The 119,679-nt window shown below is 42.8% G+C and overlaps 8 protein-coding genes across 16 annotated transcripts in view; 5 read left to right on the top strand and 3 right to left on the bottom strand.

Moving 5' to 3' along the window:
* Window positions 1-2,442: 2,442 nt before the first annotated feature.
* On the top strand, window positions 2,443-10,925 carry tspan36 (tetraspanin 36). Its single transcript, XM_056592621.1, has 7 exons — window positions 2,443-2,744; window positions 5,748-5,939; window positions 6,081-6,155; window positions 6,564-6,659; window positions 7,068-7,214; window positions 9,942-10,025; window positions 10,538-10,925. Exons 1-7 carry the CDS (start codon window positions 2,685-2,687, stop codon window positions 10,616-10,618), a joined length of 735 nt encoding a protein of 244 aa, XP_056448596.1. The 5' UTR covers window positions 2,443-2,684; the 3' UTR covers window positions 10,619-10,925.
* A 4,287-nt stretch (window positions 10,926-15,212) lies between these two features.
* mapk4 (mitogen-activated protein kinase 4) lies at window positions 15,213-30,841 on the top strand. Of its 6 annotated transcripts, none has more exons than XM_056592784.1 (9): window positions 15,213-15,411; window positions 15,665-15,711; window positions 17,329-19,035; window positions 19,335-19,510; window positions 23,879-24,023; window positions 24,563-24,724; window positions 25,377-25,599; window positions 25,943-26,111; window positions 26,549-30,841. In XM_056592784.1, the coding sequence occupies exons 3-9, from the start codon at window positions 18,666-18,668 to the stop codon at window positions 27,680-27,682; spliced, it is 2,379 nt and encodes a 792-aa protein (XP_056448759.1). In that variant the 5' UTR covers window positions 15,213-15,411; window positions 15,665-15,711; window positions 17,329-18,665; the 3' UTR covers window positions 27,683-30,841. The 6 variants fall into 6 exon arrangements, with proteins under 6 accessions (XP_056448759.1, XP_056448757.1, XP_056448761.1 ...); XM_056592782.1 differs by having other exon boundaries at window positions 17,326-19,035; XM_056592786.1 differs by lacking the exon at window positions 15,665-15,711 and adding an exon at window positions 15,627-15,664.
* A 228-nt stretch (window positions 30,842-31,069) lies between these two features.
* On the top strand, window positions 31,070-45,018 carry me2 (malic enzyme 2, NAD(+)-dependent, mitochondrial). The gene is made up of 15 exons (XM_056591659.1): window positions 31,070-31,228; window positions 34,463-34,614; window positions 37,564-37,697; window positions 38,221-38,370; window positions 38,740-38,815; window positions 39,031-39,192; window positions 39,532-39,745; window positions 40,031-40,128; window positions 40,770-40,883; window positions 41,147-41,258; window positions 42,211-42,353; window positions 42,550-42,649; window positions 42,935-43,005; window positions 43,331-43,429; window positions 43,822-45,018. The coding sequence occupies exons 2-15, from the start codon at window positions 34,501-34,503 to the stop codon at window positions 43,981-43,983; spliced, it is 1,749 nt and encodes a 582-aa protein (XP_056447634.1). The 5' UTR covers window positions 31,070-31,228; window positions 34,463-34,500; the 3' UTR covers window positions 43,984-45,018.
* Window positions 45,019-45,127: 109 nt separating this feature from the next.
* Window positions 45,128-48,284, top strand: elac1 (elaC ribonuclease Z 1). Its single transcript, XM_056591660.1, has 5 exons — window positions 45,128-45,884; window positions 46,044-46,250; window positions 46,601-46,659; window positions 46,814-47,024; window positions 47,352-48,284. The coding sequence occupies exons 1-5, from the start codon at window positions 45,728-45,730 to the stop codon at window positions 47,822-47,824; spliced, it is 1,107 nt and encodes a 368-aa protein (XP_056447635.1). The 5' UTR covers window positions 45,128-45,727; the 3' UTR covers window positions 47,825-48,284.
* On the bottom strand, window positions 47,681-56,402 carry mier3b (mesoderm induction early response 1, family member 3 b). 3 transcript variants are annotated; one of them, XM_056591656.1, is made up of 14 exons: window positions 56,343-56,402; window positions 55,537-55,561; window positions 55,122-55,267; window positions 54,703-54,825; window positions 54,464-54,587; window positions 54,210-54,280; window positions 54,007-54,079; window positions 53,549-53,697; window positions 53,339-53,420; window positions 52,970-53,064; window positions 52,737-52,864; window positions 52,312-52,413; window positions 52,015-52,172; window positions 47,681-51,641 (listed from the first exon to the last, which is right to left on the bottom strand). In XM_056591656.1, the coding sequence occupies exons 1-14, from the start codon at window positions 56,349-56,351 to the stop codon at window positions 51,169-51,171; spliced, it is 1,758 nt and encodes a 585-aa protein (XP_056447631.1). In that variant the 5' UTR covers window positions 56,352-56,402; the 3' UTR covers window positions 47,681-51,168. The 3 variants fall into 3 exon arrangements, with proteins under 3 accessions (XP_056447631.1, XP_056447632.1, XP_056447633.1); XM_056591657.1 differs by lacking the exon at window positions 56,343-56,402 and adding an exon at window positions 56,073-56,336 and having other exon boundaries at window positions 47,682-51,641; XM_056591658.1 differs by lacking the exon at window positions 52,312-52,413 and having other exon boundaries at window positions 47,685-51,641; window positions 56,343-56,401.
* Window positions 56,403-94,349: 37,947 nt separating this feature from the next.
* On the bottom strand, window positions 94,350-100,275 carry plk2b (polo-like kinase 2b (Drosophila)). Its single transcript, XM_056592887.1, has 14 exons — window positions 100,038-100,275; window positions 99,829-99,936; window positions 99,613-99,729; window positions 99,309-99,438; window positions 98,932-99,115; window positions 98,423-98,621; window positions 98,115-98,262; window positions 97,644-97,735; window positions 97,217-97,349; window positions 96,895-96,975; window positions 96,463-96,622; window positions 95,939-96,068; window positions 95,666-95,776; window positions 94,350-95,404 (listed from the first exon to the last, which is right to left on the bottom strand). Exons 1-14 carry the CDS (start codon window positions 100,215-100,217, stop codon window positions 95,213-95,215), a joined length of 1,965 nt encoding a protein of 654 aa, XP_056448862.1. The 5' UTR covers window positions 100,218-100,275; the 3' UTR covers window positions 94,350-95,212.
* Window positions 100,276-102,775: 2,500 nt separating this feature from the next.
* On the top strand, window positions 102,776-114,982 carry rab3c (RAB3C, member RAS oncogene family). Of its 2 annotated transcripts, none has more exons than XM_056592929.1 (5): window positions 102,776-102,908; window positions 104,500-104,724; window positions 107,914-108,032; window positions 111,348-111,472; window positions 112,220-114,982. In XM_056592929.1, exons 1-5 carry the CDS (start codon window positions 102,891-102,893, stop codon window positions 112,408-112,410), a joined length of 678 nt encoding a protein of 225 aa, XP_056448904.1. In that variant the 5' UTR covers window positions 102,776-102,890; the 3' UTR covers window positions 112,411-114,982. The 2 variants fall into 2 exon arrangements, with proteins under 2 accessions (XP_056448904.1, XP_056448905.1); XM_056592930.1 differs by lacking the exon at window positions 102,776-102,908 and adding an exon at window positions 103,643-103,729.
* A 1,721-nt stretch (window positions 114,983-116,703) lies between these two features.
* Window positions 116,704-119,679, bottom strand: part of pde4d (phosphodiesterase 4D, cAMP-specific) — a 147,471-nt gene continuing 144,495 nt past the window's right edge. Inside the window, 1 exon segment of the mRNA XM_056592928.1 lies at window positions 116,704-119,679. This exon segment is cut by the window's right edge and continues 422 nt beyond it. The gene's annotated coding sequence lies outside the window, so the exon portion shown is untranslated.

Genomic DNA, 119,679 nt, shown 5'->3' with positions numbered 1-119,679 from the left:
TTAGACATTGGTGGAAGTGGATTTTCAACGGTCAGATAGGCTACAGATCGATTGAATAAAAGCTACATGGTCTAAATATAATAACTAAATAATTGTATATTGATTTATATAATATATATTTTAATATTAAATTAATTCAATATTAAACCAATGCATTACAATCTGGAGATTTTTTTCGACTTCAGAAAGAGGGGGCGGGCTGTGCACGCTCTAGCATACAGATCTTGTTATAACGATAATTGAATTAAAGCTACATGTCTACTTATAATATTATAACTAAATAATTGTATATTTAAAGAAAAGAAAAAAATATATATATAATATATATTTTAATATTTATTTATCTTTTATATCAAAGGGGGTCTCAATGGACACATACGATGATCAACTTGTGGGCTCCACCTTTTTTCTCTAAGGGCTAGAACTCCATCTCGGATATGTCGTTCTCGGGACCCAAGGAAATGCGTGTACAGTACACTTTTTGGCATCTCTAGCTATCTCAAAAAGGCGGGAAAGGGGCGTGACCTCCAACAGTAGAATAAATGTACATAAGACAGAGGTTAGTTTCTATAGTCCCCATTTTTTGTGGGATGGAGGTGAACATTACTGGCTTAGGGTGTGTATACACAGCTGGCCTGTGGCCAAGTTTTTGAAGTCTGGGGTCAAAAGGTCAAAAGGAGCAGCCACCACGCCGCTTATGAGATAACAAAAAATTAATGTGCATTTCTCTCATAACTTTTTGTCATTATTAAATTCAACATATGCATGTTGGATGGCTAGGGTGTAGGTCTGGGAAGAACTTTAGGCCCAAATCTTGCAAGCGAGCCGCTGGGTGAGGTGCAACGAGATGGAGCACTTGCTGAGTCATTTCCTGTAGGGCTGGAGTTGATCATCGTAGTCGCATCACTTCCTTTAGGGCTTCTGCCTCCTAATTGATCATTGTAGTTTATTTGAATGCCCTCTTTCATATATATGACACCACCACCACTGGGACGTGGCAACATATCCATATGGGGAGGGGGGGGTGCTTGTGCCCACGTTGATTGATGCATAGATTAAATTTTCAACGGGACAAGCCCATAATGTGAAGCCTACAGCTACGCCTACAATCACTAGAGTTATAATATCAACTATCGTTCTGACCGGTTCTGACGTGATTTGCACTGTTTCTTGTTGGTGGGCGTGCCCTTAACCTGCATCCACGTCCCAGTTTGATTGACATGATCAAACAGCCCGCCCCGCCCCCTGATGAAAGCCCTTACTGATGTCTCCGAACACAGCTATTGGATAAATTGCAGATTATAAAAGACGCATTTAAAAAAAAAAAATAAATGATTTTTCCGGAACAACGTCTTAATTTGCGGGACGTGTAAAAAGTAATGGAAATGCGTGACAGTCCAGAACAAAGCGGGACATCATTGACCTCTTAAGGAAACATACAAGAAAGCATTAACAATCAACATAGTAGCTTACTACTTTATTATGCATTGACAAAGAAAATGCAAGTGTCAACATTTATGAACAATCAACTTCTTAGAAATGGCTATTAATTATATATGAAAATGTCATTCATTCCTTTGTAAACTGCTCAATGCCCAATTCTTTAATAGGTTGTGGAAACGCGCCATTAGCTAGTCACACCCACTGAGAGGAGGACGTTCCTCCTTTCTCCCATTGCACCCCATGTTAATCACTGGCCGCCAACACTTTCAGGGAAATTAATGGGAGTAAATGGAGGCTGAGGGAGAAACGTGTATATATTTATGTGTGTATTTAATATTTTCTACATTCATGAGAGATGATGCCACACATAGCCAAAGGGATAGATCAGGGAAATCCTCATAGTAGTGAAGACAAAACTCGTTCCTGAGCTATGAACCAGAACCTAGAAATGTTGATGATCCAGTTTTTGTTGATTCATTTATTCCTCCTTCTGTTCTTCTGTCCTTCTGTTGAATATTCACAATGTATCTGTTGTATAGAAAGGTTAAAAAAAAAGTAGCAAGATAAGTAGCACACACACACACACACACACACACACACACACACACACACACACACACACACACACACACACACACACACACACACACGAAAACACACACACACACACACACACGCAGTAGTGATTACACACTGAGATTATCTGGAAAATGTGGTCCTTTTTTCTCAGGGAGTAAAAGTACATAGTAGCCTACCTACGCCAATAATATCATCGTTGCAGTACTTTCTCAGGCCTCAGGGTATAAATCAGTACTCAGAATGCTTCACACGTCATTGAACATTTGCTTAAATGTACAACCAATAACAACCTACAACAATAGGCTTCATAGCCTATTTGCCCTTTCTTCCAATTTAGATACTTCAAATTAATCTGTGGTTAGACTTAATGGACTGATTCAACTCCACTTAACTGTATGTAGCGACCCCAGGGAGCATGACTGTATGACGTAAGAGCGCTCATGCGTCAGGCGATAGGACCGGTCTATCACTGCCAACTTCCTTTGAACATGTGACTGTTGTGTGTAAGCAAAGAGCAGTCACGCTGGAAGCAGTGCAGTCCGATTCTCCGAACTTGTGATCCAACCTCCGGATCACAACCACACCAGCCGGGACACCTATATATTGAAAGCAGAATCCGCCCTTTATTCCTTCTCTCCATTCCTCAAAAGATATCGATCAAGATGGACTGCGGAATCATCACGTCGAAAACTGTGCTACTGCTTCTCAGTCTAATATTTTGGGTGAGTCTTCTCCGCCTTGAACGTCGTTATTGTACCGTACGTCGCATTTTGACTACCTCGGGGGTAGCTACGGACGAAAACAAGGCTGACATTACTTCCGTAACCATCCGGATAATAACTTGGATTTTGTTTTTAAATGACATATGATCACTTATTTAGCTGAATCGCTGGGCTCATAGTTTAATTTCATGTCATATGTCGATGTTATGTTTTAAATCACACTGTTTATGTTTTGGCCATTTGGTCGCGTCTGTGTTCTGTTGTATTACTTAGGTTTAAAACTTTGGATTTCAGGGTGAAATGTCAGCTTTCGCTTCTACTGTAACAAAAAACAAGTAGGCATAATTCATAAAGTCCATTAGCGGTATAGGCCTGCGGACTTAAAGTCATATTGCGTTTAGTCATAGCCATGCATTGACCTCCCTTGAAATTTAGTTTAATGGTAATTTGACCAGATTTACCGAATACTCATGGGTCGACCATGAACTTTTCGTAGTAGACTTTGAGGGGCAAATTGAGGTTCTTATAATATCAGACCATACCTAATTATATTAGCAGACTGTGTCAACTCTTGTTGTCACAGTCTTATTAGGTTGGACCGACATAGAACTCTCTTTGTATCTGTTAAACAAACTGTCCATTCCCACTGACTTTCAGTTCCTTATTTCTGTTTAAACATACAAATTGCCTATTGCTCCCCCGCTCCCCCTACCTTTTATGTTTCTTTTACAGTCTAACCACTTTTAACATTTGTATAAATATGTATAAATATGTATATATCTATCTTCACTTCCTTTGATTGAGTTCTCCAAATTTTCTCAGCGATGATTCAATTTGCTTTGAGGAAAATAGAATTGACAGTGTTGGCTCATCATAGCACAAACAATGTTTAACTATAAAGACAAACCATTATGAAGGCAATCCGGTAGCCCTCCCCAAACCAGGTTTTAGCTGTAAAATGTCTTTTAAAATTTTAAAGAAAACCAAATCAAATGTTATATACATTACATTTTGGATGGACAAGTGAGTGCTGGAGTCCTTTCGCTACTAACTCACAACACATTCATATTTCATGAGTTCATTCTGAGTGAAACTCGGTTCATGGTGGAGTTTAACTTTAGTTAGTAAGTAGTTGAAGTTAACTGTGGAGGCCTTGAGCTTTCTGCTCACATTCCAGAGTAGGTGAACGTATGTTCTGTCAGCCACGTGGTCTAATTTCTCAGGCAAAAGATCAGAGTTCCTGGTCCGATTAAGAGGTGGGGGAGGAGATGGGAGGGCTGGAGGGAGGGAGGGGTGTGGATAAGGTGGATCTCGTGACTAGTGGGTGATGATACATAAGTCATGCAAGAGATGGGGTTGGCTGGGACACACACACACACACACACACACACACACACACACACACACACACACACACACACACACACACACACACAGAGAGTATGCTGAGATTACCTTGAAAAATGTGATCCTTTTCTCAGTGAGCAAAGTACATAGTAGCCTACCCCCTAATATCATCGTGGAGCTTTATGAAGCTTATGGGATTCAGTAAGGCAATGCACAAATGGTGAAGAAATGTATAAACGTATACACTTTCCATCTGCTGCGATCTGCATCAATATCAAACACTTAGAAACTAAAAAGGATCAGCATGCCTATTCTTTAAAGTACTATTTGTTATCATAAATATATCAGAGGATTTATTGAGGCATTTTTTTGTCCGGCAGGATTAGACCTGTAATATATCCAACCCCTATCACGTATGATAGTCAAAGGAAAAAGTCGAAGCACAAAGTGACTGAAGCATTTGTATGTTTTGACCTTTGACTGTTCATGACTGTTTCCCAGGATGTCAGGCCCATTCCAAGCTGTCATCTTAGTGCTAATTCTCCATTAATAATAACAATTGTGCAACATGTTCCTTGTTTATTCTAGAATTGTTAGGGTCTTGTTCTTGGTCAAGAAGTACCAAAATGGTGGGCTTGAACTTTGTTATCTGTGGAACATCAGATCACATGATCGTAACCCCCCCATATGCTAATATTCAGGATTACGTTAGTTCATAGCACTAGGCGTCCCGTTTTAAACACATTTACTCTTCGTATTGAGAAGGAATTAATATTATGTTGATCAGGTGAATGACCCATGATTATCACAATGTATGTTCTTAAAAACAGCCCCACACTCTCTCCCTCTTAACAGTTGAGCCTGAATTTGAAACCAAGCCGTTATTCTTTCATTGTATATGTCTTTGCTTGGGTTTGTTTGATGCGTCCAAACAACGCTTTAAACGTTGGTTAAAGAGAACCTTAATAAAAAGGCCTGATCGATTCACACTCCACTTAGAATATAATGTGTTTCTAAAGAACAGCCCTGGTCTCACATGTCTTGGCCCCACAGCTCCTTGAATCCGTGTGTGAACTGTTTTGCTCTACAATGCAAGGATTTTGTTGCTGAAATCTTGTGACCAGCAATGACTGTGATAGAATAGCCCGAAAATCTGATAACAGATGAAAACAGGACATTTGGGAACTAACTATTAAACAACTCTTAAAGATAATATGTGGTTACAATGCAGTCTATTAGAGATCCACCAATGGTGGTATCTATATAATGGTAACAACAACACTTGGCCGAAATTTGTGACTAAGTAGTGGGTGAATAACATCCTGAACTTATCTGACTTCTGTCTTCAAATGATTGCATCAGAAATATTTCTTGGCTTCAAGACCAGAGAGAACATGTCTGAAATGCAGCATTTAAGCTTTTTTAAAACAGCCTTTTCCCCCAAAATGCTAGAGAAGGATTGGATTATTTGAAAAATGTCAACACTTCTATCTTATACTGAAGATGTTGTAGGGTTGGGCCCTCACATGTGTGTGCCATTGACCCACTGGTAGTCGCACTTGCGGTACTCTTGTACATTTAGCACTCGCACTGATGGGTGCACACAGCTATTGAAAGCTTTAAAATAATACATTTTTCCCCCATATTTCCTTGCAGGCTGCGGGAGCCGCCTTAGCTTATGTGGGGGCCTACATCATCCGGAGCTACACCAACTTCGCGGCCTTCCTGGAGGACAAATATGTCATGATCCCAGCCGTGATCATCATCTGTGTCGGCGTGGCGATGTTCCTTTTGGGCTTGCTGGGATGCTGTGCCACAATCTCAGAGTCCAAAGTCGGCCTTGGCTTGGTGCGTTTGACCAGTGTTTGAGTTTCTGTTATTGACTATCGATTATTTTGTGTGTGTGTGCGTTTGTATGGTTTTGTAAGCTGCTATGAAATGTAAGATGCTTATTTGTGTCCTTTTCTCATGTCTGTTTCTTTTCCCCAGTTCCTGGTCGTCATCCTGGCGCTCTTCGCTGGTGAAGTTGCTGCTATGACCTTCTGTTTCATCTACCAGGGCAAGGTGAATCAGGAACCTTCATTCATGTATATCAACATGCTTACTCTTTTGTGTATTTAACCTTCTGTCCAGCAGCTGTGCTGAGATGTGTGTTTGAGTTGCACTGTGTTGATTCGCGAAATACTGTTGACCTTTCTCATTGCAATCCCATCATCCCGGCTTCATTTAACTGTTGCTTCTGTTTGTAAATGATACAAACACAACATGGCCTCTGATAATCGGTATTAAGGTGTGTTTCTGTATAGCTTCCCAAGAGGTTTTTGCAAAAATACCTCCCTTGTATTTCTGCCATGTTTTTAACAAAGTTAAGTACGGCCTGCAATGCACCAAGGTATTTCCGTCTGTGACGGGTCTTGAGCTGCTTGTGTGAGCAGGGACTGAAGTGGATGGTCCGTCTGTTTGTTGTTTTAGATAACTGAGGACCTGCAGCGTTCGATGACCGACGTCTTCATGAAGTACGACGGGCAGAGCACAGAGAGCGTTGCCGTGGATCACCTGCAGTCCCAGGTGAGGGCCTCAACACAGTTGTGCTTACAGCGGTTTTGAACGGGAAATGCTTCACTGCTGTTGCTCTCTACGACTGATGTTTTGTTTTGTTTTTCTCCCACACTGGTTTGCATATTCCTTGAAGTTGTTGGGTCTGAAATAAGTGTGTTTATCCTTCTCTTTCCTAGTCTTGCAAATGCCTTTGCATGATAAAGTACAGTATTCATGTTTTAAAATCTGTGAAAGCTTTTGCCAACTGTTGGCACTGTTGTTTACAAAGGAGAGAGAACGAAGAGCTAAAATAAATACCAAAGTTGTCTGCACAGGGGTCAGGAGAAAGCTAGAGAAAGGCAACAGCAAAGGAGCGAGAGAGAGAGTCCTGAGTTGGCCTGCAGTGATTAATATCCTCTTCCCTCCCTCCCACGACAGTTGCAGTGCTGTGGAGTGTTTAACCTGAGCAGCTGGGTGTCCACCCCCTGGTACAGCAGCCACAACAACACAGTGCCCGTCTCCTGCTGCAAGAACCAGACGGAGTGCACCGGCCAGCTCGACCAGCCTCAGTTCCTCTTCACAAAGGTGGGCTCCAGCCCTATCCCTCCCTGCTTGAGCTGTTGTTGTGAACTAACAATCACAACGTTTACATGCACAGCTTAAAACGATTTAAAGCCGTAGTTCAACTATGCTGCTCAACCGGACAACTGCCATTTCTCTGACGCTCCATTGTTCCAAACTCTCGGTCGTATGTGGTCGTACACTGCCAGCGGTGGAGCAGCTCCTCCGGGAGTCTGCATACGGCAACAATCCCTTTCTCCTCCATGTCGCGTTTCAATCTTGACTTCAGAGAGTCAAAGCCAGAGTTCCTTTCCCCAATTCCATCGTCACCATGGCCGAGATAACTCCCAATATGAGTCTTTACTTGTTTCTGAAGTACCAGAGAGTTCGAGAACCCGACGCAGTCTTTGGAGGGGACATAATACGAAAACAACACTTTTCCTGGGATTTGGGGTGTTTTTTTGGCTCTCTGGTGCTCCCACACGCATAAAAACTTTGAAAACAGTCTGTACGTGATTTTTTTAGTGAGATATGCATCTCTGAAAGTACCCTGCCTACAGTTACCAAACGAGCAAGACAGTTTCGGCGCCCCCTCCTACGTAGAAAGGGGGCACAGTTGAATATTACCTCTCACTTCCCCACTCCCCTCCGATCAGAATATAGCTACGATTTTGTGAACCAGCGGACGAGCAGCTCCGGCGGGGGGGAACTCGGCGGCAGCTCAGCTCCGGGAGTAGGCCTACAATCCCTTTCTCTGCCAGACTGCAGTCCGGAGGAGGAGACATGGAGGAGAAAGGGATTGTACTCCCGGAGCTGAGCTGCCGGACTGCCGCCGAGCTACCCCAACCAGACTTTTCAGCTCCCGGAGGACACCAGCCGGAGCAGCTGGAAAGCTTCAGCGGCGGCTGGACGGCTTTGACGCCGAAGCTTCGGCGGCAGTTCGGCAGCTCAGCTCCGGGAGTACAATCCCTTTCTCCTCCATGTCGCGTTCATGGACTTCAGAGTCAAGGCCAAAGTTCCTTTCCCCCAATTCTTCTCATCCATGGCCGAGATGTCCCCCACTATGAGTCTTTACTTGTTGTGAAAGTGCCAGAGACGTCAGACGCAGTCTTTATGATTCATAATTTCATCAGAGGCGCACATAGCTTTTGGCCTTGATATTAGATATAATATTATATAAATACCCATATATAATATAATTATTATATTATATAGATATAGAGCTCCAGGAGTCCGCAAACCTCAACAATCCCTTCTCCTCCATGCTGTGGTTCAGTCTGACAGCTCATTGGTCAATGGGCAGCAGCTCATTTGCATTAAAGCTACTGACTCCAGAAACAGAATTCTGAAGGGACTGAAACTGAGGGGATTAGCGGTAGGCGAGATTTTCTTTCCAAAAAGCTATTTCCAGCAAACAGCTTCAAAAACATGTTTTCTGGAACTCAAATACTATGTTTACTTGTTGTGAAAACGCCATAATATGTCTCCTTTAAGATTCATAACACATAATATCCCTATCAGTTCGGCCGCGGTTCGGGGGTAACACCCTTCACTTTGACCGGCAGTGGGTCTGCTTATAAGTCGGAATGAAGCGGCCACCGAATCTTGACAGGCTGGGTACTTTTATTCATAGTTCAACTAACTTTACAGTACACGTTTGCACGGACACAACCGGACTCGTTCATTCACTAAACTGACACACGCTACCGCTCGCGCTCATCGCTCACCCACTCACTCGCTGAGGTCACTCACACACACACTGCCATTCTCGCTTACACACATACGCTTCTCTCGTAACAGAAGCGTAGTGTGTACTGAATGCATGTTGATGATGATACACTTATAGGGGGTAACTACATTGTTACACCGCCTTCCTCAATCTTCTTCGACCTGTTTTAAGAAATCGCTGTTTCCCGATTTCCGACGGCAACAACAACAAGAATATTGTCTCCTTATACTTACGGCTCACGGCCCCGGGAAAAGAACTTGAGCATGCGTAGAACACATAATCCGATTCCAATCGAATTGAACATATACATGCACGCTTAATGCGACTATCAATCGAATAATCTAGGGGTGAGTAACCCGATTCGATTTGATTTTAGTCCGACTAAGGTGTATACATGCATCTTAAAAATCCAATCATTGTTGGACTAAGCCAATAATTCGATTTTCTTGAGTGTCATGTAAGCACACTAAGTCTAGATGTGGAGCGTGATGATAAGATCCTTTTGATTTTTATGTGGTTAGAGTATTATTTCAATTGTGTTTTCAGTGTTTATGATCAAATGAATATCAAATTATCCGAATCGGTGTTTGATCCAATGGGCTTGGTATTAATTTATTTTTTTCTTTCTATCACTTTTTGTTTTTGTTATTTTCTGATAGAACATGATTATATTAAGATGCCATTAGAGGCTTTGTAGGAGTTTTTGACTGCAACACGTTAAAACCCATAGATAATAAAAAGAATACTTTATTTGCATTCGTTGTTCCCTGTATTCTAATATCACTTCATCACCACCATTGTATGTTTTCGATTTGTGTTACTGGGTATTACCCCGGTCAAAATATAAGCCCTAATCCTTCTTTGTAAGCCGAAACCTGTGCGGGTTAGCATTAGAAGATTTGAGGTTTCCATGTTAAAGGTCAGCCTGCCATGCAAAAAGTATATTTGTCGAGCTAGTTATGTGTAGCTTCATTATCATGCACAAACTTTGATAAAAGTAATAATAAAAATGTGTGTTTCAGGGATGCCAAGACCAGGTGGATGTGCTCCTTCAGAATGTGTTGAGTTATGCCATGCTGGTGATCCTGGGCTTCGCCATAATTAAGGTAAGATGGTTATGACACTGAGGAGCCGCAGACAGGGAGACCCCCATGGAATATTGTCAAAGCTCTATATCGCATTGGGGGGAATAATACGTGTGTGTGTGTGTGTGTGTGTGTGTGTGTGTGTGTGTGTGTGTGTGTGTGTGTGTGTGTGTGTGTGTGTGTGTGTGTGTGTGTGTGTGTGTGTGTGTGTGTGTGTGTGTGTGTGTGTGTGTCCCAGCCAACTCCATGTCTTGCGTGACTTATGTATCATCACCCAGTAGTCACGAGATCCACCTTATCTACACCCCTCCCTCCCTCCAGCCCTCCCATCTCCTCCCCCACCTCTGTGTGTGTGTGTGTGTGTGTGTGTGTGTGTGCGTAACTAGAGAAATTTCAGTTTTTTGTTGTCACTTATAAACTGGTCTCTAGAAGATGGAGACATTGTTTATTAAACAAATCTATACTAATAAGAATCTCAGAAAGCTGATTATGAAGTCCTAAATGTGTGTTTTGGTGTCTGTGTGTGTTTCCAGGTCTTCGGGATGCTGAGCGTGTGTGTGATCACCTGTAGGTGCAACGACAGGAGGAATGGCTACCATCCCATCTATAACTGAGGCAGTTCCTTCTCCACCAGGCATTTAGCTTAGATATTCTTCCTCAGCCTTATCCTTTCTCCTCTTTCTGACGCAGTACCTGCTCTACCATGCATTTAGCTAAGTGAAGCTCCGTCAGTCTTAACCTTTCTCCTGTCTCCTCCCATGGCTGCCTGTTACGTCCCTGCGCCTCGCTATAGGAGTTCACACACTTCCCCAGAGTCACCGTTAGACTGCAATCAGAAGGGAAAAGTTACCAAACCTTTTAGTATAACAGCCCTTTTTATGGAACTTTCTTAAAACAATTTGATGTGGGCAAAAAGATTATTGTAAAATAATTTGATGAGGACACATTATGGGACATTTTTGCATTTGTCACACGTCTAAAACATGAGTGTTTTTAAAGGAAAAAACTTTAAAGCAAGGAATCAGTTTCTTTTCCAACTTGGAAAACAATTTTGGACACAATTCACAAAACACTTAACTACCAAAAAGACAATTCACGAAACACTTCACTTTATAAAAGTAACTTCACGAAACACTTAAGTATAAAGAGTTATCTAGGAACATGTGGCTCATCCTCACAAATCTTTTTTCGAACCGTACATTGAACATGCTGTGAAAAGACAAATGGCAGGTTTTTGACATTGAGCTTTACATATGCCCGGGCAGGAATGGTTTTCACAAAGCACTGATTCGACTCGTATATCCATACATCTACTGAACACAAAATAAATGGTTATTTTATTTAACACAATACAAGGGGTTAACCATTATTTGTTTTCATCCTTGGGGTTTTAGTGAACGCCTCTGCGCTGCTTTTACATGACAAAAAGAAACCACTACTCCACCTATAGGGGAGCTAATATGAGGATGAAGTCTCTCACATATGAGGTATTATCTACGCTGTTTTGTATTGATTTTAAATGGGCATGATTCAGAGGCTAAGATTGTAGTTTGATAAATGTTTATCTATTTTAAGCCTCTTCCATACTAAATGCAAAGTTCTCCCTTAAAGTTATGCATTGATGGGATTACTGTTGTGTATAATTTATTGCTAAAGTAATAAATTATGCTATGGAAACAATGATGTTTTGTCGTATGTAATGGAATCCTTGCTGGTACATGAGAACTGCAAAGAACAAAAAAACGTAGGCAGAATTATGGAGTGATTCACTACCACAGAACTAGATTTTATATTTTCTTTAGTCGGAGCATTTGATTTATTTATTGCTGTCGGGATGTGAAGTATTTAAAAATATATATATGACAAACGATGCTTATCAAATAAATGGCCTACTCTACCCTTTCAAAACCATCATTGAGACTGTAAGACATAAATGTTTAAGGGCTACCGATGAACCAAACCAAACCATAATTTGCATTAGTTTACAAAGGTTTCTGTTTCTTGTGTAGACTTTCTGACATTAAACAATGGTTAAAAGTTAGAACTCTATTTTTGGTTGCAGTGAATGAAAACAACCAACAGATGGTGCTAGATTTCTGTTATTTGCTAGGGCCATATAATCCCCCCGTGCTGGGATTCTGCGGAAATGTGTAAAAAGTTGACAGAGCCCAACAGGGAACTATGGGCTTCAAATAGGGCGGGCCAACCGTAATACTCCAATTAAGGATGAAAATAATTTAATTTGATAATGCATTGCCCAAATAATACTAAAAGCTATGATCGACTGTGTGTGTATAGCAATCCAGTAAGCACATTTGCTAGATAGGTTCCTGTGTGGTTCTGTTTACAAACATTAACATGAGTTAATAATTGGTGTTGTTACTAGATGCTTTGTTGATATTCAGCCGAACAGCCCAATTTTCTTTTTCATGAAGAGCTGTCTGAACCGAAATGGCCTGAAAAACCACCAGGGATGGACTTCTATCTCCGCTTCTCCTCTCGTGTGTGTGTGTGTGTGTGTGTGTGTGTGTGTGTGTGTGTGTGTGTGTGTGTGTGTGTGTGTGTGTGTGTGTGTGTGTGTGTGTGTGTGTGTGTGTGTGTGTGTGTGTGTGTGTGTGTGTGTGTGTGTGTGTGTGTGTGCCTCTGTATGTGTGTGCCTCTGTATGTGCATGTGCATGAGTTTGCATTTTTTTGAGAAGCATTCTTCTCAACTAATGCCTCTCAAACTTTTCCTGGTCCTTTTCTCGTTCTCCACCTTTAGTTTTTTCGCCTGGCCTTTCTAGTGTTGAGTTGGTGGGCGGCGGCCAAGCCACCAGGTATCTGTTAGGGGGGGCAGAGGGGTATGGGTCTGGTTAGTAATGAATAAGTTCTCCACTCACTCATTTTCCATAGAACACAGGCCTGCAACATTAATAGATGGGTCATTACATGTCAACGTTAATACGTTTATCCTACGAGAGATCGCTGCGAAATCTGGATTAGTGAACCTTGGGGAATTCAAAATGAATCCCAAGGGATAGTCAATAGTTGGTGCAAGATAAAATACACCTAGTGAATAAAATAATATAACGCTTTCTCTATGACTACATGATTTTAATATTGTGATGCACTGTAGCTAGAGATAAGCATTTTCAGACACACTATGTATACTGTTCTTGACGTATTAATATTTATTTTAACATAAACTAACGCACAAGCAAGCATGCGTGCGTACACACCCTCACAGACTGTCAGCAGAGTCCGATGTCCTCAACGGGAAACTTCAGACCTCTAATTTATTTAGTCTCTTGTGCTCGATAGATATGTTTAGGAGGGGTAATCTGAGGAGGACACACACGCTAACATTCACAAATAAACACTAATACATCAGCACGCAGGCAGACACACACTCGATCAGTCCCTTGTGTATGGCAGCGGGCAGCTGATCCGTCTAGTCCATGGTGTGCGCTCGGGAACGGAGAGATACACAGAGTGAGAATGAGAAGAGAGGTAGACGCAGATGTTTTTCAATTCTACTCGCTTCCTTTCCTCTGACATACCTACGTATATTCAATATGGCAGCAAGTTTTTTGTGTGTGTGCGCGTTCCTGTAAATAGCAAGCTACCAGTGCCACCGATGTCTCCAATTTATCAACGCTAATTAGAGACAATATGGGGGATTGGGGGGTCAGAGATAACTGAAATATAACAGAGAACAGAGGAACCAGGTGAAATAGCTGAAATAATTGCAAGGGTTTTTCAAACATACTTGGCTTCACTGATTTACTGTAAACCCTGTTGTTAATCCCTATTCATATATAGAAGTGTTTATATATAATCACAAGCAGCATGGTAACACCCAAGTTGCTCATATCCTATACCGCCCCCCCAGCCCACCTACAATGCTTGGCTATTTTAGTATTTGGCGGCTTAGCGGATGCCTTTATCCAGACCGACATACAGTGAGTTGTATATGGACGTCGATCAGGACGTCAGGACAGTTAGGCGGCAGACATAGGGCTTCGAACCCAGAATCTTTGAGTCAAATCCATTAATCATGACGAGATCCTGGTTGTGGTGACATTCTACCATAGGTGCCACACGTTATACCAATGCTCTGCAGGAATTCCCCTGGCCCGCCACTTAGTTCTGGCTCCCCTGATCCCTGTCATTTGCGGATGCATGAGGAGTGGGTAGTAGGGGAGTCGTGTATTCTTCTTCTCTGATAGCCATTATTGAGGTCATTGTGAAGCATTCAGTTTAACACACTGTGTTGATTTGGTTGTTTAATCTCTCTCTCTCTGTCTCTGTCTCTGTCTCGCTCTCTCTCTCTCTCTCTCTCTCTCTCTGTCTCTCTCTCTCTCTCTCTCTCTCTCTCTCTCTCTCTCTCTCTCTCTCTCTCTCTCTCTCTCTCTCTCCCTCTCTCTCACATTCTCTGTCTCTCTCTTTCACACATTCCCTCCCTCTCTCTCTCTCCGTCCTTAACTGTCTCGTTCTCTCTCTGTGTTTCTGTCTGTGTCTGTCTCTCTCGTTTTTTTTTCTCTGTCTGTCTGTCTGTCTGTCTGGATGTCTGGATGTCTCTCTCTTTCTCTATTACATTTCCCTAAATCCCTGTAATTACAGGACCTCACCCATGATTATCTCATAACCTGCCAACTGTGCGGTATTCTCTCTCTCTTTGTCTATTGCTCTCTCCAGTTTCTCCCTTGGGTGAATCCTGGGTTCCAAGTTAGTCGTTATTTAGATATGATAAACGTGTGCATTCAGTTTGTTTTCAGCTTTAAATGAGTCTGAATTTGACATTATCAGGATGGTGTATCTGTTGCATGTTTCAATTTGTAAACCACTCCTTTGTCAGTTCTAAAATTTCTACATGTCCTTTATTAATATGGGTACTGTATGTGCTCTTCGATCTTGGAAAGCATACGTTTTGTTTCTACTTTTCTTCAAGGTCCTGAGATTAAAACAATGACATAATCCAATGTAAATAGGGTTGGAGTTCCAATTTAGGTTTCTGGAATTACCTATAAACAAGTTAAGAGTTCTCAATGTCATTCATTGCCAATATCTAAAGTGACCAGTAACCAAGGGTCCATTCAGCTTCATAAATGACCATAAACGACCGGTCCATAAGGTGTCCTGATAAGCAGCAGTATGCTATCAGTAGAACGGCCGGACAGTGGAACAAAAGTGACGTCAGGTCGGGAGTCCACGCGAGTCGAAGTTCCCTTCCAAAGAGGGGGTGAGCGGACCGGAGGGGAAGGGAGATAGACGAGGAGATTGGCACGTATTCATTCAGGGGGGGCAACCATCCGGAGAAAAACAGCAACTACGCAAGTACAGCACATGGATCCACATTTCTAAGACTTTGTTTAATCCCTTCAGAATTACGTGATCGCCAGGCGTAGGCATTAAGTGAGCTGTCCGGGTACGTGCACATACACACACAAACATGCACGCGCACACACACACACACACACACACACACACACACACACACACACACACACACACACACACACACACACAGACCTGAATCCACCACGGCTTGCTATCTGTGCTTCTCACCCAACTGCCTGCTTCGCTGTTGCCTCGTTATCTCAATCAGATGCACTTTCTTTGTTGCTCGTCCATTGAAACCAGGGATTCTATCAAAAGCACCGATCTTTTTTTTCATTAAGGTGGGTTCTTTTTGCGTGACGGGTGGCAGGCTGCGGCATATGCTCCGGTGAGTGTTGGCTGTTGTTGCTGTATCTTGCTTTGTAGTTTTCTCCCTGAACGGGGCGATCGGTTCAAAGATGAATAGATTGCGTTTATATCACGATGGGTAGGCCTATCTAGATACTGCTGGTATACAGTAGGACTGCGTTGCTACTCCATGCTTTGGATTTGAACTTCACGGAGATATGTATCTCCAGTGTGGTAGCGTTGACTTAATGCGTGTGTACGTGAGGAGGGTTTGTTCCTGACACGGGCGGTTATACAGACACAAAGGCAGCTGGGGGAACCGGGCTGCAACACGACTCCCATCAACTACTGGAGACAGCTGTGTAACGTTGGACAGCTAAAATGCTTTTCATTAAGTGATTTCACATATACTATTGTTCTTTTTTAGGTATAACAAATGAATGGAAAATTCCATTAATTTATACAATTGTGTGTGCTTTCCATGAAGTGATTTCACATATAATATTGTTCTTTTGTAATGATAACAAATGAATGGAAAATTCCATTCATTTATACAATTGTGGAAAAAAACGACAACGGCCTCTCCAATGCTTTATCAATGCTTTATCAATAGCAACTGGTCCATGGCCGTTCTTATTCGTGTTCCAGTGCGTTAGAAAATAGACGACAAGGCAGAAGAACAACCAAAGCCCACATCCCAATGGTTATACATTATTTATAAAGTTAGCCCACCTTTGTACCGCCCACTGGCAATGCTCTCTTTCCCTCTCTGTTTCTCTTTTCCCCCCACTCTCTCTCTCAATCCCTCTCTCACTGTGTCTCTCGGTGTGTGTGTGTGTGTGTGTGTGTGTGTGTGTGTGTGTGTGTGTGTGTGTGTGTGTGTGTGTGTGTGTGTGTGTGTGTGTGTGTGTGTGTGTGTGTGTGTGTGTGTGTGTGTGTGTGTGTGTGTGTGTCTCTCTCTCTCTCTCTCTCTCTCTCTCTCTCTCTCTCTCTCTCCCCCCCTCCCCCCCTCTCTCTCTCTCTCTCTCTCTCTCTCTCTCTCTCTCTCTCTCTCTCTCTCTCTCTCTCTCTCTCTCTCTCTCTCTCTCCCCCCTCTATTCTCTCTCCCCATCTTTTAGACCAAGACGCACTGATTTGTAGGCTGCAAGGAAGAATGACTCCATGCAATACAGCAATAAACGAATCAATTATTTCTACAGAAAAGTTATCTGTCATCAACAATTACTTTACACACACACACACACACACACACACACACACACACACACACACACACACACACACACACACACACACACACACACACACACACACACACACACACACACTTGTAATATTATTGTCTGTTTTTCTAACCAATGCTTTTTACTTCCGTCTCTCCATCTTCTTCCCCAATTTTCTCTCCATTCTTAATTCCCCTCCCTCTCCCCCTCCCCCCCCTGCCTCCCACACTCCTTCCCCTCTCCCTCCCTTTACCCTCCCTCCTTTCTCTCCCCCTCCCCTGCATCCCCCCTTCTCCCCTCCCTACCTCCCTCTGCCTCCCACACTCCCTTCCCCCACTCTCCCTCCCTCTACCCTGCCTCCCTTCTCTCCCCCACCCCCTGCCACCCACCCTTCTCCCCTCCCTCCCTTCTCCCTTCACTTTGGCTGACAGCAGGCGGGCCGCTGTGACAGAGGGTCCGCACGACGCTCCTCTCAGTGTCCCTCCACAGTGACCCACCCGGCTGAGGCCGGAATACCCCAGGTTGGCGAGAGCACAACAGGAGGCAGATTACCGAGGGATTACAAATGCTCAGACACACCAACGTGCGCCCACGCATGCACTCACTATCGATGTCCAGTGAATGGTGGGAATCGGATCCCCTATACTGTGAACGGGCCTTTCCGTCTGAACTGTCTGATTGAATGACTGATTGACTGACTGGCCGAAATCCTCATTGGTCTGCGAGGAGGAGGGGAGCCCACAGCCAGCTGTTAGTGATTGAAGTGTATTTAACTCAATAATACCCATCACCACTAACACCCCCACCACCACTAGGCTGAATGAGCACGGAGGTTTTGAAACTTAACTGAGAGAAGGAGACAAAGACTGTGAGAGTTCAAAGAGAGCGAGAGATTAAAAGGAAAGCCTTGGATCAAGAAAAAAAGTAGAACCACTGTCTGTGGTACCACGGAACGTTTACACGTGTATCCGTGGGATCCCGGCACGCGAGAGGTCTGTTGTTGCCATGGAGACCGCTGGCCTGTGCCCCGGTAAGGAGCCACTATCGTCTCTGTGGTGTTATTACAACTTTTAGTGTAGGCGCCTGCTATCTGCTGTGTCAGGTAGTTTAAGAAATCCAAAGCACCAGTGTATAACTAGCCTGAACACGGAGGCGTTGGTACAGCATCAAGAAAAACAATGTTACCCTTGAGACACGGGACCAACTACCTGAACCCACACCGTGGGACTTTTATTGTTAAAGGTCCACCCGCAGCACCATTGACGGAACCAAATGTTTGATTTCTGCCCTACTGGTTTTATTTATTTTGATCCGTTCTGATCATCCTGAGCAGCGAGATACGCTTTTCATCGAGGTTCACTCGAGAGGATGTTGACAATGTAATCCCAGGAAATCCCAGTGTTTTACTGACTTTATGGAATTAAAACAGGGTTAAGCTGGGAGGACACACATGGCCTACTAAAACATGGCAGTCGGGGAATGAGTGCAGCAGAACCAATAGATGTAGATAAGAATTTCTCTCTTGCCTCCGGAGCACGGTTAAAAGTTAGCTGTATCCGGCTTTACTAAAAGCACTTTTTATTGTAAAACTGTATTTCCTGTGGAAAGCTCCTCTCTGATGTCCCCCCTGGGACCTTACCCTGGGGAGAGAAGGACCTCGGTACAATGCGAGACGGCAACACCAAGTCTGCTCCGTTCTTTTATATGATCACATTGAACCTGAAGTCGAGCAGCAGATCGCCCAACCCACCCGGCCCCCTGAGTGCCTACCATGGCACGATGTCACGACACCCCGCGCCTCCCTCACGGCTTTGACCTCGGGGGCCACTTTGTTGACCTTCGACCCCTGGGCGCCGGCGCCACGGGCCTGGTGCTGTCGGCGGTGGACCAGCGGACTGGTCAGCGGGTGGCGGTGAAGAAGCTGGTGATGCGCGACCCGGTGTCGGTGAAGCACGCCCTGCGCGAGGTCAAGATAACGCGGCGGCTGCGCCACGAGAACGTGGTGTGCGTCTACGAGGTGCTAGCCCCGTACGGTGTGCCGCTGCCCCGGGACCCCGCCCATCTTGGCGCCCTCTACATCGTGCAGGAGTGCATGGAGACGGATCTGGCCCGTCTGCTCGAACAAGCGCCGCTACCCACCGGTAAACTGCTTTTTATTTCCTAAACTACTCCCATGATGTCCACCTTGAGTTTGATACACCATTGTTAACATGATTGTCTTCAAAAGAATTCATGTATTTCTTTATTCAGATTAACCCTCAATTGAAATGAAAACTTTTGAGTTTAGTTGCTTAGTTGTTGGAGTCGAAATATGAAAAAAAAAAAGTCTATGTAAATCAAAACCCCCATGCTCCTGCTTCTTTGCAGTAGACTCCTAATGTACCCGGTTTACCTACGTGGGCTAAAGAGTTGAGGCAGGTTCTCTGCTTCTGTGAACCAGGTCACGCTACTCTGCTGTTCTACCAGCTGCTCCGGGGACTGAAGTTCATCCACTCAGCCAACGTTCTGCACAGGGACCTGAAGCCCGCCAACATCTTCATCAATACGGACCAACTGCTGCTGAAGATAGGGGACTTTGGCCTGGCCAGGATAGTCGACCCACATTACTCTCATAAGGTGATAATCAGCCGTAAAGGATAGCTGAAATACTTGTGTTTATTTATTTATTTATTTTTGTTGTTTTTTTTGCTCTGATTTAAACGTGGTCTCAAATCGATTGGTTGCATGGCCAGTGAACAAAGGAGAGAAATATCTCTGACAACTTGTGTAACTGGCCCAAAGTATTCAAAAAGTGCAGCCAAGTCACCTGATCACACTACTTCTGATCAGTGCCCTATGTAGCAAAAATAAATCGGATTTAGAAACTTTGACCGATTATGTGAGGTCCTGAAGACCCTCACACAGCCCTTCAACCTGGTAATCCACAAGACTGTTAAGAAGTGTTTGTACACTCGTGCTGGACATTGCAGAAAGACTTGTGTCTTTATAACTCCAATCCCCGTCCATACAATGATTTAGTACCAACAAGGCAAAGGTCGGCAAGGACACAAGCATTGACTGCTGTCAAGCTAAGGCTGTTTGCACAGCAAACAGCCTTAAAGGAGATCTGCTCAGGTTTTGCTTTGGGTCAAGATGTGTGTGATTATCTGTGTCTGTGTGACAATATGCATGGGTATGTGTGAGAGAGATGTGTTGCCTTGTTCCAACTGCCTTCACTGTGCATGAATGAATATCAGCACCGGCCCCCGATTCCGGGAGTTTAACAATGGCTTCAAGAGGTCCACTTGGTCACTCTGACTTCACCTCAGGATGACGTAAGATAGCAGCGCCCTCTGTGCATCCCGACAGGTCTCCCTTCACACCCTGACCCTGTGTGCCCGGACGGGACGTTCGGTTTCCTCTTTCCTAGCTGTGGTGTCATGTGATGTCTGTATCAGAACGGGCGGTGAGCTCGCCTGTCCGTTGTGGATAATGGTCTCTGAGAGATTAATACAAATCTTCACTGCTCCACTGTACTGCTCTACAGTCTAGTGTGATACTGATACGGCAGTAGGCACTCTGTGTGTGTGTGTGTGTGTGTGTGTGTGTGTGTGTGTGTGTGTGTGTGTGTGTGTGTGTGTGTGTGTGTGTGTGTGTGTGTGTGTGTGTGTGTGTGTGTGTGTGTGTGTGTGTGTGTGTGTTTGTCTGTGTGTGCTTGTGTCTGGCTTTGTGTCTTTGTGTGTGTGTGTGTGTGTGTGTGTGTGTGTGTGTGTGTGTGTGTGTGTGTGTGTGTGTGTGTGTGTGTGTGTGTGTGTGTGTGTGTGTGTGTGTGTGTGTGTGTGAAAGGATATCTCAGCTCTGAGCGCAGGGCAGTGCATCAGCAGGAAGCAAACACAGGGGGTGAAGAAGGGCAGAGTGAGCACAGGGAGAGAGAGAGAGAGAGAGAGAGAGAGAGAGAGAGAGAGAGAGAGAGAGAGAGAGAGAGAGAGAGAGAGAGAGAGAGAGAGAGAGAGAGAGAGAGAGAGAGAGAGAGAGAGAGAGAGAGAGAGAGAGAGAGAGAGAGAGAGAGAGAGAGAGAGAGAGAGAGTTAAACAAGGGCAGAGGAAAAAGAGAGAGAGTGTGAAGACATCAGATGTGAGAAAGGAGAGAGAGAATAAAATAGAGGGCACAGTGTACGTGTGTCTCCTGAGAGCACACCGTGTGTGTGTGTCTGTGTGTGTTGTTGTTGTTGTGAGTATGTGTGGCGATGTGTGTGTGTGTGTGTGTGTGTGTGTGTGTGTGTGTGTGTGTGTGTGTGTGTGTGTGTGTGTGTGTGTGTGTGTGTGAGAGAGAGGGTTTCTGATTGTGCGTATGTATTTGCGTTTGTGTGCGTGTGCTAGAGAATGAAAACAGAGTATTAGAGCATCTGGGGTTGGACCAGTTTCAGAAGAAACAGCGTGTCCTTGGCCAGAGTGTGTTGTTCCAAGACTCTCTCCACTGGTGCTGCCCATCGAGACAACTTGCTTTAGAAGTAGAAATGAGGACAAAGGGATCAGAGAACAAAGATTAATTATTCTATTACGGATCTCTTAATCTTTTTTCATCTCCAAACATGAAATACAAGGATTGTGAGTTTATGTGTGCGTGTGTGTGCATGTGTGTATATCTAGTGGCATATATGCATGTGTACCCTCGCTCATACAAATTGTAATGAGGAAATGTATTAACAAAGGCTGTATTCATACACTAAATCTGATGGTATACGAGAAATTGCGCGAAACAAGCAGGAGAGAGAAATATGATCAAAGTAGATTAATATTCAGGTTTCTCTAACCCTCTCTTTTTCTCTTTCTATCCCTCTCTCTCGATATCCCACCCTCGTTCTCTCTCTCAAGATGCAAGTATTTACAGGAGTGTCCTTAGACTCTCTATCTCTCTCCCCCTCTCACACCTGGTCCCTGTCTTGCCATCTGAAGCAGAGTGCAGAAGGGGAGGGGTGTTCAGGCATGCTGACCCAGAGATGATAAACACAGGAGGGACTAGAGGGGAAGAGGCAGCACAACAGCTAGAAGTCATATGAGTTCAGCCACTGACACTCAGAGAGGCAAATGCAGCTTAGGGAAGAAACACTGTAATTTATTGAGTACATTTTATAAACTAAGATGCCGGGGGCCGAACACGTGTGTTCATAAATGATGACGATATGTGACTGCTACTATTTAATCCATTGCTTCTTAAAAAGACAAGTAGTATTATGAACCATTACTGTAGGTGCAAGACATGATGGCCAGGCATAATGGTAAGAAATGTGTGCACTTACAGTATTGTAAGACACTTTGGATAAAAGTGTCCACCAAATGGCATAGTGGTGTGTAATCATAATATAATGAATGCATTTTGCTGAATCCAAAATGAGGCAAAAATTAAATATGCCATTTGGCTGACGCCTTTACCCAAACCATCCAAGATTAACATGAGTGCTTGCATATTTAAAATGGAGCCCCAGTGGGAATCGCACCATAACCATGCCCTGCAAATTGAGGACAGGAAGACAGAATAGGGCTTTTTTTTTTTTTTTTATGTCATGCTCTGCTACTTATTGACACGTTATGAAAGCATGTGTCTGTGATTAATAAGTATGTGTTTCTGATGGTGTTAATGTCAGGGCCAAGGCGAGTGACAAGGACTTGTTATAATCGCAACAGAGTCGACACGTACGTGTAAGATAACAACACGTTATTTATAAGCATTATTCAATTAGACTATGATATTATCAAACCCACTTCCGGGACTGTTGAACTTCAGCAATGATCAGAACATCAGATTAGATCAGAATTGAGGATTGTCTCCGTACACCAGAATCACAACATCCCCATAAGAACTGACACAGAGCCGAGGAGGACGAAGCTCTGGGGAGGCTGAGGGGAGAGGGGGGGGGGGCAGAGCGTACAGGTGAAAATTGTCAGGGTAGGTAAAGAACGAGAAAGGGAGGGATGCAGCGAGAGTGTGAAAGGGAGACGAAAATGAAGAGACAGTGAAGGGAGGGAGGATGAGGTGGAAGAGTTGGGGCTGGGAACGGGGGGCTTGATGACTCTCCAAGCGGCGATATGGAGAGACGGAGGGTCAGGTGGACGGGGGAAAATAAAAGGTATGTTTGGCGGGGATGGGGTGAGAGAGGAATGGAGGGAAGAAGGAGAGGAGGGTGAAAGTGAGTATGTGACGTTTTGCAGAGAGAGAGAGGGAGGGAGGGGGCGAGAGAGAAAATGACTGGGGCAAAATGGAGGATAGGGCAGAAGATGTGCGTGTGTTTTGTCCAGTGCTCATCAAACATTCAACAGTCGTTTCTGCTCTGTCATCCGCTGGCATGCTGTGCCCGATCTGGACCCCAGGAGAGGGAGAGCAGGGAGGAGGGGGAGGAGGAGGAGGAGGAGGAGGAGGAGGAGGAGGAGGAGGAGGAGGAGGAGGAGGAGGAGGAGGAGGAGGAGGAGAGGTTGGGGAGGAGGGGAGGTTGGGATGTGAAACAGGAAGAGGAGACAGAGAGAGGCCCAAGTGAGCCAGACACGAGGATGACAGCATGAGGTGAGAAAGCAGGAAGGAGGTGGCGTGAGGACGCCAGGCTGAGATCTTGAAATATCCCAGCATGTAATTAAAGGTTATATTTGTATGACTTTGGAAGAGGGCCTTTTACTGCATCAGAGAAGGCGGTCACAGCTGTCTTATAACGAGAGACTATGCTGTGCACTATGTTAATAAACCAGCGTAGTTCATTGTTCATTTGGTGAAGAATGGTATATGATGTGTAGTTGTGTCACTGATGATATACAACTCTGGTATGATCGATTATATCAAAATATATTGAATATAGTCAGCGATGTTCAGAAGCATTCATAGCAAATATGTTAACTTTTTATGATTGTTTTTATCGTGTGTCAACACACAAACACATACTTTTTATAATCTTCCCTCAAGCTCTCTTCTTTTGGTTTGCCTTATCTCTTTCTATGTTATTTCTCTCTCTCTCTCCAGGGCTACCTCTCTGAAGGCCTGGTGACTAAATGGTACCGCTCTCCTCGACTGCTGCTCTCGCCCAACAACTACACCAAGGCCATCGACATGTGGGCTGCCGGCTGCATACTGGCCGAGATGCTCACTGGTCGCATGCTTTTTGCAGGTAAAAAGTACATGCCTTTCGCTTATCCACTAGAACATGAAGAAGTCCATGGATACTTTAGTTGAACTGTTGTCTTTGCGCCCCCTGTTGGCAATGTGCGGTATAATAATATAACGTAAACAGACATTTGAAGCTTTAAGAAAGGGAATTGAACAAGTGTATTTCTATAGTGTCCAGTCCCCCCGGTGTTGATTTAATTTATTAGTGCTTGCTTTGTTTTCTCTTCTTATTGCCAATTACACGCTTATAGATCCTGTCCCAGCAACATGATTCGAAACAAATATGAAGCAGGAAAAAAAGGATTATTATCCAGGACTCTCTTGTTAAAGAGACTACTGTCTCAATGTGACTACCCTGGTAAAACAAAGGATAAAAAAGAAAGAATAAAAAAAAGTATTCATCTAAATGAGACTAGACTACTACTTCATAGCTGCAAACAATTCTTAGATAAATATTTTTTACAGACCTACTGGTATTGTCCTGTTGGAAGTCGTTGACGTGTTTCCATTGTGTCTACATTGGTTTACTGCGGTCTGCAGGAGCCCATGAGTTGGAACAGATGCAGCTGATCCTGGACACAGTGCCCGTTCTGAGGGAGCAGGACCGACTGGACCTCCTGCAGGTGATGCCTTCCTATGTCAGCCGTGGATGGAGGGTCCGGAGGACCTTCGCTCAGCTGCTGCCTAAAGTAGAGGCTGAAGGTCAGTAAGGAACTCACACTGCTATCCTGCTGTAGTCAGTGTTGAGCCATAGTTATTTTAATAACGTTATCAATACAATCGTATTCTATTACTGATATATTCTGCAAATAAAAAATGTCGCTCTTTATTAAAAAAAATCGTAACATGGACACTCCCAAAACCTCTCCCAAATCACGCCACCCAGACAGCCGAGCTACGCATGTTGACGTCACACAGATGGACAGCCAGTTACAACACTTGTTAAAGAGAATTTTGAATTCTGAAACCTTCTCGCCTACTCACTGGGAGGGGTCGCTTGTGGAAGCGGCTATGGTCTGTCTTTTATCTAATAGAATTGCATCAGCTCCTCACTAACTTGCCTGATCCGAGATGGACGCACCTCCACGATCTCACTTCCCCTCTGTTTATGGCCTCATACCTCAAACACCGAAGTATAGATAATTGCATAATGAATACTTTATAATGAATCGTCATTATCATCATCATCGCTCCATATTATGGAATCGGTTCAAATCTCTTTCAATTCCACTTTTTGACACATTTGAGTATGTGTCCTCGCTCGATTCTACAGCCCTTTCATTAACAAAATGCTCCCGTCCCCCTCTCCCCTCTCCTCCTTTCTCTCCTCCCCTCTCGGCTGCTTTCGCTCCAGCCGTTGACTTCCTGGAGCGTATCCTGACCTTCAACCCCGCCGACCGGCTGACGGCGGCGGCGGCGCTGTCCCACGCCTTCCTGAAGCAGTACTCGTGCGCCGAGGACGAGCCCACGACCAAGCAGCCCTTCCGCATCGAGGACGAGCTGGAGGACAGCCTGGTGGCAGAGCACAGCCACAGCGCCAGCAGCACCAGCCAGGCCGACAGCCTCCCCTGGGACAGGTGGGCTGCTCACGGGCCCCCACCAGTTTTCACTGTGTATCTCCTGGTTGAGGACGTGGTTTCAGTCTTTGTTACTCAACTTCAGTCATTTACTGTCTATATACGCTTTACACGTACAGCACGGTATTCATTCCTTTTCAATTCATTCTAGCGCAGTTCTGTTATTAGTTTTTTATTGTTATTATGATTGAATACAATAGCATTATTGTATTCTATTATTGGAGATATTGGATGGATGTTTGGAATTAGAAGTAAGTCAATTTTGACTGTACGTTTCTACGATCCATTGAGCTACATATTGATGGACCAAACCACTGGGACCCCCTACCCCATGGGTCTACAGGTTCGAGAGCAGCCTGTCCACTGAGCTGTGCCTGCGGCAGGTGGGGGAGGGGTGTCGATGTGCGCCCCCTGGGGGACGCCTCTCCTCCCACCTGGGGGACACAATGGAGGAGGAGGAGGTCCAGCGAGACCCGCGCGCCGGTTCCACCTCCCTGGTGGAAGAGGCCCAGGTGAGATACACCCTTCTTCTCTTAAGGTTCGCAATCTCAAAAGAAGTTAAATTCATGATTATCTGCCAATATGAGGCATGAACATCCACTGTCCACACAGAGACACAAAGATTGGGCTCTTACGGCTTCTACCTAGTGTTAATAAATATGGATATGTTGATTCTAATTTTTTTTTCTCTCTCTTACTTGTCAACATTTTAATGATTTAAATAATGTGTTACAATGTGTGGGATGGTACAAAGTTTAAAAATATGCATTGAATTTTGAAGTCAATTTTGTCCAAACATTTTTTATGTTATTCACCATGTTGTGCCATTTTAATGCTAGTACCAGAGGTTATAGTAAAGCTTATATTTATATTTGTCCCCTCTATTTCTTACGTTGTTTCATTCTTTATTTCCTTCTTCCTCTCTTTTCTTCGTTGTTTCCGTTTCCAGGTTGACCCACGCAAACACTCCCACAGCAGCTCTGCGGAGCGCTTCCTGGAGCACTCCCACTCGTCTCTGGACCGGGCTGTGGGTGGCGGCTCCAGCTACGGGGAGCTGGACTGCGACCGCTCCTGCGACTACAAGGTGGGCTCCCCGTCCTACCTGGACAAGATCGCCTGGAGGGAGGGCAAGCCCCAGCACTACTCTGAGCCCAAGCTCATCCTGGACCTGTCCCATTGGAAACGCAACACCCTCGCTAACACCAAGCACACTGCTAACGCTAAAGCCCTGTCCGCCCCAGCCGAGCCAGTCGCAGGCGGCATGGAGGAGAAGGAGGAAGAGCTAGAGGGGGGCCTGGCAGAGGGAGAGGAGGAGACAGGAGACTTGTTCAAGGAGATCTCCCGCTGGGTGGAGACCACCAATTCCGGTCTCCACTCCCCGAGTCTGAGCCCGCCTCCGGGCCAGCTCTCGCCGTCCTGTTACACCTTCTCTCCCCCTCTCCCTCTCTCCCCGACCGACGTCACCACCTCTCTCTTCCACCGGCGCGCAGCGCTCGGCGCGCAGCTGTTAGCCGACTGCGACGGGACCGTTACCCACTGCGGCATGCTAAGCCCTCTTCCTCCTGCGGTGTCTTCCTCAATCTTTCTCCCGTCGCTTTTACCTTCCTCTCCCTCCTCTCCGTTCCCGCCGACGTCCCCAGAGCCTGCCGTCTCCTGGCCCACCTCACCTGCTCCTCATCCTTCTCCTCCCTCTGCTGCTGTGCGGGAGCCTGCCTCTGGTGTTTCCTTCCCTTCTCCCTCTTCTCCTTTGCCACCCACTTTGCCTCCTCCTCCTCCTCCTCCTCCTTCTTCTCCTCCCTCTGCTGCTGTGCAGGAGCCTGCCTCCGGTGTTTCCTCCTCCTGTGCCTCCTCTTTTCCCCTCCTCTACGAGGTCCATAGCACGGCTGTGTTGGAGGAGGAAGAAGAGGTGCTGCCCGCCAAGCAGGAGGCGAGGCTGTTTGACCTGGACGTCTTCATCTCCCGGGCACTGAAACTGTGCGGGCAGAGCGAGGACAAAGCGGAGGGGAAGAGTGCGAGAGAGGGCAGGGGGACAGGAAAGGAGGGTAAGCAGGTGAGCGTTAACCAAAGGGTCTCCAACTCTTGATGCAGACGGGTCGGTTGCATTCGGACATTCTGAGTTCTGCATTTAAACATTATGCGACACAATAACAACGAGTGAATTAAAGCGCTGACGATGTTTTTCAACGCCAGGCGTTTACTACATGCCGAGTGTTATTTTCCTCTGACAACTCTTACAAGTTTAGTTTCTTTTTTTCTTTTTTTTACTCGAGGGTTGAGGGTTTTATGGTAATATCATCCTCAAACCAGCTTTTTTCTAGGTACTCTCTGGTTCCTCACTGAAATATCTCCTCAAAATGTAATCACTGAAAGGTTGTTAGTATGGCACTGTTTATGTTACTTGAAAGTCAAACAACGCCTGCTTTTTTGCAGGAACTGGCCTGATGCATGGTGCATAGTAATGACTTAAGAGTTAACATGTTGTCAAAAACACATCCTCTTAGTTTAATGATAAATCCTGTGATAGTAAAATAGTCTTCCAGCCATGAAATTGTGTATGTAAAGGAGCCATTAAGCATAGAGGATCTGATTATACTGACAATATAATCAGTTAATTGAGTTCAAACTCATGAAGTTCGCACCAATGATGTCATTATTTTGATCAGAATGCTCCCACAGTGCTTTCAAATTGCAATATGTTGTGTACATTTGTATCATATCAAATTCATTATCATCTTATTTAATGCTCTGATGTCTAACTATGGTGTTATATGTCCACTACTGAGTTCACTTTTGTTTTTGATTTGCAACTGTGAATTGTTGTGTTAAGTAAGACATTTTCTTTTTAGCAGCAACATTTTAAAAGACGTAACCCCATGGTAACCTGTCTTAACAATGACCCACAGATATGCCATTACCTGCTGTACTCTTGGGACATATTGAATGAGATCACTTAGTTATTGGGCGAAACAGCTCATTACAGTAAGCCACTAACATCTATGATCAAAATGGTACATTCATCTCACATCCTCTGGACAATATAGACACTTATAGAAAATATATTGTCAAACAAATGTGAAGTTGTCCGTTGAAAGTCATACATCCTCTCATCATTTGTTCTTTCAGACTTTAAGGAACTATTCCCACATGATTGATAATGTTCTGATATGTAACAGCATACATACATTTTAATGTATTATTATTAGCAACAGGGTTGACCATTATTTTGAACAAGACTCCTCTGAGTAAGAGGTGAATCTATTGGAGGCAGCAAACCTTTTCTGCTTCTGGGCAAGCCTTAAGCCACAAATAAGACATTTATTAATTCAACAGAATTCGACCAGTATTGTTTATTATTTGCTCACGTCTGTTGACAATATTTCTTCATCTGTGACTCAACTTTGTCATTCTTACTTCTGTACATACAGGATCGTAGACTGAAACACTGCCAACACAGAAACATTGCCTGAAAATGGAATCACAATACATTGTTCAATACATCACATGTGACTTCTCAAAATGTGTAATGGCTAGCATCAGTGCTACACCTAATCTATACAAAAAGCTAACAACTAAAAAAAACACCACAGATGTAATGCAGTTGCCTTATAAGCTAGCAAAAACTGCAATGTATGTATGTACAATAATAACTGGACTTTTATTCGACAGTAGATCATCGATCTATATCCTCGATTATAAAACGCTAGCACGTCAACATAGTATTTTCCTCTGTTGCTGCCCTCAACAAATGTATTGAGATCAGAGACAATCCTTCAGGCTGAGTGTCGTGTTAATGCCTACAGTTTATTATCTTGTAGCTAATAGCAGACACACAAAGGATTGTATCACCCTTTAGGAGTTACACAGCTGCTGAAGGGAACTGAAAGTTGCGTTGGCAAATAGCATCATGAGCTAAAAAGCACATTTTTAGTTCCTAGCACAACCAGGGATACAGTTTTCCACAAACACAATTAAATAGGCCTACATATTTGTTAGCGAAAGAAGTTTGCACCAATTACAATAATTATCTTGAACTTGGTACAAACTGTTTTTTTAGCAGTCATTCAACTGAATAAAAACTGCCAAACATACAAATGTGTTCATTTATGATTAACAAAACAGCAACATGGCTTTGCTTTGCTTTGGTTGCATGTGAAAGGAATTGAAAAGGAGGTCTAGCAATCAAAATTGAATGTAACAGTTGATATTTGTCTAGTCATATCAATTTAATCAACAAGTTACACGCACACACCTAGCAATAATTTAATTGAGACAGTACGCAGATGTCAACACACACAGTTGGTTAACGACTTTCTTCTTTTAAGTGTTAAGCTATGTGGACATTGTGCCTCAGTATACCCAAATACTTCCAGCTCGCTGAATGTTTAACATGTCCTCGCTGCATGGCTTTATAAGTCTTTGGTTCAGTCTTCAGTCAGACCTGTGTGGGTTGCTCTTCCGGAAAGGCTTTAGGTAGACCTCAGCTTTTATGAGAAACAACATGAGAGCTTTTTGATGCTCATTATTGACTTTTTGTAGGCTTTGTTTTTGCTGACAAATATATAATAAAATGTATAAAACACAATGATTGAGTAAAGTAATTTGGGGTGAGAAGGGAGGCCGATCAGTCTGAGTTGGCAGATCTTAAGCATGAACACACACAAGCGCCCGCGCGCACATTTGCACGCACACACACGCACATGCACAAACAAACAAAACAAATGACCTTCAGCTTAAAGCAGGGCATCTTCTCAGCGCAGCTGTGACACTCAACGATGACGCAATGATGACTATGCGTCTGTTGTAGAGGTGTGTTCAGTGTTCTTCTAGGAGCACTATCCTGACCACGTTTGCTATTCAAAGGTAGCAGTAAGCATAACTACGGTGTAAATGTTTTTGCATTGTATTATATATTTTATCTCTTATTAAACTACTTCTGTGCTGTTACACAGAATTCCCCTTCCTAGGGATTAACAAAAATGTTATCTATCTATCTAAAGTCGTAGACAGGAATTATTTTTTCAGTTTTACAACGCCCACTCATCATGCTTGCCATTTTTAAGCATTCTCACATTCTTTTGCTGCTCTCTAGTGTTTACCTTAAACGTCTACATTGCTCAGTTACACACCTAATATTACAAATTCACTCGCTTACCCTATTTCACTATTGTAAGCAGGTAAGAAAAACCATGGACGTATTATAATGAAATGCCTGTGAGTATTATACTATGAAGAATGCGTAGTTTTTTTCCTGGTTTTGCAGTAAGAAGTTGTATATTTTATGTATAAATAAAAAATAAATAAAAAATAAAAATTGTACACCAAATATGATGATAGCGATGTTATAATAAAGGATGACTGTTATTCGGGATTTGTGATCCGACTTCCTGTACATGTGACGCAAACGGAGGCAGTCGCTGAAAGGAAATCCCGTGCTGTGATTGGTCAAACGGGGACATTCTCCTACACGCGCTCAGCGTCTTCTTACCACAGCCGAACCGTCGCATCTGTCTTGTCTCCAGACGGGCCAACCAAGCCGTCGTACACAAAGCACTCCCATGAATAGTTGACATTTGCGACCTAATCGAAGTCCCAAGGAAGATTTACTTCAAGATATCATCATTTAAGCGAGGTAAGAAACCTCATTATAACCTACGCGGAGACACTTTAAGTTGACTATCTGCTTCTAGAAGTCCGTTAAATCTTTGCTTAACACAGGAGCCGCGTAGGCAATGACTGGGTCTCCTTATCGTCGTTGAAGGACAACGTCACCAACCTGTGATACAGCTTTTTTTATTTATTGATTTGCACAATGCGTACATGTTAACTGAAGGGCAACATAACCAATTACACGATATAGATCCCTTAGCTGTAAGCTAGCGGCTCTTTGCTGGGTAGTCGCTGTAGCGTCTCAGTTTACATACAACCCTCTACCTTGATAGAATTCACTACGGTCATGCATCACAGCATTGTTTACAGAGGTTCTCTAAACATAAAGCCATTATTTTATAAAAACGAAGTACTTTACTGAGATGTCAGGTGGCGAATGCAGCTGCAACTAAAGAAACAAAGGTATACCATATGTGTTTGTATAGCTTTTAGTTTACCCATTAATTCGATTGGAAATTAAAATCCTTGCCTCTTGGTTTGTTTTTGATAGCTATTGAATAAGTTGACAGACCAGGCTATACTGTGTCACATATCATTGTCTCTATTTAACCATTCTGCTTATTGATCTGAAATACAGTGTACTGTATGTGTTTTGATTACCTTCCTTCTCTGCAAGACTTTTTAGTCCTATATCTATAGACGAACCTGTAGCTTTACCCTGACCTGTGTACTATGAGCCTCTTCTCATCGGCTATAAAACATGAATCATGTGAAACTCAACAGTGATATGCTTTCTGTAAGCTTAACAGAGGATGTAGGCCTTAATGAAAAAGGAGTGGCCTTCTGTTTGCACATTTCCCTAGAAAAACCTTGAATTTTATGATCAGTGAGGTTCAAATATTTCCATTATTGTTCTGAATATGGAAGGTTATGTATAGATTTATGGCTGAATTCACGGTTGACATATATTTGTGTGCTTGGAATGTAACAACGGCCTTGGAGTTTGGCAGCCACCAATGTTTATTGCCTCTGGAACCGTAGCAAACAATAACTTTCAGTTTGAGTGAGTCACACTTCCTTAAGTCTGACTTTAGAGTTGACTCATGACTTGGTTGAAGTCACCAGGGTGTACGCCTTAATATGCCTTATATGTCTGTTAGTGTTTTTGGCTTTCTAACTAACACTAATGATTAAAACACTAAGTAACATGTAGACCCCAGCATGCTGCCTGCTACTTGTTGTGTTTGCAATTCCAATTGTCTCCTAGACAGCATTTAGCAACGCCTACAGGTGCAGATTCTGAGAAGCTACTAATAAGCCACAACAATTGGATACTTTCATGACAATTATTTTGGTGATGATTGCACTGATGCCCCATTAGTAATATGACCTACCAATTACAGTCTGGGTTTTTGTTAAAATTGTATTGCAGCAATAAAGTAAGAAAGTGCTATAGGTGATAATTGGAAGAGTGAAGGATTTTGAAGCACCTTTGATGAATGATGTAGTGCTTAAATAAGAATGTTGACTGCTTGTCTGTTGTAGTTTTAAGTAGTGTTTCATCACTACCCAAATCTGTATCCATAGACGCAGTGTGGTTAGGTTTCAATATGGCTGCCACTGCTACAAAAAGTTAATGTTATTTACACAGTATTATTATTATTATTATATTATAGATATCATATAGAAGATTCTGAAGTTAAGAAAGAAAAAGCTTGTTAGATAAAAGCCTCATTGTTATTGTACTAAGACTATTGAATGGAGACATTTTTACTATAAACCTCGCTTAATAATATAATGGTAAAATGTGTCCCCCAGCAAACATCCCTTAGTTGGTGCTTTCAGATGTGTTGGGTTACTGCTCAGACACTCCCAGAAAGGCAGGGTTGGACACTTTATTTCCCTGACACTAGTAGCTTATAGCGACAGTTTCATTTCCTCTCGAATGTCACTTTCAGCCTTCTCAAGCTAGCCTAATACAAAACCAAATGTACACATCCTATCTGAACTTCTTGCCTCGCCGCCCTGGTTTATTGAAGGTTATTTGAATGAACAGCTTTAATGAGTGTGTGAATGAATCCTGCAAAAACACAGAACTGATGAATGGTCTGATTACACGGCAAACTTAGACTGCTGTGATTGGCCTACTTTTGCTTCTACCACAACCCACCACAGTATTTGCAGGAAACGGAAGCCCTCTGCTCAGAGGGTTCTTACTCCTGACATGCTGGCTACAATGAGGAAGGCCTTGCAAGGCTACCCCTGCTGTACACCGTATTAAGGACCATTAATGAATCGGCCAAGTTTATGTTGTGTCTATAAATATACGTTGTATATTAAATACGTACCACCATATATTATGTATGCAGTGCATTATAAGCCCCCTGAAGTCAGAAACAGAAAGAGTTGTGTTGACATGGAACCAGAGCAAAATTAAGGAAGTTGCTGCAGTGCATTGGTGCAGAAAAAGGTTTTTAGAGAATGTTTGTTTGTGTAGTATTATGGGGACAGTTTGGATACCATAGAAAGTAACCGAATCGTTTACCATTGAGCACACGAACAATAACAACTGCTTGACAACCTCATTTTTCCTACCCTATTCCTGGAAACTAAATTGAAGGAAGCCACACACTCTTTCCATAGACAGACTCTTCTGTACACAGTCTACTGGCCTACAATGAAACCTAGAATCTCTCGGCTTGTTACCTTGGAAGCAAGAAAAACATCTGTTTCTCTGCCTCTCATCTTTCTGCTGGCCTTTACTAGGTCCTTACAGACTGGATTAGTACAATCTATTCTGGGCGTTGTTTTTTCAGGATTAGAAACTCTAAATTACTTGTCTATTTGACTCTAGCAGATTTTCAATTGCGTTCCTCACATGCAAGCCATCTGTGAATGCATTCTTTTATGTGACTCATTGTAGATGCTTTGGCCGTGTTTGCTTTGGCCTCTTTATTGTAGTGTGCATATTGTTACAATGAGTGGGTCTTTTCGTATTTCACCGTGTACTAGTCCTAGTAAAGTGTTAATAAGTGCTTCTTCATGTGTCAACTCAAAAGGCTTATGGCGACCAATCTTTTTATCCAAAACAACTGGAGGGATTTACCGATACTTCATACATAATTAATTTAGGAGCATATCAGGGTTAGGCATCTTGCTCAAGGAGGCCTTCAGGTTATTCTGCTTATCATTATTATAACCTCTCCTTCTGTGTTGCTTTTTTGTCACGCTCTCTCTCTCTCTCACTCTCTCTCAGAGTAACTCCACCACTTTGTCTGTAGGTGACTGTCCGCCATGTTGTCCAGGTTGAGGACATCGCTGCCCATCCGGCCGTGTGTCTCTGCGTGTCGATGGGCTCACACCAAGGACAAGGGCAAGCCCCTAATGCTCAACCCACGCACCAACAAGGTAAGCCGAGTTGGCCTGGGTTTCCGTCAGGCGTTGTATAGGTTCAGGTGCATTGTGTTTGCTGTATTTAACATTGGGGCACTTGTTTGTAAAAGGATTAGAATAGGTGGGACCAAAGCTGGTTGGGCTGGGCAACCTTGTGGTAGAACACACACTCACATACTTGCATACACCTACATACACTTACATCCACACTCTCAGAAACACACACACAAACACTCACATACACACAATAGTTATTATGAAACAAGTTAGTTAACCTGTTGTCCCTGCAGTATTATTGGGCTGAACCATTAGCACAAGCTCGTGCTTCCTGCTCTTTTATGTAGTGCAACCAACCTTGCTCCCCCCACTGTCGCACTTTGTCACATGACTTTACCGCCCCAATCTTAAGACACCAGCCACACGAGTGGTCACTTGAAGGTAGGGGAGTGGTCTGACAAGTCAACGTAAACAGGTTGCCTCCAGAAGTATACAGTTTTGAAGGAATGCAAAAGTCAAGTCAAGGGTGGGAGGGGCTGTCATAGAAACCCTAAAATGTATAATTAGAATGCCCTTCAAGGCTCCAATCGGGTCCTCTACATCAGAGCTGTCGGTTCTGTGCCCTTATCGTCACTCCCAGGGCATTCTGTCCCTCTAGAGGTGACAATATTACCCAACTGCCAATAATAGCAGCACAGCTGAAGGCTTCAGGTCTGGTTTTGTTGGGGAGGATTTGACTCCTTTCAACAGAGGCCTGATCTTAATTTCCAGGTTTCTGAAGTAAAGGCGGAGGTGCTGGGGGGGTAAGAACAAAAACAATAGGACTGTTGCAAATATTAATGCAAATTAATGCTGTCAAGTCAAGCATTTTTTCGCTTAGAGCCTTTATTATTTCTAAGTGGATCCCAATTACACTCCAGCCTGTATCCACTTAAGGTTTGGTTAATGTGGAAAAAAAAATCTACTTTACAGAATAAACCTATTAATGCCCTTAAGATTAAAGTGTCATTAGAAGCTGAACTTGTGCTTCGTGTGGACACACTGTGGACGCTATATGCAGAATAGCCATCTGACTAATGAGTTGGCTTTGTTGAAAGGTTTCGTCCACACACACTCACACGCACGCAAGCACTCCTGGTTACATATTTTGAAAGCAACTCTACCTTGCATTTCTTTAATGAGAGAAAACAAATTGTAGCAATGAGCAGTTGGTTCTGGCTATAGTTTTCTTACAGAAACAAAGAAAACAGCAGCATGATTGATTTGATTTTTGCCATCAACTAATGACGATAATTGGCTCTTTAAAAAAGGATGAAGGATATTTAAGAAGAGAGCCAAGGCATGCTGCTTGGTCTAGTCGGCAGTGAAGTGCAGCAGCAAAGCACGTCATCACAAGAAATATATTTATATAAGTGCGTAGAATTGGGTTACTCTAATGCCCCGGCCTCTCAATGACAGTCTCCTATTGTGTAACATCTCCATCTCGTGATTGCCACGAGATTGACCAAATACAATATCCTGTCTAGTATATCAGAGTCTTGTGTACAACAAACCTGCCACAGTGTTGAGGGAACTGGATTTTGACCAGAACATATAATAGGCCCATAACATAAGATTTGTTCAGTAGAATACAAATACTATAAACTGACATATTTTATAGTTGCTATATGTTAGCAATCATTATGTTCTTTGGAAAAAGGGCAATGTCCTTAATCTTGTAGGTTTTTTAAATGTTCTTTGATTGCTTTTTCACATTTAAGTTTCTTCTTACTACACAAACGGAATGACGTTGTTGGAGTTTTTGCTGCAATGAAGTGAAATGAGGCATCAGCATGACTCAGCAAAGGCTGAGTCTGTACCCCTCTCTCCCTTTACATTAACCCATAAAGAATACAATGAGACACACGCACACACAGACACACGCACACACACAGACACATACACGCACGCACATACACACGCACACAGAGACTCACACATACACACGCACAGAGACTCACACATACACGTGGGTTAAAGCGAGACTGTTATAACATCCACGTGTTGACTGGTCTAGCTCATATTTCACCCATGCCTGTACCATTTTACACATACACACGCAAGCACACACACAAGCTCACGACATGCATGAACTTTAAATATGGCTTGCATCGTATGTCTTCGCCATCTTCCCTGCTCTCTCTTTGCCATGTTTTATACTCATCGTTGTATTATAGCACACATTTCCATTTCTCTTAGCCCTTTGTAGGATACAACGATTCCCTTCTTACTGTTAACACCCCTGCCAAGCCCTGCTTCGGGGTTAAACTGCTTCTCCCAGGCTACGCTTCTACTTCAGATTTTCTCTTAATGTATAGAGTGTGTCTATATTGGCCTTGTGACCCGGTTTCCAAAGGTTATGTGTCTATATTGGCCTGCTGACCGGGTTCCGGTCAACTGTGAAGACTACCTTAGGCATGTCCTTGTTAATGTATAGAGGAAACATGAAAATGTATTATAATATATTTTGGTCTCTTGTGCTGAATAAAACCCATGATTTATTTGAAAACATTTTTAAAATGTATAGATATTTTGTATAATAAGGCTATTTTGCCCTATTTTACATACATTTGTGTTAGGTAATGGAATGCAGGAGTTACTATCTTATCCACACTACATGAAGTTAATAGATAAATTATAAATTATTGTTCATATTATTAATGTGCGTTTCAATTCAAGTAAAGTAAGCATTATTTTAAAACATCCAGCATTGCTTAAAGACCTTATTTATGACCTTATTACTCAAGGACCACTTGAGTCGCGAACAAGCAAGTGAGCTAATGTTCACAATGCTAACTGACAAACGATGAATGTTGTGTGCAGTTCAAAAATCAAATTTAAATGAGGTTATTTTCTTTAGTCGATCGTAGTGCAGACAGGACGCTTCTCTTTTCCTAACCGTTCTCCGTCTCTGTGTGTCTCCTCCAGGGCATGGCTTTCTCCCTCCAGGAACGCCAGATTTTGGGCATTCAGGGTCTCCTCCCTCCCAAAGTGGAGACCCAGGACATTCAGGCCTTGCGCTTCCAGAATAACCTAAAGAAAATGTCGGATCCTCTGCAGAAGTAAGACGTAGCTTTCAAACCTTGCTAGTGTGTGTTGTTTTATTCCAAAAAAAAACAAGGCCCAAAAGCACCAGGTCTAGGGGACTTCAAAAACATAAACCAGGTTCCCAGTTGATCAGTGTATCGTTAAATGCCCAGTCCGGTTTTTAAATCAAACTTTGACCCTAAACCTTCATAATAACCCACTGGTTAAAGGAATCTGGTTGCTTTCTCACAATGTCACTGAACAGGACCAACAGGCACACGCACACGCACACTCAAACAGCCATATTTTTGTGCTTTTGTTGTCCTTGTAGCAGATACATTTTTACATTTTGTCACCGTTTCACATGAAACGGGGGTAGTCTATTTGAACACAAAAAATGACTCTGAGGGTGCTTTCCTTAGTATTTCTATTAATTTTCATTCAAAACGTTCCTCTTTCAGTTCTTTCCTCCGACTTGTGCCTTTCCCCTCCTACCCCGTTCTGCCGTCTTGATACCCACCTGCACTCATTGATCCCTGTCTTGGCTGTCGTCCGCAGGTACATCTATCTGATGGGCATCCAGGAGAGGAACGAGAGGTTGTTCTACCGAGTGCTGATGGAGGACATAGAGGAGCTCATGCCCATAGTGTACACGCCCACAGTGGGCCTGGCCTGCACGCAGTACGGACACATCTTCAGGAGACCCAAGTAAGACCCTAGGGGAGTCCCTTCAGGACCAGCAACACTCACGCATGTTTCCATGGAGACGGGTAACCCGGTTACCGGGAATCCGTTTAGGGCCAGGTGAAATCGGTTGTAGCGCTGGCTACACTAGAGTAATTTGATAAGGGGTAAGCTCATTTCCACATCATAATTTGATATCAATGCAACAGTGCATTTTGGCTGTTTATCCATTTTTCTTCAAATCATACAGGATTGTAACCGGGGGTTTACAAAGCACCACAAAGAGATGATGTCATGATTTCTTTATACTGGATTTAATCAAAAATCAAAGCCGCTCAAATGAAAACCAAATAAAGGCATGACGGCTAACAACACTGCTGTCTATTCCAACAGAGGCTTGTTCATCTCCATTCTGGATCGCGGACACGTCCGCTCCATTCTGGACAACTGGCCTGAGACCAACGTTGCCGTGAGTACATTAGAAGATGAACACATTATTGACTCATTTTGATTGTTTTCTGTCATTGTAGAGTAATTGTTGTCTTTTCATCCCCTCCCTCCTCTCTCTGTGTGTGTGTGTGTGTGTGTGTGTGTGTGTGTGTGTGTGTGTGTGTGTGTGTGTGTGTGTGTGTGTGTGTGTGTGTGTGTGTGTGTGTGTGTGTGTGTGTGTGTGTGTGTGTGTAGGCAGTAGTAGTGACGGACGGAGAGCGTATCCTGGGCCTGGGGGACCTGGGTGTGTTTGGTATGGGGATCCCGGTGGGCAAGCTGTGCCTGTACACGGCCTGCGCTGGCATCAGGCCTGAGAGATGTCTGCCCGTGGTGATCGACGTGGGCACAGACAACGAGGTGGGGATACCACACCCGTTACGGACTGTACAGGGAGATTGATACCCACAGTGGGGAGGAAATGATATAATCCGCTATTGCTATTTTTAAAACGAGCTGTACGCTACACTCAAAACATATGTTTATGGGGTTTCTCTATTAAAGTTGCTGTAGGTGAGATTTAACAGGTGTAAAGAGAGCAGAAAAACTATTTTTTATTACAAACCAATGCGTTACACAATGTTGCGGCACGTGTGTTTCATAAAGCCGTTACATCTTCCAATGGCTAGTGGGAAGCCCACATAGCACAGTCGTAATGAGCAGCCCTTACCGGATTTCATCCAACCCTTTCTATTTCAGTCCCTGCTGCGGGACCCGTTCTACATGGGCCTGTACCAGAAGAGGGACCGCACGCAGGCCTACGAGGACTTGCTGGATGAGTTCATGGAGGCCGTGGTGGATAAATACGGCCAGGACACACTGATCCAGTTTGAGGACTTTGGGAACCACAACGCCTTCCGCCTAATGAGGAAGTACAAGGAGAAGTACTGCACATTCAACGATGACATCCAGGGTGAGCATCCCTACTGTTGGGGGGGGGGGGACACCTAGTGGCCAACGTGAAGGCCCGCAAGCCAAATCCACAAAAACGAATGTTGGGGATGCAATGTTGATACAGTGTCACTTACCCCAAGCCTACATATTTGTTCAGGATGATATCTCTAATCACTCTTAAAACCATCTAAGATTCCTCTTGGGAAGGAGAAAGTCAATGTCCTTTGTCTTTTTCCCTGCATTAGCAGAGACGGTTTAATCCTAATGTGTACGATTGGCTGAACGTTTGGCTCTATCCTGACAGGCACCGCAGCGGTGGCCCTGGCTGGTCTATTGGCAGCTCAAAGAGCCATCGGCAAACCAATCACGGAGCACCGGGTGCTGTTTCTGGGAGCTGGAGAGGTAGGCTATATGTTCACACTGTGATTCAATACCACATTCGGGATAGTCATCATTAATATAATCTCTTAACTAAATGTACAAATGAGCCAGGTGCTGCTATCCTGAAAGCATTATGTGCATTCATTGTGTAAGTGTCACACAGTGATCTGTGTGTCAGAGGGACAGGGTTCCCTGTCACAAGACATGTCACAAGGAGGGTTGGATACTCTAGACTAGAGACGCACACACATGCACACGCACACACACAGGCTTTGTAAAGATAACAATATGGGCAGTGTGCACCTATCACAATCGCAGCCTAAACTGCCGATTGCAATGACTAGGCTTATGATAACCCGAGGCCAATCAAAAGGCCAGGTTAACCTAGTAGGAAGAATCCCTAGAAGGAAGTTAAAAGAAGGATCCCTCCTTCCAGTGTTGGCTAGGATTGCAGTGTACCACAGTTGCAAGCACAATTATTGGTTTAGACATGGTGACAGCAGATAAACATCTTCACAAGGTGTGGACATTTCCAATCGATCCCTAATAGAGAAATACAGAATGAAATACAGATTGTTGGTCCTTTTCAATTATCTTTACGTGCTAGATATTCCACTTTTGGCTGTTGTTTGATTGTTGTCTTCCGACGTTTGTCTCCACAGGCTGCCCTGGGCATCGCTAACCTGATTGTCATGGCGATGATGGAGAAAGGGCTGACTCAGGCCGAAGCCAGGGACAAAATCTGGATGTTCGACAAGCATGGATTATTAGTAAAGGTGTGTGTGTGGGTGATTGAGTCCCTTATCTTCACTGTCCCTTATCGACATCTGAACACATATATGTGTGTGCTGAATTAAACATAATTGAATTGATTTGAGGTAGCTAAAAGGAAATACGATTGTGTATCTGCTTTTCTTCTGTCTATGTTTCAACTTATATCAGCTTACATCATGTCATACATAGTGGATAAGACAAATTATGCTAAACTAATGGGTCTCTCTGAGTTATTATTGAAACTCTACTGTGTTTCTGTGTCCAGGGCAGACCTCAGGAGACCGATGGCAACCAGGAGGCGTTTGTCCATGACAGCCCAGGGACGGTAAACAACTTTTTGGATGCTGTCAACACCCTCCAACCCACAGCCATCATAGGTACCACACTCCCTACCTCTCTGTGGCTATCTAAGCTACAACACTCCCATCCTCTGTGGCCATCATAGGTACCACGATCCTTAACCTTTCTGGCCATCATAGGTACCACACTCCCTACCTCTCTGGCTATCATAGGTACCACACTCCCTACCTCTCTGGCTATCATAGCTACCACACTCCCTCCTTCTCTGGCTATCATAGCTACCACACTCCCTCCTTCTCTGACTATCATAGGTACCACACTCCCTACCTCTGTGGCCATCATAGCTACCACACTCCCTCCTTCTCGGACTATCATAGCTACCACACTCCCATCCTCTCCGGCCATCATAGCTACCACACTCCCATCCTCTCTGGCCATAATAGCTACCACACTCCCATCCTCTCTGGCTAACATAGCTACCACAATCCCATCCTCTCTGTGGCCATCGTAGGTACCACACTCCTTACCTCTGTGGCCATCATAGGTACCACAATCCCATCCTCTCTGTGGCCATCATAAGCACCACACTCCCATCCTCTCTGCAGCTCATCGGTACCAGACTCCCATCCTCTGTGTCCGTGCACCGTACCAGAACACTGAATGGATGGTACCTGTCATAGTGGAAGGGATCCTTTTAAATTCTATAGTCCTGTCAAGGACTGTATCGAGATAATCACAATGTCTTTCATCTTTTCTTTTGGATCATCTTATTCATGAATTAAAATTACAACAAAGCGAGGCTTTCCCAAATGCAAACCTGAGGCAGCAACATATATTGTAGTAAATACTATTTAAAGGATTTTTCCTTTTTAGCCATAAGCAATTGACTGACATTAACTTTAAATTCAGCCTCTAGTGCCGGCATGAAACTGAACTCATGCAGTTCTTGTAAAAGCAGAAGTTTGCGATGTAAACAGAAATCTTCCTGTATTCCTCCTCCTCCTCCTCCTCCTCTTCCTCCTCCCCCAGGTGTGTCGGGAGCGGGGCGGCTGTTCACGCATGATGTCATCAAAGCCATGGGTACCCTGAACGAGCGACCAATCATCTTCGCCCTGAGTAACCCCACCACCAAAGCAGAGTGCACTGCGGAGGACGCCTACACGCTCACCAACGTATGACTCACCTCCTCCTTTTCTCCTTGTGGAGCAGACTTTACTTTAAAGTTAGCCAAGTTTTTCATAAAGTGGGTGTGCACTCAAAAGTCCTGCTTACTCCTGGATGTGTTTCGGTGCTTTTTCTGACCAACTAGCCATGACTATTATTATTCTTGTGTATTTTGATGAAATCCTTGTTTGCGTCCCTCTGTAGGGAAGATGTCTTTTTGCTAGTGGGAGTCCCTTTGACGCGGTGACCCTGAACGATCGGGTGTACATCCCAGGACAGGGAAACAACGCCTACATCTTCCCAGGTAGGGCGTGGGAAAGTTATTTTACATTTGAAGTGCACGGTTTATGAAGAACACTTTTTCGTACAACAAGCATGTTGTACAAATCAAATCACTTAAATTATGTTGTTTGATTAACGGAGTCCCTCTGTCTTTGTAAATACAATATCTCTGTTTGCCGGAGCCCATTAGAAAACGTATTGATTGGGTGCATGTAAATACAGACAAACAATGTGTCACCGACTAAAAATGTATTCATACAAACCGGTGATGGCTAGCTGATCTTTTGGCTCAATCCATGTGTTTCAGGAGTTGCCCTGGCGGTGATTCTGAGTGGCGTAAGGCATATCAGTGATACAGTGTTCCTGGAAGCTGCCAAGGTAGGACGGTTTTCGCTGAACTGTTGAGCCGCCATTGATCAATTGCTTTTAATTTATTTATACTAAAATTAACACAAAACACCAAGAGTACTTTACCTTTAATTTAGAGTATTTTATGTAATCTTTGTGTGTCTTAAGCACTTTATTTAAATGTTTTTAAATGTACAATGCCATATCAATTATTATTTGAGGTGGGTAACGGCTGTGGTTTCAGTATTATCTAAGTGTTTCTATGGGACAACTTGGCTTCACACCAGTAGTGGCATCTTGAAGAGTTTTAACAGAAGGTTGAGAGGTTCAACACTGTGTTTGACCTTCCTCTTAGACCCTGGCAGAGCAGGTGTCCGATAACGAGCTGCAGGAGGGGAGACTCTACCCTCCTCTCTCCGAAATCAGAGAGGTGTCTCTCCAGATGGCTGTTAAGGTAAGCGCTCTTGGGACCCCAATCTCTTGGATTCCATCATTACTACCAGTAAAAAGGGACAATAGTTGGATAGAGTTCAGTGTTGGACTAGTACATAGTGTTAAGGGTGTGTGTGTGTGAGACGCGTATCCTTTTTCCTCTCTGTTGCAGCTAATGTTAGCTCATGTTATCACTATTTAGTCGCTCAGCAGATTCACATAAGAGACTCACAGTGAATGTGGATGCATGTCATTCAGGAGCATGTGGTTGGGGTAAGGGCATCTGGCTCAAGGACGCCTACCCTTAGTTGTGGAGACCACGAAATCGAACAACAGTACTTTTTGGGCTGGGAGTAGAACCCCGTAACCCCTGTCTCTCCTGTATGATGGTGACGGCTCCTCTCTGGCCTACAGGTGGTGGAGTATGTGTACGCTAACGGCATGGCGTTCCGCTACCCCGAACCCGCGGACAAGGACGCCTTCGTACGAGCCACCGTCTGGGACACAAACTATGAATCCTACCTACCCGACATCTACGAGTGGGAGGGCGTCGACTTCAACCCCAAGAAGGACTGAACGGAAGAGGCCAACACACGACCCTGAGGGCGGCCCATCACGCCCTCACACGTCCTCACACTTCCTCACACACTCGCCCTGCTCTGCTCTCCTTTCACCTCAGATCCTGGATCACAGTGGGAATCAAAAGGCAGTTGACGTTATTTGACATGTCCTTCTCAATTGCCATCTTTAAATATAAGATATTTTGTTATTATAGATTTGTTTTAGATTGGCAAGCTCATTAGGTTTTGGAAAACGTTATATATTTTTTGAAAAAGATTAAGCTCCATGGAACCAATGCTTTGATCTGACCACAGTTAGTTTTTGATGGTCCAGATGAGAAACTCCGCTGGGGGCCAGGAGTTGCTATTGGCAGAGAAAGAGTGTGAATGGATTTGATTGAGGATGTTCGGGACCCAGAGATGAAATTTACCTTTTCGTTTCTGGGTGGGACCCTATTTTCAGGGACAGATAATGAACAAATAGACACTCCGTTGAGATAACTCCAAATGAAAAGCCAACATGCTGCAAAAGGGATTTCAGTTCAGTGCATTGTATTATTGTTGTTTCTCCGAATGTTGTTCTACAGTGTTTGTTTTTTTGTCTCGAATGTCAACCCTTGTTTTAGCATTGTGCTATGTTAGTTATGTAATCTCCCCTTTATTCATAATGTTCCACTATATGTGTAACAAACACTCCTTGTGTAGGTTCTGGTTACGAGTGCAGCTAAATGGATAACGCATATAGTATAATAAAAATGTATTTTGAACGTTTTGGATGACATTTATGTTCTGAATATGGAAACCATTTTGAGGGACGGATAATGGACTCTTGAAATTAATTGATGAAATCTTCTTGAACCTCAACTTGTTTTGGTAGTCTTGTGTGTTTATTATGTAATCCCTCCATGTTCATAATGTTCAACTATGTGTGTTACAAACACATATAGTGTGTGAATGCAGCTAAATGGAAATATATATAGATGTATATACACAAACATACATACACTATCCAAGTGGAAAATCCACAAAGTAAAATAAAAATGTAATTTAAACGTTATGGATGACATTTATGTTCTGAATATGAAAACTAGAAGGTTCACTAAGATGAATTTGCTAACAGTTAAGCTTATATCCTAGTTCATCTTCTCATTAGCTTTGGTATATATGGAGTGTATTTGCATTTCAATTAAATATTCCCGGCTCGCCAGTGATGACGCTCGTGTTCCCGACAGCGACCGTTCATGTGCACTCGGGAAACAGCCGGTTGGGAATCTATAAGTTCTTCAGCGCAGGGGTTTTTTTATCCGATAAAAAACAGTAAGAACTAAACAGAACCTAGTTGGATCAGTTTCATGTTTGCATGCCTTTATTTCCTTGATGCCTATCACGTATTATCCTTTTGCTTTAGTTTTAAGTATGAGAAGCAAATGCAGTATTCCCACTCACTGTATGGAAGGCAACACTTGCCCTTATCTAGAGCTGGTTACCAGTACACAACGTTTAAACTGAGCAAATAAGTCATGCCAACAGACGTTACAACGTATCAATTTCCACCGTGTGTAAAGCCTGGACCTATTGAAGAAGGTATGACGCGTGGATGGGATGACGTCGCGTCGCCCGCATCTCCCTCGGTCTGTCAGCACGTCGCCTGTAGATGACGTCACAGCAACGTGATTGGTTACCTACTACAGCAACCCCGTTGTTGCTGGTTGATGAAAATGTCCGATTCTATTTGTATTTGTATATAATTTCTGTAAACCATGACAATGGATCTGACTTTCTTGGGGACTGGATCTGCATATCCGTCCCCCCATCGCGGTGCTTCAGCGCTGGTTCTCAGGACGGAAGGAGAATGTTGGCTGTTTGACTGTGGTGAAGGAACTCAAACCCAACTCATGAAAAGTCAACTAAGAGCAAGTGAGTAACGTTAGTACTTTAGGTCAAGAAATCTTGCAATTTCTGTTTGATCAATTTGATCATGTCGCTAAGGCTCCAAGTCCCAAAAGTTACTCGCTTCTGATGCATTGATCACTGAAAACATGTGTACACTAACAATACAACGTTGTACTTCTCCAGGTCGCATCACCAAAGTTTTCATCTCACATTTGCACGGGGACCACCTATTTGGTTTACCCGGTCTCCTGTGCACCGTGAGCCTACAGACAAACCCTAACCCCACTCAGGCTCTTCCCTGCTTGGATATCTATGGCCCCACGGGCCTCAGGAAGTACCTCAGGGTGACTCTGGGTCTCACGGGCTCACAACTCATCTTCCCTTATGCAGGCAGGTACCAAATATCAATACACACCCGTTGCATCTATAAACTTTCCCGTGCCCGTCTTATAGTGATACTGGGAGAAAATACTGCAGTAGTAGAAGTAAATGTCAGTAAACTTTTTGTTTTGTTTTGTTCAATAGTCCCTTGAAGCAGATCTTCACAAAACAAACCATGTAGGCTAATATAAAACACCTGATGTACCCTTAAACATAGAATCTTATGATTTTCCCGAAAAATCATATGAAGCCTATTATTAAGAATATCAAACTATTACTATCTCTTAAGTATTTTATATGTAACGTTATGGTGATCTGATTAAGGTGTATGTTTACTGTGATACTTTCTTTCAATGTAGTTCATGAGCTTGAAACTCTGCCTGACCAGAGTCCACCCGAAGGTCAGCTGAGCTTTGAGGTTTGTGTCACATTTTGAAATATAAATGTTACAATGTGCAACCTGTAAACAACACAAAACAAGACTTAAAGTAAATTGAGATGCACGTCATCCCATAATAAACTAGCATGCCACCTGCTTCTGAGTTTTTCCTCGATGTTTCCCGTCTTTGAAGATGACTTCAGAGTCTGGTGCGCTGCATCCTCAAGAGCAGCTGGGGAGGCGCGTCTCCCTGGACGTGTCCACCGACTGCTACATGCTTTTTCAAGACAAGAGGTTTGTGGTGAAGGCCTTCAGGTTGTTCCACCGCGTACCCTCCTTTGGCTTCTGCGTTCAGGAGCATGACCGACCTGGCAGACTCAACACAGAGCTGTTGAAAGAGTTAGGTAAAACAGCTTTTTTTTAATGACGTTTAATGCATTTTCTATCAATTGTTATTCTAATGTGAGGGACAAGTTGACGTTTGCTTGGCTAAGTGCATGGCTGAGTACTACTATTAATCTCAATAACAACAGTGCATCAAAGAGAATTTCACATACACATACCATCCAAACACAGCAGGGCCTGGACTTGGATCTGTTAATGTTGACACAAGTAAAAAATGTATGATTTTTCAGAACCTAGCGGTACAGTGGACCAAAATGATGACATAACTAACAGTGACACGGTCTGTGCAGCGCTGCTTGTAACGTGAATAATCCTTAACGCTCTAGGCCTCAACCCCGGACCCCAGTATGGCCGTCTGAAGGCTGGGGAATCCGTGACCCTGGAGAACGGCCGTGTGCTACTGTCTGGGGAAGTCATGGAAGAAGCTATTCCAGGGAGGAAAATCTGTATTTTAGGGGACTGCAGTGCCATTGTTGGAGATGGACCGCTGAAGGCATGCCACAGAGCAGACATTTTAGTGCACGAAGCCACACTTGCAGATGAGCAGCAGGAAAAAGCAGTGGAACACGGGCACAGCACCCCAAAGATGGCTGCCGCAGTAGCCTTGGCTTGCGTTGCGCAAAAGCTGGTTTTGTATCATTTCAGTCAAAGGTACAAGCCTTGTGCCCTGCAGAAGGAAGGGGATGACGATGACATTCTCCTGCTCAAAAGACAGGCTGAAGACGCCCTCCAAGGTAGCGGTGTAGATGTTACTCTGGCTGAGGACTTCCTTACTCTGGCAATACCCCTAAAAAGGTAGTTTTTAATATTATATTTGCATTTTATATGCATTTATGATTCAAAATTGCTAAAAGGCCACCCTTTTCAGAAGTTAACTTAAAGATGTAGACAAACCAATTACAATATACTTGTAATCTCCCTATAAAAAGGTTATCCCTAAGGTACCCCATTAACAGATTGCATGACATTGAACATTGAAACACACAGCATCATAGCATGATTCTGTGGGGGTTATGAACAATAATTGTAATATTTGTCATGTCAGTTTCTATGCAGATATAGCTCATCATTGCAGCGGTTTAATGAGTAAAGCAAGAACAGAACCTTTTCCAGAGCTTTATTTCTGGATCTGTACACAAGTTATTAAAGTACAACAGAAAATACAAAATAATGTTTAACAAAAGAAAAAAACATGTCTATGTACAATTTTTTTATAAACAATAAAGATAGATTTTTGAACATTTTCTGATAGTGAATGTTTTGATTGTCTATATTTCTGGATATACATTATAAGTTTTGTAGTTTTTTATTCACAAAAGGTATTTTTCTTTATCACCAAAGGACTTAAATGTATTCTTAAAACCACAACTGCTATACCTTTTCCTTGTTTAACTCCAAAAACATAAATGTGTTAGTGCTTGCGTACACACACAATTTCGATACCAGTTATCAATAAAAGGTCACATTTTTCGAGATGGGTGGTAAAATAAAAAATAGCCTACTTTTAAGTCAATGGCCTTTACATTCGGACAGTTTGTCTGTATTTGTACAAAAAGGACAGGCAAAATAAATTATCACTGCACTGCTAACGCTAGAAGAGCCGAGAGGATCTACTAGGGCTGGGCGATTAATCGAATTTTGATCACGATTTCGATTTCAGCGTCAAAACGATCACAAAATTAACATAATCAAATATCTGTTTATCATTTTAGATTGGAACATTACATTTTTGATCATTGTGTATTTTAAGGCGAAAGTTCTGTTACAAAAAAATAATTCGGAGACATGCTGAATAAATACATGTTTTTAAACTCAAAAATAATCGTTTGAATAATCGTGATTTCAATGTTGACCAAAGTAATCGTGATTATGATTTTTTCCCATAATCGAGCAGCCCTAGGATCTACTGCATTTTACTGCACATTGCATTTTTCAAAGAGAACCTAGCTCTCCACAGACAGCGGCTACAGCCATCCCTAAACCATCGAGGCTAAACTGAGACACTTTACTGTTTTTTCTTTTCGTTTCGTTGTAAAAAGGGAAGATGAGTCTTTTACACATGACTTAAAAGATTAACACAAAGAAAATGCAACATTGAGTAATAATACCAATGATAATCAGTGTAGCAGTTACTTCAGAATTGGGAAGAGAAGACAGCGGTCATGCGTGGTTAAGCAGTCTCTTGGTATCTGGGTGTAAATTCTTTCTAAAATGGAAGATCTAAAATAAATCCAAAAAACGAACAAAACTATGTTCAATTGGGGAGAGACAAAATAAATCTGTACATATCTACAAATTATTGCCTTTTGACAAAATTAAATTACAAGCTTTGTTTTTCAGCACTGATTCACAAGTGTTAAGAGGTCAGGTAATAGACTTTAAAGGCTATTTGCTAATCAATTTACAAGAAAGACATAAGTGAATGTCTCCTATGATGCTGGACATTAAGTTTTACTAATTCTGATTTCACAAACTAATGATGGTTCATATAGGCAAGAATCCTGTCTGTACACACAAAATTGTGGATTAAACTGCAGATTTATGGACATGAAGAAACATTCAGCACAATGTACCCCTGAAACAAACTACTTATATCACAATGCATAGATAAATTAACACTACTACTGCATCCATTCAACTGACAAAACGACTTCACCTTACAACTGCTTGATTCAGTCTATGAGAAAATAGCTTCATTTCTGCTACAAGATGCCGACTGGACACAAAACAAAAATAACAAAACAATGCAAAAGCATACTCTCTAACAGTGCAGAGATTCAAAAACCCAAGAGTGGCTTATAATGAAGAAATAATACTGATAGCAGGTAAATGCAAACTGCCAAAGTGGTTTATAACTGGCGCTACTTACAAAAGAAAAGAAAGCATTATTAGAACTGTCAATGATAAAAAATTAAATTAATTGACTTTGGATTAACATTGCGCCTACTTTTTTCCATCAAATTAAAGCTAGAAATATTAACTAGAACGACCATAATGCTTTCTGGTAACTTCTATTTTCATATTGCCTCTGTTATGCTTTAGAAGTGTAATGATTGCTACCTTACTATGAAAAATAAAAAGGATTCCTGTAATGTTACTGTAAACAAGTGCTGTACAGCCACCCAGGTTAGTGAATATATGGAATTAATACATTTCTTAAATAAATCAAAGATCAATCGAAGGAGAGCATTAAAGGTCAATTGGGATTCCTAGAACACGATTCCTTTTGGCAACTTTGGATTGTTAAACTGAAATGACAAACAAACTATGAAACAAGCTTCCACAGGAGAGGAGAACAAAATAGTAAAAAGTAACAGACCGCTCAGACAGGAGACCGTAGCAACTTAAGTGCTTCTTCCTGTGACCGTCTAGGTCTCCGTGCTAAGTTAAGGATGCCTTTCACTTAAAGCCAGGCTAACCGTGAAAGGTAAAAACAAACCAAACAATACAAATGAATCCAACCGGGCTTCAATCAAAGAACCTGTAAACCAAAACACTGAATTAACAAATGTACCGATTCAAAAAATAAACACAGAACACTATTAAGCGTATGCAACTGAAAACGATTAATATAGGCTGAAACATAGGCTGTTTTTGGCAGCTGAATACAATGGCAGGATTACGTGTGGATGTGTGAGGGGAAGGAGGAAGATACACAACGCTCCTCAAACTGCAGCCTCTGGGGCCCAATGTACATGGACGTTCACTCACTCTCACACACACACACACACACACACACACACACACACACACACACACACACACACACACACACACACACACACACACACACACACACACACACACACACACACACACACACACACACACACACACACACACACACACACACACACACACACACACACACACACCTCAGGTCCACCAAAACAAATAAAATAAATGGCTATATAAACTCTTGAGAGAAAATCAAGATTTTAGTACTATATGATAGACATCACTGATGTCATATTACACAAAAAGAACAAACAAAGTATATTCATTTACATATATATAGATATATGTATATATATTTATATAATAGAATTTAAACAAATCCGAGTCTCCAGTGGGTCGAGTCTTATGTACAAGTGAGAGGTTGGTTTTTAAAAGGGATGGAAGGGGGGGCGTGGCCGAGGACGATCACTCTGACTGCAGTGCGGCGCTGTGCTGTGTGTGGTGTCGCGCGTGCGCCCCCAGAAAGCCGTTGGGCTCGCCGCTGCCGGCCAAGCTCCCGAAGTCTGTGACGGAGACCGCCATTTTAGCGCCCGTGATGCGGCGGTGGTGCGTCGTGGTGCGCCGCGCCTCAAAGTCCACGCCGAGGTTACCCACCGAGACGTCGCCGATGTAGGAGTCAGGCAACGCCATCTTGAGTCTCTTGGAGGGCCGCTCACAGTCCTTGCCCCCGCACCCCCCGCCCAGGTGGTCCGAGTGGTAGAAGCCGGCGTCCAGCATGTCCAGGCGACCGGGGTCGCCGCCGGTGGCCGAGAAGCCCATGGGCTCGTCGTGGCTCAGGGATCCCCGATGGAGGCCCTCCAGGGGGGGCAGGCCGTAGCCGTCCATGCAGCCCCCGCCCTCGGCAGGACTGCACACCGTGGCCACGCTGTTGCTCAAGGCTGCAGAGCACACGACTCAGGGTCAACACAGGGGCGCCGGCTGGCTGCTAAGCTAACTAAATAATATCTTTCTATAGCGAGTTAAAATGTACAAATATGAGGTTGACTAATATTATACATGTTAAAAAAAAATAGCGGGACCGTGTAATCCGTCCTTTCAAAAAACGGGAGAAAAACCAACAAAAATATCTGAAGTAGTTCATTCGAATTGAAAAATTTACCTAGTATTAGATTATGAACAAAAACGAGATATATCTTGATCAATCCATCCATCTTCACAAACCAAATTAACTCCCACTTTAGGCTCTTGCTAAACCTGCTAGGGGCCCCAGTGTTGACGCCCGCCCCGAGAGGGAGGAGGCGGTCCACTCACCGGTGAGGTCGCTGGCGGTGATGGAGTTGAGCAGGCTGAGCTGCTGGTCAGTCGCCTGCTCCATCCTTCCCCCGCCTCCGCCTCCCCCAGACGCCACGGAGGAGGAGCTCTCCACGGCCAGGCCCTCCGCCTCGTCCACCAGCCTGTCCATCAAGTCCCTGGAAGACAGACACAGGTCAGGACCGGCCCACTGGGAGTCAAGCCTTCAAGAATAAAAGGGTCCGTTTAGATGGAGATGCGTTCTCCAACACAGGGAAGTGTGCAATACGACTCTGACACCGCTAAGAATTCACAAACCTTCTGCATTCGCCCCACATGGGGGAACAATGTGTTTTCTGGTGGCGCAAGGAAAGTGGGTGCTGGGATGATATTCGAGGCGTTGAGATCTTTGGGGTGGCGCTATAACGCCAAATAACAGCATAAGATTTTTGTATCCTCCTTCGAAATCCATCCAACATAAATTTGTGGGAGGCCAAATAAGCTCTACAGACCCTCCCATATAATCTGATGTGGGCAATAATCAAAATAAATACATTTAATTAATTCTGTTATGTTCGGTTCTGAATATTCAAGTTCAATCTCAACATTCAACGACCGGCAGCTAAACCAACAGTTATAATTTTTTTTAAATCTTATCTAGATAGTCAGACCACTCTAGCTTGAAAAACAGTAACTTTTGAAACGTGAATTTTGAGAGGCTTTCCTCACTCTTTGTTACTTACGTTACACCAGGATAGCTGTTATACTTTTTCTTCCCGAATCGGTTCTGCTGCACAAAAAAGTCAAACCGCTCCGACTTCTTCCACATGTAGTAGAACGCCACACACTGTGCTACCGACCGCGTCGGCACCTTGGAAAACCAGAGCAAAAGGACATTTAGAAAACATGTTCAATCCCACAGTGTGGATGAATCCACTAAGGGATCCCAGGGGCAGGGAACGGAGCAAAAGGTCACCTTGTGCTTCTGTATGAGGTGAAAGTTTTTGTCGTACATCTGTAGAGCGTGTTCAAAACTTCGGCACTCCTCTTCTGTCCAGGGAGGGGATTCATCTATAATGAAATACAGAGACGTGATATAAGCTTATCGGATATGTTGAGCGTATTGGTGTGATTTACAAATGACTTAACCAAGGACACCATCACTAACAATGATAAGACTATATGAAAAACTTGATTTTATTTCTGTATTCCATGAGCCATTTATTAATGTATCCATGTAATGTAAAGCTTTATAACAAACATAATACATCTTTACAAGTGAATTGACATAACATTTGTAACAGGATCTTGAGTTCAAGGCAATAATAATGTTTCTAACGCTTACCCATTGTGGATTTAACGTGACTGCAATATCGTTCTAGTGCTTCATGAGGGTTAAATTTGCAGTTTAAAAGTTCAAATAACGCCTGTAGGGAAAAGAGAATTCACAATAAAACATTACACATAGCATTAGACAGGCCATTTGAGTATTGGTCGTGTCCAAGGCAATACACTTTTTTTGGTTTAAAAGACGAGAGAAAACTGTGAGGCTGACCTTCTCGTCGTCCCGGACCGACAGCCCTGGTTTGTCACATCCCGTCTTTTCCTCAGCAATCCGTGACAAGACGTCCACCAGAAACGCCCTAACCTTGTTTTCTGCCAGCATGTTTGGACTCCAGAGCAGCTCGTCGTCGTCTTCATAAACTGTTGAGACAACTCGGCAATGAGATTTAGCCTTGTACACCCTGTGTGTTCTTTAAAGCCAGCACCAAACAAAACTCTTCCTCTCCCCTCTGGCCCAACAAATGATATTGGTAGCCGGCCATTTAAAAAGACGAAGCATCAATATACTCCCCTTCTTGTCCCTTTACATTTAGTCCCTCGTCAACAGCCTGTTTTCCACTCGGAAGTTGCAAATCTTTTGTTTTAGTCTTTAACTGGTTAGGGGGACATTAGACAGGAATGGGCTCAAGTTGTAGTATAGTGGTTTAATAGTGCAATGGGACGGATTACCTTTCTCTCCATCTTCATAGTGACAGATACAGGCTGGGACATCAGCTTGATACTGACTCCCCACCATGATTTCCTATAATCAAAAGCATAATTATATTATTACAAATATGAACTTATGATTAGTTTCTTTACATCCAACAAGTCAAAGGATATATATGCAAGAGTAACATTTCTCTTTTTTCAAATGCAGAAATCATGTTTACCTTTCTCGAGTCCTCTGGACTGGGGCCATCTTCATCACACTCAGATTCCTTATCGCCGTCCATCGCATTCGCTGAGAAAGACAATAAACAACTTGTCAATAGCTACTCTTTCATAAAGAACACATAGAGCAACTACTGGACTGACAGCTATATCATGCTGAATAAAACAACTCAGCGCCACCTTGCTGGGTGCTTATATTAAGACTCTTAATTTGAAAATCGCACTTTGAGAACCAAAACGCTAGTTAAATTACATCGGAGGGTTCTGGGGAAGAAGTCTGTGGCCTCGTGGGATGTGACTGAAGGAGTTAGATCATCGGCTGAAGACTGGGTCTCCTCCTCATAATCACCCGACAGCAGGTCTTTAGCGATCTCCTCCTGAACACACAAAAACACAGAAGTCATTTATTATGAGAGTATTTCATCTATTGCTGCAGTTTTAATGAATAGGACTGGACATGATTGTGAAACTGCTTTACAGTTAGCCAGTTACCTTATCGAGCGTCATATCTGGCAGCTCGTCTGTCAGGTCACCAGAGGAGCTGTCTATACTGGAGCCTGCTGACCCCTCATAGCGGTAGATGGCCAGCAGCTCCTCCAAAGGCATATTACCCTCCTGTTTTAACAAGGGAATGTAAACAGAGCACATATTTAACAAGGCATCCATTTACTGTTATAATCTCTATTGAAGAGATGCACTTAAACATCAACTTTATTTTCTCGTAAACATAATGTTTAGCTTTTTAGTCTACGTCATCTTGAACAAGATATGCTGCGTGTTGCCATTATCCATACATAGACACGGCAGCGTTTATCATATACCCTATGAGTCAAACAAATCCTTGTGGATACATCACAAAATGCATACATCCAATTCTTAAGTCACGTCATTAACTTTGCATTCATTCATACCTTCTCCAAATCTGCAATTTCAGAATTGAAGTTCCGCTCTCCTTCCAGCGACTCTTCCTCCTCTAAGGTCCTCTCATCATCATACTCATGAACTAACATCTCTGCCGTGGGGTCAAAGTCATGGTCTTCTGATGATAAAGAGCCAACTGAGGGGACAAATCATAGGCATCTTATTTCTCTTCACAAATAGTCACCCCTACTTTACAGGTCACAATTCCACCAGTAGTAATTACTAGTGCCAACATAAATCCAGGGTTAGCAAAGTGTTAATTTAGGACTAAATCGAATACATGTTGGAGCATAGCATGATCGATTGTTTCATGCAAACCCCATAACCCTACAAGGGTGAAAGAGTATGTTTAGCAGTACAGCCCAAAGCCGTGCCGTTTGGCTCCATTTTCAAAACGTTTCTTACCTGGACTCGAACTCCCAAAGGAAGCCTACAGAAAAGGAGCCATAGCACAGTTAGGACTTGAGTTTATAACATTGGACATAGTGCTTTCAGAGCATTCGGCATAGTATATCGGTACAGTTAGTGGTTCGTATTACGTTCAGCGACCATAGCTCGACACTGAAAAAAATATTTTACCGCTAACATTACCTGGAATAGGTAGCCATCGTTAGCCATACCGCTAGATACACACCGGGCTTAACATTGCAATAAAAGCTGCGACATGGTTAAAAGCTATTGTTGCGACAGCATGTAGAAGAGGTTAGATGTTCGACTAAATATACAAATTATTAAGATTCGGTTTCCAACCTTAAGCTAGCGATCAGGCTAATATGTCCATAGTAGCGCTATGCCTCGAAAAATGTAAACACTAAATGTATTTTACGCGCTTCTTTGATCGTTTGTGTTATTCAAGGTTTCGAATTATATTTTGATACGTTTAAACCAGACAGAAAAATACACAATTCCATTCATTAGAAACACGACAATATTGCCTTTACCAGCGGGCTAACATTAAATTGACGTATCAATTTCCACGGTCGCTGTACCAGCTGAGAGCGGAGGCGCAGCGGCCTGGTAGTAGTGGATCAATCTATATATTCAATCGTATTTTAGACCCACAAACACCACCATTTTTATACAAAATATTCTATATAGCAAGAAAAAGACATTAATCATCCAGTCGATGCAATACAAGTCCAAAATCTAACATGTACATTTAAAAAATATCGATTTAAAATACACTGCTTCTCCCCTGTTTTCCCTCTTACCTCCGCCATATTGGTACCTTTAGCTAATGGGCTCGTTCCAGCCCAGTACCCGGATAACGGCTCTCAGCCAATCACAGCTCCAGGTACCACTCTCAGCCAATCACAGCTCCAGGTAACATTATGAGTCGTGAGGCCTTTCAAATTGTAAATGTATAGATCTAACCTATAATAATTTATAATTTTCTTATGTTCTAACATATTTTAGATCGATTGTCATGAAACAAGTAGTCGGTATAGCAAAAGTATTGCATTTATGTAATCTAGCTTGTCTTGTTTCAGCACAAGTTGCTTTGTTAATTGCATATTCATTCATACATAACATAAACATGATCATCATGTCTTCTTAATATGTTTTACAGTTTTATGTTTTTTCGTCACGCTTACTTTAGAATAATTTATCGTCTCTTAATCTATTTAATTAAACAATTCGATTTGTTCAGCAATTTCAGAACCACTGTGCATGGATTTAAAAGGTACCTTTAAAATGTCAGAATATGCCTCATTTTCAAAACACCCCAAGAGAATGACCAATAGGGGGCAAACAACGCCCCTGTGTTACACCTTCCAATTTACTTGGAAATTGTTATAGAAGTACAATACTAAGTTGGACGAATAACAATGTAATCAATATATCACCCACACTACCCCTCGTCCTGCCTTCTTTTGCAACACTCACTATTATTAATAATAAAAGGCATTGGTTACAGAAGGCCTATTGTATTTCATCAGTAATACCTAAAATATTTTAGATGCCAATAAATACGGTATGTATGTTTATGTATAAACTAATAAGGGTAAGAAATTAAACTGGAAGTATCCCTTTCCCTCTTTTTAATTTTGTTATTTGGACAAATAATGATCAGCCGGAAGAGTTTTGCCGAATAGAAAAGGGCTCAGGTTGACAACCCCGTTATCGACAAAAAGAGAGGAAGAATATATTGCTGGATTACAAATTAAATGCCTCTCTTCACAAGCGTACGCCCACTCTGTGCTTCTCTGGGCACTGCCAACCGGAAGTTCAATTAGATGAGTAAGAAACAGCGAACAGAGACAAACAACAACAATGTGAATGGGTGAGCTTCATTAAGTACTGTTCACCTTCAAACGCTATGGTGTCCAATCCTCATTTGGCACAGTTGTTCCCACGTAAAGATATGAACTTTAATGTTTGTTGAAGGGACCGAGTTTGGTCAGTTTGGTTATTTTTGCACCATGATTGCAGTAAGGATACTTTTAGATGTGTACATTGATATTATGTCATGTTTGTAATGAGGATATGACGATGATGATGCTCAAAATGACAGTGTAGCATGAGCAATAGATGTTTTTCAGTGAATGTATTTCTTTCGGGAAAGGAGAAAAAATATGTTTATCATTGTTACTCGTTAAACAAACAACTTTGAAGCAACACCGGAAAGGTGTTTTTATGTATTATTATTTTTACCGGATAATGTGGGGGCAACTTCATCGCTGTATTTGTATTTCTCTGTTTACAGTTTGGGTTGTTACTTCCACACTTTTGAGAAACAGGGTTTTGGACAATAATGCATTTGAGGGGGTTGTGCTTATCCAATGACTGGTTGACCAAACGAAACCGTAAAAAATTGCAAGGATATCATTTAAATCTAAAAAGAAACTTGAGATCTTTCATATAGAAAGCTATTCACCTTAATAATTTGTCTCTGTGATTTGACAACGTAATTGAGCATAATGTATTTGTGTATTCAAGCCAATACAAATGAAAATGCTGGAGGCCACCAGGTGGCGATGTGTGATTGCAATCCCTGACTCCACAGCAGATGAGTGATATTTTTCTGCATTTGTATTCTGCAATGGTTACATTCACCTCCCACAAAACTAGGACTTGTGCTGATAATGAAAGTCAAATTATTCTGTGTGTGTGTGTGTGTGTGTGCGTGTGCGTGTGCGTGTGTCGGTCTATGCTTGGGCACTATAGAGCATATCTTTATCTGGTATCGGACCAGACCAAATACATTAATTAAATTGGCGGTTTACACAATTTCTCACCAACAACAAATCAATATGCAATGCAATATTAGCTTTTGGAAAATCCTTGAAATCATAAAGAGATGTCTTGATGCATGTAAACCCATAGTGTTCTTATCAAGCTGTATGGTGCATAGCATTAGGGACAGCATGAGTGTGCTATGAGTATTTTGTATTTTCTTATGATCTAATTTGTGAGTCAAATTGCTGAATCACAATTTAATCCTTCAAGATGCCAATGATAGAGCGATCGAAAAGCATTCAATGCACATTTTTGTTTTCTTTACAGATTGGGTATAATACTTGTTAAGAGCTTCCTGATTATTCATGAAAACGCTAAACCTTGACACCATTTCAAGAAAAAAGTACATCGCTATACCAATGATATCATGGGCCATGGTCATGGAATAGAGAGTATCTATATAGCTTTGGTGTTACATATGCATATTTGAGACGCTAAATGTTATCAACTTGTAATAGGAGTCCACAGGCACAGAACAGACATTCTCGATTTGGTGCCTCTTGTGTATTTCCAGCTATTCTTGGCAATACATGGCTCTACCTGACCATTTAAATCCCAGAATATATTTAAGATCATAATTTCAAATTTAACATAATTTTTTTCTAATGTTTTCTGTATAACTAGGTTTACCAAGTTCCTAATGCAGTCCAAAAAGAGAGCAAAACACATGGGCCAGCCTGTTCAAGTGAAAGTGTCTAAAAAATGATTCTCTTCAATTCCACCTCTAAAAGGTTCACCAGAGCACTATTGATGCAGGCATTATGTGTTAACAGAGGCTACTCTGTAGCCCAAGAGGGCCAGCTGTGGCTTGATATTCACTGGGCATGCTATTGCCGAGAGTCAGCGGATTAGCCATGTTCCCTCTCACTTAGGGCACAAACTGAGGCTCCATCAGAGCTCAGTGGGGTTCACCTTTAGCTTGGCGTAGCATAGAGTTTGTGTGTGTGTGTGTGTGTGTGTGTGTGTGTGTGTGTGTGTGTGTGTGTGTGTGTGTGTGTGTGTGTGTGTGTGTGTGTGTGTGTGTGTGTGTGTGTGTGTGTGTGTGTGTGTGGAGACAGACAGACAGACAGACAGACAACACACTATGTGCTTCTTTGTCCTTAGTTCAACGTTTAGAGTGGAGATATTGGCTCTACTTCAAGGAGCACTAACAGTGAGTGGGCACAGCAGTGTCGTTATTGATTGGGGTTTTTTTCAGACGCAGTGTGCGTGTAGGTGTGGATGTATATTTCTGTCAACTTGCGTCATACTGTAGACGCACACTTCTAATGAAATCTTGTGAGCAGAGAGCACAGTTGGGATTTCCGTTCAGTCTAAAGAGTGTAACGTGAGCACGGGTTTGTCTTCAACACGTTGGATGACACAATCCTCTACACAAAATAAAGATTCTTCATAAAACTGTTAATATTTTTGTCTTTGCTAGTAACACTACAGACCAACACTATGAAGCTGTTTTTCTGTAGTTGTTATAGTGAGCAGCAGACCAGTTTAATAAATGTGTGGGCAGTTGTTATGAATAAGAGGCTCATGAGAAGACATGTGGGTACAACTCATCTCCATAATGAGATGGCATCCTATCGGCAGCAGCAGTAGCAGAGGATTTGGAAGAAGAGGGACAACGTTTACTGAAAAACAAAGCATTCTCCAAAGAATCCCCTTTTCACAGAGACTCCAAACATGTGGACCTATCTTAACCCACAATGCAGTTGTAAGACTGCTTTACAAAACTGAACTTGGAGCTTTGATCAACATGACATTACTGAACCTCCTGTGGATCATTTGGCCAGGTGGCATTAAACCGAGGAAGGATTAAGGACACATTAAGGAGAAACATTTTCTAGGCAGGCATGGGACACATCAAAGCCTTACATTGTCTCAAACCAGAAGTGGCTGGAGATATGTTCTGGTTATATTCAACAAACTGTAACTACAGGAGGAAAATCTAAACACGTTAAAAGGAGATATAACAATTTGTTGTGGTGAATTAATGTGGACAGAACCGAACATAGTAAGGATATTAGCCTATAGTTATCAAGATTTAAATGGTTGAACCTTACAATACAGTATACCGTTCCATAAATCCATTTCAGAGTCATACATTCATAATCTTTCTAAAACAAACTCCACTGCCGTTTCAGAACAGCAGTCCCGTTTCAGGAGCAGTGTCTTCCATATTCCTAACTTCCCTCTCTCATTAGTATTCTCTTTGCATGCTTCAGCCTCCAGTTGAATGTGAAAACTATAAGGTAACGCTTAGGTAAGGAAATAATTTAATTATCTAGAACACAGATCAGGAACAAAGAACATTATCTGCAGAGCTCGAGCATTTTCCAATGCATTTTCCATGGAGCGGTGGAGGTTGTACAGTTAGTCAGGGACAATTACCCAGGGATAGAAAATAGGAAAGTCCTTGCTCATCACTTTATACATCCCTGTGATTTCCCTCCCAATTCCCACAATCTTTATCTTGCAATACTGTGCACATTACTGATGACAGCCAGCACAACTTTAATCCCAATCGCACATTCTAGAGAATCCAACCGGTCTCCAAATGGGTTCTGCTCTGAATGGATCATAAGAGTGATGTGAATTTGATCTCTGCAGTGAAAATAATTAGGTTTCTACTTAAATTGCTCTTTACAACAACACCATGACAAGGTTTCCAATAAAATGCCCTCTCGAAGGAAACAATTCCTTCTGGTTTTATTTAACCTGAACAGAGGAGAAACCGCAGGCTTTCTTTGACTTAAATCGTAAGATTTTCTTATTACCTGAGCAGGATTATGTAAATACTTGTCTGCATCGGGGTCTACATCGAAAGACGCAGGGGCCTTGTGACTCATGTGCCCTTTGATGCCTCTAATCTAACAAACAAGGAGGGAGCCTCCTGGAAGCACTGCCGGGCTCAGGAACACAACAGTATATAGGCACCACAGCTCCCATTTAAAGCTGGTTACATGCATGTCTGTGTGTTTTTGGATGTATGTGCAGGTCACAATATATTTTTTTTTATTGGATTAAGCTATTTAAAATGAGCGTAACACATTTATAATACTGTATATTTTATAAGGGTCCTCCAAAAAGCACAGACGATCAGAAGGTTAAATTAAATGATGGCTAATGCTAGATAGAAAAGCATGTATATTTTTCTTGGCTTTGAGGACAATATGATAATAAAATTGACCAACCACAACGGAAAAGAGTTGAAGAGAACTACAGGGAGCGATGCTCTGTCTTCCTCCGCTTTTGTTGTAGTAGTAGAAGTATAGTCTATGGGAGTGTGTGGGTGGATGATGGCTGGTTTAAGCAGCCTCACCTGCTTAAACAGGGTCTGATTGGATCCTGGGGCTTGGTGAGGCTGCACACTGAGTAATCAGTGTGCACAGGTTAAACCAGCCATCCCCACACACACTGAGAGAAGAACTCCTGCATGGCAACATGGAGCACCGGATATGGATCCTTATCTACTTCTTAACAATAAACCGGCTTCAACATCACCACACTGCGTCCAGTGTTTGGACGAGCCCGACATAAGTAGTCTGTAGAATTGCCGTTGCTAGATAGTAGTGTAAAGACAGAGTAGTTATATTGGTAGTAGTGGCACATTGTGATTTGAAACCAGAACAGCTTTGCTTGGAGTCAACACCCTAAGCACTAGAGAATCCTAGTAGTATGTGCAGTAGTTGTAGTTGTGTAGTAATAGGTGTACAAGGAATAGAATAGTAACATCATTGACTCATACAGCTAACCACTGCTTTCTGCTTAGCAGAGACCTTCCCTCTAAATTTTCCAATCATGCCTCATGGCGTACCTCCCTGTTGAACACCATTATCACAAGCTGGTGGGTGGCAATGGAAATGAAACATTATTTAAGGATATCCCTGGTGGAGCCCTGTGTTATGGCATTACATCACTGCTCAGTGTTCCCTGGCAGAGTAGCTCTGGCTAGCAATACAATTGCCATTGTTGGAGAATTCCCACGGTTTAGTCGCAGTTAAAGCATGCCGTGTAACATGAAAACACAGTATGTTGGTAGTTTTAGAATAGAGACCCCCAGATAACGAAGTGTTGCTTTGAGATTATATGGGGGAGTATGCGAAGATGACTCATGCAACAGTGTGTGTGTGTGTGTGTGTGTGTGTGTGTGTGTGTGTGTGTGTGTGTGTGTGTGTGTGTGCGTGTGCGTGCGCGCGTGCGTGCGTGCGTGAAGAGAGAGAGCGAGGCACATTTGCAATCCAAATAGGTATTGTGAACAATGCAGAGAGGGGTAAATATAGTCATAGTCAACATCCTAAAATCATGGAAGTAGTCTTCCTCCATCCGCCTTTCTATTTTTATCAAGCAGTGACGCTTGAAAACGTGAGAATACTTTCAATCCTTTCTATCCTATTTGTTTGGCTGCTCAAAACGCTGCCCAAAACACCCAGGACGTGTCTACACTGTTCTGCAAAACCACAAGTCTCCCACTGAAGTTGTACGGTTTTCTGTGACTAATTGCCACATAGGACCATGGTTGTGCGGCCAAATTGAATTTGAGCATACGTTGAAGTAGCTTTTTTGCGGTTTTATTTTTTTAATGTTTGCAGATTAAGAATGCAGTTTACATACACAAACAATACCAAAAGACACGCGTAACTTAAAGCCTTTAAAATTTGACAAAAATCCAGTCTGATGTCCAACTATTCAATGTGCTCTCCCGTAGGGGCTGCTGGGAGTGGGAACGCCACCAGACCCAGCTCGAACCCATCCTAGTGAACTAGCAAACTTTTTATCTGCCACAATAACAATACTTAATTATTACAATGATGTTAATTACAATGAACATTAAGTAAGGAAAAAAAAACACGACGCATTGTCCCGTTATTGGAGAATAATGAACTCCGGACACCACAGAGTGGTTATTCTGTCTATGTTACCCACAGTGATTAAATATTAGTGACATCAATCTATAACATAAGTGCCTTTTTATCGACTTTAGTCCGATGAAAATGTAATATTCTTCTGGATGCTAGAGCATATATATATTCATTTTTTGTATTATCAAGGAAACGTCTCTGTTTGATAGTTGCATCTGGCCATTGGGCCAAATAATGCACACCCTTGGAAAGCTTTAGACCCATCAGGATCAAGTAGTTCACAATGCTCTGGTATAATGAGAAATAACTTGCATTTCAATATCTTTAGGCTACAGCATTGTTAGAGAATGCCTTGGATTCTGTACAAAGGCCCAGAGAGGAAAGTGTTCCAGTACGTGGTTCCTCTCTCAATAATGCAATGTGCTTGGATCAGCCCCCTTACCCCTACCTTCATGACCTGGGTGGTGGCGGATTTTCACAGCATTGTTCCTAGCTCCCATACTACGCCATCTTGTTTCCTGTTCAGAACAGGAAGTCCTGCCTGCAGCTGTTCCCAGCTCTGTTAACTCTGAAACGTGCATTTGTATTTATGTGAGTGTGTTATATTTGTTTAACACACACAAACATACACACTGGAGTGTGCACACCCACACACACATGCATTGTACACACAGCAACGATCAAGCATAGGCTCTCTTGAACACACACACACACACACACACACACACACACACACACACACACACACCAGCTTACACACACACACACACACACACACACACACACACACACACACACACACACACACGTAGACATGCACACGTACACACACACATATACACACACACACACACGCACACGTACATCCATACCCCCTCCCACATACACACACACACACACACACACACACACACACACACACACACACACACACACACACATCCTTTTCCTTTTGGCTTCCACTCCTTGGTGCAGATGACCCCCAGGAGAAGGACGGCCAAGGGAGAAGCACGTATGCTCACCTAGCCAGGATATTACATTTTTCTTGAGACTTCCACGTGCTCACGTCACTTGCAAGAACTGGTGTTAGTAGTATGTTAATGGTTACAGCATACAGGACTGGAATGGAACGATTTATAATGCTGTGAAGTATTACTCAGGTAATATTAGACTATTGAAAATATAAACATAGGGACAGAAATGATTACAGAAACATTGAACAAGCTCAAATCATGTGTTAGAAATGATCGGGGAAAATAACTTTTACATCTTATTTATTTAGTTTTTTTTAATCACAAATAGATAATGGAGTGGAACGGTATGTACAAATCTAGACCTTCTGTGTGTGTGGTTTCCCAGTCAGTGAGGATCAGATCTATCCTCATTACGCTGACAGGGATAGATGGGTGGATGGAGGCAGACACGAGCCTAAATGGATTCTGCTTATCACTATTTTCCGGTTCTGCAACCCCCTGGCTTTCCAAAGGCTGTCTAAACAGAATCAAATCACTCCTATAGAAAAACACACAAGATAAAAAATCCCACCCACAGCCCACTATCTGAATATCTCACCTTTTTAAAGTTTCCAAACTTACGGTGGAAAGTCTACCAACTCATACACTATACTTTGTATAGTAGAAGTTTGAATCCTCACATGACCTCCAAAAGAAAAAGCTGAACTTTTGATCTGTGTGGGGTGTGTTTGAATGATGGCTGGTTTAGGCAGCCTCACTGGGCCTGAGTCTGACTGATTGGACTCTGGTGCTGGTTGGGGCTGCACACCTGTTGTGCATTCAGTAATCAATGTGCACAAGTCATACCTGCCATCCCCACGCACACTCAGAAGGAGATCTCCTGCATGGCAACTCGGAGCACAGGGTCATGCATCATTCTTTGCAAACCGCACATTAAACTGGCTTTCAGCTCCATCACCCTATTTTCCAGGAAGATGCCAAGAAAATTCCACCTGGGTGGAGTGTAGACACAGACATTGCTACAATTTCATGGTGATGATTTCTGTTATTTCTCAATATTTCATTTAGATAGTAGTGGAAACGCAAGAAGTCCCTCAGTATATAGTTCATTAAAATGCCTCAGTACAGCAGTTGAATGAACTTATGTCCCATGACTCAACATGTCTGACGAGCTTACGGCCCACTTAAACAGGCCTCTAAGGTTATCTTCCGGCGCCGCCTCCCCATCTATCCCGCACTGTGGATGGCGTAAGCACCATCAGACGACTCATAAATCTGTGTAAGCCCTTCACACAAAGCACTTAACGTCTCCCCGCATCTCCCGCACCCACGCCAGTAATTAGCAGAAGAGAACTCTCCTGCCTTGACCTGTAAAGATACAGGGTTTTCCTGGCGTTCAGCGTCCATATGCTTCCTCTGAGGAAGGAGCTTGCCTTACCTCCCGCCCCATTGGAGCTCCATCCCCCTTTCCACCTTGACCTCCAACCTGACAAGGTGATGCTGCGAGGCGTCAGTGGCTGTATCCAGAGCAGGGTGTGGGTGGCGTGTAGGAGGCACATTGTGTCTAGAACATGGGAGAGAGAGAGCAGGGGGGTCATGTGGTGACGTCATCTGTTCATAGGGTATCACTTGTAACGGAAGAAGTCTCATTAAGAGTTTGTTATGGTTTGATGGTTTGTTGTTGTTACTTTAAGTACAGGCATGTTCTCCCCCCAGTGAAATTCATGTTATGCAATCCAGCACGGGGATTTTATATATTTATGTAGTCCTCTGTGTCATGTTGAAATAAATGTATTCCCCATTAATGTGCTGTCTGCTAGTGATCTAGTATTCCTCGTTGACAAGTAGAATAACTAGATGCATAGCTTGCAGTTTATATTGATGTTTCTCACAGGACTTTTGGAACAACAGTGGTTCTTTCAGATGAAGAGCCGTGTGTGATGAACAACTCCCAGCTGCAGTAGCAGCATTTGAGCACAGGGGGCAGCTTCCACCCACACGGGCCATCTAAATATGTGGAATTGCTTGTGAGTCAGTGTGGAAAACGGCAGATGACGAAGGTCAGGCTGAGGAGGAGTGCAAAGTCTTTTGATTCTGCCGGAAAAGCAGCCAGCTTAATTTATTTGAATATCAAGTGAGCAAAATGAATCACAGCTGGGATCCCTCGGTGGGCACGCGGCCGGTAAAGGCTTTCTCTGCTGGCTCGACAGGAACCCGTTCCCACTGGGTGGATGAAGAGGTGAGAGCCAGGGGAAGCGCCTCCTACCTGGCAGCAGCACAGGCCCCGAGGAAGAGGAAATACTGTATGCAAAAGGTGTGGTTGAAATGTTCACAGCAGCCCAGGCAGCGATCTGAATCATCAGTGCTCAAATCCCTTGTCGGGAGACTAAAGCATTGCTTTAAGCCCTGCGGATTTGGCTTCATTAAAGATGATTAACACAGGCAGGTTCACGTCAGAGCAGTCATGCTGATTAGCACGGTGGAGAAAATAAGCTTAAAGTAATAGTCATCCGTAATTATCTGCTTCTCAACCGAAGTTCCAATATCTGAATGCACCATTTAGTTGTTGTGCTGTGAGATTTTGATGTTATTCATATTTGCAGCGTCACTCCACACATCCACACGCAGTGCGTGGGAATATCCCTTTGAACGAGTCTAGCAGTTGTGTCCCCCTCCGTGTGTGTGGCTACGGCGCAGAAAGCCAGCGCTTGTGGCAGCATTTACGTCCCTGGCAACTCCTGCGGCAGCTGACAGCAGAGAGGCTCCGCGGGGGAGGGGAATCTTCCTTGGCAGCTCGCTCGGCTCTTCCTGAGAAAGCCGCCAAGATGCTAGCTCTAAATGTCCTTGAAATTAGCAGTTAGCTCATATCTGAGAGGAAAAAGGTGCCACAGAACACTGCTGTTTGGTGAGATGCAGTCATGATGACGTGAAACCCTCATCACAGCAAGCAGTAAATTGTACTGGATCTACAACACCACATGATCAGCATCTCCTCACTTTCTCTGTCACAAGGAGTTTGCAACAAGAACCGACTAACTGGTTTGTGATTAAAAGGTCAGCACAGTAAAAAGATTGGCGAAAGTAGGAGTCGGCAACATTTTTCAGGGAATTGCAATGTAATGGTGGCATTACAATGCAGTGCTGAATGGCTGAACCGGTATTTTTAAATCTTAGGAATGCAGATTCACCTGCAGCCCAACAGACTTCTGGAGATCGTGGGTTTGATGTTGTCGTCCTGTTAGAATGTGCAATGATCAGCCCATCTAAGTAGGTTGCATGTTCTGGCCTGCTGACAAAGCTATGATGGTAACATATATACAATTACAGAGTAATAGGGTACTTTAATACAATTAACAAAAGTGAGCTACTTCTACTATACTTTATATTTCAGCGTACTTCATACTTTTACTCCACCACATTCCAAAGCAAATATTCAACCCTTTCTTAATATTGTACTTTTAAGGCTTACAGTGGATTTTCTTACAGTACTTCATAATACAGTGTCTTTGTAACAGTGTAATTAACCAGCCATAAGAATTGTAATTACCTGCAACAGGATGATCTTAGGTTTGTTTTGGAACTGCCTGCTACTACACAGTGTGGTTAGGGTAAGTTTGGAATTTGAATTTCAACTAACCTCGACCCCTAACCTAACCATTTTTTGCATGTCCCTAACGTTAATGTTTCACTTCATCAGATTTAATTGCATTGTTTCAGAACTTCGCGTGCAACACTGAAAAAGGTCTGCCATATCCTTTGCACTGAATAACACAGGGTTCTACAGAGCTGTTTACGGTGTGATCTACATGTAGTATAGCAGAACAAGAAAAGAGCTGTATTTGCGCCCTGAAAACATGTTGCATGAAAAGGCTTACGTTATCTGTTGAGCGTGAGGCGGCAAAACAATGGCAATGGCGGTGGTAACTTTTCAAGGGCAATTTGGTTTTATTATTTTTCCTGAACACCAACGAATACAGAGTTTATGGCTGGTTTATGGGTAAGCTCACAGGGACAGACATTGAACTGCTGTAGCCTGCAGTTAGTGTCTAACATTAAGCAACAGATTTGCTCATTCACACATAAAGGTGTCAACTGACCAAGCGAGCTGACAACCAGATGCCTTCAGGAGTCAGGCTATCATGCCTAACGCCATCCTTTGACTTTTCTTTCTGTCATGTGAAGCTGTAACTACATTTTCTCGACACTTTTTGAAACATCGTAATAATAGCCCAAATAAGTGCTGTGTCCCCTGGAGAAGCAACACTGGTGGCAAAGACGCTCTGTAACATCGCACAAGCTTCACTTCTCTTCCCATTTGGTCCCATGTGTTCCATGATTTCATCATGGGGTTCTCTGAGGTCCACCAGGCTGAGTCATAGAGGGTATTTTTGTTGCCTTGAGATTACCGATTTCGGTTAAAATACTACCATATGAAAATATAACTAAATCACCTGTATCCAAAATTAGCAACAGTCCCTTCTTTGTTGTTTACTTTTTCAAATTGTCCCACTGTTGATATGTTCTGATTGTAATGAAACAGGATTTGTTCCTATCATTTACTTTTTATCTTAAGGGCAGATCAGAGTAAACTGAACTGGGCAAAGAGTGATTGTCTAACAATAAAGTTACACAGATACTCAACTTGACTGGTCAAATAAACATTTCCGCTCCCAATTAAGAGATCTACTGCAGGTAAACTGAACTACACTCAGCCAACTCTGAGCCGTGGTCCACTGTTTACAGAGCTAGCATGAGCTCATTAGAGCGCTGCGTGCAGCTGGCGCTAACATACAGCACGTGGTCGTAAAAATCCCCCTCTGTTATTCCGGTGGCAGAGTTCCCATCAGGAAGACGCACATCTGGCTTACGTAAAAGGTAAACAGAGATTAGTGGGGAGGTAAATATTGTGAAGCAAAGCGAGGGGGCGGCGGCTCTTTCCAAGAACAGCGTCCATCCTGGGTGTGTCACCGCCACGTCACCGCCACCTGCGCGCTACACGCCACAAGCTAGCAGGGAAAAACAAAGAGGACGCAGTGGGCGGCCTTGTGAGGCACGTTTGTATTTTGAGCAGCCTGTTCTCTGACCTCAACGACAGAATAGGTTGTTTGGCTAAATTACCCAAATTGACCAATTCGAGGGTTCGCTGGTTACAGTCCCCCCCCCCCCCTCCCCCACAATTGATAGGTCAAGATTGAAACCCACGTATATCAAGGTACTGTCTGCCAAACGCTAAAATAGGACCCTCAGGCTCATTTAAAAAACGTATTATTTTATGATGAAGATCACGTTGGTTTTGAAAATGAACTGGATTGATGATGAAAGGTTGTGTGGGAGAGAGCAAGGCAGATTAAAGAGTCACAAGAGGTCTTAGACGATAACCTTTAGCCTCTCTGGAGAGTGCCGTGAGTCCCCGTCAGGCTGACGTAAAGACCCAGGGAGACAAGACCAGACCAGACAAACTAACGCCTCCAAATGCATGCCACTCCAGCTGGATGAACAGAGTGTGCTCGGCAAAGGGCATGGAGAGCCTGGGAGTGTGTTCCTCTTAGTGTTCCTGTTTGTGTGAGTAAGTGAGAGAGCAATATAATGTGGGGAAAACAAGTGTGCTAATGAGACTGCAGCACACAACCCTTTTTTGCTTTTGTGTGTGTGTGTGTGTGTGTGTGTGTGTGTGTGTGTGTGTGTGTGTGTGTGTGTGTGTGTGTGTGTGTGTGTGTGTGTGTGTGTGTGTGTGTGTGTGTGTGTGTGTGTGTGTGTGTGTGTGTGTGTGTGTGTCACCATTTGGCTCTTCAGATATGATTTGGTGCAGGGAGGCAGAGAGAGACAGAAAACGTTTTACTCTCTGAAGTCAAACTGCCACGTCTGTTTGCCATCGACATCTTCTTTTCATCTTCATACGACCCACATCAAACGGCATTAACACAACCCTGGTGTAATAAAAATATATATATTTGACAATTTAACAAATTATTTTTAGTATTACACCAATAAACATCAGCAAGACGTTTAAAATCGCACATCATTAGGTGTTATTAAAGATAAAATAAACATGAGGCCCACATACTGGAGTAAGATCAATATTAAAGTTTGCTGTGCATGAATACTCTGTCCGCCCCAGGTGTTTGATCGAACACATACAGGGCTGACTCAGTCCCTCACAGGGGGCCTGACCTCCATCAATAAAGAGATGAGAGATGACATATGCCCTACCTGTGACCTGCCCGCCAGAAACATTACTGGTCCATCAATTATAAGATCTCAACAATGTATTGTTATTAATAGAGTTATTAACTCTAATAACTCTATGGAGTCCTACCTCACTGGAAGAAAACAATGCACCAGAGTTGGGGATAGGACTTCATCTTTCATTGGCTGCTCTGTTGGTGTCCCACAGGGCTCAATTTTAGGACCTTTGTTGTTTAGCTTGTATGTAAATGATCTGCCACTTGTATGTCCAGAAGTGGACATACAAATGTATGCAGATGACAAGGTCATCCTCGCACATGGAAAGAACAGATGTGAGGTGGCCGCCAAATTAACAGAAGCAATGGCCAAAGTTTCTGATTGGCTCTCAAAGTCCTGCCTGACACTCAACATCAGTAAAACAGCATGCATGTACTTTTATAATAGGACAATTTTAAATCTGCCTGATATTATTGTTAATGGAGAAAGGATCCAGACTGTTTCACATTTTAAATATTTAGGAATAACTGTTGACTCACAGCTCTCATTTAAGAAACATGTGAAGCAGGTGTGTAATAGAGTCAAATTCAATTTAAGGAATTTTAGGTACATCAGGAACCAGCTCCCTCTAGATGCAGCAAAACTTTACATGCACTCCATGATCTTTTCACACATCTCATACTGTATTACAAGCTGGTCACAAAATGGAAAAACAACACTTGCTCCACTGCAAACACTTTGCAAACAAACACTCAAAGTACTGGACAAAAAGCCATTAAGATATCACCACTGTAACATAATTCAGAGACATAATCTTATGACCTTTGAAAGTTTTGTGTTTCTTGCTAGTTTATAAAATAATGCACGATCTGGCCGTGCCTCCGTTGAATGAGTTTGTGTCACTGCGCTCAGACAATGGAAGGAGAACTAGAACATCCAACAGAGGGGAATGTGTGTAGTACAGCACAGATCCACTGAGTTTGGCATGTCAGTTTTTTCAGTTAGAGCCACAGAGTCTTGGGACTCAGTACCAAGCGAGATAAGAGAGTGGAACACCTTTGCTGGTTTTAAATGTAAGATGAAATCAAGGCTGAAATTGACCCAAGCATTTACCCATCATGCATAGACTTTTGTCTTAATGTTGTGATGTCCCGTTTTCTTGTTGTGCAGTTGTTGCTGTTGTTGTTGTTGTGGTGTCCCAATGTTGTGATTTTATTGTTCGTATTGTGTTGTTGTGTTTTACTGTTGTAAAATTGTGTGTTATTGTTTTTATACTTCAGTGTTAGGTTTCCCTTTTGACAGAGATGTTATCCTCTGTTTCCTGGCCAGGGACTACAGATGAAAATAGCTTATAGCTAACTCTGGTACTGCTAATGAGCTGTGCATTGTCCCTGCTAAATAAATCAATAAATAACAGAGTTAATAAGAACACACTGTTAATAATTAATATGCCTATTGACTAAAGGCTCAAGTGACCATGATTTATAAGACTCAACTCACTGTACGCCGCCAAATGTATTCGGACCACCTCCATCACTACAAGAATGCCCTCACCACTGCCAAAACCTCATACTACTCCAACCTCATCAACACTGGTACAGGCAACAGCAGAGTCCTCTTCTCAACAGTCAACCACTTACTTCAGCCTCCTAAATCTCTCCCTCCAGATATTTCCACCACCCAATGCACTGCGTTCCTTGACTTCTTCAGCTCTAAAATCAACACCATTCACCAACAACTGGCCTCATCTCGCACCCCCTCTGATGACCCACCCTGGATGATCACCTCTGGCCAACCTCTCATCAGCTCCCTCTCTGACTTCACCCTAGTAACAGAACAGACCGTCTCAGAACTCATCCGCAAAGCCAAAACCACCACCTGTCAGCTCGATCCTCTTCCCACCTCCCTTGTCAAAGCATGTCTTCCGTCCATCTCCCCCATGATCACCAACATAATTAACTCCTCCCTCACTACTGGTACTGTACCCCTCACTCTCAAGCTGGCTGCCATCACTCCCATCCTGAAAAAACCTGGTGCTGACCCATCTGACCTTAACCATTACCGGCCCATCTCCAATCTCCCTTTCATCTCCAAAACACTTGAAAGGGTGGTTGCCGCACAACTACAGTCCCACCTCGACATTAACAATCTCCACGAACCGTTCCAATCTGGCTTCCGTCCAAAACACAGCACTGAAACAGCCCTAGTCAAAATCACCAACGACCTCCTCCTTGCAGCCGACTCTGGATTACTCACCATTCTCATCCTCCTCGATCTCAGCGCAGCATTCGACACCATCTCCCACCCTCTGCTCCTGGACCGCCTAGCTGGTATTGGGATCACTGGTGCTGCACTCTCCTGGTTTACATCCTACCTCACCGGCCGTCAACAATTTGTTCAACTAAGCAACCACAAGTCTGGGTGTTCAGGTGTCTCACTGGGTGTCCCCCAGGGGTCAGCCTTGGGTCCACTCCTCTTCACCACTTACCTCCTCCCGCTGGGCACACTCCTCCGTCACCATGGGGTCCATTTTCACTGCTACGCTGACGACACACAGGTCTACATCGCCACCAAACCCACCGCTGCCATCCCCTCCACCTCCCTCATCACGTGCCTGGAAGAGATCCGGAGCTGGTTGTGCAGGAACTTCCTGAAACTCAATGGAAACAAGACCGAGGCCCTGCTCATCGGATCCAAATCCACCCTCACTAAATCACAACACACCCCAGCTCCACTCATAATTATCGATGGATTCCCAGTACCCTTCTCCTCCAAAGTCAAGAGCCTCGGCGTCATCCTGGACAACACCCTCTCATTCGCACCCCATATTCACAATCACCCGGACTGCATTCTTCCACCTCCGCAACATCGCCAGACTCCGCCCATCACTGACCCAATCCAGCACTGAAATCCTAGTTCACTCATTTGTCACATCTCGCATAGACTACTGCAACGCCCTCCTCACCGGACTCCCCACCAAACTCATCAACAGACTGCAGATCATTCAGAACTCAGCCGCCCGGATCATCACCCGCACCAAATCATCTGACCACATCACCCCTGTCCTCATTCAACTTCACTGGCTCCCAGTACACTACCGTATCCAATACAAAACCCTACTCCTCACCTACAAAGCTCTTCACAACCTAGCCCCCAGTTATCTCTGCGACCTCCTCCAAGAATACACTCCCTCCCGCTCCCTCCGCTCAACCTCTGCTGGACTACTATGTATCCCCACATCACGACTCACTACAATGGGTGCCCGGTCTTTCAGCTGTTCAGCACCCAGGCTCTGGAACTCCCTCCCCCCACACATAAAACAATCTGACACCATTACAACCTTCAAGTCACAACTCAAAACTCACCTGTTTAAACTCGCACACAACGTCTAACTGATCACTGTTTTGATTGTTTTTTTGTTTTGTTTTGTCTTGTTTTTGTTTTATTTATTTCTTATTGCTTATGTTTATTTATTTTTACACAATCTCTTGTTTTTAAAAAAATGTATGATGACTATATGCTCTGTAAGGTGACCTTGGGTGTCTTGAAAGGCGCCTCTAAATTAAATGTATTATTATTATTATTATTATTATTATGATGATGGTGTAGTGCTCCCTGTTTAAAATGTTGATATGTACTGTGTCTGACATGTCATTCTTTAAATCCTACAGCAGGGAGCACCCTTAAGAAAGTGGCCCCATACCGCCAAACCAAAGCATAACCATGTCATGCAATAAACGGTCTCATCTAAGACATGAGTGTTTTCTGACTGAAGTGACGTGGTGGTTTGCCTCAGTTTGCTTCAAGGTTAACAAAAGATGAATCCCCGTGAGATTTGACCCACCGTTCAAGTGGATTCGCCTCAGTGTTGATAGCGAAGCGAATCACTTCACAGGGTTCCGCTCTGAGTACGGGAGGGAGAAGGGGTGCAGTCAGCAGAGATGAGCTTATGTCTGGGCTGCTGAACGGCATCATGTATACTGCAAGCGACTACGGGCAATGAATACTGAAAAACCCCTTACGCGGTGTTCACTCAAAACGTACTGGGGATAAGACGAGGCTCACTAGCAGTCTGTGGATATTAAAGTCTCGCCATCAATAGACGCGGTTTGAAGCGTCTCACATTTAGCAATGGATGACACTGATGCTGATGTGGAGTGGCAGCTGGGATGAGAGTGAGAGAGGCCGTTCGGAATATCAAAGACTCTGTTCTTGTGAAGATGGAGAGACTCTTGGTTAATGTCCCCCTTTTGATATTGCTGGACTTATATAGCCACACATATGAACAATCTTTACACATGTTGTTACAGCAACGGTAATGATTACATTGCCACAAAAAGCTATATTATTGAATATGCCTAATTTAAAAAATAATATTGAAATAGTGAAAGGTTGTTTCGGATAATCTTTCAGAACGAAAAGTAAAGCTCTGACATGCTTTGTAGTTCAACTTTGCTTGTTAACATGATTTGAATGGCTAAGTGCTGAGTTCCTTAGGAAGGCTCTCGAACAAAAGGAGATTATAAACAGCTTGTTAAACAGCTTTCTTATTATGAATAATTACTTTTCCCCCCTTTTGGGATTGCATAATGTGGGCGGATGCTGCGTGAGTCGCAGGATGCAGGGACCAAGAGAAGACCCAATCATGAAGCCCATGCTTAGCAGGTAAAATTGATTCATTCAGATAGGGAGCCATGTTTGAAACAAATTGGGTAAGTGGTTAACTCATTTAATGACTTTGGAGCACACCAAGAATGAACAGATCTGGCTGTAAAAAATATATAAGGGCTCGGTTGAAGGAATGGACAGGAATGTTGTGTTTATGAAAGAAATTAGGTATTGGAAAAATGCGTCCACAGAAAAAACTAAAAAGGAATTTTCACGGTATTGAAATCGGGTGTGCAATGCTTGTTGAAATACCAGCGAATGGATTAGAGCTGAGGTTACTGCCTCCTTGATAATTATGTGAAAAGGATTATACATCACCTCAATTACACTCACAATTTGCAATCATTTAATGCCAATTCATCATCGCCCTCTCTCAGGTGCAGGTATTTAGGTAGGTGCTTTCCCTCAGTCTAGTCAATATCCACCATTTTGTCCTTCAGGAGCTTCAGGATTGGTGTGTGTGATTTTCTTTCAACCATCTTTTTTTAGGGTGGGGGGGGGGTTCTCATCATTTTCCTTTCTGGTCACACTTATTCGCCTTCATTTTCCATCTCTTCATTTTGCCCCTCTCTCTCTGCTCCCTGACTCTGTATGTCCGCCCCGCCCCTATCTGTGCATTGGGTTTCTGTCTACCTAGTTGGTGAGCATTAGTATTCTGTTCATCCTCAGTCTGAGCCAAAAAGCCTGTGGCTTTCTTGCTTCCCCAGTTTTAACTGCTCCACTATGAAGGAACACAACTGCATGGTGAAATGCTCAATTTATCAATTAAAAGCACAGAAAATACACAGAAAGACACCACACACATGGACACACTAACACACAGACACGCACACACACACACACACACACACACACACACACACACACACACACACACACACACACACACACACACACACACACACACACACACACACACACACACACACACACACACACACACATACTCACATGTACTCATACGGATATACCCCCGCCTACCACCACCGATGATTAGTCAAACAAAGAACAGATCCTGCAGAGCAACACATTTGACCCACACCCATCACCACACACACACACACACACACACACACACAGAAACACTCCCACCACTGCATTAAGACACACACCACCACACACCACAAATCCACAGCGCAAACACAACCTGGAGGCAAGCAGGTTCGACGCACGAGTACAAAGGAGCACACCAAAACACACACATGGTCTGCCTCTGTAACCAGAACACGTTGTCTACACCTCCCGCCTCCTTCTCTCTCTCTCTCTCTCTCTCTCTCTCTCTCTCTCTCTCTCTCTCTCTCTCTCTCTCTCTCTCTCTCTCTCTCTCTCTCTCTCTCTCTCTCTCTCTCTCTCTCTCTCTCTCTCTCTCTCTCTCTCTCTCTCTCTCTCTCTCTCTCTCTCTCTCCTGCACTTGCCTGTACTGTGTGCCAGTGTTGTGTGCCAGTGTTGTATTCTCCCTAGTGCTGCTGCTGCTGCTGCTCTACTCCAACATGCAGTCACAGCTGACAGGTTTCATTACAGCTGAGATGCAGCATGTCTCCACGTCTGGCGCCCTAAGCCCCTCAGGACACCTCCACACCCAGACACGACGCGCCAGGGCACCGCACAGCAGCGCACATCATGAAAGAGCCAAGCGGAGAGGAGCACAGCGCCAAAACACAGGCAACAGTGCTCTGCTGTGAGCAGCATAAAAGAGTCCCCTAAAATATGATCCAAAAAACAACACGTCTCATTTGCAATTTATTAAGTATTAGTTCCGAAATGGATTACTTCATGCTGCAATCCTTTAACTTTTTCTAATCTGAAGTGCTTATTTTTATCAAAGCGGGATTTATATTTCGTATTTCTTTAAGTTTGCCCTTGATATTTGTAGGTTATGCGTTGTGTAAAAAACAGCACCTGCTGGAATGAATTACCTTAATATTCTCACAGGATGATGGTCGTTCATGGTTCAGATGGTCTGAAACCCCACCGACGCATCAATATTCATTCCCTTAGTCATAAAGCCTCATACTGATTTTACAACACAAAAACATATTCCAAACTGTTGTTGACTGAAACCTGTTGTAGCCTAGTACAAGCCAGATGGTTGCATCTGCATCTTAAGCAAGTGGAACCTAATGAATTCACACCCACAACACAGTATGTATGGAACGAGTTATTGATGCGTCACGATTTGCTTTGAACAGACTTTCAAAGAGGGATTACTGCCGACTCTCAGTCTGCCCAGATACTCACTTTCCTTGAACATGTCCATGTATGGGAAAAGGGGTCGCAGGTTTATTTCAGAAAGAGAAGGATAAGAAGGGTGGGGAGGGGAGATTGACATCAGACCCACCCCAGGCCTAGGTTAGCAACAAGATCAAAGGTTGTGCTGATGATATCATTGAGGCAGGTGCTGACTGGGGGGTGGGGGGTAAACTGTGTCTACCTGTATGTACACACACTCACACACACGCACTCACACAAACACACAAAGATGGACATGTGCATGCATGAACATACAGACACCTGTAAACCCACACACAATCACACGCACACATACGGTGTGTACATCTGTCATGGTTTTCCCCACACCAAAAGCATTGTTAGTCAGAAAGTAAGTACATAAAAAGATATGCCCTCTCGCCACACACACACACACACACACACACACACACACACACACACACACACACACACACACACACACACACACACACACACACACACACACACACACACACACACACACATACCATTCGAAGTAATCAGACTCGCTTCTCACGAAGACACCAAGTGCTACTGCCTGAGGCTGGAATTTTCTTTCAATATTAAGTCTTCATTGGCACCAAGGAACTCCTAATGAATGGATGTACAGATACCAGGGGCACTGTTTATTAGAAAGTCTCTACTGCAAGCAGATCTCATTACAACTGAGCTACTTCAAATGATCTGCTGTTACAGACACAAAAGCATTAATAGTAGCTTAAAATATATATTAATGATCACTATTAGGTTACTACCACTATCACATTTTCCTATTAGTGTGACTCTACTACAGAGTCACACAACCACAAATGCAGCACCATTCATTCACTGAAAATAGGCTTTAAGGTACAACGCGAATGCAACGGTTCAGACCACTGAGCAGGATTCTTTGGTGGGACTTATAGAAAACCTTTAAAGGGCGCTAATATAACAACAAGTTGTAGCCATTATAAGCCATTTGAATATCTGCCCTTCCCTGAGCCTTAGTAACATCACAAGTGTCCACCTAGATGTATGCTGGATAGATCTACCAGCCTGCTCAGTGGACTGTTGCAAATTTTGCTTATTTGCTCATACATCTAGGTCAGGGGTGCTCAATACGTTGATCGCAAAGGTCATGCAGGCAGATCTTCTGATATTCTGATAATTAAGTATCATCCCTATGACATTTAGCACTTGATTGACGCAAATTGTCTGTCAGACTTTGACAAACGGTTTTAAGACTTTGCTTTACTCAAGCCAATCGCTACATTTATATGCTGTCCATTTAGGGAAGATGTTGAGCTTGATTCACTCTCACTGTTTCACCTGAACAAGTCTGCAGTGGAGGATTCGATTTTGATAGTACAAGCTGATATTGAGCTTAGTTAGTCCAGGGCTCATGGACAATTTAGGAACTTATTCTCAAAGGAAAAGTATAGTAAGGAAATGTGCTACCTGCTTGACTGCATTATTTGGCTCTAATTATTTATGTCAGTCAGCCTTTTCCCACATGAAGATTATTAAGTGCAAATACCATTGCACCATGACTGATGGTCATTTCGAAGCCTGCTTGAGAATAGCTACCAGCAGCTTATGTCCAGAATATGCAACTCAGGCTGACTTATTTCAGTGCAGGTCATGAGAGTATGTACTTACATAAGTATATATAAATAAATATATGTTGAGCATTGTTTGGTCATTTTGAAAGTAGCTCGCAAGCCGAAAATGTGTGGGCACCCCTGATCTAGGTGGACACTCCCACTTGTCACTCAAACACAGGAATAGGTCGATTTTCAAACGGCTTTTAATGGATAATCACACTCATACCTGGTGGTAAAAAAAAAAAAGTGCTGTGTTTATGAGGGAATTATTTCAAAAGGATAAGTCGTCTTCTATTTATTTATTTATTCAGTCCCCTCCAAATTATTTGGGGGGACAACTTCATGTTCTTTAGAAGTTGGAGGGGATCCGTCCCCTCTGAGCCCTCAGGATCAGCGCCCATGCTCAACTGGTGTTGCAACGGCCATGTTATCCTGAATCCTTATCCTATGCTTGATTCCCTTAGTATGCAGCATGTCTGTAGAACACATAGTGTTAGTGTTTTCAGATCGCCAGACAGTTCTGCTCACACATCAATCAGACATTTTGGCCATTCTTCTCTTTTTGCACGGCAGACAGAAATAAATGAAAGATAACATGATTTGCATGATGAAGATGATATTGAAAGCCCAGTGTATCCTGAATAAATCAACACAGTCTATCAGAAGCGTTGCACTTTAAAAGATAGGACCGTTGGCGTAGAGCTGGCCAGCTGAACCCAGCGAAGGTTACCCATGCCCTGAAGAGCTCCACATTTATCACTCCCTCTAAAAGCTTTTTAAAATCAGCCCCCAACTCTGAGGTGGGAACGCAGCTCCATGGAGCCTTCCACCAATCCAATTCAGCAGAGTATGTTTTGTTGTTAAACACCACGGAAAAGGGTTACAGATGTTAATAATATAATGAATAGGGTTACATGAATAAAAAGGCATGGCATGGCACTACTTTACATGTTCATATTTCCATGTGCATTCTTTACATTTTTTAATATACATGAATCATCCTTCCTTGTGGTGAAATAATGAAATGTATCGCATGGTGCAACTCTTTTGTACTATATCATGGAGGCCATTAACACACTAAATAAATAAAAATGAAAAACTATCCCACCCTCAGTTCTTCTCTTTCAACAGTTTTGTTGAGTCATTGTTTAAAGCCCACTCTAAACTCCAGTTAGATGAACACAATGCACTGACAGAAAACCTTTTCCTGCCTATTTGCTTCTCCTTCTGTTTCTCTCTGCACTCCTACCCACACAACTGACTATATAATAGTCATTTCACACCAGCACTGTGGCAGAAGTGTACTAGCAGCAACATCACACCCGTTCTGTTCATCTCAGCCTTAGGGGGGGCAACACTTTCAAATTGAATTTCTTATTAGGTCATCAATGCCAGAGGTTTATTATTAATGCTGCTGTTTTGTCAAAACTAGAAGCAAATCAAACACATCCTTACTGACAAAAATAAATAAGCATACAATGAAATAAATAATACAATCTGTCCCCAGATAAATACAAATAAAAATAATAAGATACACCATCATAATGAAACACAAAACAAAAAGCATCCTGCCATAAAATTTTGGCATTGACTTGGCATTCTTGAGCGGCGCTGCAGACATGCCCGGGCGTTTTGTGAAGCCACAGCCAAGCCACACCGCATGCCTCCAGTCAAGGACTGGAGCTATTCTTTCATAGCGGAACTGAGATGAACTGGCAGGGCCCGTGCCTCGCTCTGTTCACACCAGCCACCCAGGGTCAGGACACCTCCAACGGAAACCCACGAAAAACAAAACCACTCGGTTATTTCAGCTCCGGAATCGGATACGGTCCATGTCCGTCTGGGAGTTGAACACCCAAGTCACTGCACTATGCTCTCTCTCTCTCTCTCTCTCTCTCTCTTTCCCCTGACACAAACACAAAACAACACAACCTCTTCTCATCTGTCCGCACTGATCCCCTGTATTTTGGCGTGGAGTACATTGAAATGCTAGTCTGTACCCTTACACTTATAGCTATCTGGGTGCTTTGTGGTTCATCCATTTATTTTCATGTTTTTAATATGTGAGTCTCAGTGCGACAAATTACTTGCAATAGGCCACACGTGTCAGTGCATGTTGTGGCATAGTTGGCAAAATATCTTGTACAATGAAAATTCTTGTACTAAGCCTGAATAGAAGATTGGTTTTCTGACAGGTACTGGCTTGTCCACACATTCAAAGCCATGCAAATGAATAGGTTGAAAGGAGACTCAAAATTGTTGTAGATGTAAATGTGTGGTATTATTTGGTTGCGCGCGAGTGTGCATCTCGGTGTGTTTGTATTCAAGGTTTCACCATGTGTTTATCAAATGAAAGTAAAGCAAGACCTGGTCTATTCAGTTTGAGTATGTGAAACCTGTGTTTGATTAAATGATATGCATTATTTACAAAAAAAAATTAACACATAAGAAAATGTTTTATCATTATTGTTGTGTATATTGGGGAAAATATACGATAAATATAAGAATAAAGTAGAGAAAAGATAAACAAAACTATGTTGCAGTTCTGACTTCAAGAGCTGCACTTGAGAACCACTCAGCTCTCCGGCCTTCTCTCATCCACCTTCTATGGAATAGAAGAGTGGTCGTTGAGTGGGGGATGCACCAATCAGATGTACCTTACTTTGACGATACAGTATGTTCTTTTTCACTAATTAGAATTCAAGTGCACTCTTTCTTTCACCACAAGATCCGGGGTTAATGACCGGAAGGGACGGAGATAACGCACTCTAACGCTGTTTGTGTTCCTTCTTCGTAGAGGGCCTACTGCACCTGCAGAGGAAACCACAGACAATGGAGCTAAATAATCAGATCCCTTCTCTCGCCCTGGTCACAGCTTCCTGTTGTGAAGGAAGTGCAGGAAGCTCAACCCGCCCACCGCCAGCGAGATAGGGCCAACGTCATTAGATCCCTACCAAGTGAGGCAGAGAGTGAGAAAGAGAGAGTGAAGAAGAGAGAGAGGGAGAGAAACATAAGGAGGTCCAAATTATTTTTTTAGAACAACATAGTATTAGATATAAAATAAATAATGTCTCGTATCTACAGGATCCACAGGTACTGTATTGTGCCAGCAGGTTTATAAATATTAATACACAGATCGTGCGGCCATTTGAACCGTATCAGAACATCTATCTATGGCTTTCTGAGCTGCAACCACTAATTGATGTTCGGTTTTTCTATGGCCAATGTAGCATTGTGTCAAATGACATGTCGTAGTACAATCTAGCCACAACTATTACTGAGCTATTACTAACGCTTGAGCGGTACCACAAAAGAAAGAGCCTGAACAAGTTTCATGGCACAACAAGCCAAAAACCACAGGAACACAATTCTAGTGTTGATAGTGAGAGACAACCAGTGGTCCATTAACCAAGGAAGTGGCAAGAGGAGGAAAGCTGGTGTGTTGAATCAGACAGCAGGAAGGCCATTGCTTGGATAGTCATCTACTTCCTGTGGGAAGGAAAGGTGCAATACCACACCCACTTGTGCATGTTGGCCACACAGACACACACGCATGCACGCACACTCGCACACACACACACACGCACGCACGCACGCACGCACGCACGCACGCACGCACGCACGCACGCACGCACGCACGCACGCACGCACGCACGCACGCACGCACGCACGCACGCACGCACGCACGCACGCTCACACACACACACACACACACACACACACACACACACACACACAGAAACACACACAGAATACACACGCACACATACAAACACCTAAAATAGTGAAACTAGTAGTGAAGGGAGGCTGTTGAAATGCTATTCAATTTTGTACCACTTTAAACAACATTGTTTGATTTAACATTGCTACTGCTAGCTACGTTATAACTAGTAATTAGCAGGCATTTCTAATATTTTATTAGAACTTGCTATTCAGGCCATTCACTCCCTCTCAAAAACTTTTCTGCAGTTGCATTGCATTACTATGCTGAAGATTTGGCAAGCAAATAGCAGCTCCGTGGGCATTTGGTTGTATTTTCCTACCAGCAATCTGCAGCCCAATATGTTGCCTGCGAATCTTGCAGATAGAGTTCACAATAAATTGGCTATGATATTAATTTATCTATCTAGATCCGGTTGCCATGTATTCAATAAATATTTAATGTTTTATTGATAGACGTGAACTTTATGCACGTCATGCAATAATAATAATAATGCACACTCGCTTCCAGGTTAATTCACTTACTCTTTCACACCCACACACACACACACACACACACACACACACACACACACACACACACACACACACACACACACACACACACACACACACACACACACACACACACACACACAAATACACACACACACACCCACGCAGACACACACACACACGCAGACACACACACACACACGCAGACACACTGAGATCAGATTGGTTGTAAATATCCTCAGTTACTCTGATACGTAGCTGATGCTGATAGCCTGTTACAGGAAGTCATGTTCTGGGCTTCCTGCATACGTAGTTCCAGGGGCTGGCCGGTGACCCCGGGCTGCCCACCCGGATAGACGTCCACCCCAGCAACGGAAACCTTAAAACCTCACATCCCTCCACCCCTTCCACCTCACCCCCACCTATTCGCTAACCCTTCCCTCCGCGCGGTGAGAAGTGAGCTTCCCTCTGCGTTGGGGCGTGGATGAGTATCATGTGCCAGGGGCTATTAAAGGCTTCTTCCCCTGTCTCCTGTGCGGCTAGCAGGTAAACATCTCAGCCCGCGCCTTGGAGACCACTAGCACCAGGCCAGAGAGCTTCGCCACCGAACTCCATGCCCCACCCAGATCCTGACTCACCGGGGGAGATTATGTGCCTTTGCGGGTTTTTCTCTCTCCGTCTGTCCATCCGTCTGGCTCTTCGCATGTTCCCCTATCTTTCTGATTAGCAGTACTTTATTTCTGTCCATCGGTCTTTCTGTCATTCACGCTGTGTTTATCCGTCAGTCACTTTCTATGTGTGCGTGTTTCTGTCTGTCGGTCTGCCTCTGTGTGTGTCTAATCTATCTCTCTGATGTTTAAACATCTTTTTGTGTCTGTATTACAGACAGAGAACATGAAATCATTGCAAACACACATGCCGGTCATTAGTCACTTGGAATGCAACAGTTGACAACAAAGCCTGAATATTGGCCCCCTGATTTTCATGTCTGTGACAGATGGGCGCATAGTGTCGCCTTTTATCTAATTTCTGTTTGTCTTGTGATTAGGCTGCAGAGGAACTGGGGTACAGAACACACCACACACACACATCACTGCATCTATTATGTTCCTCTTTCTTCTCTGATCAAACCTTTTATTCCGGTCGAATCTGTATTGCTTGACCTTTTACAGTAATACATATTGCAGACAACCTTCTGTTTTTCGCCTTTTGTCAGTGTACTGTCGATTCGTCATTTATTTTAACAAGATTCTTCATATGGAGAGAGGAAAATTCACCTTGGGACAATATAAATGTGTGATGTAACGTTGTGCTCTCAGCAAATGACAAGATGAAATAAATGAAATAAGGTAATTGCAGCTCTTCACAAATGCAATAGCACAGTACAAATTTGAAGAAGGAGGTTTAGCACTCGTGACAGCTTCCATTCCCAGGTATGAAAGTACAGATATCATGTTATCGCCTTCATGTATTCACTACATTAATTGGCCTCCTTTTCCTATTCTTGGAACCATGTTTGAATTTATATTTCATAGAGGGATGACATAGACATTTTTAATGTGTGTGTCTGTGTGTAATGTGCGTGCATGTGTAACTGGGGTACTACAGATGTGTGCTTGTGTGTGTACTGTACGACGTTGTGTATGTATATGTGTGGGTGCATAATGTGTGTGTTAGTCAGTTTATGCGTGTTTATGATGTGTGTGTATGTGGATGTGCGTGTGTGTATAATGCGTGAGTGAGTGTGTGTAACGTGTTTGTCAGTGTCTATAATGTGTGTGATTGTGTGTGTGCGTGTGTGTGTGTGTGTGTGTGTATGTGTTTGTGTGTGTGTGTGTGTGTGTGTGTGTGTGTGTGTGTGTGTGTGTATAAAGTCTGCGAGTGTGTGCGTAGGGTGTGTGTGTGTTCTCCGCAGAGATGGCTACACAGTGAGAAAGACACAAGGAGGATAGAGTGAAAACGTATCCAATGGCTCCCAGTGTTTGTGCACATAACTGGCGCCTCCCCTCCCTCTCTAGCCTAACAGAACAACAACATACTATTCTGTTCTAACCCTTGGCAATGGACAGTGCAACCATATACCATGGAAATGTGTGATAAAAAACATATAAAGATGCAGGTATTCAAAGGAGTGCCCAACAGGCACGTTGAGAAGACAGAAGAGGTGTAAGGTGGATGCTTTTACGTGTCTGGGCGTGTCGCTTGCCAAGGGCCAAGGACATGCTTGTATCATGTTGTTGGGGTTTCCCAAAGTCCTACTGGGACTACGAGGAAAACAGGCCGTTGAGAAAAGGGAGCACACCAATGGATATCAATTGAAAACAATAACACTTCAACACAATAAGAGTAGAAATGCAGAACATATTGCTTAATAATTAATTTATTATTATGAATAAAAAATATGTGTAAGTAACTAGTATCGGCAGAATAAACACTCAAATCAATCCAATTGTATATACTAGGTTTGAAGCAAAAACCCTGGGGGATACTGAGTGCAATAATACTGCACTGTATTGAAAATGAACAAACATATTAATGCACACAAACATAAACAAACCTTCATCACACACACACACACACACACACACACACACACACACACACACACACACACACACACACACACACACACACACACACACACACACACACACACACACACAAACACACAGATGCCATCACTGTGGACCATGGTGAATTACCTTGTTTGTCCTGACACACATAAATCTGTCATGTGTGGATGGGGGGGCTCAGCCTGGGGGCATCCCCGCAGACAGATACTCAGGTGAACAGGTGCGCACCTCCACCATGAGACACAATCATCCCTCACACACACACGCTAACATTACGCTGTACCAAATGACAAAAGCCCTTATAAGGACACTGATAGAGACGGTGCATCTCTCTGACACAAACCCTAACCAAAGTGACTTGTACAAAGGTGAGCTCATAGTTCGACTTTGCTTGCTGAGTATGAGTTTGAATTATGGTGCAGTTTAAGTGTTGGATATTCATATGAGGAAGCCGTCTGTGATGTGACATCAGCACCTGCACCTCTCTTGCTGTCACCTCGTCACAAATGCCAGAATCTTAACAATCCATTCCTGGATACTTGTAGCAATTTTCCTCTTTCACCTCTCCTCCTATCTTCTCCCTCCCTCTCTCTCTCTCCCTCCCTCTCTCTCTCTCTCTCTCTCTCTCTCTCTCTCTCTCTCTCTCTCTCTCTCTCTCTCTCTCTCTCTCTCTCTCTCCCTGCTCCGATGGTGACGGTGATGGTTCCTATCCCAGGGCTTCCTCACGGGGCTGAACAGAGGACATCCAGGAGGATGTGTTTTGGTTACACCCCAGCTACCCACCACTCCCTCCCCCAAAACACCCTGGCACAACATCCCTTGCCAGAAAAAAACGCCCAATGTTAGCAATCCTTCCCCTGAGTCTAAAGGAGCAAGAGAAATCAACATCCTTCCGCTCATTAATTTCTTTAGAGGAGGGAAAATCAACTATTCCACCACATTGCCCCTGGTCGATATGTAAACATCGGGATTCAAATGTCATTCTGTGTGCCTTTATGTACCTTGAAGAACATTAATTTATTTAATGCTGCATCAACTTTGAAAGACTCATGTTCTCAAAACACAACCCGTATTGAAATTCAAATCCTAACCACCAGACTCTGATGACCAATAAAAGTTCTTGACAATCTATCTACTTAAAATTCAGGGGTAGGTCAATTACAAATGTTGTATTTGGCCCTTCAATTCATAGCTGCCTTTGGCAATTATAGTAGGCCCAAGACTGAAATGAAGAACACGACTACTTCATATTTCCAGTGCCAACATCTCTGTCCCTCTTGATTTGAAATGTAAGTGAGTAAGGCAAATAGGTATTCTCTTAATCGACCATTTGTTCCCAGCCACAAACAGCGAAAACACCAATCCGAAAAGATGCTGATCTGCAGTAAATATCGACTAAAACTTTATATTTCACATTCATCAGGACTATGACAATGCGTAACTGGTTTATATTTGTGTGATGAGAAGTCTGTTATCAGGTATTCTAAGGGGCGCCGCAGGGAATGTGATCCAGCAGGCTGATCCTCCCCTGTGTATCTTTGTTTAATATAGTCACGGTTAACTCTATCAATCTATTATTATTATTAATACTATTATTATTATTATTATTAATGTGTGGACAATGGGGTTGAAACGAGTCATTGTTATATGATAGGTCTGTTTGATACGGTGACGCCGAGAATAAGCCAAGACCAGCTCTTGGTGATCTGACCAACGTGGGGGTCACGCCTAACTGTGGTAAGCTACCAAAAATATGTATGAAGAATAAGGTATTTTTTGTTCTTTTACTTAGATGCTCTACCCCATCACCACTTGGGAGCAGTATCAAATCTGGTGCTGTCGCAGCCAGGGGCCCTCCGAAAAGATCCCTCAAAAGACCTAGAAGGTTGTTAGATCCTGAAACTATAACGCATCCAGTCAAAAAGCAAGATACATGACGGATGATAAGCAACGGCACATATATAGAATCAGACCCTGTGTGTGTGTGCCTATCATGTGGTCGGTCTCTCTGTCTGTCTGTCTGTCTGTCTGTCTGTCTGTCTGTCTGTCTGCCTGCCTGCCTGTCTGTCTGTCTGTCTGTCTGTCTGTCTGACTGACTGACTGACTGACTGACTGACTGACTGACTGACTGACAGTGAGTAGGTGTGCGTTGCACTTTCTGTAAGGCTTTGGGCTTCATGAAGTGTAAACCAACCAACTAGGAATTTGAGAACAAAGAAATAAATAAATACATTATTTAAATATAAAAACATCTTGATTCCACCTATTTCCTGTATGGGGACACAATATCAACATATGTATGTCGATGATAATGTAAAACAAAACTGTCAATGACGGAAAAGTATTACCAGTGAGGAGGAAAAAACGCAGGTTGCCATGGAAACAGCAGTGCATGTCTCGTACTCGGATAAGTGGAGTCTGCCGGTCTCTATAATCAGAAACGATGCTTTGATTGGTTCATTCAAGCTGGCTGTTTTCAGACAAATGACAGGAAGCGTGTGCCTTGACCGAACTCACATAACACAGTTGTCCCTCTCATGTCCCCCCTCCTCTCCTTTCATATTCGTCACATCATGAATGGAGGTGCAAAGGCAGGGACATTGCTTATGCGCTGAAGCGTAAAGCGCTGTGACCAAAAAGCCAATCGACAATACAATGTGTAACCTCGGATTCCTGAACTCGTCTTTGCCCGGCTGAGTCTCTTACTTTCTCATTGGTTGAGACTAGGAAAAAAACCTCATATTAAAACATAGTTTTAATATGTGTGTCTCTGTGTCTATCGGAGTGACGTATTCTTGAGAGCGTTTTTCTGTATGTCTGGGTATATGCAGGTTGTGCGCACGCTGGTGTCGTCATCTGAAATGCCAGCTCTGTAAACCATCAAGTGGCGTTTAGGAAACCTGCTCTGCAGATACTCTTGTTGATCCGTCTGACCTCAGGCACCCGGCACTCTCTCCCTCAGCCCTGAGGCGCTGCTCAGCCAGTCGGGCCTTGTGTCAATCACAAGCACGCTCAACCTTCCAATTAATGAGGTTCTGGTTTGTATTTTCCAGGACCGGGCTTGGGCCTGTTGGCCTTGAGAAATACCAAAGGGGAACGGTCTGTCTCAGAGACATTTCTGCCAGCATTTCTTGCAAAACAAGTGTCTGTGTGTGAGACTTTCTTTCAAAAAGGGCTTAGATTCACAGATCCTTTGTAATACAAATAATTATTACCAGCTTGTAAAATGCTGGATTTCGCTTGTGAAATGTGTCTAGATTCCTGTGTAACTCTAAACTACAAGAACAAGTTTTGACAATGTGGAAAAGAGGTTTGAGACGGTTCCAAACAAAAAGGGATAGGCTCATTTGGATCATATTCAGCGAGGTCCATTCCATCCAGAGCAGGGACAAAGACTCTAAAGGCTAACCATAAAGGAAGGCCATTACCAATAATTGTTACCTATGTGAAAACAAAAGAGGGAATGTGTGTGACGGCTGGATGTGTTTTAAGACACAAGATCAGCAGTGACTCACAGGAATGACGCGTTGCTTTGAAGCTGCAGGAGTTACCTCCCTCTAGCAATGGAAGGGTGTATTTAGAAATCTCCCAGTGCTTCATGCACCACTGCATGAAAGTGGGTGCTCCACATCGAGCCACCCACAACAGTATCATTCTGCTCTGCCAGAATCGTTTTTGAACCAATGGTCTTCGGATTCGCCCTGTTGATGACTCAACCATTAAAGGGAATAGAGTCGTAGGAGTGTGTTCATTTGTTATGTTTTGGTCATTTAAAAAAAGGTTGGTATCCGACTGAAATATTATTCGGATCTGATAAGATGATCAGAGTTCCCAACTTTGTCACAGGTTTCTCTGGTGTACACCTGGTTTAAAAGCTGTTCTTGACTTTGATGTGTTTGAGTTGGTTTGGCTTTCTTTACCTTTTCTCCGCTCGGATAGATCACAAAAAAAGATCTTTCACAAAAGAGCTCACACACAGCCTACTCTACGGGCGACCGTTTGTGTCAAGCTCTGAGGTTATGTGTTTTCAACCATTCTTTAGGTCATTTCAACTGTCACGTTTAGCCTGAATCCTGCTGGCAACGACACGTACCTCATATTTTTAAGCTCAAGCTTACCCATGCTGTTAACATACATCAACATTTAGACGATCTAAAGGCATTATGTTTAAGGCCTTGACGGAAATGCAATGCAATGGTGTCGAAACATATCCGTTCTCACTCCCTCGGCGGAGAGACAAGCCAGCCCCTGGGATCATGTTATGTTGGTGATGACGGAGGTCTAACAGGAAGCTACTTCCATTTCAAGGGAGTCACACGCTAGAATGACATCACTGAGCAAGAGGGTGGCGGAAGAGGAAATGTCAAACAACCATTATTATTTGAAGGAGAAATGTATAAAAAATGTGATCACCCTGTAATCATTATTCACCACATCAGCCCCCTTTTAAAGCGTGAGGTTAACACCACGCAGCAGTCGCACTGACACAGTATGCTGTGTTTGTCCCTGTTTGAGGGGTCTGACACACGGTAACGATCAGGAAAATTAAAATGTTATCATGCTTATTGTGTTCAGTAGTAGCAGCCATTTCATTCTACAACCAGTTGGAGCAGTCCTACATCCAATGTATGCAGCACTGAGGCTTAACCAAATGGATGCCTTTCTTTGCCTTTCTAACTAAAGAATGGAATTGGACTGTGTCGTGGTCGCTGTCCCCAGCTGATCTCAGAATGTACCTAGGCTATTCAGAGGGTCACCTAAATAAACCTGCTTCTAATCTAAATGGAAAAACATGTTTTTTTGCATGCCCATGTATGAGTCTTGATTGTGAGTGTGGCAATCAGACCGGGTGGCCAACTACGTCATCACATAATGCTGACTCATTTTATTCATGTTGGTACTGCTATCTTTATGCTGGTGTCCTCCTGGTTCTGTTGAAGCAGCACGTTTTATTGCACCGAAAATGTCAGTGCTCGAAAAATAGGATATTAACCTAACCAAGAATATTTCTTTACTTCACACTTCCTGTGACCTTAAATTTCAAAGTGACGCACAGTGTGGCCATGATCTGGGCTTTCTTGGATGTGTGATTCTCTTATATTGACATTCACACACACTAACTTCTCGACTTCCTGAGGTACTGCTGATGTAATAAACAATACAGGCAAACGTAAGAGCAAGCACAGCGAAATCCTGTCATTATTTATTATTGTATTGATTTATTTATTATATAGGCCTAGTTCGAACATCCACATACTCATTACTAATAATCACTGGAAATCCGCTTGCAGGAAGAACTCAATGTAAAATCAATACAACGCATCATCCCTTTAAATCCTTACTGCTAATTGGCCTTACTTCACATGTTTACGCAGATCACACACTGCCTACACATGTTCTCAAACTCGCAGCGATTCTCGGACAAGTGTAACTTTTTAGTTGAGGCAGTTGAGACTAAGGGTGAAATCGCCTTGGCAACCGAGAAACCTCCACGTCACTGCTGGAATCTATTTCTGCCTGTCTGACTAAAGTATGGCATCCACGTTGCAAGCCATTATTTTCAAAGCATACGAGTCATGTGGATTGGAGGAGGCGGTGTCATGAATAATTCCGGTTCCATCCGGTCGGGCTTCCTGTTCCGGCTCGGGCATTCTAAGGGAATACCTTGTTTGACGTCAGGCGTCAAGCGGGTGTTAAGTAACGCCCGTAAAGGAGGCGAGAAGTAGACATGTGTGTTGTTATGAATGGCTTTCCTGTTGAACTGCAAATGAATGACTCTGGTTCTGGTTCAGTGTGTCCGGCTGACAGCACATGTTTCTGCCCTTAATGTTTTTTACATTAAAGATGGTTATACATTGCATTGTTAATTACTTTATCTTGATGGTCAAAATATTGATGTGCTTTATTTTTCAATAACGGTAAACCTCTGCCTTTAGACATTTCCAAGCAACGCGCTACAAATACAACATTAATACGGTAGAATACCTGCATAGTAGAAGTTTCCTTGTTAATGCAAAAGCAATATTCCTTAAGCACTGCCCAAGAATAATAACATTTCGGCTAATTAGGGCAATAAAAGTCCAATAACGCCATAGATTAACGTAACTCATCTCTTATCATCGTAGAAAATTGTGGTATAAGGGGAATAAACTGCTTCGGGTTACCCCTTATTGGATAATTATTGGAAAATAATATCCCATCAACGTTCACTGTATGCTTTCTCTTATTTGCATACAGAGCCAACAGGTCAGTTGAAGACACCGTCGTCTTAGCAACTCATCACATGCTGAACCACCTGGAGTCCGCCAACACATATGCCCGCATCCTGTTCATGGATTTCAGCTCTGCATTCAACACAATAAACCCGGCCAAACTATTCAATACATTACTGGACATGAACATCGACCCATGCATCTGTCACTGGATTCACAGCTTTCTCTGGAACAGGCAACAAAAGGTGAAGATCAAAAATACCACATCCTCCCCTCTCTTCCTCAGTACAGGCACACCCCAAGGCTGCGTTCTCTCAACCTGGCTATTCTCCCTTTACACAAACAAGCTCAAATCCCACCACAGCTCTGTCAACCTGTACAAGTACGCGGACGACTCAACCATCATAGGACTCATCACCAACAACCAAGAAACAGAATACCGCGCACAGATCAACCAAGCAGTGACCTGGTGTACAGATCATGATCTCATACTCAACTCATCAAAAACAAAGGAACTCTTTATTGACCCAAGACGCTAAACATCCCCCAAAACTCCTGTGCTCATTAAAGGTGAATCCATCTCCATCACTGACACATTCAAACTCCTTGGAACCCACATCAGCAATAACCTCAAATGGCAAATAAACGCATTTTTACACAAAAAAGCCCAGCAAAGAATTTTCCATCTCGTCAGCTCAAGAAGTTCAGGGTAAGGTCCCATCTTCTGCTCCACTTCTACAAAGCCATCGTAGAAAGCATCCTCACCTTCTCCATCACAGTCTGGTTCGGCAGTCTAGACTCACTCTCCCGGAAGAAACTACAACGCATCATAAATAGAGCATCCAAAATGATTGGCACACCCCTTCCATCCCTTGATTCACTCTACCACAAACGGACACTACGCAGAGCACGGAAAAATCATCTCCGAACTATCCTTTTTATAATCCTTACTTGTAACTTATATATATATATATCATTTGAAATTTTACAGATCACAACAACCAGCTGTTCAAATTCCCCTTAAACGCACCGAGAGATGCTCAATTCAACTAAACAAATAGTCTTATGCTTTGAGATATTCTCTTCAACTTTAGAACGAAGGGCCATGCCATGCATCTTTTATTACATAACTTCTATTGACTTCTATTTTCTGATGGTCACTGACAAGCAGTTGCCATGGTGACATGGTGGTCATTCAATATTTAGTAACACATCCTACCATTTATCAGTTCATTTTTTACCTTCTTATGTCATCCATTGTGAGGCTGATTCCAGTTGACCATGAATGGATGGTGATGCCATCACACGCACGCACGCACGCACGCACGCACGCACACACACACACACACACACACACACACACACACACACACACACACACACACACACACACACACACACACACACACACACACACACACACACACACACACACAGGTCTTACTGGGCCTACTTTTGCCTCTCTATTTTTCATTCAACCCAGTCAGTCAATCTTTGCTTAGAAGAGTAAGTTTCTCTCTCTCTCTCTCTCTCTCTCTCTCTCTCTCTCTCTCTCTCTCTCTCTTAGTGTGTCAGTATTCAAAGCCATCCTCCTGTCTATCTGGCTTTGCCCATCGGTCCATCTGTCTGTGTAGTCCTTCCATCAGCCTGTCAGCCTGCTTGTGATGAGCTCTGATCTTTCCAAACTAGGCCATTCTTTCAGCTCAGTCCTGGAACATTGCACAGATATATTGTTGATATCAACAACCAGGTCAATAGAAAGGCCTACAAACACCCCGTCACTTTATCTCAAAAGACATTGTTTAATCCATTTAGATATTTTCCTTTTTATATTAGAGAAGGTTTCTTTCGATTTGTTTATAGGAATGTAAAACTTATTTCTTAATAGTGCACTAAACAAATCTAATAGAACATGTTGTAAATAATACTAATTTCAACATTCCTCCAAGAGAAAATAGTAACCAAAAGTACCTTGTGTTGACTTGGTCATAATAGCATCTCAGGTGGGGCTGGCCTTTGAGGCAACACAGGGTGGTAAAGCACACTGCGAATTCAACAAGAAGGAGGAAGCTCTTTTTCTAAACGTATGAGGCGAAGATCGACTGAAGCGCGCAATACGTTGCATGATGAGAACTAGCTTACTTATTAGTGACTATAAGGCCATTGAACTGCAAAGCTCAGCCACATTCACGATCAACTAGACTAGATAATAGCAGGACTGCATTCAATATTGGTTCGGACTGTACAACACTCAAGCAATATATATATATATATATATATATATATATATATATATATATATATATATATATATATATATATATATATATATTATATATATATATATATATATATATATATATATATATATATATATATATATATATATATATATATATATATATATATATATATATATATATATAGCATAGTGTATTTCAATATTGAAGTGAAAAACATGACAACAACTAAACATGTTTGTTAATCAATCCTTTTATTAAATAAATAAATACTGCACTTTGTACACAATAAGTTATTTACCACATTTTCTACCAAGGCTAATGGCACCAAAGGGGTCCTCAGGGGCCCTGTAGTACTGTATTCTAAATGTCACTCTCCCCTCACACTTATCCCCATTTTTTCCAGTCCGGCGAACTGAGCACATGAAAAGAATAAATCACAGTTTCAAAGTTAGACACACACACACACACACACACACCTCTGCTCTGCAGAGATGGCTGTATTTACACTCTGTACATAATTTACATGATGACTCTGATTCCGTGATGCTTTGGCATCTTTGACCAATGTATTGGTTTTAAAAAATCAGAAAAAAGGTCCACAACATTATTAACAAGTTAGCTGGTACCGGCCCAGTCCTTCTCTTTTTTCTTTTCAGGCATCTTTTCCGTCTTTGCCCTGGCACTAACAGGGTTCCCATTCGTACCAACATTCCTTATTCTGACATAAACTGTCCCATACTTTCCCCTCTTCATACTCCCCCAGCGATCAACATACAAAAATCTGCCATTTCCTCAGTTGAATTAGCCCTTCGCACAACATTCTTCTCCAGAACTCTGTCGATCTTTGTTCATTTCCACTCATGCCCAGTCACCCAGGTGTGTCCGTGGGTGATCACCTCATTAATCCTGCACACATATCTTAATCCTCAAGATACCATGCCTTTCTTTATGCATAGTTCATTCATATGAATCAGCCTCGGCTTCCACTGCACCAGTGAGATGAACACGTTTTCTTTTCCAGCTGCATAGACTTCCTCTCCCCCTCCTCTTCCTCTTGAAACACACTGAAGCGCTCGGCTTTTGTTCAGCTGCTCCTTTGCATTAGCATGCTGAGGGAGTACTCCATGCGTTCACGCAGGTCTTTGGGGCAGCCGGAGGTGAGCAGGGCACTGAGCTTGAACGTGGTGGACACCCGGTCCTCATTGATGTACGTCAGCAGGTACTCCTCCTGTTGGCAGCACAGGATGATCTTGGTGTGGTCGTGGTAGAAGTTGACCTGTGGAGGGAGAGAGACGGTGTGTTATTGTATTGTGAATACAATAAATGTATTTTGTCATGCTGAATAGAGCTCTGGGATTCATTGGATGATTCATAACATTAGATTTCTTTGCCTTATTTAAACAAATATTCAGTTTCATTGACTGATACTACGATATAAGCCAATGAAGGTGTGTCATGCCTTTTTTCTTCTATTTAGGTCAACCACTCCTAACATGCCTGGCCGTGAAGGTGGGTTTCGATCTCTTTTTGTATTTACCTGAAAGGTGCCGTCGTTGAAGAGCATCATGAGGGCGCGGTCGGACTTGAGCCACTGCAGCAGGTAGAGTCTGGGCATGTGCGTGTCTGTCGTGCTCAACAGATCCCCGCCCTGCGATGCAATAACAGAAACACAACCACAAATTAACAACACAATATATGCCAACTGGGGGGAGGGGTTTTCCACTGAATAAAAGGGTACGGAAAAGAGGGATTCAAAGAAAGAAATTATGGAATGTGGTGCTGAGTAGTGGTATGAGGGCTGAGTACTCACGTCCATCAGGTTCTCCTCCATGTAGTGGGAGAAGTACTTCAGCACGGTCACCTGGCCCACAAAGTGTTCGGGAACCTCGCAGGTCGGGAAGACGGCGCGCTTGCCCAACTCAGCGTAGTAGTGGATGGTTCTGGAAGAACAGGGGAGGTTAAGTTGACTACTCCGATATACACAAGTTGAATAACCAAATAATAACAAAGTCGACCATATCTGGGACTCTAAATGCAATACGTAGGGATATGAGGAAGAGCAGCCAGTATTGCTTTTGAGCAAATATAGGTCTGATAAATATTATTGTAGTAACCCTAGTAACTGGCTGGATCTACATTCTAAAATCTCTTAGTGGTGCTTGGTAGGGAGAGAAAATAAACCGAAACCAAAAGAAAAAGAATCTTAAAAACACAATGCGTTTATTCTAACATATTCAAGGAAAAAGAAACTCTTAACAAAAGGTTAGAATGGAGAGAGTCTTCTAAAGAGCACTCGCTGCCATGAATGTATTGAATGAACAAAATGGTACCCACTTCCTGTCTGGCAGTATGCTCATGTGTGTGCCGTTGTTGAAGAGAACTCCCACGGTGTTATCAGACAGCTGGTAGCCGAAGCCGTACTTGTTTGAGTAGTCCACCCACTTAGTCACCCACTGAAGGTGACTGCTCCCCGAGCCCTTGGGAATATCTGCGGCTGAAGAGGAACCAAAGAGGACATCAGCATTAGCATATGCTTCAACTTTCAGGAAGGAGATGAAAGCCTCTCCTGGAACACTTTTTAATGTGCCATAAAATAAGATTTTTAGATCAACCAAGGGTTCTTCTCAATATTAGAACAAAGACTGTCACTCACTCACAATTTATTTAGTCACACAGGAGGTGGTTTTCCGATGAGTACACTTTATGTTTTAGATCATCCATATGATTGTGAACAGCTCAACTCCAGAAAAGGTATAGTAGGCTCACCTTTAGGCATGTTCTCTATGCATCCTCTGAAGACACTTGCCACAGTGTCAGCCACACTCCCTGTTGTGTTGTCTTCCAGGCCTGAGGAAAATAACAAAGAAAAAAACATTTACATTTTCTGCTGTTTCAATACAAAAAGAAAGTGCATCTTCGACTCTCACTCAAATAGTATTCTTTATATTAACCACATTTAGTAGACTCCTATTACCTTGGTTCCCCAGGAACAGTAAACATATCAGCGATGAATAAATGGTAAAAGCATATATATATCCACTCTATATCTATCAGTAGTGAGAGGGAGAGGATGGACTTGTTGACATACATTCACTGCTGCTGCTGCAGCTCCCCAGGCTGCCCCTGACAATGAGACGAATGGTATCTGGAGCCGTCGGGGATTGGGTCTCCGTTACCGCGGCAACAGACCGATCGGCAGATGGCGGAAGTGGCCTTCCATCCTAAGGTGGGAAGAGAGAACAGGATGTGTTTGAAAAGATGTGAACGTAGAAAAAAAAAAAAGGAGAAAAAACTAAACATCCGGGGATGACTCAGCCCTTACTCACATGCACAGTCGTGGGCTTAGACGTTGAAAATTATAACTTTGTGTGATTCTATTTTTATGGATTCTCTCTCCTGCCATAATATGAATATGGGTCCCTTGTGCGTCATGATGCCTTTCATTTAAACCTGCTGTTATCGTACCTCTTTAAGACAGAGGCGTCTCAATACAGGTCAAACGCTTGGGCTCTTACCTCTGGCAGCGGATTGCTCTGCTGGCTGATGGCTGTTCTCTTGAGGTCATGTTGCAGTTTGTAGATCTCCTCTTCCTCTTTAGTTTGTTTATCTATCGGGAACAACAGAAGGACATGCCGTCAGTGCATGGTTTCTTCAACCTGCGTCCTTGTACTTAATACACAATGACGCATGGGGCGGACACTAGAATAATAAATGAGCTTGGTAACGGTAGTCATGGTATGTTTATGCCTTGCAAACATGAATGAATATGTAAGTGTAGCCCATTTGTGAAGGTGGTTCATTGAGGGGTCATGTTTATGCCTTGCAAACATGAATGAATACGTAAGTGTAGCCCATTTGTGAAGGTGGTTCATTGAGGGGTTCATGTTTATGCCTTGCAAACATGAATGAATATGTAAGTGTAGCCCATTTGTGAAGGTGGTTCATTGAGGGGCTCGCCTTGGTCTGGCTGGTAATGAAACACTCACTCAGAGTCTCGTAGTATTTGACCTTGTCCCTCTTGCCCCCGAATAGCGCCGCAGCAGCCTTCTTGAAGAAGCTCTCGGCAGGACTGGAGACATGGAAATCTGGTGCCGAGTGACAGCAGCTGGGCGGTAGGCGCTCTGGACTGAAGCCCTGCAGCAGGAAGGAGAAAGTGGGTCAGTGTGTTAACGGCGTGTTGGGTTAACGGGGGAGCGTGCGTCTGCGTGCTCCAGTTTGACACCCGCTTGGTGACGCGGTGCAGGGAACAACAGGAGAGGCACGCGAGGCGGTGGAGGGCGGTGGGCCGTCTCACCTGGATGAAGAAGTCGTGTCTCAGAATGTGGTCCAGGTGTGGTCTGTCCTCAGGGGACTTGGTCAGCAGACTGGAGATGAGCTGCTTGGCCGGGGAGGACAGGGAGGAGGGCAGGGAGTAGCGAGCCTCTCGTATGCACCTGTATGTCTCCTTCAGGTTGGTGGTCTCAAAGGGAGGTCTGCCAAGCAGCATGGTGTACCTGGGTGGGGTGTAGGGGAAGGGAGGGGGGCAATGTATGGTTAGGACTAAGAAAGGTTCTGCCATTACAATAGGCCAACTGGTTATCTACTGAAATCCATCTTTGGGAAACCTAATCTTCCATTTAGAGGGTTAGAGGGTTTGCCGTATTCTACCCACTAATAATATGGCTATTATACACAAGAATATCCATTTTTAATAGTTGCATAAAACACTGTGTGGCTACTTGTATACATTGTAATTATTATTTGGCGGTTGTATTTACATGTCATTTACCATTTTTAATCATTGTTTTAGTACGCTGTACTTACATCACACAGCCCAGGGCCCAGATATCCGACTCGCAGCCGTGGCCCTGCTTGTTAAGCACCTCGGGGGAGAGGTAGTTGGGGGTCCCACAGATTGTTTTCCTTCGGTTCCCAGCCGGCTCCAACTTGGCAGCCAGACCAAAGTCTCCCACTTTCAGTTCCATGGACTCGCTTACAAAGAAGTTACCTAGGTAAATAACATAAGGGAGGAGGCGGGGTGGGTATTAGACTTGGTCGACCCAGAAAGTAAAAGTTAAGTCAAGTAAAAGTAAAAAGTATAGTACGGCCTATTTAAGTAAAAGTAGCTGAGAATATTGCAAGTGTAAATGCTGATATATAGAGTAGAGAGTTTCTCGGCCATGGCTGCATAAAACACTTACCTAATTTGAGATCTCTATGGAGGATCTCCTGTTCATGCAGATACTTGAGTCCAGAGACAATCTGCCTCAAGTAGTAACGGACCTCTGGCTCAGTGAGCACCTTACGGGCCTTTAGGATATGGGCGAGGGACTGCCAAGGAAAACAAATCACAACGAAATAGGATTAGATTTGAGGAATAGCACACATTTTTATCCATTATGTGATAAGAGAGCATCAATCTGGCTGGCGCAATGCAGGTGTTGAATAGATCAGTGGAATATAGAAGAGTAAAAGCCAACAGTCTCCAGTTTAAACAGAACTCACTTTTCTATTGCAGTATTCCAACAGAATGTATATGTTCTCCTTGTCTTCGAAATGGTGATAAAAGTGCACTATGTGTTTATGATGGAGCACCTTGTGCAACTCGATCTCTCTGTCGATCTGGTAAAAAGAAAACATCATTATTATAAGTTCCAACCGAAATTGTAAGGTGCTTATTGATCAACAGTCTCAATGCAATCAGCACAGCAGCGCGCTTACCTTTTCCCGTTGGTGAGGTTTGGAGACGCGCGTGTGGGGAATGATTTTGGCTGCGTAAACTTTGCTCGTGGAGAGGTCTGTCATCTCGTAACATTTTGCAAAACCTCCCTAGAAAGAGAACAAGTATGATGAATTTTGAATGTTTATATAACGTCCCTCATCGTGTTAGTTAAAAAAAATATGTATATGATGCTATCTGCCAAAACTACCTTTCCCAAAACTTTGCCACGGCAGTAGCACTTCCCAGTGGCAGCGTCCGTGATTATTCTGGCCATCTCTGAAGGCACATTGCGTTCATCTGATCTCTTCCTGCGAGGTTCGCAGGACCTCGTCGTAGACTCGCACATATTATTTGTGGCTGGAGTCCCGATATTCCTCAGTAATTCCATAGAGGGACAACCAATTCGAGTGTGGTGTACAGAATGTTTTCTGAAGACGCTGTCGATGGCTTTATACTCCACACAACTAGTGGCCCTCCCTCTTCCCGACGTCACGACGTGATGAGTCCCAAGAGCTGCTATAGACGTCCATTGACTAGCAGGATTCTAACCCGCACAGAGATGTGGCTTTCTCGATGCGATTGTGCTGACTGATCTTAAAATGCTATAAGTTAGGAAAGTGTTATGTAGTTTTAATTTTATTATGTGTAGCCTTCACACGATATCACAAAGCAATCTTTTTTGGTAAATACTAGAATACTCCTAATATCCAACGATGTAGCCATCATCCCGATAAAAACATATGACTAATATTGGTAGATGAAGATATATTTAGAGAGATGTGTGCTGTTTGGTGCATGCATACATCACTTTCATTGTTCTAAACCTAAGGTCCAAAAACGCAGAGGCAGAGAATGATGGTCTGTTCAGGTTGAAGCCTTGATTTAGTTGTCAAAAATCACTTTAGACCACCAGCGCCAGCATGTGGACTGACAAGGTGATGCACCACACAAAGCTGATAGCCTTATATGAGACACTTTTAATCGTTTCTTCAGTATCTCTCGTGATTGAGAGTTGGTAGACAGGTTTCATGGTAAGAGCCCCATTATGCAGCTATTTCGTTAACAGAATAAACATAATGAAAATGTTTCACAGCACAAGAAACACTGGTGACCAGTTGTTCTTTTTTCACTCAACATAGGGATTGTGCAACAACATGGGTGTCAACGTGACAGGCAACTAAGTTATGAACACATCTCATCGAATATTGGAGGTCGCAACAGCATAATGGGAAACATCATTAGATCATCAAACTGAATTGTACCTCACAAATGCAAGAAGGTCGAGAGAAAATGGAACACTGGCTTGTGCAAGTTATAGCATAGCACATATCTGTTAGAAAACGCAACCAATAGAGGCTCTTTGATTTTACGTCATCATCGGTTCCACTTACATCATATTACATGAATATACTGTATTTAATGATGGATGGAAACTATATTATATAATAATATTGTGTGTAGTGTAGATACTCTCCCTTGGTAAGTGGTTGGCAGGAGAGTCATATATGTAGTTGCTCATTGGCTGAAAGCCGATGTAATTCAGTGCTTGCCCAATGATGTGCACAATGAGGATTAAACAAAATAATCTGCCAGTTAATTATCAAATGCCGAGAGATTATAGCCTAAATACTCTAATGTACCAAGCATTACGAGTAAGACGTTTTTTAAATAGGGCTCTCCAAAATAATACAGTAAACTGAACATAATTTTTTAACTATATTTCTGATACAGAAATAGATAGAAAGACGTTAAATGGGCCGTGTGTTTTATTAGTGCTCGGTTTCTGAATTTCTTCCTGATAGTAATGATTGCAACATTTCTACATTACAGCTCATCTTCTCAATATCCAAGGGTATACCCCATGCTATCACAAGTCCAATAGTGGAGTGATGCTCTGAATTAGGGCCTCCTGAGTGTATTATTACAAATGCATGATTTTCGTACGATAAAAAAAGGAAGGATCTCTTAATATTGATTATTGTATTGGATCAGTAGGCACTTATTTGATTTTTGATTTGATTTCATTTCTGCAAATTTAGCCTTCTACACATTTTTCACCAGAACTACATGTTTTAACCTATAGCATATTTCATTCGATTTTCAAACAACTGGACAAAATGATTGAAGTACATTATACAAACACATCTTCAGTGGGGTGATGTCTCACAACGGTCTAACCCATTGTATAGCTCACACATTGCTGCTAATTAAACAATTGCACATTTTAGCTACACCTGGGACCCTTTGTATATGAACGATAGGCATGACAACAAGATGCCCACATGATTATCCTTAGATCATATTTACGCCGGCCTACATTGATCATAGACAATTATGGTAAATATTATATTCTTTTTCATTAAAGAGTCTTTTTGCCAGGCTGGCATATGTTCTCCAGTCCACATCATATACGTCAGGCTGCAATGGAAATTACATGATGCCCACTGTGAAACCCGACGTCAAGGCAAGCCCGAGTGTACCTCTCAACGTTGATACAACGGTCACCTCAAATGATCTCCAGTTGCGGACAAGGGCTGTTACGCAATGGTGTCGTCCACGGCCCAGTGGGTGCTCTTAAGTGCAGGATATGATTCGTATAGGCAATGCGGCCGACATCCCAGCAGAAACCAACACACGGCCCCACACATACACCTACACCACAACACACGCAGGGCCTATAAACCATATACATGGGAGCAAAACAACTAAAGAAGGGCCTCACCAACCCCGTGGAATGATTTGTCCTATATTAGTTCGAATGTAGTTAGTTACACCAGCAGGCCATGACCCGCAATGGTTTGCTCAAATGGCCTCGAAACAATTATGGCCAGTTTTCTATGTGCTCAGCCGCTTGTGTTTGTTCTCCGGAGAAGTGGATGGGAGGGAGCTGGCAGAAACACTGAGCGTGACGCAAACGGAACCAGGCCATTATTGGTTTCACGAATTGATTATTTTTCATAATCGTGTCGGGGCGAATGTTTTTTGTATAGCTTACTTGCACGTTATTCCATTTAAACTTTCCACATTTGGAAATAGCATATACACTGGACTAATATATAGGATGGACTTGTATGGGAAGGTAAGACGCTTCAGATTTTAGTTTGTGTTCTCCTGTGCGAAAAAGGCTATAAACAGTGCACATCAAACAAGGAGGCGAATAATCAAAGACGGTTAAGGGAAAAGAGTTATCCCAAACAGGGCTTTTTTAGGCTATAAATTATGCACAAACTAGCCAACGTATTGTAGGCTTCTTTTCATAAAAACAAAAAACGGACAAATATTGTTATTCCTCATAGGGTGCAAACAGATAGACAGCAAATAAGGATGTAAATTATGAACGATTCGTTTATTTTGTAATGCTCTAAGCATATATTATACAGCTGTTGACACAGCAATGCATGCTGGAAAGTGTGGTCATAATTGTATTTAGGTTGTGTTTTTCCTGTGTATTCAACGAATCTTGAAAAACTACAGCCCCCATCTTGTTTTCAGTGACGTTTGAATGAAGCTTTCGACGCTGTTCGTTCAAGGCAGTTGCTAGATCCAATGGTCTGAAAGAACAGTGGGCGGTACCGCTCGCTGTTGCCAACCAATCACTGATTGGGTGGTAACGGCGAAATGACCGGCCACTGCACGTTGGAATCAGTGATTGGTTGGTAACAGCGAGGGGTACCGCCCACTGTACGTCCAGACCCTTTGATCTACCGACCTCCTTCGCGCATCATTCGCGCGTACCCTCGTCAGCGGCGCGTGCCAGAGCCGAACCAAAGGGGACAGCTCCCAGGTGCTGAAATTGTCGGTGCCTAAACCAACGCCTGCATTACGTATACAATTAGTCGTATTCTGCAAAAAATAAACGCAAAAAGACAGATACAGATCACGCCAAGGCCTTCGAAGCAGGTTAGTTGAAATGTGATGTTGAGTTCATTCATGTGAAATCATTTTGTCAATTGAAATAATGACCTTACGTCCGAAATGTATTTGCTTGTCTCAACCGTTGCTTGCTGTTCCGTGGCCGAACAGGCCGCATTCCTTCTTTAAGATCGTATTGTTAAGCCACGAAGAAACGGATATTGTGTGTGTGTATATAGACGTGTCTGTATACTATACACATCCGTGTTCCAAATCATTTTCAGGCCATATTTAACATACGGATGCAACGTTGGATTGTGCTGGATGTACAGTACGGTGATCCGGCTTCTTTTGTAGGCTGTGGCTTGAGCCTGCTTCATGCATCTCACTTCAGCCTTGACATAGGCTCAGTAGCCCACAGATGCATTGTGTAAACACTCTCCTCTCAGCAAGTAGGACGGTTATATATGCCATTTCACGCTGTCTCCATTCACAATTTGATGGAAAGCGTTTGCAAAATATTTTTTACAAGATTATATATATATATATATATATATATATATATATATATATATATATATATATAACCTTGTAATTCAATTTTACTAAATAAGATATTGAAAATATCCACAAAACATTAAGTAACAAATAAGTAGCATCTAAATAATAAAGCATCTAAACGCTCTAATGAAGCTTTTTCAAATTTAACCATTCAAAATGGTCCTTTTCTCCTGGGCTTTTCCCCCCAGGCTAAATGATTTACTACTCATTCCATTTTGTTATAATGTAACATAATCAAAGCCTTGTTGTGTTTGCAGATGGCTGCCACTCAGGATGCAAAAGGGAAGGGAGAGGGAGGGGACCAGAACTTTGACTACATGTTCAAGTTGCTGATTATTGGCAACAGCAGCGTAGGAAAGACGTCCTTCCTCTTCCGCTACGCTGACGACGCCTTCACCTCCGCCTTCGTCAGCACCGTGGGAATCGACTTCAAAGTTAAAACCGTCTACAAGAACGACAAACGGATCAAACTACAGATCTGGGTAAGTGGACGGCCGTGGGTTACATTACAGGTCAAATGCTTTGTTTCAGATCACATGCTATTATAGGTAATGAGTTGTTGTATAACACACGCTATGAATCTTGCTATGCATACATTATCTATGGCACCTGAACCTTAACACAGAATAATTGCATTTACAAACTGAGGCTGAATGCCTCAACTATAAAAACACCCTATATGACGATTCTTCATCATTCTGGCTGTGTTTCCATTGCTCTTACCATAGCACAGACTACTGAAAACAGCTGTACACCACAATTTTTAATAATCAGTCCAAAATATATATAATTAATAGAATATACATTTTCTGGTTAAAGTTAACACATTTTTCTCTCAAAAGAGTACTACGTACTTGTTGCAGTGCTCATAATACATGTCCTACGGATCAGAAAGAAAGGTGAGAAATGCCCTGATGAGCTGGGACCAGTTTCATTCTGAACTGGTTCATAGAGAGGCAGACACAAATTCAAAACAGACATTCTCACAGCGCATGTCACTCACTAATAGCTGACAGACAGCTCTGCCATTTCTAACATATTACACTCAGATAATCATTCTTAACTCTAAACTATATCTGATATAAGATGAAGAGGATGAACTATCTCATGATAGTAATAAGGTATAAGGAATAGTAGTATTCCTTATAACAATACTTCAAGGCTAAATTAAATAACCAAATGCTAAGGCATTTCCCTTGAAAATCTGATATAAATTGTATTTTGTTTGTATATTCTGAGAAGGATATTGAATTGATATATTTAAAAGCTATGACATATCTCCAAAATGCCTTTTTTACGTTAAATCAATACAAACCGTGTTGTCATGTAAATGTCAATCTACAAAAATACAAAAAACGTAGACAGATGGAATCCTCTCCATCGCTGACGGGAGGCAAGGAAGTGTTAGCTCGGCAAACAGCAGGGAGGAACACAGACGCAACACTTCCCCCAAATGCGATTGTGCCTATTGGAAACTGAGAAAACGTCTTTTTTAATTAGTGACTAGTGAAATGAAATGTCTCCCGACACCTCAGTGGCAGTGTGGGGGTGGTTGTTTAACCATTGCCATGTTGATTCTGTGTGTAGATCCACCTTATTACCTCCCCTCCATCTGCTGCTATCCCTCCATGAATACAGGGCGTCCAGGGGCCTTCCGCCTGGCTGGCACTCAGCTCCTCTCTGGCTGCTGTGGGTGTTTAGAACCGTCAGTCATACGAGGTCCACTAAAGCCGTAGCACAGAGAGAGGGAGTGAGAGAGAGAGAGAGAGAGAGAGAGAGAGAGAGAGAGAGAGAGAGAGAGAGACTTAAATGGCCTTAAGGCGATGGGTATTGGCTAATTTCATTCTAAGTGTCACAGCGATAAATCATAGAGAAGTTTGTGCTATGTCAACCGTCAACCTCAACTCATTAGATTTAAAAGCCTCTTGGAAAAACCTCCTGCTAAAGAAGATGCTGATCACTGGAATCTGCAGTTTTTGCTCTAACTAAGAAGCAAGCGAGGCTGCTCACGGAATGAGACCGGAAATAAACATGTCATTGTCAAGACCTTTGGCCGGAATCGATTGGGTTAATGAAATATATGGAATTGTTTAAAATTCAGACAAGAGGAAAGGCCAAGATGAATGCATTGTTATTTAACAACAAACAAAGACTACAACAAAAAATAAACTAGAATAGGATTAGTACTCAATGATGATATGTGAAGGAAAGCCTTAATCTGTCATATTCCTAGTTCCTGTTTTTAATTCACACACACACACACACACACACACACACACACACACACACACACACACACACACACACACACACACACACACACACACACACACACACACACACACACACACACACACACACACACACACACACACACACACACACATCATAAACACAGCTTTCTTGTTAACACCAGTCCTTACATTTCACTGTGTATGAGATAGCAAGCAATGAGGTTCTACTCCATGTTGTGAAGGTCAGATAGGTCCTTAGGCTAAAACAGGCACCATGTAACATCCATGTTCAGACCACAGCTAGCAAACACAGCATATTGTATCCTGTAGAGATTACGTTTAACAGCTATGCATAGCGCTGAGAAATTACGTTGCATTCTGCTTCTTCCATTCAGTACAATTCTGCAGTCCTCACTCAGTGCATAACAGAATCCATCCACTGATATACTATCAATAATAACACTCATCCTATATAATAAATAAACACTAATAGATTAAAGAGAAATATAAATATAAATCAACAACCACTGACAGGTGATTGTCCATACATAGCACTGGAATGGAGGTAATCATGTTATTTTTGTTTTATTGTGGTTTGCAAGACATGCAAGCGACCAAAATAGAAAAGGTCACAGATGAGACATATTGTATATTTCTGTGGTAATATGGATTTAATGATATCATTGCTAATGTATTCAGATGTGTTCAGTACTGTAAGGAAATACAACCTGCTTCAGTCAACTAAGTGAAGTATTCATAGTAAGTACAACCAATGTCAACAATGCACACGTAATGTGCAGCATGATGTGTATTCAGATGTTTTGGTGTAATGAGGGCTTGGTTCCCCAAGGGGCATCAATTAAATCATATTAAAATCCCATCCAAACCACACAGGCACAGGTTTTGGGGTTGATTTAATGTTTTCGTAATGTGATGTAGCCATTACCAAATGGCTACACACATAGATTTCCTTTAAATCCATTCATCTTCTGCTGCAGTCCTGGAACATCCCCATCTACTGTGACATACGCCATCTGCCCAAACATTACAACCGGCCGGGACATCATAACATGCTGTGACATACTGACAATCTGTGACATCACAACCTGCTGGGACATCACAGTATATCTATCGTTGAATATGCAGTGACATCACTACACACAGGTGACATAAAGGCCGTGACGTTAGACCATCCTGTGACATTAACCACAACCACAACCAACTGTGACATCAGAACATGCCGCAGCATCAAGCCATGCGGGGACATCAGAACACGCTGTGCGGCCCCTCTGTGTTTCTTCTGCCTGCCGTTGCCCATCACCTGACCAACTGCTAGCCCTCACAGTGGGGGAGATGCAATGCACCTTTTTCCATTTAGCGTGTTGGCCTCACCCATTCAACCCCCCGCTGTGCCGGGGCCATGTGCTCTCTCTGTAGGACACAGCCGGCCAGGAGAGGTACAGGACCATCACCACGGCGTACTACCGCGGCGCCATGGGCTTCATCCTGATGTATGACATCACCAACGAGGAGTCGTTTGGCGCCGTGCAGGACTGGTGAGGCGTCCTCCTAACCTCCTCGGATCACATGAACAAACTGTGTTTGGTGTGTCGGGGGTATTCCCTGTCCCTGCTGCGCAGTGTGATTGTACTGAGTGACTGCCCGTAGTAATTAATCTTTATGGGTCTGTCCATTAAATCATCCAATGAAAAGAGGCGGCGGTTCCTCCTGCTAATGTAATGAAGCGACATCCCGCCCCCCCCAAGAACACTATGAGATTCCTTCTCTGGAACAGATTTAAATAGCTGACCTTCCGTTCTATCCGCAGGTCTTGTAAGCTAGGTATTGATTTCACTGTTTCACATGGGTGAGGTCCATTTCCTTCTTTCTCCCCCTCCTGCTCTATCATCTCTTGCCCTTTGTCTCTTACCCTCATCTCTTTCTATCTCTCGCCCTCCCTCAGTCCCTCTCTGCCTATTTCTCCCTCTCTCTTTAGCTTCCCTTCCCTCTCCCCTCCCCCTTCCTCTACCTCCTTCTCCCTCTCTATCGCTGTCCCTCTCTCTCTGTCTCTCTCTCTCTCTCTCTCTCTCTCTCTCTCTCTCTCTCTCTCTCTCTCTCTCTCTCTCTCTCTCTCTCTCTCTCTCTCTCTCTCTTCCTCCCTCCCTCTCCCTCCCTCCCTCCCTCTCCCCCTCTTTCCTTCTCCTCTTATTCCATTTCCCATTCTCCTATATCCTCTTTGACATGAAAGAGCAACGATAATCTATGCATCTGCTCCGGCCCATAGGGACGTTCACCCCTCAAGGTCACGGCTGCGGCGAGTGTATGAGTCACACGCTGTAGCTAGCAGAGCGGAGCACTGGCTCTCTGGGCCGAGCCCAAATGCTGCTGACATACCATGATGCATTCAGGGATGAAATATTTAGATATTCATAGATTAAAGGTCTAAATTCAGCCAGACTCTGCAACCGTCTGTCGGTTGAGTTGGCAGATTCTTCGACAGAAATAGCGATCTTGTGAGAACATTTTTGAAGGATTTATTTCTTTTTAAATAGATGGTTAATGAATTTGTTCCTTCCTTCCCCTCTCTGCCATCCAATGAGGAGATACGGGTTGTGGAATGGATTGTTGATCTTTATGAATATATGACAAATGAGGAAATCATTTGCACATAATATTTGGAGTTAGTCAATCAAGTTAATTTAATTTGTTTTGTCCCATAGCCCTAATAATACTATATATAATGACCTAATAATAGGGGCCTACAATCACTGCACACATTAAGTCATTTTTCCACTTCGGTCTATATATACTCTCATAGGATATTAAACATTTAGACTCCACTGCTCCTCTGATATGAATGAAAGGAAATGTATATGTCAAGAAGAGAGATTTGATACGGTGAAAAGCAATATGAAAGTGCTATCTTACATAAGGAACAAGGAGAAGCTAACAGTTACTCTATCTCAATGTGACTCTTGTTAGCATCAGGTAAGGGGTTGGCATTTTTTAAATCCATAAACCCTCTCTGTGTGCTTACATACTACACAATGCACACATCCAGCGGCATTAGACACAGAGAATAAGTGGATTTCCCCCCCCCCCCTCTCTCGCTAAAGTTCGGTCCTCCTTTTTTTCCCCCAGTTGCCAGAGGCTTTTATTCCACTTTTTGCTTCGCCTTGTTCATTGTGACAAGGTTGCAGAAAAAAATGGTTTCCATAGCAACAGCTCCTTCCCTGACTGTGCCTGAATAAGCTTGTGACGTACGCATTTCCTGTCCGTGACAAAGACAGAAAATAGCAAGCCGTCTTCATCTAAGGCCCAGTACATTGGGACATTGAAAGATAGACAGAACGTCGATGCATATTCCTCTTCACCCCGGAGGTGATATCAACCATTGTGTATGTATTAAATTAATGTCTTGAATCTTCATGTATTCGAGAGAGGCGAGACGTGGTTTCACCTTGGTGTTCGGTCACAGTGGATTTGATCAGCCGTTGGTTGTGAAATGACCCACTTCTGAAACTCTATTAGAGATGTCTGCCAGCGTCCTGCTGAGCCCTTTCTCTCTCTGTGTTTGCGTCTCTCGCTCTCCCCCTCTCTCCGTCTGTTTGCAGATACAGCGAGCTGCATCCCTCCTTCTCTCACTCCTCTGACTTCTCTTTGACTCATACTTATTCCTCCCTCTCTCGCTCCTGACTCTCTTTCCCTCACCCGTGTCTCATCTTTGACTCTCATGCTCACAGTTCCCTCTCTGATGCCTGTCTCTTTCTCACTCCTGACTTCTCTTTGACTCCTATACTCGCTCTTCCCTCTCTCGCTCCTGTCTCTCTCTCTCTTACTCCTGTCTTCTCTTTGAACCTCACACTCACTCCTCTCTCTCACTCCTGTCTTCTCTTTGAACCTCACACTCACTCCTCTCTCTCACTCCTGTCTCTTTCTCCCACTCCGCTGTCTCCCTCTGTTTTCTTCGACTCCTATACTCATTCCTCCCTCCCTCATACCTCTCTCTCTTTATCTTACTCCTCTCCCTCTTCTCTTTGACCCCTTCCTCCCTCACTCACACCTGTCTCTCTTTCTCTCTCACCTGTCTTCTCTTTGAATCTCATACCCACCCTTCCCTCCCTCACTCCTGTGTCTCCTTCTCGCTCCCTCTGTATTTCTATGTAACTCTTTCTCTTGTCCCCCTCTCTCTTTTTCACTCTCTCACCCTGGGTTTAGCCAGCAGTTTCTGGCATGAGAGCATTAGAGTGATAAACACGTTTTCAAGCAACATTATAATTGTTTCAATGGTTTATATCTTATGTGAAAGCAGACATAACAAAATATACTCTGTTCATTGACTGACAGAAAAGCAGTGTGTACATGATTATTCTTTGAATTTCCTTACGATGCAGTGCAATGGATGCCTCCATTTTGGAAGCATAGGAGCATTTGAATGTTAGCAATCGTGTCGGTCGTACTGTGTTTTAGGTCAGTGTTTAGTCATTAACCGTGAAATGATTTGTCATTATGGGGAGACATTTATTGTATGTGAAACTCCCACGGCATTTCTCATGCATGACCTGGTAAAACAACGTTTTAATTAGCTTAGGTTACAGTATATAAAAAATAATTAAGGATTTTACAGTCCTCTTAATACGGCAGAGTTTCCCCAACAAATTATGCATTCTGAGGGACAAGCCCTATTGTATCTGAATATTAAACCTTTGTGACAATTTACAAAATAAACAAATGACCCACATACATTTGTTGCAAAGTCTAGAAGCCACATCCAAACCATATCCGCTTAGAAGTGAAAGGAAATGTTTCAAGGGATTTGATTCCATGAGAGTTTTTGTGGTCATTGTGTCTGTGTGTGTGTGTGCTTACAGGGCCACCCAGATAAAGACCTACTCCTGGGACAACGCTCAGGTGGTTTTGGCAGGAAACAAGTGTGACATGGACGAGGAAAGGGTGGTCTCAGTGGACAGCGGCCGGCTGCTTGCAGAACAGCTGGGTAGGCTCAGGAACGCTCAACCGCTCATTCATCCATTCATTAATGCAGTCATTTATTCTGGTTGTGACGGTGATTCCGGTGTTTGTCTCCTTGCCAAAACGTTTTCTGCAGTCTGCCTGTAGTCCCTGGCTGCACCTTGAAAATGCATTCAATCTAAAAAGAAAAATTGTAAACCAATATTTTGGATTCATCCACTAAAATGACTAAAAAGTAGCCCTATATAATATTGTCCTACACTGTTGGACTAATGCTGTTCAATGTATAGCTTATATTTTTTGTGGTTGCAGTTAAGTGAAAAGCAATTTCTCCTGCACAATCCAATTAAAGAGGCTGTATATAAGGTTTGAGGGTAGTCAAGAGAGAGAGCAGAACAGAGTGGAAGTAAGTAACATATTGTCACTTCGAACATCGTCCCCTCCCTCGTTGCTCCCTCCCTTATCCGCCATTGAGGAGACATGGATTCCCCAAACCAATCATGGAAGAGAGGTCCGGATTGGTCAGACATTTTCTGGGAGCAGGTTGAAATAAAATTTCAGACCGCTCCCAATGCACATTGGCTCATACCCAAAGCACATATTCTCACGGAGGACTCCACCCAGCAAGAACGGACGGATCGTTATGCCGTTTCTAAAAAAACGAAAACGGCAAAACTAAAAACACTCAAGTTAAACCTGTTGAATCTTACCTACAGCACCTTCAGTAGAGCGTCGTTCTACAATCTGTTCCATCCGCTGTTCCGTCCTCCAGGTTTTGAGTTCTTTGAGACGAGTGCCAAGGACAACGTGAACGTGAAGCAGACCTTCGAGCGGCTGGTGGACCTGATCTGTGACAAGATGTCGGAGAGCCTGGACACGGACCCGGCCGTCACCACGGGGGCCCCCACCGCCAAGCTGAGCGACAGCGCCCCGCCCCTTCAGCAGCAAGGGTGCAACTGTTAGTAGTCACCACTAGGGGGCACACAGGGGTCGGGAGGGTAGGTGGGGTTATATAGGGGTACGGTAAAAAAGCGTACAAAGCGTGCAGGGTTATTGTCGCGCTCGTTGCACTATTAGTGCACTAATCGTTCCTCGTGTACCGAAATGCTCTCCGGTCTAAGGTTCACGCTCTCTTTAGTAGTTGGTCTCATCCCGTGATGTATTTATCTGACGACCCCTTGTATCATGAGCAAATAATCAAGCAAACACACAGACCTTTTTAGACACGGCTATGGATATGTAGGAAACATCGATATATATATATATAGAAAATACAAATGTTAGAGAAGTCACACTCATCTCAAATCGCGACTACTTAGTGTGCTTGTTAGCTAAGTAGCTTTAAGTAATAATAGGAAAACATATATACATAAATATTTATATATTTATGCATAATTTAGCCATTGTAGAATAGCTATAAAACAAGAGTCAACCAGTCAGTGCATTAATTTCATTCAATCACTTCAAGTTTGGTCTCGTCAACAAACGTTTTGTTTGCATTCAATCTAAAGATTTATTTAAACTATATTCAGTTTATGATTTCAATCTGCCAAATATATGATTCATTGTATAGTACATTGTGACATTGTTTAGCGCCTCGTGCCAGTGTATTGAATGTGTGGTGTGGTGTGGATGTTTGTATCGTGTGTGGGTTTGCATGAGTTCTGTGTGTGACTCCATCGGTGTACATTTTCTGTTTCTGCCCTCAAATGATCTACCTTGGATAAAAAGAAGTGGCCTTTTTATAATTCTCCAATACGGCCTCTCTTTCGTTTCCTTTGTCCTTTTGTGTTTTGAACTGAACCCAGAAATAGTCATATAGACTTGATTACCGTGGATTTGTGACCTTCTAACCACTATATCGGTTCATGAACAAATCAGTTGTTTGTGATTTAGTTTCCCATATGACCCTTTATATTATAATGCTTTGAGCATGCTGCCAACAAAATGTGTCAATCTTCTCTGATGTTTTGCCAAGGCACTTCCGTTTTTAGCCTTGCCCAAAATAATCGGTTGAACTCAGATATTCAAGCACCCAAACCTGTATATGGAATGGCTGAACTCCTCTGTTTAGGATCTAAATAATTCATAAAAAAACAAGAGTTGAAAACATATATGACCAGCTGTGTCATGGAATAAACAGCCATATACTTAGACATTGTTTAATTTTGAAGTGCCCAAACATAATGTCAATATTTCACACTTTTGGCTTTAAAATCCATATTTTTCAGAGAAAGATACATCCTACTATCTGACTCTTCCTATTGGGATATTCATGATATAAACGGTTGGCTAACAGCATAAACAGCAAGGCTAATGCAGCCAGCTCATAGTGGTGTTAGTGAAAAGTCAAGTCCACATATTAGTATATTAGTATAACATATAGTCTTCGAGAAAATTTTAAAGTCAGAAAGGCAAAGAACAACCAACACTTCATAAAATACAGTGCCAAAAAAAAGAATGCTAATACTAAACAATATAGGAAGTCATTTTGCATTTACCGTTTTTTGTTGCATAGATAAATATAGGTTCCAAAAATGCATGACTACAATACTGACCTGTGTAGAATTTATATTCTAAAATTGTATATAAATATATCACTCTATGTTACGGATATAAGTGCATTGTCATAGCACATGCTGTGAAATGCAATGGGCCAATAAGTGCAATATTTTCTGAATTAATACCTGTAAATAGTTTATCCCTTCCCCAAGTGTGACAGCTATGTCTGCAGGAGGTGGGAAAAACTTTGGTGAATGGCACTGCAAATGATGCACTGTAATCTCTCTTATAGAGTGTGTGCTTCATTCAGTAATACAGCCATTCACTCTGTGAACGTGTGTGTGTGTGTGTGTGTGCGTGTGTGCGTGCGTGTGTGTGTGTGTGTGTGTGTGTGTGTGTGTGTGTGTGTGTGTGTGTGTGTGTGTGTGTGTGTGTGTGTGTGTGTGTGTGTGTGTGTGTGTGTGTGTGTGTGTGTGTGTGTGTGTGTGTGTGTGTGAGATTGGGAGTGTGTTTTGGTGATTACATAGAGTATATGTACGGTGTATTCTTTGCGTAGACATTTTATACAAATTCACGTACTGTATGCTGTTCCTGCTAACTGTTGGTCTTTGGTTGATCTTGTATTATAATGTCAAAATGCAGTGTTGATGTGACCGATAGTCAGGGATATAATGTTGTCTACACCCTATGCCACCCAGAGGACATTCACAGTAAGGGATACAATTTCATTCTCAAAAAAATCCATCGCGTGTGTGTGTATTCATATAATTGTACACGTACTTGACACGTGTGTATGTGTGTACATGTTATTACCGTATACTAATAGCCATGAAATAAATTGAAATAAAAGTATTTATCTCAAGTAAAAATTCAGAGAAACGTTTTAATAGTAGCCGAAGTTATACAACATAATACTTAGGGGGCCAGAACTGTTGCTCTTGTCATATATAATATTGAATAATTTACATATTTGTTTCTAAGAGTGCAAGCAATGTAATAAGTATGTTTGTGAGATGATAGGAAATAAATTATATTCATGGGTGTCTTGTTTCCTCTTATTTGGTCCCTTGGTGTGATCCATTTGGTGCAGAGGGGATGCGGTGGTAGTCACATGACGGACATCAGTGGGAGTGTCCGCCCAGATGTAGGCCTAGGGATGGATCAGGTAACCAATTGGTATAGCAGTGAAGGACGATCTATCGATCATAATCTGGGTGGTGGAGCCTCCCATATGTGATGTAGCCAGAGTCGATTATTAAATTGTAAAATAGGGGCCCTTTAATATTTCTCTAGTCTTACAATAAAAGTGGATTGACCTCACTGACTAAAAGGATATGCAGTCACTCGCACTAAGATTAAAAAATATCTAAATTTGTAACTGATGTTAAAAAAAAAATATATATATATAGGCCTATATGATCTTTACAATTGTATTAACAATGTATGTTTTGGGACACCGAAATCAAAAATCTAACTTTAAGTACCAGGTGGCAAAGCTTGAGTAAAAGCGAGGGATGGCTACTTAACAGCGGGGCTGTGACAGAGCTAACTGGATGCTAAGGTAATCAAATGGATCAGAGCTTGTGGCTCTGCTTCCATGACAAAACTCTTTCTGTCAATAAAGGAACCAGGCATTCTAATCTGACCATAAAATCGGACTCTCTAGCTCAACAAATGAGGTGGTTGTGGTTAATAACCTCTCTCTTGGCAAAGGATGTGACATATAACGGGCTTCCGGCCAGCGGTACGGCGCTATGGCTTTTCCCATCCCGAGCATCTCCCTCTGGCACTGGCCAGCGCGGACACTTTCTCAGGGTTAGTGGAAAATAATTCCAGGGCACGCATGCTTAATGGGAAATGCCACACATTAATATGAATCTCTGATTTAGTCGTGTTTTCCTGTGTTGAGAAACATTTCGTAGGCTACACCCAGAAGATCACTGCACCGGTGTGAAGAACAGCAGAGTGTATGAAAATAATTCACCTATTATGTGTGGTTCTTCTAATCGATTTATTTGCTGGAATTTTTGGAAGAGTCATTTCATAAATTAGAATAAAGGATTGTGTTCCAAATATTAGTATCACTTTGATTTCTTTAGTGTCTAGTATTTGATATCAAAAGTCACAGGAGATGGCGCTGTTATTCAAGAATAAAGAAACTGGCTAAAATTGAAGCGTTTACCTATTATGTTAATCTGTAAATATATTACGTGGAATCAAAACACTGATGTGATACAGCATTGACTACCTGTCACCGACAAACATGAGGTAGGTATTTTGATAGCATTACTGCCAACTCCACAGTGAAACTTACAGTCAAGGAAAGAAGAGTTTCAGCACAATCAACCCATGCTTTATTTAGTCCATTGCATATAAAAAAACTTTTTTTTCATTTGTTATATTTTTTTTACGTAAAGTTGTATGATCTACAGTGCTATCCAATAGACTGCAATTAACAAGGAATCCATTAAAATAACGTTTTAATTGTCTTGTGAAACTTTCAGACAAATAGGCATTCTAAAGACAACCCAAAAAAATATAATCCTGAAGAATTTTTATTTTTTTTAAGTTACAGTTTGTGTATTCCTTTCATTCCATAAAAAATAGAACACATAATGACAAAAGAACCTACTGTTTCCATTGGTCCAGGGCTGTTTAGAATCTACAGTATGCGTGTCAAAATAAGAGTCCTCTTTATAGGACAATGATGCACACCCCCTCCCAAAGCCCTCCCCCCCCTCCCGAAATCCCCTTATAGATACTGTCCCTCTACTGTCCAGGCAGAACGATGTGAGTGGTGTTGGGTATTGCAAGTAGTATGAGTGTAAAGTGTGGGCCAAGCACGTATGAGTCAACACACTGTCAGTGTTTCAGCCGTAATTAATGCAGCAGTGGCTGAACATGCAGATGTTTCCTCTAAGCCTTGGTGCGCTCTTTAAACCGTGGTCGGGAGGCAGCTTCATACTTCTGTTTCATTCCCCCCCTTCAGTGGTAACAGATCCTGTACAATCTGGCAGGTGCAGGCTAAATCATAAGCAGTCCGTTTAGTGTACTCATCAGGGGTTGGAGGATGGGGTAGCCGGTGGATCGTTGACACCTGCCTGGTTGTTTTTTTTGCAGGGGGTAAAGGATTGTGTGGATTCGTCCGATAACAGGTCCAATGTAAATGCAGCTCTCAGACATTTAACTATGAAGCTACGCATCACTCAGGTAGTGTGGGGTCTAGGACTTGCAGCAGACCTGAATCATAACATAACGTTATTTCCTAGTTATATAACAATATAAATCACAACAAGTACCACATTTTTGTTTTTTTCCGATTCTCACAAAATAAAATGGTGTTTGGCTGTTAAAAAAAAAAAAAAAAAGGCAACATTTTCACTCGAGTTCCTCTCCTTGTCACATGCCTCTTCTCCAGTCGACAGGACAACCAAGCCAACTTAGCCCCTACTGCAGCAAAAAGAGAGGAGGAAAAGGAAAGCAGATACAAAGTAGTCTAGATGGAACAAATGTGTATTTAGTTTAAGGCACAGCCCATGGGCCAAGGAACAGTTTCCTTATTTAAAAAAACAAAACAATTTGGCTTTGCCCCTCTCTCGACTGAGCTAGCTCTCAGGTAAGCAACACATTGATGGATCTTTCCTGTGTGTGTGTTTGTGTGTGTGTGTGGGGGGGTATATGTGTGTGTGTGTGTGTGTGTGTGTTTTACACTGCAGAAACATGTGTAATAAACATTCACTCAACAAGAGTTACAATGCAGCCACACCATCACCAAAAGGGATGATACGAATTGATCATTTACAACAAACAGCATCATGGAAATGACAATGATGATAATAATGATAATAATAATAACAATAATAATACCTATATAGTATTTACAGCACAATAAATATATGTTTGTAAACAGCAATAAAACCATAACATTGTATTACAGGTAAGAGCATCGGGTGAGCATGAAAAAAAAAAAAACACAAAACTGAACGCAAAAGAATTGGCACAAAATGAATGAAAAAATTAAAACCAAAAGATTAAATAAATATTTTTCGTAAAGACACTTAAAGCACTATTAAAAATAAAGACTTTTATATGATTTACATGTTTGGATGTCTCTGTATGTACATAGAGCGACAATATTTTTGTATAGCTATGAATGATGTGAAGGTACTGTACCATCCTAACATCAAAATGAAAGTTAAAACATCACAGAGATGAAAACAAAAGGAAAGGACTGGTGGCATGGAGTTGTTGAGAAAAGTCTAAAAGTTTACGCGTTGAACAAGGTAAACAAAACGTGTCTAAGTGGTAACATACAGTATCAGTGCATTAAAGTATCTATGTCCCAGGATAAGCGTTCTACTAAGCAACAAAGCTGATTGTCTTGATTTGATGTCAAAAACAAAGACGGCTGTCGAATGCTTATGGTATGAATGGCAAAACCAACCGTAATGACCACGATAACCGTAATATGAACCAAGACCGTATTGATTTCTCTAGCATAACTGGAACTGTGGTGTGACTCTGTTTCAGGGAAAGAATTGAGGCAGGTTCAGTAGAGAGGGTGAACAGTATTCACAGAAAGGGGGGCCAAAACCTTCTTCGAATCATTGAATAATCGCAAAAGCTTTCATAGCGTTTGTATAAAAAATTCCTTAAAGTCTTTTGAACACAATTATCTGCTTTGTGCACCGCACGCACTACTCAAACCTTTTGCCACAAGGTGCATCTCATATCAACTACGAAGCATTGCATGGTGTCAGGGTGTCTAGGAGAGGAACTGCAGGCAATGAGAATGAAACGTAAAGGCTTTAAACATCAGAACGAATCTGCGTGAAGAAAATATAGCATGACGCAACACGTTGTAGACTGGTCATCTGTGAAAACCCCCTTTAGGTATAAAAAGAACAAAAAACAGAAGGGCGGCTTGCACTCATTCAAACAGGCCAATGCCAGCGAACGGTGATGGGAATATCAATATAAATGCTATTGAATATCGTCAGGAGCCAGTGCAACACTCCTTAATGCACTCCCGATACAATTCAGCCCCGAAAAACATTGAAAAATCACTGTAATCTGGGATGTCGTTCTTTTCTAGCGTAGCGTCTCTGTGTCTCCGTCTGCCTGGCGTCGCTCCTCGACCTCTCGTTGTTGCTCACAGAGGAGAACGCGAGGGGGGAAGCTAGAAAACAAATCTCTGCTTGACATACAGTACCGTATGAAGACAAAGAACGAGGTCTCGGACACTTATTTTTTTCAGTCAGGTTTTCAAGGAAGACTTCCACATCATCAAGAACATACCCTCCAAAAAACAAATCCCAGCATGCTTTGCTACCCCCCAGTGCACTACAGCTTTTCATCCTGGTTTGTCCCCAATCGGATGTTTCTTTTGGCCTCCAAACGGTGTCTCCTAATGTCGCTGAGGGGAAGAAATGGCATCACCATGACACAGACACTCCTTGAGCGCCAGACGGCAGACATCCATGAAACAATGAGGGGCACTTGATAAAACATGAGCACGGCTAACGTCCAGGCAAGGCTAACCGGGAGAGGACGGGGGAGGAGTGTCATGGGGCCACGTGCACAGCACCGCGTGGGAAACTAAATGGCTCGTCCCCATCGTACATTGAGGTGTAACAATGATATGGCCGCACACACACACAAACAGTCGCACCCACACACATACACACACACACACACACGCAGCGCCATACTACAGTACATACGCGGAAA

Source organism: Gadus chalcogrammus, chromosome 6 (assembly GCF_026213295.1).
Source record: "Gadus chalcogrammus isolate NIFS_2021 chromosome 6, NIFS_Gcha_1.0, whole genome shotgun sequence".
NCBI lineage: Eukaryota > Metazoa > Chordata > Actinopteri > Gadiformes > Gadidae > Gadus > Gadus chalcogrammus.
This window is presented reverse-complemented; position numbering and strand designations above follow the sequence as displayed.

Excerpts from the sequence above, each read along its gene's own strand:
- rab3c (XM_056592929.1), top strand. Across the intron at positions 108,033-111,347 it reads TTTGGCGCCGTGCAGGACTG|GGCCACCCAGATAAAGACCT; the intron begins GTGAGGCGTCCT and ends GTGTGCTTACAG. Across the intron at positions 111,473-112,219 it reads GCTGCTTGCAGAACAGCTGG|GTTTTGAGTTCTTTGAGACG; the intron begins GTAGGCTCAGGA and ends TCCGTCCTCCAG.
- mapk4 (XM_056592785.1), top strand. The coding sequence starts at position 18,666 with ATGGCACGATGTCACGACACCCCGCGCCTCCCTCACGGCTTTGACCTC. Across the intron at positions 24,024-24,562 it reads TGGTCGCATGCTTTTTGCAG|GAGCCCATGAGTTGGAACAG; the intron begins GTAAAAAGTACA and ends TGCGGTCTGCAG. Across the intron at positions 24,725-25,376 it reads GCCTAAAGTAGAGGCTGAAG|CCGTTGACTTCCTGGAGCGT; the intron begins GTCAGTAAGGAA and ends CTTTCGCTCCAG.
- plk2b (XM_056592887.1), bottom strand. The coding sequence starts at position 100,217 with ATGGAATTACTGAGGAATATCGGGACTCCAGCCACAAATAATATGTGC. Across the intron at positions 99,937-100,037 it reads GTGGCAAAGTTTTGGGAAAG|GGAGGTTTTGCAAAATGTTA; the intron begins GTAGTTTTGGCA and ends TTCTCTTTCTAG. Across the intron at positions 96,976-97,216 it reads CTGCAGCAGCAGCAGTGAAT|GCCTGGAAGACAACACAACA; the intron begins GTATGTCAACAA and ends TATTTTCCTCAG.
- me2 (XM_056591659.1), top strand. The coding sequence starts at position 34,501 with ATGTTGTCCAGGTTGAGGACATCGCTGCCCATCCGGCCGTGTGTCTCT. Across the intron at positions 39,746-40,030 it reads ATTCAACGATGACATCCAGG|GCACCGCAGCGGTGGCCCTG; the intron begins GTGAGCATCCCT and ends CTATCCTGACAG. Across the intron at positions 43,006-43,330 it reads TGTTCCTGGAAGCTGCCAAG|ACCCTGGCAGAGCAGGTGTC; the intron begins GTAGGACGGTTT and ends CCTTCCTCTTAG.
- mier3b (XM_056591656.1), bottom strand. Across the intron at positions 53,698-54,006 it reads CTATGAAGATGGAGAGAAAG|TTTATGAAGACGACGACGAG; the intron begins GTAATCCGTCCC and ends TTGTCTCAACAG. Across the intron at positions 51,642-52,014 it reads CACCGCCAGCGACCTCACCG|CCTTGAGCAACAGCGTGGCC; the intron begins GTGAGTGGACCG and ends TGTGCTCTGCAG.
- tspan36 (XM_056592621.1), top strand. The coding sequence starts at position 2,685 with ATGGACTGCGGAATCATCACGTCGAAAACTGTGCTACTGCTTCTCAGT. Across the intron at positions 2,745-5,747 it reads TTCTCAGTCTAATATTTTGG|GCTGCGGGAGCCGCCTTAGC; the intron begins GTGAGTCTTCTC and ends ATTTCCTTGCAG. Across the intron at positions 10,026-10,537 it reads TGGGCTTCGCCATAATTAAG|GTCTTCGGGATGCTGAGCGT; the intron begins GTAAGATGGTTA and ends GTGTGTTTCCAG.
- elac1 (XM_056591660.1), top strand. The coding sequence starts at position 45,728 with ATGACAATGGATCTGACTTTCTTGGGGACTGGATCTGCATATCCGTCC. Across the intron at positions 45,885-46,043 it reads GAAAAGTCAACTAAGAGCAA|GTCGCATCACCAAAGTTTTC; the intron begins GTGAGTAACGTT and ends GTACTTCTCCAG. Across the intron at positions 46,251-46,600 it reads ACTCATCTTCCCTTATGCAG|TTCATGAGCTTGAAACTCTG; the intron begins GCAGGTACCAAA and ends CTTTCAATGTAG.